The 144,179-nt window shown below is 39.6% G+C and overlaps 1 protein-coding gene and 1 pseudogene across 2 annotated transcripts; both read left to right on the plus strand.

Moving 5' to 3' along the window:
* Nucleotides 1-12,588: 12,588 nt before the first annotated feature.
* Nucleotides 12,589-47,862, plus strand: LOC129555974 (cytochrome P450 2C19-like). Of its 2 annotated transcripts, XM_055425935.2 has the most exons (9): nt 12,589-12,756; nt 13,939-14,101; nt 14,403-14,552; nt 24,297-24,457; nt 25,630-25,812; nt 33,962-34,103; nt 38,970-39,157; nt 46,509-46,650; nt 47,564-47,862. In XM_055425935.2, the coding sequence occupies exons 1-9, from the start codon at nt 12,589-12,591 to the stop codon at nt 47,743-47,745; spliced, it is 1,479 nt and encodes a 492-aa protein (XP_055281910.2). In that variant the 3' UTR covers nt 47,746-47,862. The 2 variants fall into 2 exon arrangements, with proteins under 2 accessions (XP_055281910.2, XP_088698635.1); XM_088842509.1 differs by lacking the exon at nt 25,630-25,812.
* An 18,382-nt stretch (nt 47,863-66,244) lies between these two features.
* On the plus strand, nt 66,245-91,393 carry LOC129555153 (cytochrome P450 2C18-like; annotated as a pseudogene).
* Nucleotides 91,394-144,179: the final 52,786 nt, after the last annotated feature.

A 144,179-nucleotide genomic window follows, 5' to 3' on the forward strand; every position in this document is an offset into this window, starting at 1 on the left:
ATTTTGTTTATGGTTTCCTTTGCTGTGCAAAAGCTTACTAGTTTCATTAGGTCCTGTTTGTTTATTTTTGTTTTATTTGTATTGCCTGGGAGACTGACCTAAGAAAACATTGGTTTGATTTATGTACCAGACACATTTATCTAAGCATACCCCTGGATGCTGCAAGTGTTTAATATTCAGGGTACAAAAATAATTGCTCAGACCTTTTGTGCGTGGCCAGTAGTTGTTTCAGTGGACGGACTGATTCCTAGAACTTCCTCTCTGCCTTTTGTGTGACATTACACTAGACATGCCATCCTCACAATACTGAGTGTCCAGATCTGTGACAAGGTAAGTTATTTGTTTATTTAGGTTTTCTTTAATTGTTTTGTGTAATAATGATAGGCTGTGTACACATAACCACTGTGTCTGCAAATCAAATACAAGAAATGGAAACACTAATGTTTTATGAGAGCACTGCTTTTCTTACTGACTTGAGTAATTTTGAAATGAGAAGCCAAAGGCTTGTGTGATGCCACTATTACTGAAGGAAATTAACAAGAGCCACACATTCAGAGAGTTTCAGTTCAGTTTAGTGAGTTCAGTCGCTCAGTCGTGTCTGACTCTTTGCGACCCCATAAATCACAGCATGCCAGGCCTCCCTGTCCATCACCAACTCCCGGAGTTCACACAAACTCATGTCCATCGAGTCGGTGATGCCATCCAGCCATCTCATTCTCTGTCGTTCCCATCTCCTCCCACCCCCAATCCCTCCCAGCATCAGACTCTTTTTCCAGTGAATGAAGAGGAACTCAAAATCCTCTTGATGAAAGTGAAAGAGGAGAGTGAAAAGGTTGGCTTGAAGCTCAACATTCAGAAAGCAAAGATCATGGCATCTGGTCCCATCACTTCATGGGAAATAGATGGAAAAACAGTGGAAACAGTGTCAGACTTTATTTTTTTGGGCTCCAAAATCACTGCAGATGCTGATTGCAGCCATGAAATTAAAAGACGCTTGCTCCTTGGAAGGAAAGTTATGACCAACCTTGATAGTATATTAAAAAGCAGAGACATTACTTTGCCAACCAAGGTCCGTCTAGTCAAGGCAATGGTTTTTCCCGTGGTCATGTATGGATGTGAGAGTTGGACTGTGAAGAAAGCTGATCGCCGAAGAATCGATGCTTTTGAACTGTGGTGTTGGAAAAGACTCTTGAGACTCCCTTATACTGCAAGGAGATCCAACCAGTCCATTCTAAAGGAGATCAACCCTGGATGTTCATTGGAAGGACTGATGCTGAAGCTGAAACTCCAATACTTTGGCCACCTCATGCGACGAGTTGACTCACTGGAAAAGACTCTGATGCTGGGAAAGGTTGGGGGCGGGAGGAGAAGGGGACGACGGAGAATGAGATGGCTGGATGGCATCACCGACTCTGTGGACATGAGTTAGAGTGTACTCCGGGAGTTGGTGATGGACAGGGAGGCCTGGCGTGCTGTGATTCATGGGGTCGTGGAGAGTCGGACACGACTGAGCAACTGAACTGAACTGAACTGAGCTTCAAGCCAAACTTTTCACTCTCCTCTTTCACTTTCATCAAGAGGCTTTTTAGTTCCTCTTCACTTTCTGCCATAAGGGTGGTGTCATCTGCATATCTGAGGTTATTGATACTTCTCCCAGCAATCTTGATTCCAGCTTGTGCTTCTTCCAGCCCAGCATTCCTCATGATGTACTCTGCATATAAGTTAAATAAGCAGGGTGACAATATACAACCTTGACGTACTCCTTTTCCTATTTGGAACCAGTCTGTTGTTCCATGTCCAGTTCTGACTGTTGCTTCCTGACCAGTATACAGGTTTCTCAAGAGGCAGGTCAGGTGGTCTGGGATTCCCAACTCTTTCAGAATGTTCCACAGTTTCTTGTGATCCACACAGTCAAAGGCTTTGGCATAGTCAATGAAGCAGAAGTAGATGTTTTTCTGGAACTCTCTTGCTTTCTCCATGATCCAGCGGATGTTGACAATTTGATCTCTGGTTCCTCTGCCTTTTCTAAAACCTGCTGGAACATCTGGAAGTTCACAGTTCATATATTGCTGAAGCCCGGCTTGGAGAATTTTGAGCATGACTTTACTAGTGTGTGAGATGAATGCAATTGTGTCGTAGTTTGAGTATTCTTTGGCATTTGTCTTAATTGTGTTTATTACATAATAATGGCAGTGGGGCCCTGGAGATTATAAATGCATCATAAAATTGATGCTAGTCTAGGGACATGTTTACAAAATATGGTCTTTTTGCATGTTAACAATCCCTTCAACTCAGTATTTAAAACTGCCTGCTTGTTATGTATTCTGTGTCACATCATCGCATCAGTCCTAAAACAGCATTACCTGTCCTTTTCGATTGCTGTCTGTCTCCTTATTTATGAGAGATATTCTCTTAGTTTGTCACCTTTGGCATTGCATTACTCCTTCCCATCCCTTTTTCCCCTTGGGCAGAGAAAGCCTCAACTTTCTGTTTTTATGATGGTAGTGTAACTTCAAGCTGTATATTCTTTTTATTCTTACATTTGTTTCTTAGGTCAAGCTGCTAATTGCATTGCATATGGAATACAACCATGATGGTCCTGTATTGTCTTTGTGAATCCATCCTCTTTATTATAATTTACATATAGTTAATTTCAGGTTGTGCTGCAGTATTAGCTTTTGTACAATTTCAGCTTCATCGTGAATATACAGAAGTATTGGGTTCATGTACATTTTTAACAAAGAAGAGAATTATTAAATCTTGATTCAGGCTTATAACATCTTTCATGTTATGGCCCTAATTTATCTACTTCTACTAATTAAGATTTTGTTCATCTATAAATAAGAGAAAACCTATTAATAAATGTTTTAACGAATAGTGGCTATATTTATCTCACGTACAAAGAATCTTCTGTCAGTCTAGGAATAGTACAGTAGTCCTGAAACATCAGGGATTCAGATAACTTCCATTTTTATTTACTTATGCTGAGTACATGGAGCTCATATGTGTGTAAGCTAAGTCGCCTCAGTCGTGTTTGACTCTTTGCAAACCTTTGGACTGTAGCCTGCCAGGCTCACTCATTATTAAAACTTCTTGTCCCAAAATGATGTTGGTGTATTCTAATAACTCCTTCAAATATTTGTTTTGGGTAGGAAGGAGGGCATAGTGGAAATAACTCTAATAGCCTTCTGCTTGTATCTCACTGGCAAAAACTGTGTTGCTTCTTGTTGTTGTCTAGTCGCTAAGTTGTGTGTGACTCTTTTGTGACCCCAAGGGCTGTAATCTGCCAGGCTCCTCTGTCCATGAAATTTCCCAGGCAAGAATCCTGGAGTGGGTTTCTATTTCCTACTCCAGGGGATCTTTCCAACCCAGGGGTCGAACCCACATCTCCTGCATTGGCAAGTGGATTCCTTACTACTGAGCCACCAGGGAAGCCCACTGCTTGGCTCACCTAAATGCAAAAGAGGCTGATGAATGGAACTTTTAGGCAAACGAGGAATAAGTTAGGAGAAACTGATGTTTGAGTCAGCTGATCTATAATCTCTTGCTATATTTTACAGTAGTTTTTTTCTAAAATTGCACCTTGCAGTGTGTGTGTGTGTGTGTGTGTGTGTATGGCTTCCCAGGTGGCATTAGTGGTAAAGAACCCATCTGCCGATACAGGAGATGTAAAAAACGTAGGTTCGATCCCTGGGTTGGGAAGATCCCCTGAAGCAGGGCACAGCAATCCACTCCAGTATTCTTGCCTGGAAAATCCCATGGACAGAGGAGCCTAGTGGGCTACAGTCCCTAGGGTCACAAAGAATCAGACACGACTGAATGGCTTAGCGTACACACACACACACACACACATATAAAATAGGCTTAACTTTAAAATAATGTGAGTTATTTTGGATTACTTGTAATTCTGAAAAGTTAGCCTGTCAAATAATTGTATCAAATCATTCCTAGGAAAAGCACAACCAACAGTTGGACTTTCCATTTGGAAGCTTGACAGCTACTATATTTGATTTGTTTGGAGCTGGGACAGAGACAACAAGCATTGCCCTGGGATATGGGCTCCTCCTCCTGCTGAAGCACCCAGAGGCCATAGGTATGATAACATGGTGGTCAGGGAGATTTCAGAAGAGATACTGGAAAGAAACTGGGAGTGCTTTCCGTCTTGTTACTCTTAGAGAATTACTTAAACCTCTGTTTGAGCAGCTTAATGTTTTCAGATTTAATGAAGGGACCCTTCATTGAATAAAGAGAGAACATCTTTGCATAAGCTGAGAGGTTGAAGACATGGTGGATAGCAGCAAAATCAATGCAGCAGCATCTGGATTTCATGAGAGGTCATTTCATTTCATGGCCTGGGACTGCATATTGGTTTTATTATGGAAGGGCCACTTACATGTTTGCTCATTCTAAAAATGCTGTGTTCTAAAATCAGAGTAGGGAAAATGGAATTTCTCCTTATTGAAGTCTGAGTGGAAAATCTAAAACTGAATGAGGTAGCCTGAGATAACATTCACATTCTGGGAGTGATGAGTGAGTGAAAGTCACTTAGTTGTGTCTGATACTTTGTGACCCTATGTACTGTAGCCCTCTAGGCTCTTCTGTCCATGGAATTCTCTAGGCAAGAATACAGGAGTGGGTTGCCATTCCATTCTCCAAGGGAGCTTCCTGACCCAGGAATTGAACCTGGGTCCCCTGCATTGCAGGCAAATTCTTTACCATCTGAGACACCAGGAAGGCCCACATTCTGGGAAGTGCTCTAAGCATTTAGAGTCACAAGAAATTGTACCTTTTAGTCATAGGATGCCTATAAAGGTATTTTTTTTTTTTTTAGACCAGAAGCCTGTTTCTATAAAAATGATGCTTGCCAAAATAAGAATTTTGAGGGTCAACCATTTTATATTTTACAAAGTACTTTTTTTTTTTTTGAAATTTACCTTGTAAGAATTTATGATTGCGTGTGGTGGGTTAGAAAAGACATTATCTTGTCCTGTTTCACCATCCCATTAAAAACTTATTACAAACAAGACTAAGAGTTTTAAAGTTGAATGAGAGGAGGTCAGGAAATAGCCAGCAAATCTTCAGCATGTTTCTGAAGCACAGAGAACATACTGAGGAGTAATAATGAACTCAGTAGGGAAGATGAAGTTGCATCCTAAATGTAGAAAGGAAAAGGTACCTAATCAAAGTTAATATGTATCACTATAACCCCATAAAGTTCAGTATTTAGAAGTACCAAATGTCAAAGAGGGTAGAAGGAAAAAGAGACTGAAAAAAGTAGCTGTCTCTGCCTTGTCCCCTTGACAAATCCTTTTATCACGTAACATTTTCTCCAGTGGATGAGAGAGGCTTATTCTTCAGAGAAACTGAAACCAATAGGCTCTACACTCAGGGACACTGGGCAGAAAAAGAGGAAAAGTGAGGTGCATAGCCGAGAGGCAAGGTTAGGGAAGAATCCACTTCTTGAATTCAGAGACTTTTAGTTCCTTTCTCTATTGTTGTTGCCAAAATGCAGGGACTTTCTATTTGTCTTATTATGTATACTGATAAAGAGGTATATATAGATGTATCTTAAGCCTAGTTCACAGGAGAGTTGAATGTATCTATCAGTTCAGTTCAGTTCAGTCGCTCAGTTGTGTCCGACTCTTTGCGAACCCATGAATCGCAGCATGCCAGGCCTCCCTGTCCATCACCAAATCCCAGAGTTCACTCAAACTCATGTCCATCGAGTCGGTGATGCCATCCAGCCATCTCATCCTCTGTCGTCCCCGTCTCCTCCTGCCCACAATCCCTCCCAGCATCAGGGTCTTTTCCAATGAGTCAACTCTTCGCATGAGGTGGCCAAAGTATTGGAGTTTCAGCTTTAGCATCAGTCCTTCCAATGAACACCTAGGACTGATCTCCTTTAGGATGGACTTGTTGGATCTCCTTGTAGTCCAAGGGATTCTCAAGAGTCTTCTCCAACACCACAGTTCAAAAACATCAATCTTCGGTGATCAGCTTTTTTCACAGTCCAACTCTCACATCCATACATGACCATTGGAAAAACTATAGCCTTGACTAGAAGGACCTTTGTTGGCAAAGTAATGTCTCTTAGCAGATACAAACTAATATATGTGTATAAAACAGATAAATAACAAGGTCCTACTGTATAGCACAGGGAATTATTTTCAATACCTTGTAACCATAATGGAAAAGTGTATGAAAAAGATATATATCTCTCTCTGAATCATTTTGCTGTACACCAGAAACTAACACAACACTGTTTATCAATTATAATTCAATAAAAATAAAAATAATAGGACCCACCCTAAAAATGGCAAGAATATGTAGACATGGCAAATAAGCATGTGAAAAATGCTCAACATCATGTTTCATTAGACATTTGCAGAGGAAAACAGCAATTAGAAAACACTACAGAATGGCCAAAGTCCAGACCATTGACAAAACCAAATATTGGCAAGGATGTGGAGCAATAGGGACTCTCAGTCATTGTTTTTGGGAATGCAAAATGGTACAGCCACTTTGGAAGATAGTTGATAGGTTTCTTAGAAAGCTAAACACATGTTTACCATATGATTCAGCAATCACATTCCTTGGTACACCAATGAGTTGAAAACTTATGTTCACATAAAAACCTGCACATGAATGTTTATAGTTGTTTTATTTATAATTACCATAAAATAAATTATATTAATTAAAAAGAAAGAGGTGCATCCACAATTATAGCCGAAGTCAGGTTTGTATTGCTGTATGACAATGAAGATCTTAATGCTGATCATTTGGACAGCAGCAGGAATGTTACTTAATGTGAGATGTAACTGGGAGCTGGAAGAATGGGATTCTAATGCAAGGCCTTGTACTGATACAATGAGGACACTTTGTCTCACTGTAATCAATTGCTCATCAGAAAAGTAAATTAGACTAACTGATCTCAGAAATCCCTTCAGCATTTAAATTATCTTTGACCCTTTCATTCAATGAAAAGCAATGAGCTTCATCAGAAGGCAAGTGGAGCAGAGCAGGCATTTTGTTGTTCAGTTGCTAAGTTGTGTCAGAATCTGTGACTCTGTGAACTTCAGTCACACACCCATTTCTCAAAAAATAAAAACAGCTGCTCTAAAACAAGTGATTGAACTTATTTCATCTGATATAAGCTGGCTTGTCTTTTAGAGCATACGGCTGTGTGAGGTAGGTAGCAAATTACTGCTTCTTTTTGTAGGAAATGAAGGTTACACTGAGTCTTGTTGTTCAGTTGCTAAGTTGTGTCTGACTCTTTCTGACGCCATGGACTGCAGCATGCCAGGCTTTCCTGTCCTTCTCCATCTCCAGGAGTTTGCTTAAACTCATGTCCATTGAGTCAGTGATGCCATCCAATCATCCAATGACTTGCTTGAGTATGAAGGTTACAAAATTAAACTTGTATGACTCTGATTTTCATGAACTGGTGCAGTAATCATTAACTCACTTTATATATCTGGAAAGTCATTGACTAGGATGAGTCACAGAATATTGAATCATGGTACATATGCAGTAAGTGTGGTGACCCTGGTGAACTGAGTGTTTGCTTATGAGGAGGCATGCCTGACTCAGGAGATGTGAATTCCAGGCTTAGCTCTATAACCTGCAGGTGCTGTGTCCTTGGCACAAGAACTGAATCTTGAAGGCCCATCATAAAAATGGAAATAATTTTATCTTTGGGAAAGGTAATTGAGAGAATCATAAGAGATAAAATTGTGTTAAATTCTCTGTTACATGAACTCATGTAAACCTGAGGAATAAAGTATTTTGTAATTAGGTCTTGACAAACACTTATTTTTTTCTTACTAAAAGAGCTTAGGAATAACTTCACTAATCAGTTTTGAACAAATATGGTGATATGTTGTAGAACTCCTATTTGTGAAGCACTGTCATTAGTATTCTAGTGTTAACATTTCCAGTGATATTTAGATCTTCATGACCACTAACTGTCATCTCCTGTTCGGGTCTACATGTACTGGTACTGTGGGTCTGTTTAATGAAGAATCTGCCTCCCATTCCCCACCAAATCCATACCTGTTGTTCTGTGTACAATCTCCCTTCCCTGCTCTTGATGACAGATTGAAATTTTAATGGAGTAATCAGAGTTCAGACATACAAAAATGGAGTCAGGCAGCCATTGAGAATCTGGTCTCGGACATGTCTTTGCACCACTCAGAACCTGACATTTCTTTGACCTGTCCTAGATCCAAGGACAGGTCTAGCCCTATTCAGAGCAACACCTGCCAGCTGCACTCTTGTAGTCTCAAGTTTTCCCCTTTCAACTGTGCAGCCATTTTTGACCCCAGTTTATCCATACTTAATAGGAACCCTTACTTGCCAGATCCAATTATACTTCTTAAAACACTTATGTAATTTTTCAGGTTTTACCATTATAAGCCTCACCCATTTTGTAGTCCAGTGGGGCACCATTCAACTGCTTCTTGAGTCTGTCTCATGCCACAGTCTTAACAAACCCCCAATAAACATCATTTTATTTCAGTCAGGTCTTTTCTAAAATTTTGGTTAACACTGTGCATACTTCATTTCATTTTTTTCTTATTCTGATGAAGACAGACTTCAAAAGGCAACAGAAGCAGTTGTATCTCTAGGCAACCGGGAGGCTTGAGCCATAGTTTCTCAAAGCCTTCCCCTCTAAATTCTTAGAGACTGGTTCTTCCCTCAGTTGCCTGAGTAAGTTTTACCTCTTTGGTGAGGGACAGGGGAGAATCCTTATTTTTGATTTCTTCTCTTGAGAATCTGTGACTGTTTTCCCTTGGAGTTCAGGGACATCTGTTTATTGTGAAGCCTGTTATTTTGTGAACAATCAGGTGTATATTCAGAGTAACATTTGGGGGGGGTTGATTTTGTTTTTCTGAAATTATTCTTGAGGCAGCTGTGGTATATATGAGAGAGCGTCATAGTGGGCATCAGAAGATCTCAGTTTAAGTCCTAGTCTTATTAATTATTAGGTTGGTGCAAAAGTAACTGTCATTTGATACTGGAACACTTAAATGTGGGGAATCAAACCTGGGTCTCCTGCATTGCAAGCAGATTCTTTACATCTGAGCCACCAGGGAAGCTCCTGTTATATTATACATCATTTTAATAAACATTTCTTGCTTTGTGTTTTTTGCCAATGACTTATCACTTGTGTTTATTGTATTTTTATTTTAGACTATGGAAATGATGTTAGAGAAAAAGCAAATTCAAATGATTTTCTCATTTGAGTTCAAAATGAGTGGTAAAGCAGCAGAGACAACTCGCAACATCAACAACGCATTTGGCCTAGGAACTGCTAATGAATATACAGTGCAGTGGTGGTTTGAGAAGTTTTGCAAAGGAGACAAGAGTCTTGAAGAGCACAGTGGCCAACCATCAGAAGTTGACAATGAACAACTGGGAGGATCATCAAAGCTGATCCTCTTAAAACTACATGAGAAGTTGCTGAAGAACTCAGCATTGACCATTCTATGGTCATTTGGCATTTGAAGCAAATTGAAAAGGTGAAAAAGCTCTATAATTTGGTGCCTCATGAGCTGACTGAAAATTTAAAAAAAGTCATTTTGAAGTATCATCTTCTCTTGTTCTGTTCCGTTCTATTTATTTTTGCTCAGTTGTGACCAACTCTTTGCAACCCCATGGACTGTATCCCACCAGACTCACAAGTCCATGGAATTCTCTAGGCAAGAATACTGGAGTGGGTTGCCATTTCCTTTTCTAGGGGTTCTTCCTGACCCAGGGATCGAACCTGGCTCTCCTGCACTGTGTGTGAATTCTTTACCATTTTAGCCATCAGAACTACAGAACAGCAGTGAAACATTCCTTGATCAGATTGTGACATGCAATGAAAACTGGATTTTATATGAGAACTGGCAATGACCAGCTCAGTGGTTGGACCATGTAGAAGCTCCATAACACTTCTTAAAGCCAAACTTACACCCAAAAAAAGGTCATGGCCACTGTTTGGTGGTCTGCTGATCCACTACAGCTTTCTGAATCCCTGCGAAACTGTTACATCTGAGAAGTATGCTAAGCAAATCAATGAGATGCACTCAAAACTACAACTGCCTCGGCTGGCATTGGTCAACAGAAAGGGCCCAGTTTTCCACGACAATGCCTGACCACATGTTGCACAACAAACACTTCAAAAGTTGAACAAATTGGGCTGTGAAGTTTTACCTTATCTGCCATATTCACCTGACCTGTAGCCAACTGACTACTGCTTCTTCAAGTGTTTGGACAGCTTTCTTCAGGGAAAACGCTTCCACAACGAGCAGGATGCAGAAAATGCTTTTCCAAGAGTTTGATGAACTTCAAAGCATGGATTTTTATGCTACAGGAAAAAACAAACATTTCTCATTGGCAAAAATTGTGCTGGTTGTAATGGTTTCTGAATAAAGATGTGTTTGAGGCTAGTTATAAGTATTTAAAATTCATGGTCCAAAACCGCAATTATGTTTACACCAACCTAATATGAACTTTATGACACTGGCTGTTTCTAATCACCCAGAATCTTCCTTTCTCATATTGAAAATTACAAAATTACCATCTCTGCCTTCCAATGTTTAATTTTTGGTGGAGTAGACGAGATTTTAAGGTTAAAGCCATCTACATTTACTTATATAATTACTTGATATATCTTTGGTCTTTCGAGGTGTTTGAATTATGTTAGTATTAATGACAAATTCCAAGAATGGCGATCTGGTTGAAATCCAAGAGGTATTTGTTTGGGGTTTGTTATGACTGCAGCCCAGGAGACACAGATCAAAGAAGCATTTAAATTGTGTTCTACCAGACTACAACATGAGGAAAATTATAAACGCAAAAAACTGCAAGGGTACATAAATTTCTTGTGAAGAATTAGAATTGTTTGTATACTTATGGCTGATGCATGTTGATGTATGGCAGAAACCAACACAATATTGAAAAGCAGTTATCTTTCAATTAAGAATAAATTTAAAAGAATTAGAATTGTAGATGGCAGGATGTAAGGATACTTGTCAGCAAGAATTTTGCGGGGTCGGGGGTGGTGTTCAAAACGGTTACATAGTTGTGAAGGGGGTGGGGAACTTTGAAAATACAAAATTGTAGCAAGCACATGGTCAGTCAGTCAGTTCAGTTGCTCAGTGGTGTCCGACTCTTTGCAACCCATGAATCACAGCACGGCAGGCCTCCCTGTCCATCACCAGCAGATGCTGTTTTGAAATGGTTGGTGGAGTCCTTGAATTTGACACACTTGGCAATTCAAGTTCTCAGTAATGCAGAACTTATCTAAACACACCCCTAATAACTTTGTGGCTTCATTTTGGATCCCTGAACCACAGTTACTGCATTTTGATTTTTAAATGATCTTAAATATGTCATCATTGCCTATTTTATGTATAGCAAATGTAATATCAATAAGTACATTAAAATATTTTAAAATCTTTCAAATTCAAGGACAGAGTATTCCGGTGTTGGATATAGTATTACAAGATAAACATTAAAAATTAAATTAAAAAGGCATAAGAGACATTACTCTGCCAACAAAGGTCCATCTAGTCAAAGCTATGGTTTTTCCAGTAGTCATGTATGGATGTGAGAGTCAAACTATAAAGAAAGCTGAGCACCGAAGAATTGATGCTTTTGAACTGTGGTATTGGAGAAGACTCTTGAGAGTTCTTTGGACTGCAAGGAGATCAACCCAGTCAATCCTAATGGAAATCAGTCCTGAATATTCATTGGAAGGACTGATGCTGAAGCTGAAACTCCAGTACTTTGGCCACTTGATGTGAAGAACTGACTCATTGGAAAAGACCCTGATGCTGGGAAAGATTGAAGGCAGGAGGAGAAGGGGAGGACAGAGGATGAGATGGTTGGGTGGCATCACTGATTTGATGGACTTGAGTTTGAGCAAGTTCCAGGAGCTGGTGATGGACAGGGAAGCCTGGCATGCTGCAGTCCATGGTGTTGCAGAGTCAGACACGACTGAGCAACTGAACTGAACTGAACTGAAGATAAACTGATTGTCCTCACTGTGAGATATCTCCAACTGGTCATTGATTTGAATCCATTTATTTATTTATTTATTTTTAATTAGCCATACCTGGACCCAATCCCAGGGCTTCCCAGGTGGTGCTAGTGGTAAAGAACTGTTCTGCCCATGAAGGAAACATGAGACGTGTATTTGATCCCTGGGTTGGGAAGATCCCCTAGAGGAGGGCCTGGCAACCCACCAGTATTCTTGCCTGGAGAATTCCCTGAATAGAGGAGCCTGATGGGTTACAGTCCATAGGTCACAAAGAGTCAGATGTGAGTGAACCGACTTGGCATGCACGCACGGGCCCAATCCCAGTACAGCTAAACCAGCTAGACTGGAATTTCTGGAGTGATCATTGGACACAGAGAAAACAAGATTAAAGCACAATTTATTTTTATCATTGGGGCAAAGTCTACTCAGAATAGAGTGCAAAGTGGATGTAATTGATTGGTCTTTTTATATCAGAGAGGCCCAACTTGAATTAGCAGGGACTGTTATAAAAGCTTTAGGTTTCACGCTCATAGTCGTCTGAGTAAGAAGAGAAGGCATCAATGGATCTGGCTGTGGTCCTGGTGCTCTGTCTCTCCTGTCTGCTTCTCCTCTCTCTCTGGAAACAGAGCTCTGGGAAAGGGAAGCTCCCGCCAGGTCCCACTCCTCTCCCGATTCTTGGAAATATCTTTCAGTTAGATGTTAAGAATATCAGCAAATCTTTAACCAGTGTAAGTAGATTTTATGCTTCTCCAAGGTCTTGCAAATGGTAAGTAAGTTAAGAATAATTATGAAGCTAATACATATATTTCTATGGGAACACTATCAAAATATGTAAATGTGAAGCAAATTACTTCCTGTAAATTTTGACACTTTTCTTGACTTTTCAGGCATGTCATTGTCATAGATAGAGAAAAAGGAATGTGTTTTGCCAGTAGAGAAACACTTAGCTCTTTGTATGGTAAAATGAAAATAATAAAGTATTTAAAGCTGGGAGTGTTGCCTCCCTCCTTTGTTTCACAGCCATTTGCTGTGAATTTGGGGCTGAAGGTAAATGGCGTTTTGTGATTTGTTTTCTTCCAGAAGTCATATACTACGTAAGCCACGTGTTTTGTTCAGAGAGTCAGGAAAATATAGCTTTTATTTTTTTGCAAAAGGGCATTGTGCCTGATGGAGAGGAATTGATTTGGGATGAGGATGAGCATGAGTGATTGAAAGAAAGAAGCCATCACTCAGGATTCTGCAGGAAGCTGCCGTCTCTACCCTGTGAATGCTGCAGGGTGCAAGATGCTGTTCTTCCATGAGATGCTGTCTCTCCAAGCGCTGCCTCTACAATGTTTCCTCTCTTTGTGTTTAGTCATACCAGTGGATCTCAAACAAGGCTGGGAATTATTGGAATTTATTTTTTGAAATGATGAATTTCTAGTATTCATCACAGGGCTATAGAATCAGAATTCTAAGGACTGCTGTGTGAGTGATTCTGAAACAGCTGGCTGATGGTTTAAAACTGGGCCTTGAGGACTGCTACATTCCTCTCTAAGAACAGAGGGTGATTATGAAGATCTTCAAATTGGAATCCTCTATATATTAGCCCTGGGATGCTGGAAATGCACCAGAATTCCCTGACTTCAGTTTCCTTATTTATAGTGGGGCAAATAAACCTGCTGAAAGTGCTGATTTAAGGATTAATTATAATCTGTGTACCAGCTATTTGGACCATTATCCAGGATCTCAGGTCATCCATAAGTGGAAACTGTAACAATCACCATCATACTTATGAATTGAACTGAGAAATACTTTAAGCTATGTGGCAGAATAAAAACATAAGAGTAGGATGATAACACGTTCTATATCAGGCACAGTATATATCAAACATTGACTTCTTTTGCTATTACATGCATTTCCATTCCCAGCTCTCAAAAGTCTATGGCCCTGTGTTCACTGTGTATTTTGGAATGAAGCCCACCGTAGTTTTGCATGGATATGAAGCAGTGAAAGAAGCTCTGATTGATTTGGGAGAGGAGTTTTCCAGAAGAGGCAGTTTCCCAGTGATTGAAAGAACTTCTAAGGGATATGGTAGGTGTGTATTTGCACATGTTCAGCTTTGATAATGGGTAGGGAAGGAAATGGCAACCCACTCCAGTAGTATTCTTGCCCGGAAAATCCCATGGACAGAGGAGCCTGGTGGGCTACAGTCCACGGGGTCACAAAGAGTCGGACACGACTGAGCGACTTCTCTCACTCACTCAGGGATGGTCAGGGTGAAAAACAGGAATTTCAGGAGCCCCCCAGCAGAGCTTGTCCTCTGTCTCCCAAGTGTCAGTTCACTCCTCCTTCCCTAGGCCCTCCCTCCTAGTTCTGTTTCTCCTCCCATCAGGAATCGTATTCAGCAATGGGAACATATGGAAGGAGACCCGGCGCTTCTCGCTCATGACCCTGCGGAATTTCGGGATGGGGAAGAGGAGCATTGAGGACCGCGTTCAAGAGGAAGCGCGCTGCCTGGTGGAGGAGTTGAGAAAAACCAACGGTGCGTGATTCTGTGCTCTGTAACTGACCTTAGCAGTCTTCCCTCTCAGTGATGCCCTTGGCAACATTTCGGGGCCACCATTTCTTTCCTATGGGTGGTGGTTGTCAGTCTTCAGATGAAGCGGGGGATAGTGTGAAGCACAGACAGCCAAGGGAGCTTTTGTGTATCTTCAATTGTCATGTGTGTCATAGGATTGTCCCATGATGGTACACACCGTGTAGGTATAAAGGTGTTTTAATAATACTCTATCCTGAACTTTGTATTCAATTCAGAAATCACAAAGGATAGTTTTGAGTCTTTTCCTAAAAAAGAGAACAATATCTTTCCTGTAGCATTAAAGCTATTCCAGTTGTTTTTTTTTTTTTAACCAGGGAATACTTGTTAATTGGACAGGGTGAGAATGACCCTTATGGGTCATGAAACAGTGACATTCATGTTCATTTAATTGGACAATTTTTATACGTTACAGCCTCACAGACGTGTGTGAGAGTCACTTCAGGGCCCAAGGCTACAATTCTGGCAAATAATAATGACATTTAGGGATTTTAATCGTTTAGGTATGTCTTAATGCAGTTCTCAATTATGACTTCATTATAAATGCAGCACTTTTTCAAAAATAACTTTACTGTGTAATTGCCTTTTCAGTGTATTTGAGCTATCTCCATTGTAATTTTCTCATTTCTAGTTGTGGCTTTTTCTTTTTTCTTGGAGAAGTCTTTTTACTATTTCCTGTAAAGCTGATTTGGTGATGCTGAAGTCTTTTAGTTTTTGCTTGTCTGTAAAATTTGATGTCTTTATCGAATCTGATTGAGAACCTTGTGAGTAGAGCATTCTTGGTTGTTGATTTTTTCTTTCAATCATTAAAAAATTTTTTTAAGTATGTCATGCCACTTTCTTCTGGCCTGCAGACTTTCTGTTGAAAAGTCAGCTGATTTGTGTAATGGAAGTTTCCTTATGTGTAACTTGTTAATTTTCCCTTGCAGCTTTTAATCACTCTTTAATTGTTTGACATTTTAATTACAGTGCATCTTGGTTTGTTGCTTTTTGGGTAGACCTGTTCAGGACTCTGCGTGTTTCCTGGACTTAGTTGTCTGTTACTGATCCCAGGTTAGGGAAGTTTATAGCTATTTTGTCTTCAGATATGCTCTCTGACCCTTTATCTTTCTCTTCTCCTGGAACCCCTATAATGTGAGTGTATGATTGCTGGTGTCAGAGTCTCTTAAACTGCCCTCATTTCTTTTCATCCTTTTTTCTGTTCCTTGTCTGTGATTTCTGCTACTCTGTCTTCCACCTCAGTGTTCCATTCCTCCATTTCATTTAGTCTATTCTTGATTCCTTCTAGTGTATTTTTCCCATCAGTTATTATATTCTTCATCTCTGTTTGGTTGTTCTTTATATTTTTCAATTCTTTGTTAAAAACTAACTTCTTGCTCAGTGTATCCATTCTTCTCTAAAGTTCTTTGATCATCTTTTTTTTTCTAGTTGAGTCATGTGGCATGTGGGATCTTAGTTCCCTGACCAGGGATCAAACCTGTACCTTCTACAGTGGAAACACAGTTTCTTAGCCACTGGATCACCAGAGAATCACTGATCATCTTATTGATCATTACCTTGAACTCTTTCTTGAATAGATTATATATCTCCACTTCACTTTGGAACATGTTCTTTTGTTGCCCCATTTTTTCTCCCTAACTTGCTGTTTTTATTTCTGTGTATCTGGTAGGTTGGTTATAATTCCTGACCTTGGAGAAATAATGTTTTTTAGGAGACATCCAATGTGTCCCAACAACACACTGCCCACTCATCATTAGAGCTATATTGCTCAGGATTTCCCCCATGTGGACTGTGTTTGTCTTTCTGTTGTGGGCTTACTACTGTAGGCAACCTGGTAGTTTTGGCTGACCTCGATCAGATTGGTTGACTGTTCCTTCCTTGTACAGAGGCTGTCAGTTGCTAGTTGGCCATGATGTCCCAAGAAGTGGCTGATTGTGGAACCCTGGGGCATTCCAGAGGTAGTGCAGGTTCACTGGTGGGCGAGTCAGTGTTCACGAGATCCAAGGATTGGTGCTTGACCACTGGAAGGTAAAGCCAGGTGCTGGGTCACATGCTGGCCCAGGCAAGCAGAGCCAGGTCTTTGAATCTGCCTAGAGGCCCAAAGATCCCAGAGTTAGTATGGGACCACTGGTTGGTGATGACTGGTTCCTGACACAGCAGGCTGTGGATTCTGGGGTATTCAGAAGCTTGTGTTGGCCTGCTGGTTGTTGAGGCTGGGGCAACAGGAAAGGTGCTGGCCTTTTAGAATTGGGTGGGTTGGGTCCACAATCTGCAGTATTCTGGGGCTGATGTCTGTCCACCGGTGGGTGAGGCTAGTGCTGAGCCTAGGCTAGGCTAACTGGTGGGCAGGTCTGAAGTCCAGCAGGTCTCAGGTTGGCGCTGGCCTGATGACGACTGGGCTGGTCCACAGACTGTAGGCCTGTGACTGGTGTCCACTCATGTTGCAAGAGGCTGGTCACAAGGCTAGGGCAGGCTACTGGTTGGCAGGGCCAGGGCCTAGCTGGTGCAATTGTATGTATGTGTGCTCAGTTGTGTCCAACTCTTTACAATCCCATAGACTGTAACCAGCCAGGCTCCTCCATTTATGGAATTTTCTAGGCAAGAATACTGAAGAGGGTTGCCATTTCCTTCTGCAGGGAATCTTCCTGACCCTGGGATCAAACCTGTGTCTCTTGCATCACCTGCTTTGGCAGGCGGGTTCTTTATCAGCTAAGCCATCATTAACCTACTGGTATGTGGACTGGGTCTGCATGCTGTGGGGCTGTCATTGTCCTGGGATTCTTATCCACATGCTAATGGTGAGGCTTGTCTGATGAGGGCAGGCTTGCTGGTGGGTAGGGATGGAGATTCTGGCACTGGTGCCTGACCAGTGGTATTCTGAGTTGAGTCCTTTGTTCTCTGATTGTAGGGCCTTGGGATTCCTGGGGCTAGTGCCTGTGCAGTACTGTCTGGAGCTGAGTCCTAGTCCTCTGGTGGACAAGGCTGTGTACAGGGGTGTTGTGAGGTCAGAGAATCTGAAGGCAGCCTCTCTGCTGGTGGGTAGGGCTACGTCCCCATTCGGTTAGCTGCTTGGCCTTGGTCAAGTCCTGGTGCCTACAGGCTCTTGGGAGGTAGGAGGGGGCTGGGTCATGATGCTAAGCTGGAGGAAAGATTCCAAAATGGCACTTGCCAGCACCAGTATCCATGTGGCAGAACAAGCTCCCCCAAATGGCTCCTGCCAGTATTTATGGCCCCAGGGTGAGCCCCAGGTGCCTCCTGCCTCTCTGGGAGGCTCTTCGAGATCAGCAGGTGGGTCTGACCCAGGCTTCTTTCAAATGAATGCTTCTATGCTGGGTACAGAGCATGTGAGATTTTGTATGTTCTCTTCATGAGTGGAGTTTCTATTTCCTCAGCCCCCTGGGGCAGCTGAAAGTAAGCCCCGCTGGCCTTCAAAGTCAAACATTCTGGGGATCCATCATCCTGTTGCAGGATTATCAGGCTGGGGAGCCCAGTGTGGGGCTCAGACAGCTCACTTCTTAAGGGCAGCCTCTGCAATTGTAATTTTTCTTGCCTTTGTGCGTCACTTATGTGGGGGTGTGGTACCTCACTTCACCCCTCCTACTCATCTCCTTGTGGTTTCTTCTTTATATCTTTATTTGTTGAAGATCTTTTCTGGTGGGTTCTGGTTTTTTTCATTGATGAAACCAGAAGAAATCTTTTTTCTGTATATTGTTATAGTTTTGGGGTGCCCATGAGAGGAGGTGAGCTCAGGATCCTACTCTGCCATCTTTGCCAATCTCCTCCCACATTTCTTTATCTGTAACTGTTGATGGACATTTAGAATGTTTCAGGGGAGTGCAGCTATCTCTTTGAGATCCTGATTCAGCTTTTGCATGAAAATTCAGAAGTGGGATTGCTGGGTAATATGGTAATTTTCTTTTTATTGTTTGAGGAATGGCCATACTGCTTTTCATAGTAAATCATTTGACATTCTATCAAGTATATCAGTTCAGTTCAGTTCAGTCGCTCAGTCGTGTCCGACTCATTGTAACCCCATGAATCACAGCATGCCAGGCCTCCCTGTCCATCACCAACTCCCAGAGTTCACTCAATCTCATGTCCATCGAGTGGGTGATGCCATCCAGCCATCTCATTCTCTGTTGTCCCCGTCTCCTCCCACCCCCAATCCCTCCCAGCATCAGACTCTTTTCCAGTGAGTCAACTCGTCGCATGAGGTGGCCAAAGTATTAGAGTTTCAGCTTTAGCATCAGTCCTTCCAATGAACACCCAGGATTGATCTCCTTTAGAATGGACTGGTTGGATCTCCTTGCAGTCCAAGGGACTCTCAAGAGTCTTCTCCAGCACCACAGTTCAAAAGCATCAATTCTTCGGCAATCAGCTTTCTTCACAGTCCAACTCTCACATCCATTCATGACCACGGGAATCAAGTATATATAAGGGCTCAATTTCTCAACTCCCTCCTCAACACTTGTTATTTTCTTCCTCTCTCTCTCTCCTTCCCTCCCTCCTTCCTCCCTCTCTTTCTTTCTTTTTTGAAAATGGCCATCCTAACAGATGTTCATTGGAAGGACTTATGCTAAAGCTGAAACTCCAATACTTTGGCCACCTCATGCGACAAGTTGACTCACTGGAAAAGACTCTGATGCTGGGAGCGATTGGGGGTAGGAGGACATGGGGATGACAGAGAATGAGGTGGCTGGATGGCATCACCGACTCTGTGGACATGAGTTTGAGTGAACTCTGGGAGTTGGTGATGGACAGGGAGGCCTGGCGTGCTGTGGTTCATGGGGTCGCTAAGAGTCGGACACGACTGAGCGACTGAACTGAACTGAACTGAACAGATGTGCTACCTCTTGCTTTTGATTTTCATTTTCTAATGTGTAAACTCAGACAGTTCTGGTTTTTTTTCTTTTTGTAATGCAAGTACCTGATGTCAGTGTGACTGCCAAGGCATCTATTCCAAACAGCATCTGTTTCAAAGGTGGTTATCTGAAATAAACACAAGCCAGCCAGGAGACTAAAGAGCTCTTCCCACTGAGCCTCCTTTGTTCCACTGAGCCTCCTTTGTTCTACTGAGCCTCCTTTGTTCTTGGACGATTTCAATTACAAGCATTTTGGTTACTTGTTTTTTTCTCTTTCAGTGCTTTGTATTTATACTTTCTATGTTCTAAATTCACCCAAAATTAGCCCTCGAAACCCTGTGTCCTGAACTTTATCCCAGTGAGAGCAGAACTCTGGGCCACTGTGTGAGTTGTCTGTCTCTCTCCACTCACAACCTCACAGTGTGTTCCCAGGTGTGTTGGCAATATCCAGGTCTTGTTGGTAATAAAGTTCTATGTTTCAAAGTTTCCTGATGGCTTTTGCTGAAGGATTTTTTGCAGTCATAAAAAGAATCACAAGGTCTAGTTCACCTATACCTTTGGTTATTGATAGGCTGAGACCAGCACAAAACATGATGATTAACTTACTACTTTCCTGTGATTTTCTGTTGCTGCTCAGTTGTTTTAACTTTATGAACCCCTTTTAGCATTTCTTCTAAGACACGTCTCTGTTGTTGTTAGTTAGTTGCTAAGTCATGTCCAGCTCTTTTGCGAGCCCAGGGACTGTAGCCCACCAGGCTCCTCTGTCCATGGAATTTCCCAGGCAAGAATACTGGAGTGGGTCGCCATTTCCTTCTCTAGCAGATCTTCCCAACCCAGGGATTGAACATGCATCTCATGCACTGGCAGGCGGGTTCTTTACCCCTGAGACACCAGGGAAGCCCTAAGACGTGTCTAGTGTGGATTAACTCCCTCAGCTTTTGTTTATTTGAGAAAGTGACTATTTGTCCTTTATTTTTGAAAAATTGTCTTGTCAGATAGAGTATTCTTGGTTGGTAGCATTTTTCTTTCCATGTTTTAAGTATATATTCCATTGCTTTCTGGCCTGCAGTGTTTTTGCTTAGAAATCAGTTGTTAGTATTATGATGGTTCTACTGTATCTGACATATCACTTGTCTTGCTGCTATCAAAATTCTCTCCTTGTCTCTGATTTTACAATTTGAGTAAGAAGTGTCTCAGTGTGAGTTTCTTTTGTTCATCCTAGTTAGAGTGTATTGGCCTTCTAGAATCTGTGTCATTTTTTCGCTTAGATGTAGGAAGTTTTTGCCATTATTTCTTCAAATAAGCTTTCTCTCTCTCTTTTCCAATAATGTGTATATAGAGCCCCTTGTTGATGTCCCATAAGTACCTTGTGTTTTCTTCACTCTTTTAAATATTTTTTTTTCCTTTTGTTCTTCTGAGTAATAGCAAATGACCCACCTTTGAGCAAAAATTTTGTGTGACTTATTGTGTTCTTCAACCAGACAGATTTCAGCTGTTTTTAAGAAACATATTCTGTTTCTTGATATTCTCATTTGTTCATGCATCATTTCCTTGAGTTCATGGAGCATCCGTGTCACCGTTTTTTTTTTTTTTGGCCTCGTTGTGAGGCATGTGAGATCTTAGTTCCCAGACCAGGGGTCGAACTAGTAACCTTGCATTGGAAGCACACTGTCTTAACCACTGGACCACTAGGAAAGTCCATGCATCACTCACTGATAAAAGCTTTGTTTAGATAAGTGATATTACTTCATTTCTTTAGGATCAGTTTCTCTGATTTATTTTGTACATTGTTTGAGCCATTTTTCCTGCTTCTTTGTGTGTTTCATGACTTTATGTTTAGCTTAGTTAATCTGAAAAAATAGCTACCTCTTCCAGATTTTATGGACCAGCTTTATATAGAGCAAACACACTTAGCAAGCATCTTGGCTAGAGATTCTGGGGCCCTCTGAAACTGTTTCTTTTGGTGGCCGCAACTACTGTGGGCTTGTGTGTAGAATTTTACGACTAGGAAAGCTTGCCCAGCTCATTCTCAGGAGCTAGTTCTCTCTTGCTCTCTTTGTTATCTGTCTGAACTCTGAAAGTTCTGTGGTTCAACAGAAACAAGCCCTTCCACCTTCCCTTTCTCAGTGGCATCCAAAATCTGTAGGCTCCTCTTCAATGCCCTGAATCAGGTTAGACAGTTACCAGTTCTTTGAGTTGCCCTCCAAAAAACCAGGACACTGGATGAAACTCCACTCCTCTCCCCCTATTAGAGGATGAGCCTCAAGTTGTGCACCTTCTTTAGACTGTGTCAGGCCATGCTGGTCACAGCAAATCACTTCTCTCACCCTCTGTTCTCAGTGATTCCAGACATCCAGACTGTGCCAGTTCTGTCAGCACTCCAGGTGAGGCAGGACAGAAGCTGCTTCCTCAAGCAGCCCTCTGCTGCGCTGAATGCATGCTTCATCTGTCTCTTTCCTGGATTAATCACAACCTGGGGCATTCTCTTGCCGCAGCACTGAGTTGATGCAGGTGAAGCGATATTGCACTTCTCAGTTTTATCGTGTCTGTTTTCAGCTTCATCGTGGCCTATGGTAGTGTGACTTCTTAAAAGTTTCTGGAAGTCTCATAAATAAATTTTAATCCACATATCATTGCTAAACCGGTGTTTCTGTGGGGGAACGAAGGCTGGGACTTCCTCTTAAATCTTCATTCTCATGTCACTCCTTACTGTACTTTGATTCAAGTAATCCTTAATCACATCTATATATGTGAATATTGTACCTCTTTTTATATCATGAATTAAAAAAAAAAGTTTATTTATTTGACTGCTTCAGGCCTTAGGTGTAGCATGCGAAATCTTCATTGTGTCATGTGAAATCTTTCACTGAAGCCCAAGGGCTGCCCTGGGACCTATGGGATCTTAACTTCCCAACAGGGGATCAACCTGTGTTCTTTGCATTACAAAGCAGATTCTTAACCACTGGGAAGTCCCAGAATTTTCTTTGATCCTTTGATTGCAGCAATTTTATTTTATAGCTCTCCTACCAAAAGAGAAAACTTTTCCTCTAGTATAATTTCTTCATTGGAAATATAATAATAAACTTGATGTAAATGATGAAAAAATTTAAATTTATCAAAGTATAATATTCTGTTGATGGTAAACAGAAGACTAGCTCAGAGGTCCACATAAGGCAGCCTTGCTTAAATTAATTAATTTTTATAGTTATTGGAAATGAAGGTTATTTAATTCTTAAGGAAGGAAATTTTTTTTAACATAGAAATGATACATCAAGGAACTCCATTTATCAATTAACCTTTTCTGGCTTCACTTACCTAGGATTTATGTTTGATATAAAAATTATATTTTATATTTACTTTGGACAAAAAAATCCAGTTCGTAATAATTGTTCACTTGTAGTAGTTTTTCTTCTTATACAGTATGGATTCTTCCTGCTTTTATACATTTACTTTTTCACATACATGAAGTCTACAGTCTGTTTTTTTTTACTTTCCTCATTGCTGATTCTACATATGACTCTTTCAACTATTCATTATATAAGAAACATTTTGAGGTCTCTGCTGCTGCTGCTGCTGCTGCTGAGTCACTTCAGTCATGTCCGACTCTGTGTGACCCCATAGACGGAAGCCCACCAGGCTCTCCCGTCCCTGGGATTCTCCAGGCAAGAACACTGGAGTGGGGTACCATTTCCTTCTCCAATGTGTGAAAGTGAAAAGTGAAAGTGAAGTCGCTCAGTCGTGTCCAACCCTTAGCGACCCCACGGACTGCAGCCTACCAGGCTCCTCCATCCATGAGATTTTCTAGGCAATAGTACTGGAGTGGCTTGCCATTGCCTTCTCCATTTGAGGTCCCTAACTGTTCTCATTTTCCTATGTCAGTGTTTATGATACTCAGCACTGATAATGTTAGTAATTAAATGATATGAAAATGGCCTCAAGTGTTTTCATCATTCACCCTTCAAATTAACAGATACCTTAGGTGAAAAAAATATAAAGAAAGGCAGTGAATATGGATTGAATTTATTTTAAATTTTTTGGCTGTGCCATGTGGTGTGTGAGATCTTCGTTCCCTGACAAAGGATCCCACCTGCACCCCCTGAAATGGAAACATGGAGTCTTAACCCCTGGATGGCCAGGGAAGTCCCTGGATTGACTTTTTTAAAAAAAAAAACCAACATTATTTAAATACCATTTGCAGCAGCATGGATGGACTTAGAGATTATCATACTAAATGAATTAAGTCAGAACGACGAAGACAAAATATCATATGGTATCAGTTGTATGTGGAATCTGAAATGTGACACGTGAGTATATCTGTGAAAAACACAGACTCACAGACATAAAGAATAAGCCTTGTAGTTTCTAGCAGTGGGGGAGGGAAGGATTGGAAGTTTGGATTAACAGAGGTAAACTATCATAAATATAATGGATAAACAACAGGGTACTACTGTCTTGAACAGGGAACTATATTAAATATCTTGTGATAAACCGTAATGGAAAAGAATTTGAAAAACAATATACATATATATATATATGTATGTATGTATAACTGAAACACTTTTCTGTACAGTAGAAATGAACAATGTAAATAAACTATACATCAATACAATTTAAAGATAAATAAATGGATAAACTTTATTTAAATAGGTTAACATGATCTTTCAGATTAAGGTAAAAGTGATGTGTCAGTTTTTGCATTTTGAATATTTTGCTGTTAAGGGATTTTTTACAAGAAATATAGATTTAAAGTTTCTAACAGTCCACTTGTTGTTTCATGTGTTTCATGTGTATGTTTTAATGATGTGTTTAAATGTTTGTTATTCTTCAGGGTTGCCCTGTGATCCCACTTTCATCCTGGGTTGTGCTCCCTGCAATGTGATCTGCTCCATTATTTTCCAGAACCGTTTTGATTATAAAGATCAAACTTTTCTAAATCTAATGAAAACAGTAAATGAAAATATAAAGATTTTGGGCTCTCCGTGGATACAGGTGAGGCCAAGGGCCTTTCTTCTCGAGGAATCATTTATTCTCTTTTTTCCATGAGGTCCAGATCTCTCTGTACACCAAGTGTGAGGTGAAAGTGTGAAGAGCCCAGTCCTGCCCAGAGCTTAGCATCATGGAGTGCTCATCTGGGACAGCTGGCTGAACCCTTTAATGTTAGACAGGAAAATACATGCCCACAATTCAGTCCTGTTGACACTGTTCAGTGGTTTTTCTACCAATTTTCAAAGCCCAGATTCCATGAACTACTTTGGTAACATCCCCAAAGCATGCCCACAGCAATAGAAGGATTTCCAGGCCCTTCTGGAAGGGCTTCTGTTACCCACAAGTCTTGTCATTTAGTCTCCACCTAGTTACTACTTCACCTTAGTTGGCAGAAATATCTGCATTTAGGAAGGAGGAGAATATCTCCTTTGCATGAAAGAGTGCTGCCAGGGAACACTGACTAGGTTAGGGCTGTTTGATGCTTCAGTTGGCATCCTAACTGACAAGGTAATTGCTTTGGGGATGACAAAATGGAATTTTTTTGGTGTAGGAACCACAAATCAACATCACAGGTGTACTCTATACTGAGCTGACATGTTCTTTCTTCTGCCTAAAAGACAGTGGTGTGACCTTACAGAGGTCACTTAAAAAGTGCTCTGGCGCTCAGTTACTTTAGCCATAAAATGTTGAGTTTCATAGTGTCTTTAGGACCCTTTCAGTCCTATTAATAAAATACATATTTTATATTTGAGTCTATGAGACAGAGGTAGAAACATCAGGGACCAGCTCTGTGCTCTATATCAGGCTGTACAAACTCTCTTAACCTCTGTTGTCATCTACAAAATGTGAGTCATTGTCTTTTGTGCCAACCCTTATTTCATGATTGTAGAGAAGAACTGATGTAAAAAACAGGAAGAATTGATGTAAAGATATTTTCACACTAGAAACATGATATGTACGTATAGGAAATGATTATTATTTTTGATCTCTGGCCAGAATTTTCCCCTTGAAATACTTCTATCAGCATAGAAAATTATGTATTTGTATAATAAAAATACTCCTCAACATTTAGAGACCATATTTATTTTAACATTTATAGTAAAATTTCCAACCAGTACTTGGCAAGTACGTTTTAATTGTTTATTTATTTAATAAACCGTAGTTTTCTCTTCTAGGTCCTCAATATTTTCCCTGTGCTCCTTGATTTTTTCCCATGGAGTTATAGTTATAAAGAACTTCTTAAAAATACTGCTTTTGCAAGAAATTATGTTTTGGAGAAAACACGGGAACACCAAGCATCCCTGGATATTAACAATCCTCGAGACTTTATTGATTGCTTCCTGATCAAGATGGAGCAGGTAATAAGTTAAAGACAGCTCAATTATTTGATTACTTGTGCATTTTATAGATCACTGAATCTTCTGTATTTACCAGGGATGTTTCAGTGGTCTGGCAAGCAATGCTGACAAGCATTTTAAGTACTTGTGTGCATGAATCTATGCTAACCATTATGAAGATGTAATATTTAATTATTAAATAAATGAAATAACTTGATTTTGCTCTTTGGGTGCTAATAATCTACCCCAGGAGAAACAGAATGACGTCATGGGTGAATTGGAAACCAATAACAACTAGTTAAAAGTAACAAAATATTATGGTATAATATGATGATGAATGTGATCATAGCACACACAGTGTAAAGGGAATAAAGAAGAATGACTGGAACTAACTGGGCTTCCTGCTTGGCTGGTAGTAGCAAATAGATCAACATATTTGCATCGAAGGACAAGGGAGGGAATATGAGATGGATGAATGATGTATGTATGATGCTGTTTACATAGGCATGTGATGGCAAAGAGTAGGTGTGTGGACAGAAGAAACCTTAACTGACTGTAAAGTAAATGGATTAGCAAAGATATGGAGTTATATGATTGGGAGCATGAGTCCTGCACCATGTGTTGGAAAGACCATTTTTCCCACATGAATTATCTTGGCAACCTTGTCAAGAATCAACTGACTCATAATTTGAGCATTTATTTGTGCAATCTGGCATCTGTTTCAGTAATCTAAATGTCAGTTTTTACATCAGTGGCACATCGTCTGGACATCTTTTTTTTTGGACATCTTAATTACTAGTTTCTTAATTAGTCTTGAAGTTGAGTAGTGTGAGACCTCTAATTTTTTGTCATTTTATAAGATTGTTTTGGATTTTCTGTGCCCCTTAAATTTAGGATAAACTTGTCAATTTATGCAAAGAGATCAGTGGTGATTTTTATAGAGATTGTGAAAAATCTGTCGATCAATTTATGGAGTAATATTATTTGAAAAATTAAGGTGAAATTCACATCAATTCAGTTCAGTCACTCAGGCATGTCTGATTCTTTGTGACCTCGTGGACTGTAGCACGACAGTCTTCCCCGTCCATCACCTACTCCCAGAGCTTGCTCAAACTCCTGTCCATTGAGTCGGTGATGCCATCCAACCATCTCATCCTCTGTCATCCCCTTCTCCTCCTGCCTTAATTTTTCCCACCATCAGGGTCTTTTCCAATGAGTCAGTTCTTTGAATCAAGTGGCCAAAGTACTGGAGCTTCAGCTTCAGCATCAGTCTTTCCAATGAATATTCAGGACTGATTTCATTTAGGATTGACTGGTTTGATCTCCTTGCAGTCCAAGGGACTCTCAAGAGTCTTCTCTGATGCTACAGTTCAAAAGTAGCAATTCTTCAGCACTCAGTTTTCTTTATGGTCCAACTCTCACATCTATACATGACTACTGGAAAAAACATAGTTTTGACTAGATGGACCTTTGCTGGCAAAGTAATGTCTCTGCTTTTGAATATGCTGTCTAGAATTGTCATAGCTTTTCTTCCAAGGAGCAAGTGTCTTTTAATTTCATGGCTGCAGTCACCATTTGCAGTGATTTTGGAGCCCAAGGAAGTATCTCACTGTTTCCATTGTTTCCTCATCTATTTCCCATGAAGTTATGGGACCAGATGCCATGATTTTTATTTTTTGAATGTTGAGTTTTAAGCCAACTTTTTCACTCTCCTCTTTCACTTTCATCATGAGTCTCTTTAGTTCCTCCTCACTTTCAGCCATAAGGGTGGTGTCATCTGTGTATCTGAGGTTATTGGTATTTCTGCCAGCAATCTTGATTCCAGCTTGTGCTTCATCCAGCCTGGCATTACGTGTGATGTACTCTGCATAGAAGTTAAATAAGCAGGGTGACAATATACAGCATTGACACACTCCTTTTCCAATTTGGAACCAGTCTATTGTTCCATGTCTGGTTCTAACTGTTGCTTCTTGACCTGTAAACAGATTTCTCAGGAGGCAGATCAGGTGGTCTGGTATTCCCTTCTCTTTAAGAATTTTCCACAGTTTGTTGTGATCCACACAGTCAAAGGGTTTGGCATAGTCAATAAGGCAGAAGAAGATGTTTTTCTGGAACTTTCTTGCTTTTTTGATGATTCAACAGATGTTGGCAATTTGCTCTCTAGTTCCTCTTCCTTTTCTAAATCCAGCTTGAACATCTGGAAGATCTTGCTTCAGGTACGGTTGAAGCCTAGCTTGGAGAATTTTGAGCATTACTTCGCTGGTATGTAAGATGAGTGCACTTGTGCAGTAGTTTGAGCATTCTTTGGCATTGCCTTTCTTTGAGATTGGAATGAAAACTGACCTTTTCCAGTCCTGTCATCACTGCTGAGTTTCCCAAATTTGCTGGCATATTGAGTGAAGCACTGTAAAAACATCATCTTTTAAAACATGAAATAAATCAGCTGGAATTCCATCACCTCCACTAGCTTTATTTGTAGTGATGCTTCCTAAGGCTTATCTCACTTTGGACTACAGGATGTCTGACTCTAGGTGAGTGATTACACCATCATGGTTGTCTGGGTCATTAAGAATTTTTTGTATAGTTCTTCTGTGTATTCTTGCCACCCTTTCTTAATATCTTCTGCATGCCATACAATTTATAGTGTACATTTTCATTGTATTTAGTGCATTCACAATGTTGTGTGATCACTAGTTCCTATTCAAAACTTTCTCTTCACTGTACAGAAACATATGATGTATATTAAATGATTGCTGTCCATTCCCTCCACCCCCATTGTGTGTCAACTTAATCTGCTTTATGTCTCTATGATTTGCCTTTTATGGATTCATTGTATAAAAGGACTCATAGTGTCGTCCCTTTTGTTTCTGGCTCTTTCACCCAATATAATGTTTTGGAGTATTTTCTAAGTTGTAATATGTATTAGCACTTTGTTTTTTTCATTTATGACTGAATAATATTCAATTGTATGTGTGTACTATAATTTTTTATGCATTCACTTATTGGTCAACATTTGTGTTGTTTTTCTTTGGGTTTCTGAAAGATACTGCTACTAATATTTGTGCACAAATTTCTTCATGGGCACATTTTCCTTTTTGTTTGATATTTTCCTTGGAGTGGACTTGAGAAGACATATGATATTAATTTTATGTCTAACATTTGAGGAATAGCCAGACTTTCCCACAGTGACTGCAGCATTTATATTCCCGACAGCAATGTATAGAGTTCCTATTTTCCCACATAATTGCCAATACTTATTTTCTAATTTTTATCATTATTAAAGCTTGCATAGGTAATCTAAAGTTGTATCTGGTTGTGACTATATTTTGTGTTTCCTTAACAAACAGTGATGTTGAATGTATTTTCTTGTTTGGAGAAATGCTATCCAAGTCCTTTTGTGTTTTTAAAACTGGGTTCCTTGTCATTGTTGTTGAGCTGTTTTTCCAACATATTGGTTGTCATTTCACATCTTTCATTATGCTTTTGATACATAAACATTTTAACTTTATTGAAATATGATATATATTAGACAAATACATATATTCACACATATGTATATTTGTTACTTTGGTGTCAAATTTAAGAATCGGTTGCCATTTCTGAGTTTCTAAAGCTATATTACAATGTTTTCTTCTAAGTGTTTTATAGATTTAACTCTTGTAAAATCTTTTCTGTTTTTTTTTTAGAATTTATTTTTAATTGGAGGATAATTGCTTTACAATATTATGCTAGTTTCTGCCATACATAAACATAAATCAGCCATAGATAAACATATGTCTCCACCCTCTTGAACTTCCCTTCCACCTCCCACCCCATCCCACCCCTCCAGGTTGTCAGAGAGCACTGAGCAGTGTGTTAATTTGATACATGTACATATTATAGAGTGATTACCACACTAAGTGAAGTTGCTTGGTCGTGTCCGACTCTTTGTGACCCCATGGACTGTAGCCCACCACGCTCCTCCATCCATGGGATTTTCCAGGCAAGAGTACTGGAGTGGGTTGCCATTTCCTTCTCCAGGGGATCTTCCCAACCCAGGGATCGAACCTGTGTCTCCTGCATTGTAGGCAGACGCTTTACTGTCTGAGCCACCAGGGTTACCACACTAGCATTGGGTTAAGTCCTCTATCTACTCACATAATTACTATTTCTTTTTTTATGGGGAGGACAGTTAACACTTTACTCTGTTAGCAACTTTCAAGTGTATAATACGGTATTATTAACTATAATCACTATAATGAACATTAGATCCCCCAAACGTATTCATCTCACACCTGGAAATTTTTACCCTTTGAGCAATTATCTCCCTGTTTCTCCTGGTACCCCCACCCCAACTCCTGATAATTGCTATCCTGCTCTCTCTTTCCATGTGAGTTAGGCATTAACTATATATGTGTGCATATCATATTTAAATTTTTCATCTATTTTGAGTTAAAGTTTTTATATGGAGTGAGACAGGGTCCATTCAACGTCACTGTTCATTAAGGAAACAAACAAACACAGGGTCATGTCCTGTGTTTTTCCTGCACCTAGTTGTTCCTGCACCATTTCACTGTCAGTGTAACTGTCTCATAGTAACAAAATAATTCTAATTCTTCCCTTCCATCCCTTGTAGCTTGCTATCATTCATTCCACCTGTATATAAGCATATATATATATTTATATATGATGTATTCATAAGCATTATCCATCAAATACATTGTTGTTATTTTGAACTTTTAGCTGTTAAGTCAGTTATGAATGAGGAAAAGAAAACTTTATGTTTATGCATTCTTTTCGTTGTAATTCTTTATTTCTTTATGTAGATGTGGTTTTGATTGCTATGATTTTCCTTCTCTCGAAAGAATTTATTTTAACACTTCTAGCAAGGTAGTCATACTGGTAACAGATTACTTTTTTTTTTTGGTCTGAGCAGTTCTTCATTTCTTTCCCTGTGGAAACATCATTTTGCAGGGTACACAGTCTTGGTTTGTGGTTTCTTTTTCTCAACACTTTAAATATTTCACTCCACTCTCTTCTTACTTGCAAGGTATGTGAGGGAAAGTCAGAATAATTCTCATCCTTGATCCTTTTAAGTAAGGCACTTTTTACTTTTGGCTTTTTAAGAATTTAAATTTACCTTTGACTTTCTGTAGTTTGAAAATGTATGCCTAGAGTAGGATTTGTTTTTGTTTTTTGGCAATATTTTATTCAGTGTTCTTTGAGTTTCTTAGATCTGTGTTTTGGTGTATGATACTAATTTTGGGGAAATTCTGATTCGTTATTGTCTCAAATATTTTTTCTACTTCTTTCCCTCTTACTTTTCCTTCTGGCATTCCCAATATGAGTATGCTACACATTTTGAACTTGTCCCATAGTCCTTAGATTTGCTTTTTCCTTTTTCTGTCTCTCTTTTTAAAGTCTTTTTCTCTTTGTTTTAGAGATTTCTACTGTGATATCCTCAAGTTCATAGATTATTTCTTCACTGTGTCCAGTGTAATACTAAGCCTGTCTCCTACTATTATTAAAGAACTCTTCATTTATCCTTTTAGTGTTTGCTTCATATATTTTGTGGCTCTGTTTTTTGGTGCATATAGGTGTTGTTGTTGCTAAGTAGTTAAGTCCTGTCTGACTCTTTTGTGACCCCATGGGCTATAGCCTGTTATGCTTCTTTGTTTATGGGGTGTCCCAAGTGAGAATACTGGAGTGGGTTGCCATTTTCTTCTACATGGCACCTTCCCAACCTAGGGATCGAAACCACAGGCAGATTCTTTACTGCTGAGCCACTGGAGAAGTCCACATATAGATGTATAATGTTATAGCTTCTTGAAGAATTCACCTTTGTTAATCCAGTAAAAAACACTCCATTCTCATTTGTTCCATTTAATTTCTTTTTGATTAAAATCTAACTTTTTCCCTAACAGTCCTGCTGTATTCGGTTACTCGTTGCTTGCAAAATCTTTTTCTTTTTCATTCAACATATTTGTATCTTTCAGTCTTAAGTGGGTTTCTTGTAGACAATATGCAGTTTTTAATTGGAAAGAATTGACAAAATATATTAATTATTGGTATACAACATAATTATTCAATATATATATATATATTGCAAGATGATTAGCGTAATAAATGTAATTACCATCCATTCACACATGGTTATAGGTTTTCTTTTTTGTAATGAGAACTTTTAGGATTTACCTTCTTAGAAACTTTCAGAGATACAATATAGTATTAACTATAGTCATCATGCTGTGTAGTAGCTCGGTTCAGTCCAGTTCAGTTCAGTCGCTCAGTCGTGTCCGACTCTCTGCGACCCCATGAATCACACTACCCATGACTTATTTATTTTACAACTGGAATTTTGTACCTTTTGAGTTCCTTTATTCATCTTGACCTCTCCCCATCTCTGGCAGCCAATGGGTTCTCTATATTTATGAGATCAGATTTTTAAAGTATTTCACATGTAAGTTTGATCATATGGTACTTATCTTTCTGTGTCTGATCTGTTTCATTTACTGTGATATCTTCAAGGGCCATCCTTCATGATATCACAAGTGTTAGGATTTTCTTCTTTTGAATGCCTGAATTATATTCTACACATGTATGGATATATTATGGATATATAATAGGTTGTATATATATATATACCATTCAAAATTTTTTTCTTTAAATATCTGTCTTAAATTGTGAGTTTTAGTCAAAGTGACTAATCACTTTAATTAATATTGAAGAATTAGTTTAATATTAATGGTTTTATTTCTGCTCTGCTGTTTTTTCCTTTAATGCATTTTATGATCGCTCTTTCTCAGTTTTTCCATTGTAGTCATATTTTTTGTTTGTTTAATTTTGCAGGCACCTTTTTAATGCACTCTTCAAATTTTTGTGTTATTTTTTAATTGATTTCTTAGTACTTATAATGGGGATTACTGTTACCAACCTAAATATATAGCAGTCCAGTATAAATTGCTTCCATAGTAGCTTCAAATGGCATATGTTAACTCTGCTCCCAACCAATGTCATCTCCCTTTATTTTGTTGATGTTATAAATTTCATCTTTATATCTTTTCAGCCTAGAAAAAGGTATTTCTAATGATTTTTATTCAATTTTCAATTAAATAATATAGAAAATAAGAGTTTTTATACTAGGATACAATAATATTAGCTTTAGTATTTACCTACATTATTATTTTTAACAAAAATATTTATTTGTTGATCTGGGTTTGAATTATCATGTAATACCTTTTCATTTTAACCTGAAAGATGATTTCCTTTAGCATTTCTTATCAGGCCAGTCTTTTAAAAAGGAACCCCTTAGGTTTTATTTTGGGGATGTCTTCCATCACCTATTTTGTGGAGAGAGAGTTGTGTCAGATACAGAATTTTTGGTTGATATTTTTACACTGAGGACTTAATATCTTTCCATTGATATGATTTCCACAGTTTCTGGAGAAAAATGATATATTATGCTATTGTGGGTCGTTTGTACATGATGAGTCACTTCCTTGATGCTTCAAACATTCTCTAGCTTTGACTTTTGACAGTTTGGTTAAAATACACCTTGCTCTGGGTCTTTTTGGCTTCAATATTCTTGGAGTTTGTTTAGCTTCTTTTATTCATACATTCATGTATTTCAGTATATTTTGGAAGTTTTTGGCCATTCTTTTTTCAAATATTCATTTTTTATTTCTTCTCTCTTTCTTTTCTGGGGCTCCCATTAAGTGGATGTTGGTATACTTGTTTGAGTTCCAGTTGTCTCTTAGGCTCTGTTCATTTTCCTTTCTTCCTTTTTCTTCCTGATATTCACAGGAATTTTCTGTTCTCCTGGCTTTACATTTTTTTGGTGCTTCCTCCAGTCTGCTGTTGAAAAATTCTGGTAATTTTTTTTTTTTTTTAAATTTCAGATATTGTACTTTTCAGCTCCAGAATTTCTCTTTGGTTCCTTTTTATAGTACTTTTCTCATTATTCCCCACTTGTTTATATATTTTCCTTATTTGCTTTAGTTATTGTATGTGGTTTTCTTCAGCTCTTTGAGCCATTTTAAGACATGAATTTTAAAGTTTTTATCGAGTAAATCCAATATGTCTGGGCTTCATCAGGAATGATTTGTGTCGATTTGTTTTTTACCTGTTGATGGGCCATGTTTACCTGCTTTTGGTATGCTTTCTAATGTTTAAAAAATCAAATCATTCCTAGGAAAAACACAATCATCAGTCAGAATATACATTTGAAAACCTGACAACCACTGTATCTGATTTGTTTGGAGCTGGGACAGAGACAACTAGTACCACGCTGAGATATGGGCTCCTCCTCCTGCTGAAGCACCCAGAGGTCACAGGTATGATAACATGGTGGGCAGGGTGATTTCAGGAAAGATATTGGAAAGAGACTAGGAGTGCTTTCCACCTTGTTTCTCTTATGTTGGTAATTTAGTCTCTAAGTCGTGTCCAACTCTTGAGACCTCATGAACTATAGCCTGCTGGGCTCCTCTGTCCATGGGATTTCCCAGACTAGAATACTGGAGTGGTTTGCCATTTCCTTCTCCAGGGGATCTTCCTGACCCAGGGATCGAGCCCAGGTCTCCTGCATTGCAGGCAATCTCTTGCATTGCAGGCAGATTCTTTAAGGACTGAGCTACCAGGGAAACCCTTAAATCTCTGTTTGAGCATCTTAATGTTTTTCAGATTTAGTGAAGGGAAAGTAATGGGACATCTTTACATAATATAGCAGGATGACAGGAGTGAAGACACTGAAAGGTAGGAAAATCAACACAGCAGCATCTGGATTTCATGGGAGGTCATGTGTAGCAGGCATAGCCAGCATGAGTTGGCCTGCGATTGCATAATGGCTTTCTAAATGAAAGATCACTCTGGAGTCTGATTCTGAAAATGCAGTGTTCAACATTCAGAAAACAAAGATCATGGCATCGGGTCCCATCACTTCATGGGAAATAGATGGGAAAACAGTGGAAACAGTGTCAGACTTTATTTTTTTGGGCTCCAAAATCACTGCAGATGGTGATTGCAGCCATGAAATTAAAAGACGCTTACTCCTTGGAAGGAAAGTTATGACCAACCTTGATAATATATTAAAAAGCAGAGACATTACTTTGCCAACAAAGGTCCGTCTAGTCAAGGCTATGGTTTTTCCCGTGGTCATGTATGGATGTGAGAGTTGGACTGTGAAGAAAGCTGATCGCTGAAGAATTGATGCTTTTGAACTGTGGTGTTGGAGAAGACTCTTGAGAGTCCCTTGTACCGCAAGGAGATCCAACCAGTCCATTCTAAGGGAGATCGATCCTGGGTGTTCATTGGAAGGACTGATGCTAAAGCTGAAACTGCAATACTTTGGCCACCTCATGCGACGAGTTGACTCACTGGAAAAGACTCTGATGCTGGGAAAGGTTGGGGGCGGGAGGAGAAGGGGATGACGGAGAATGAGATGGCTGGATGGCATCACCGACTCTGTGGACATGAGTTTGAGTGAACTCCGGGAGTTGGTGATGGACAGGGAGGCCTGGCATGCTGTGATTCATGGGGTCATGGAGAGTCGGACACGACTGAGTGACTGATCTGAACTGAACTGAACTGAAAGCCAGGGCACGGAAAATAGAAATTCTGCTTACTGAAACATAAATGGAAATCCTGGAAATTTTGTGAGATTGCCTGATGAAATTTTCGGTGTTATGAGTGCTTTAAAAAGTTATATTGACAGGGAATTGGTTTAAGATGTGCATATAAAGGAATTTTATTAGTCAAGAAGTTTATTTCCAGGAAAATATTTCTTACCAAAATAAGAATTTGGTGGTGGCAGGGGTTGGGGTCAATAATTTTATCCTTTGCAAATAACTTATTTTTAGAAATTAACCTTTAAAGAGTTAACGGTTGTAAACAGAAGTTTAGAAATACATATATGATCTTCTGTTGTGTTAGGGTTTCAGTAAAATAACCATAGCCTCTTAACAAGCCAGAGTTAGCTTTTTAAAAATGGAGAGGCAGCCAACACATCTTCAACAAATTTTTGAAAAACAGAACATATTGAGAGGTGACAGTGAAGTCAGACAGAGAATGAAGTTATGGCTTACAAACCAGAAGAGAAAGTTGTATAATGAGGAGAGTCATTTGTGTCCTTACCATCCTGTAAGTTTCAGTATTTAGAAGTACCAAGAATCAAAGAGGATAGAGGGAGAAATAGACTGATAAAAGTAGCTGTCCCAGCCATGACCCTTTCAGTTTAGTTCAGTTCAGTCGCTCAGTCGTGTCCAACTCTTTGCGATCCCATGAATCGCAGCACACCAGGCCTCCCTGTCCATCACCAACTCCCGGAGTCCACCCAAACCCATGTCCATTGAATCAGTGATGATATCCAACCATCTCATCCTCTGTCGCCCCCTTCTCCTCCTGCCCTCATTCTTTCCCAGCATCAGGGTCTTTTCAAATGAGTCAGTTCTTCGCATGAGGTGGCCAAAGTATTGGAGGTTCAGCTTCAACATCAGTCCTTCCAATGAACACCCAGGACTGATCTCCTTTCGAATGGACTGGTTGGATCTCCTTGCAGTCCAAGGGACTCTCAAGAGTCTTCTCTAACACCACAGTTCAAAAGCATCAGTTCTTCGGCGCTCAGCTTTCTTCAAAGTCCAACTCTCACATCCATACATGATCACTGGAAAAACAATAGCCTTGACTAGACGGACCTTTGTTGACAAAGTCATGTCTCTGCTTTTTAATATGCTGTCTAGGTTGGTCATAACATTCCTTCCAAGGAGCAAGCATCTTTTAATTTCATGGCTGCAGTCACCATCTGCAGTGATTTTGGAGCCCCCAAAATAAAGTCAGCCACTGTTTCCACTGTTTCCCCATCTATTTGCCATGGAGTGATGGGACCAGATGCCATGATCTTAGTTTTCTGAATGTTGAGCTTTAAGCCAACTTTTTCACTCTCCTCTTTCACTTTCATCAAGAGGCTCTTTAGTTCTTCTTCACTTTCTGCCATAAGGGTGGTGTCATCTGCATATCTGAGGTTATTGATATTTCTCCCAGCAGTCTTGATTCCAACTTGTGCTTCCTCCAGCCCAGCGTTTCTCATGATGTACTCTGCATATAAGTTAAAAAAGCAGGGTGACAATATACAGCCTTGTTGTATTCCTTTTCCTATTTGAAATCAGTCTGTTGTTCCATGTCCAGTTCTAACTGTTGCTTCCTGGCCTGCATATAGGTTTCTCAAGAGGCAGGTCAGGTGGTCTGGTATTCCCAACTCTTGAAGAATTTTCCACAGTTTCTTGTGATCCACACTGTCAAAGGCTTTGGCATAGTCAATAAAACAGAAATATATGTTTTTCTGGAACTCTCTTGCTTTTTCAGTGATCCAGTGGATGTTGGCAGTTTGATTTCTGGTTCCTCTGCCTTTTCTAAACCAGCTTGAACATCTGGGATTTCACGGTTCATATATTGCTGAAGCCTGGCTTGGAGAATTTTAAGCATTACTAGCGTGTGAGATGAGTGCAATTGTGTGGTAGTTTGAGCATTCTTTGGCATTGCCTTTCTTTGGGATTGGAATGAAGACTGACCTTTTCCAGTCCTGTGGCCACTGCTGAGTTTTCCAAATTTGCTGGCATATTGAGTGCAGCACTTTCACAGCATCATCTTTCAGGCTTTGAAATAGCATGACCCTTTGACAGCTGCTTTTATCAAGTCATTCTTTCCCCAATAGGACGAGAGAAGCTTATTGCCCAGAGAAACTGAAACTAAGAGGCTTTATACTCAGGACACTGAGCAGAGACAGGGGCAAAGAGTGAGGTCACAACTTGGAGGAAAGGTTAGGGAAAAATCCTCTTCTTGAATTCAGGGACTCTTAGCTCCTTTCTCCATCCTGCTTTCTGATTTTGAGCAGCAGATAAAAACTCCAGAGAGTGAGCACTCTGGAGAAAAGGCCTCCAAATTTTACCATGTAGATAGAAAATTCTCTCGACATGTCTAGCAGAGTGAGTGAAATAAAAATTTCCACCCCATGACACAGGTCATGAAATTTCAGAACACCAGAATAAAAGAGAAAAATCACAAAAACATTCAGAGAGATGTAACATGTCATAGATAAGGGATTAGAGTTCACTAAGGCATCAGAATTCAAGTCAACTATCAAACTTTCATATTCAAGTGCCTGAAGTCATGTCACAGGAAGTCATGGGCTTCGGGAATCTTGAGAACTCTTGAAGCAGAAAAAATGTCAGGGCTGTTGCTAGATAGCACGCCTGGAAAATGTCCACTCTAAATGGATCAGTTGGATAAAGCAGGTATGAAGGGAGATGCCAAGAACAAAAGACAAAAGGTGATGGATGGTTTGTAGCTTCTGAATAATGGGGAAATTATTATTAGGTGTTTGAAACATCTACCTCAGTATTTGGAAATAATCCTAAATCAGGGTACGGAATTTTATGAATTGAACTAAAGAAACATAGTAAGGTCCAAGAAAGTACCAAAAGGAAGTATAATCATAGTTTTCTTAGGAGTGAGCATTGTTTATTTAGTCAGAATGATGTTAAAATGAATGTTAAAAGTTATGGTGTAAATATATTGAAAGTGGAGTAAGGGGATTTGTGTGTGTATTTTGTATGACGTGGGGATAGAGATGTAAATTCTTAACGTTCATACCAGGAAATCAGATATTGTTTAAAAATCTGTACGTAAAAAATAGAAACAGAGTCATTGATTAGAAATAGGACAAAAATTTCAGAAGAAACCACTAAAATGTTGAAAGTGACAGCATTTGGCAATTGGAGGAAGAGAGTAGCACTGCATATTGCACACATACAATACACAAATACACTAAAACACATATAACTTACCTTTTCAATCCACATATTATTTTGATATAAAATTAATAGATTCCTGTTTTTCTCCCTCTAACGACTTTAGTTTCTTGACCTTGTATTGTGTTTTTATTTTCAAACATTTCATTATTTCTGCTTGTATTATTGTGTATGCTAACATAGAAGTCTGTTTAGCTGTATCTTAAGTCTAGCTTGTCAGAGACTTACATGTATTTGTATTATGGCAATTCTCTCTCCATGTCGAGGTGCATTTCTGAGCATATAACTTAAGTGTATAATGCTGTTGGGATACCTTCATGAAGCATCATGTATCCCTGAATTGCTGTGCAAATGTGGTGTGCATTTTTTTCTTCTTCAGTCTTATTTATCTCTTATCAGCTAAGATCCAGGAAGAGATTGACCGTGTGATTGGCAGACACCGGAGCCCCTGCATGCAGGACAGGACCCACATGCCCTACATGGATGCTGTGGTGCATGAGATCCAGAGATACATTGACCTGGTTCCCATGAGCGTACCTCATGCTGTGAACTGTGACGTTAAATTCAGAAACTACCTCATCCCCAAGGTAACATTGATTTCTCTTATACTGACCTCAGTGGTACTGAAGTTCCCAGTTTAGAGAGTTTGTGTGCCATCCTCTATGAAAGCAAGACAAAAGAAGTATAAGTAATAATTTTTTGTGTAGGCTTGATGAATTGTGTGTTTTTTCCAGTTTAGTCTGTAAAGCTTTATAACAGATTTTGACAGCTAGCAGTGCAAGACTTCCAAATTTTCTGTTTCTTTTATTTGGTTTGATGAAAGTTAACTGTTTGCATTTCTAAATGAATCCTTTTGTTCCCTTAGGTGCTTATTGTTTTTATTTATTTATTTTAATTGGAGGCTAATTGCTTTAAATTATTGTATTGGTTTTGCCATACATTGACATCAATCTGCCCCGGGTGTACATGTGTTCCCCATCTTGAACCCCCCTCCCACTTCCCTCCCCATCCCATCCCTCTGGTTCATCTCAGTACACCAGCCCCAAGCATCCTGTATCATGCATCGAACCTGGACTGGTGATTCGTTTCACATATGATAATTGGTGTTTTAAATGTTTTAAAATGCCTTTTCCATTCTGCTATCTGGATTGAAAATATAATTGATTTTATCATTTTAATAACTTTACATGAAGCAATCTTGCCAAATTTAAAATCAGTGTTTAAAATTTCCCTGTAGATTAACTGCAATTTCTCTACACATTGTCATGCTGTCTGGGCTAATAACTTTCTTTTAGCCTAGTTTTCATTTCTGATCTCAGTAGAATGGCGGTTAACATTTCACTATTGATAATGATATTCTATGTACATTTTGCTACATTTTAAAGAATCAGAGTAGAAAATATGTTCTTATTTTTAATGCTATTTTTAGTCAAGAACATGTATATAATTTTTTTCATATTGATATCTGTACTTATTGGTATGGTTGTATACAATGACCTCACTTTTCCCACTGAATATACATATTATAAATATATATGTGCAGTTGGATTTCGTTTGCTACATTCTGTTCAGGACTTTACTGGTTATGGTATAAGAGATTTTTGTTTTACAACTTTTCTTCCAAAACATTTTTTTCCTTGGATTTCTGTTTTAAAGGTCATGCTGGCATGATAAAATTAGGTGAGAAATGTTTCAAAGTGTGGGTGTATATTTATTGTTTTCCTCCGTTCGTTCCGTCGCTCAGTCGTGTCCGACTCTTTGCGACCCCGTGGACTGTAGCCTACCAGGCTTCTCCGTCCATGGGATTCTCCAGGCAAGAATGCTGGAGTGGGTTACTGTTTCCTTCTCCAGGGGATCTTCCCGACCCAGGGATCGAACCCGGGTCTCCCGCATTGGAGGCAGACGCTTTAACCTCTGAGCCACCAGGGAAGCCTATTGTTTTCCTCACTTCTACCTTTGGCCACTTAGTTGTGTCTTTGAAATGCCTAGTTACTTTTGGATAAATATCAATTTTTATAAATGAAAAAATGCAGAGTTCAGATGTTATTTATTTTCTTCCAGAAAGGGTCCATCCCTCTCCTCCTTGGCAGATGGAATGATGTAACCTCTCCCATTTTGAGTATTTTGAATAAAATTTGAACATTGACAGAGACTAATATTAACGTTAGGTGTCAGCTTTCCTCTTTGAGGTTCTCCAAACTTTGGAATATTGAGACAGATTTTTGTCTTAGCAGATTTCTCATGCTCTCTAGCACGGAATATCTGTATATATTTAGACTTTCTAGTTGGTGTGCTGAAAACTTCTCTTATCTACTTGAAACCAAGGCATAGTATTATTAAAATTATAAAATAATATAACTAAAAATTTATATTTTGCTGGGGAAAGAAAGCAATGAGATTCTTAAGGTACAAGTACTAGTGCCAATCCTTGGAGAAGACAGAATTGATGATTTTACTAGATTGTGAGACTTGCTTCAGTGATTGCAGTTTTGATAAAAGGGTTAGAACTTCAGTTCTACTAATTTTTTTAACCAAAGGACAGACTGAGAGAAGACTTTTCTTTTGTGACACTGGGGTCTAAGGTAATAATTGATCAAGTTTGTTTCTCCTCATTTCTAAGTATGTGGGAAATACTGTACTAGAATGGAGTGGCCATCTCTCACATCCACTGTATTAGGAAATGACCATTATATTGTCATAAGTCTATGACCAAGCGTATGCTGGGGGTGACCACAGTCATCCCAGTGTTCAGTTCAGTTCAGTTCAGTTCAGTCGCTCAGTCGTGTCCGACTCTTTGCGACCCCATGAATCACAGCACGCCAGGCCTCCGTGTCCATCACCAACTCCCAGAGTTCACTCAAACTCATGTCCATCGAGTCGGTGATGCCATCCAGACATCTCATTCTCTGTCGTCCCCGTCTCCTCCTGCCCCCAATTCCTTCCAGCATCAGAGATTTTTCCAGTGAGTCAAGTTGTCGCATGAGGTGGCCAAAATGTTGGAGTTTCAGCTTCAGCGTCAGTCCTTCCAATGAACACCCAGGACTGATCTCCTTTAGAATGGACTGGTTGGATCTCCTTGCAGTCCAAGGGACTCTCAAGAGTCTTCTCAAACACCACAGTTCAAAAGCATCCATTCTTCGACGATGAGCTTTCTTCACAGTCCAACTCTCACATCCATACATGACCATGGGAAAAACCATAGCCTTGACTAGACGGACCTTTGTTGGCAAAGTAATGTCTCTGCTTTTTAATATACTATATAGGTTGGTCATAACTTTCCTTCCAAGGAGTTAGCGTCTTTTAATTTCAGGCTGCAATCAGCATCCGCAGTAATTTTGGAGCCAAAAAAATTAAGTCTGACACTGTTTCCACTGTTTCCCCATCTCTTTCCCATGAATTGATGGGACCAGATGCCATGATCTTAGATTTCTGAATGTTGAGTTTCAAGCCAATTTTTGCACTCTCCTCTTTCACTTTCATCAAGAGGCTTTTTAGTTCTTCTTCACTTTCTGCCATATGGTGGTGTCATCTGCATATCTGAGGTTATTGATATTTCTCTGGGCAATCTTTATTCCAGCTGTGCTTCTTCCAGCCCAGCGTTCCTCCTGATGTACTCTGCATATAAGTTAAATAAGCAAGGTGACAATATACAACCTTGATGCACTCCTTTTCCTATTTGAAACCAGTCTGTTTTTCCATTTCCAGTTCTAACTGTTGCTTCCTGACCTGCATACAGGTTTCTCAAGAGGCATGTCAGGTAGTCTGGTATTCCCATCTCTTGAAGAATTTTCCACAGTTTATTGTGATCCACACAGTCAAAGGCTTTGGCATAGTCAATGAAGCAGAAATAGATGTTTTTTTTGAACTCTCTTGCTTTCTCCATGATCCAGCGGATGTTGGCAATTTGATCCCTGGTGCCTCTGCCTTTTCTAAAACCTGCTTGAACATCTGGAAGTTCACGGTTCACATATTGCTGAAACTTGGCTTGGAGAATTTTGAGCATGACTTTACTAGCGTGTGAGATGAGTGCAATTGTGTCATAGTTTGAGCATTCTTTGGCATTGCTTTTCTTTGGGATTGGAATGAAAACTGACCTTTCCCAGTGTAGAAACATAAATATTGAGTTTTGTTCTTGTTTAGTCACTAAGTCATGTCCAACTCTTTGTGACCCCATAGACTGTAGCACAGCAAGCTCTGCCGTCCTCCACTGTCTTCCAGTTTCCTTAATTTCATGTACATTAAGTCGGTGATGCTGTCTAACCATCTCATCCTCTGCTGACCTCTTCTGCTTTTGCCTTCAATCTTTCCCAGCATCAGGGTCTTTTCCAATAAGATTATTAGGAGGCTGATTCTGTTATACCTTTTTACCAATCATGTAAGTGATTAGTTTTATCCAAGACTGGAGCCACTGGGCTAACTGGGAGAATGCTCTAAGACAGGAGTATTACAGTATTTATGTAATACTTCAAAGTGTAAGTATTTCAGAATTTGAAGCTTTGAAGTGTCTGATGTCTTTTGTATCCTTTTATACACTTCTGCTGTTGTAGCATGGAAGCAGTCAAGGACATATTAAACAAACTAGAATGGCTATATCCCTGACTTTTTGGAAGCAGATATTTAGATTGCATATAATTCCCATGTGTCACAAAATGTCTTCCTTGATTATTTTCCATTTAAAATACTTAGGTCATTGTTTATACTAAGGCTATATTTGCACATAGGTTGATATTTGTTAGTATGTCCGTCTAGTCAAGGCTATGGTTTTTCCAGTGGTCATGTATGGATGTGAGTTGAACTGTGAAGAAAGCTATCACCGAAGAATTGATGCTTTTGAACTGTGGTGCTGGAGAAGACTCTTGAGAGTCCCTTGGACTGCAAGGAGATCCAACCAGTCCATTCTGAAGGAGATCAATCCTGGGTGTTCATTGGAAGGACTGATGCTAAAGCTGAAACTCCAATATTTTGGCCACCTCGTGCAACGAGTTAACTCACTGGAAAAGTCTCTGATGGTGGGAGGGATTGGGGGCAGGAGGAGAAGGGGACGACAGAGAATGAAATGGCTGGATAGCATCACCGACTCGATGGAGGTGAGTTTGAGTGAACTCCGGGAGTTGGTGATGGACAGGGAGGCCTGGCTTGCTGTGATTCATGGGGTTGCAAAAGAGTCGGACACGACTGAGTGACTGAACTGAAGTGAACTGAACTGAACTGAAGACTGTCTAAAAGAACATTTGCAATGCTGTAAGATTGATGTGTGGGATTGTTTTGTTTGTTTGTTTATCTAAAGAATGTTTTCCAGCACAAGGTCTGAAAGATTTACCCTTATAAACTTCATAATTTTAGTACTTACATTTAGATGATGGTTCATGCAGGTAATTTTTACTTATGACGAAGAGTAATGATTATGCTTCTTTTATTTCTCCATGAAATATGCATTTGTTTGAGCAGCATTTGCTGAAAGTATTGCCTTTTGTACTTTTTTTTGTTATCTTAAACGTTTTATTTATTTCTCATATAAAAACAAACACGGGAATAATAAAGAGTTGTATACCTTTTATATGATAACCTTAGGGGATGGAAGATTTCCCCTAATTGTTTTTAAACATAGAACATTAAAACATGTTCATATGTGTGTTATATGTGAATTTGTATATTTACCTGCTTTTGCAGTGTTGAGAGATAATCAATAAACAATCTGTAATAGGAATAGAAAAGAGCTTTATTTGAGCCAAACTGAGGACTATAGCCAGAAGACAACTTCTCAGATAACTCTGAGGAACTGCTCTGGAGAGGTATGGTTTATCCACACGATTGTATACCTACATCAGGAAGCCAGAGATACATTCTTCAGTTCAGTTCAGTTCAGTTCAGTCGCTCAGTCGTGTCCGACTCTCCGCGACCCCATGAATCACAGCACGCCAGGCCTCCCTGTCCATCACCAACTCCCGGAGCACACTCAAACTCATGTCCACAGAGTCGGTGATGCCATCCAGCCATCTCATTCTCCGTCGTCCCCTTCTCCTCCCGCCCCCAACCTTTCCCAGCATCAGAGTCTTTTCCAGTGAGTCAACTCGTCTCATGAGGTGGCGAAAGTATTGGAGTTTCAGCTTTAGCATCAGTCCCTCCAATGAACATCCAGGATTGATCTCCTTTAGAATGGACTGGTTGGATCTCCTTGCAGTATAAGGGACTCTCAAGAGTCTTCTCCAACACCACAGTTCAAAAGCATCGATTCTTCGGCGATCAGCTTTCTTCACAGTCCAACTCTCACATCCATACATGACCACGGGAAAAACCATTGCCTTGACTAGACGGACCTTGGTCTTGGACTTTGCCGACCAAGATACATTCTTACAAGGTTTCAGAAGAACTATCAATGTCTGCACAGCAAGTTGGTATGGCCTTAGCACCTGAGAGAGGAGTCTTCTCATTGCAAGGGTTTCAACATTGGTGTCCCAGAAAGGAGGCATTTAATCTTTATTTTTATGGACATTCTTTATTTCTGTTCAATATACATTTTCTTAATAAGTAGTGTGTATGTTTGATAGGCCACAAACAGGATGTTCTAGTTAACATAAAATTCAAGTTAAATCATTTATAAGCTAGAATGACTTCTCCATACCTCAATATGTAAAAATTCTTCTACAAATATTCATTTATCAATCCATCCATCTACCTTTCTACACTTCTCTACTTCAGTATGTATAGCTCAAAATAGCGATTTTTGTATACAGAGCAATAATAGCAATTATACTCAAGAGTTATCATTGATAGAATAATATTATCTAGTGTACAGCCTATATTGAAAATTTCCTAGTTTTTGTGGAATAAACTTGATGGCTTTTTTTCTTTGAAAATCTGTGTGCAGCCTGGAAACAAGATTATAATTTGGATGTCTTTCCCTTGTTCTCCCTGTTCTCTTCTGTTACTAGTTTTGTTTGCCCTCTTTGTTTTCTTTTAGTACATTTTAATTCTGTGAAGAGTATAAGTTAGTAGTCATGTGAAATATTCCTCAGGCTGGTTTTGTGTGATTGTTTCCTGGACATAGATTCCAGTTACTATTTCAACTATGTGGGTGCTTTGTGTTTCCCACTGAAATTCAATGGGGAGATGAAGGCACATATGTGAGTTACCCCATTATTGGTTATGTAGTGTTGTTCACATGATAAAGGGCTATCTGCCAGATTACTCCATGACACAGGTCCTTTTTTTCACATTTAATTAATAAAAGATTACCTGGTACTTTATAGATTTGTATCTTTCTTCTCAATCATTTACCTAACAGTTTTAGTGTTAATAGATAAAACTTGCTTAAACTAATGATCGTAAACTGAATTGCTGTGAAATGATTTTGTGAATTTTACAATCCTTTCTGTGTTTCAAATCTAGGATTAATCTGTGATGAAGTCTGCCCTATATGTTTAAATAAAGACAAACAATCTGCATGTCAATGGTAAACAATAATATTTGTTACTGTACTTACATTGTTGTTATAGAAGAGGTTATTTTGTATTAGATCAAATGCCTGTTTACAAAAGCCATACAAACAGATAATTCGAGATATTTCAAGCACAATATAGAGACTTCCATATTAGACCATAATCCACGTATGAGATGAGTAAAAATTGAAAAGATAAAGCAACTGGTGGGGGCAGATATCATGTCCTAATGTGGTGATTAGCAGAATGGATTCATAAGTTCTAGGACCCATGCACTGAGTATTTCAGATGCTGCCAGTGTTCATTTTGGCAGCATCACCACCACTAGTCTTAAACTTATCCTTATTACTTGTTCTGTCTGACTCAAAATACCACTGACCTTCTTTCGAGCCAAAATTAATCATCTATTGATCCTAAGATTGGACTAAATGATTTTCAGCAGTTCTTCTAGCTCTGTGACTTCTTCATAGTTTAGTTTATCTTCATCTGTTCTTTCCAGGGCACAGATATATTAACATCACTGACTTCTGTGCTACATGATGACAAAGAATTCCCCAACCCAGAGGTATTTGACCCTGGCCACTTCCTGGATGAGAATGGAAACTTTAGGAAGAGTGACTATTTCATGGCTTTCTCAGCAGGTAACACACTTTTATTTTTTTCATTGCTTCAGTGGACAAGTTTCCCTTGTGGCTCAGTGGGTAAATAATCCACTGCAATGCAGAAGACTAGGGTTCAATCCCTGGTTTGGGAAGATCCCCTGGAGAAGGGAAAGGCTACCTACTCCAGTATTCTGGCCTAGAGAATTCCATGGACAGCCCATGGGTTGCAAAGAGTTGGACACTGCTGAGTGATTTTCACTTTCAGTGGACAAGGTGCCTTTGGGCATCCTTTGGAACTTCCATAGTGCCCAATCTGGGCCTGGTTGAAATGCTCTTTTCCATGATGAGAGACAGCAGTACCAATGCCCACGCATTTTCCCTCCCTATGAGACATCCTCATTTTTGGAGTAGATTATTGGAGCTTTGGAGAGGTGATCCAGTTCTTTCTAATTCAGAAATAAAATTTAAGCTACATTCTGAAAATACAAGAGAAGTGCATCTTAGACAAAAGTAACTCTGTGTTATAAAACTTTAAAACTTCAAGGTTGGTGTAGATTTGATATACTTCCAGCAGAGAATAGAGGCTGTGAAGAATGGAAAGAAAGACATTGGACCATCACACTAGGAACAAAATACAACCAATGTATGAATGTTTCTAGAAAAAAAATTGATGGAACCTTAAAAATGTCAAAATGGAGTTATAATACACTTAATGAAGTATGTGGTATAGTGCTGATAACTCAATAAATATTTGCTGAGAGAAGGATACCTGTTAAGATTAGATGTTAAATGGATAGCATGAGTATCTACCCTTTGTCCATCTGTCTATCTAACTATTTGCCTTCTATCCATCCATTCAAACGTTCATCAAAAAGTTACTTCATAGTCTGTTTCTGGCAGCCAGAAACACAGTGTTCAAGGAGTATGTGCTCTCTGTGTTTGTTATTTTCAGGAAAACGGGTTTGTGTGGGAGAGGGCCTGGCCCGCATGGAGTTGTTTTTATTCCTGACCACAATTTTACAAAAATTTACCCTGAAATCTGTGGTTGACCCAAAGGACATCGACACCACCCCCGCTGTTACTGGGATAGCTACTGTGCCGCCTCCTTACCAGCTCTGCTTCATTCCTGTGTGAAGAATGCTAGATCACACAGCTTTCTCAGTGGCATTGTCTTTAACTCCCTTTCATGGGGGGCATCGTTCACCAGTGTCATTTAATCTTTCCTGAGAACACATCTCTGACCTCTTCTCATTCCCTGTGCAATTTCACTTCAGAAATATATCTGCTATTCTCCCTATCCTGTAACATTTGTATTGGCCATCACATATGCTAATACATATCTAATATTAAGTAGTAGTGTGTACCTGGTACCATGTAACCAGTACAAAGTAATGCACGATGATTTGTGTGTGCCAATGTGACCTATTTCTCCAGTGCATGTTTCTAATAAAAAGCAGAATCTGATGAGCCACTTCTCAGTCTTTTTCTTTTGTGCATATTGCAAGTAAGAAAGGAAAAAAAAAGGCAAAGATGTCATGCTGGTCATTATAGTGATATGCACAGGGACAGAGGGAATGAGAGCAGAAAATCTCCCTTGAATGCTTGTTATGTAGTTATTTGAGATTTGGTTTTAAAAGTGAGAGAAATTGTTTTCAAGAGCAGCTTCATCCTGTAGGGAATATTGAGATCAGTGATAGTGAGCAATTAAAAGTCAGACACAGAAAACTACAATTAAAAATCAGAACAGAAATCAGTGAGGTTGTGTATAAGAAATCACCTATAACCAGTCTCTCTCCAAAACTAGAGAGAACTCAAATTTCACAAGTTTTAATAAAAGAGGGGCCATATCTTTGATGCCATGGATATTGAAAGCATAATGGAGTATTATGAACAGCAGAAATAGAGAAGTCATACTAAAATTTGTATGTAACCAAAAAGACCCTGAAAAGCCAAAGCAATCCTGAGAAATAACAAGGCCAGAGGCATTATACTTTCTGATCTCAAACTATACAATGAAGCTACTGGACTGGCAAAAAATGTTGTGAAAATATTTATACTACCCAAAGCAATCTATGTACTTAATGTAATCCCTATCAAAATACCCTGGACATTTTCCACAGCACTGTAACAAACAATTTTAAGCTTCATGTAGAACTACAAAAGACCATGAATTGCCAAAGCACTCTTGAGAAAAAAGAATGAAACTCCCAGACTTCAAACTATACTACAAGGCTACAGTAATCAAAATAGCATGGTATGGTGTAAGCACAGACAGAGCAATGGAAAAGAACAGAGAGCTCAGAAATAAACTCAGGCACATATGGTCAATTAATCTATGACAAAGGAGGCAGGTATATACAATAGTGAAAAGACAGTATCTTCCATAAGTGGTACTGGGAAAATGTGGCACTACATGTAAAATAATGAAATTAGACCATTTACTTACACCATACGCAAAAGAAACTTTAAAATCGATGAAAGACTTAAATGTAAGATCAGAAACCACGAAACTCAAAGAAGGAAACATGGAATACTCTTTGACATAAATTATAGGAATTTTTTTTTGGACTGGTCTCTTAAGGCAAAAGAAATAAAAGCAAAAATAAACAAATGGAACTTAATTAAACTTAAAAACTTCATACAGCAAAGGATGTCATTAGCAAAAAGACAACCTTCAGAATTAGAGAAAATATTTACAAATAATATGACCAATAGGGGTTAATATCCAAAATACATAAACAACTCATACAACTCAATATCAAACAAGCAATTCTATTTAAAATGGTAGAAGATATGAATAGACTTTTTAAAGAAAGACATACTGATGGCTACCAGGCACATGAAAAGATGTTCAACATTGCTAATCATCAGAAAAATGCAAATCAAAGTGACAATGAGAAATCACCTCACACCTGTCAAAATGGCCATCATCAAAAAGACCACAAATAAATATTGGTGATGGTGAGGAGAAAAGAGAACTCTTGTACACTGTTGGTGGGAATATAAAGTGGCGCAGGCACTATGGAAAACGGTAAGGAGTGTGCTTAAAAACTAATAATAGAACTGCCGTACGATCCAGCAATCTCACCCCTGGGTATATAGCCAAGGAAAATGAAAACAGTAATTCAAAGAGATACATGGATGGAGCACGGGAAGATGGCAGAGGAATAGGACGGGGTGGCCACTTTCTCCCCCACAAAATCAACAAAAGAACATTTGAACGCTGAGTAAATCCCACAAAAAAACTTCTGAATACCTGCAGAGGACATCAGGCACTCAGAAAAGCAGCCCATAGTCCACGAAAGGAGGTAGGAAATAGATAAAAAGATAAAAAGAGAGACAAAAGAGGGAGGGACGGAGCTCCCTCCCGGGAAGGGAGGCTTAAAAAAAAAAAAAGAGAGAGAAGTTTCCGAACACCTGGAAACACTGGCGAGTGGGACCTCAGAGGGCCGCATAACTGGGAGACAAAAGACATAAATAATTAAAACTCACAGACTAAGTGCCCAGAGAAAACTCTCAGCGGAGAAGCAGCGCAGACACCCGCGCCCCTCACTAGCAGGTGGGGGCTGGGCAGGGAGGCGCCGGCAGCGGCAGAGGAACTGGGCTTGAACGCCCCAGGGCAAACTGAGGGCTCAAACTTAAGATACCAGAGCAGAGGTTTCAGCTGAAGGGCGAGAGGGCTGGAAAAAGCCTGCGGAAAGCCCCAAGCCAGGACTCCGCCAGCCCCGCCCACAGAACGGGGCGCTGAGCAGAGCCAGCCGGCAGTGGGCGGCCCATGCCCCAGCCCCCACCGACGCGGGCGGGGAGGGGAGCCAGCGCCAGGGCAGGGGCAGCTGCGGCCCCAGAGAGGCTTCCCGTGCCAAGCTGCAGGCAGGCTTCCTTGCTGGCCAGGACTTCTTGGGTTCGGGCCAGTCGATATCCGCCTGAAAAAGTGCGCTGGTTGTACTCCCAGAAAACCCAGTGGCAGGGACCGGGAAGGCGATAAGTCGCAGCGACCGCGCTCGCCAAATGCCTGGTCACCTGAGCTGCTAGGACCGGGGAAGACACAAAACGCAGGCCCAGCCAAGTCTGCGCCTTTGTCGAGTACCCGAGGACCTGAACCTGAGCCGCTCAGACCTGGGAAGTGCATGCAACCCAGCGCCAGCCGCGGACAGCTCGCAGCAGAGCAAACTAAAGCCTAAGCAGCATAAACAGGGAAAACACACACGCCTTGAGCGGGAGCATTCCCAGTGTAGCCGAGACACTGCGAGCACTCCCCACAGACGCCAGGGATATTTGTTAGCTGTTCCTCCCTCCCCATAGCAGGACTGAATAGAAGAGCTGGGGAAAAAAAAAAAAAGTGTCCACCACCGCATCCTGGTGTCAGGACGGGAATTAGACACTGAGGAGACCAGAAAACAGAAGAGCTTTTTCAACAGAAGGAACTGCCTTGGAAGTAACAGAGGGAGAAGCCTTGAGCCTCCTGCAAGAATAAGACTGAAAACCAGAGGCAGAGGCTTAAGGCCAAATCCTGAGAACACCAGAGATCTCCTGTTCCAGAGAACATTAATTGATAGGTACTCATCAAATGCCTCCATACATACACTGAAACCAGGCACCACCCAAGGGTCTAGTTTCAGTGAAAGACATACTACGCAAGCTATCCAGCAACACAGGAGAATAGCACTGAGCTTCAATATACAGGCTGCCCAAAGCCACCCCAAACCCACTGACATCTCAAACTCATTACTGGACACTTCATTGCACTCCAGAGAGAAGAAATCCAGCTCCACCCACCAGAACATCGACACAAGCTTCCCTAAGCAGGGAACCTTGACAAGTCACCCATCCAACCCCACACACAATGAGGTAACTACATAATAAAGAGAACTCCACAAACTGCCAGAAGACGGAAAGACCACCCCGAACACAGCAATATAAGCAAGATGAAGAGGCAGAGAAATACCCAACAAGTAAAGGAACAGGATAAATGCCCACCAACACAAACAAAAGAGGAAGATATAGGGAACTTACCCGATAAAGAATTTAGAATTTTAATTGTGAAAATGATTCAAAATCTGGAAAGCAAAATGGAGTTACAGATAAATAAACTGGAGAAAAGGATTGAGAAGATGGAAGAAATGTTCAATAAGGAATTAGAGGAAATAAAAAAGAGTCAATATACAATGAATAATACAATAGATGAGATCAGAAACACTCTCGAGGGCACAAACAGTAGAATAATGGAGGCAGAAGACAGGATAAGCAAGCTAGAAGATAGAATTGTAGAAATAAATGAAACAGAGACGGAAAAGAAAAAAGAATAAAAAAAAATGAGGACAATATTAGAGACATATGGGACAATATTAAACGCTCCAACATTCAAATCATAGGAGTCCCAGAAGAAGAAGACAAAAAGAAAGACCATGAGAGAATACTTGAGGAGATAATAGTTGAAAATTTCCCTAAAATGGGGAAGGAAATAATCACCCAAGTCCAAGAAACCCAGAGAGTCCCTAACAGGATAAACCCAAGGTGAAATACCCCAAGACACATATTAATCAAATTAACAAAGATCAAACACAAAGAAAAAATATTAAAAGCAGCAAGGGAAAAACAACAAATAACACACAAGGGGATCCCCATAAGGATAACAGCTGATCTTTCAGCAGAAACTCTACAGGCCAGAAGGGAATGGCAAGACATACTCAAAGTGATGAAAGAAAATAACCTACAGCCCAGATTACTGTACCCAGCAAGGATCTCATTCAAATATGAAGGAGAAATCAAAAGCTTTACAGACAAGCAAAAGCTGAGAGAATTCAGCATCACCAAACCAGTCTCCAACAAATACTAAAGGATCTTCTCTAAACTGGAAACACAGAAAGGGTATATAAACTCGAACCCAAAACAATAAAGAAAATGGCAACGGGATCATACTTATCAATAATCACCTTAAACGTAAATGGGTTGAATGCCCCAACCAAAAGACAAAGGCTGGCTGAATGGATACAAAATCAAGACCCCCATATATGTTGTCTACAAGAGACCCACCTCAAAAAGAGGGACACATACAGACTGAAAGTGAAGGGCTGGAAAAAGATATTCCACGCAAATAGAGACCAAAAGAAAGCAGGAGTAGCAATACTCATATCAGATAAAATAGATTTTAAAACAAAGGCCGTGAAAAGAGACAAAGAAGGAAACTACATAATGATCAAAGGATCAATCCAAGAAGAAGATATAACAATTATAAATATTTATGCACCCAACATAGGAGCACCGCAATATGTAAGACAATTACTAACAAGTATGAAAGGGGAAATTAACAATAACACAATAATAGTGGGAGATTTTAATACCCCACTTACATCTATGGATAGATCAACTAAACAGAAAATTAACAAACACAAACTTTAAATGATACAATAGACCAGTTAGACCTAATAGATATCTATAGGACATTTCACCGCAAAACAATGAATTTCACCTTTTTCTCAAGCGCACACGGAACCTTTTCCAGGATAGATCACATCCTGGGCCATAAATCTAACCTTGGTAAATTCAACAAAATGGAAATCATTCCATGCATCTTTTCTGACCACAATGCAGTAAGATTAGATCTCAATTACGGGAGAAAAACTATTAAAAATGCCAACATATGGAGGCTGAACCACACACTGCTGAATAATGAACAAATCATAGAAGAAATCAAAAGAGAAATTAAAATATGCATAGAAATGAATGAAAATGAAAACACAACAACCCAAAACCTCTGGGACACTGTAAAAGCAGTGCTAAGGGGGAAGTTCATAGCAATACAGGCACACCTCAAGAAACAAGAAAAAAGTCAACTAAATAACCTAACTCTACATCTAAAGCAACTAGAAAAGGAAGAAATGAAGAACCCCAGGGTTAGCAGAAGGAAAGAAATCATAAAAATTAGGGCAGAGATAAATGCAAAAGAAACAAAAGAGACCATAGCAAAAATCAACAAAGCCAAAAGCTGGTTCTTTGAGAAGGTAAATAAAATTGACAGACCACTATCCAGACTCATCAAGAAAGAAAGGGAGAAGAACCAAATCAATAAAATTAGAAATGAAAATGGAGAGATCACAACTGACAACACAGAAATACAAAGGATTATTAGAGAATACTATGAGCAATTATATGGCAATAAAATGAATAACTTGGAAGAAATGGACAAATTCCTAGAAAAGTACACCTTGCCAAAACTGAACCAGGAAGAAATAGAAAATCTGAACAGACCCATCACAAGCACGGAAATAGAGGAAGTAATCGGAAAGCTTCCAGCAAACAAAAGCCCAGGTCCAGACGGCTTCACAGCTGAATTCTACCAAAAATTTAGCGAAGAGCTAACACCTATTCTACTCAAACTCTTTCAGAAAATTGCTGAGGAAGGGAAACTTCCAAACTCATTCTATGAGGCCACTATCACCCTAATCCCAAAACCTGGTAAAGATCCCACAAAAAAAAGAAAACTACAGGCCAATATCACTGATGAACATAGATGCAAAAATCCTGAACAAAATTCTAGCAATCAGAATCCAACAACATATTAAGAAGATCATACATCATGACCAAGTGGGCTTTATCCCAGGAATGCAAGGATTCTTCAATATCCGCAAATCAATCAATGTAATACACCACATTAACAAACTGAAAAATAAAAATCATATGATTATCTCAATAGATGCAGAGAAAGCCTTTGACAAAATACAACATCCATTTATGATAAAAACTTTCCAGAAACTGGGAATAGAAGGGACATATCTCAACATAATAAAAGCTATATATGACAAACCCACAGCAAACATTATCCTCAATGGTGAAAAACTGAAAGCATTTCCCCTAAAGGCAGGAACAAGACAAGGGTGCCCACTCTCACCACTACTATTCAACATAGTTCTGGAAGTTTTGGCTACAGCAATCAGAGCAGAAAAAAACATAAAAGGAATCCAAATTGGAAAAGAAGAAGTAAAACTTTCACTGTTCGCTGATGACATCATCCTCTACACAGAAAACCCTAAAGACTCTACCAGAAAAATACTAGAGCTAATCAATGAATACAGTAAATTTGCAGGATACAAAATCAACACACAGAAATCCCTTGCATTCCTATACACTAATAGTGAGAAAATAGAAAGAGAAATTAAGGAAACTATTCCATTCACTGTTGCAACGAAAAGAATTAAATACTTAGGAATATATCTACCTAAGGAAACAAAAGACTTGTACATAGAAAACTATAAAACACTAGTGAAAGTAATCAAAGGGGACACTAATACATGGAGAAATATACTGTGTTCGTGGATTGGAAGAATAAATATTGTGAAAATGAGTATACTACCCAAAGTAATTTATACATTCAGTGCAATCCCTATCAAGCTACCAACGATATTTTTCACAGAACTAGAACAAATAATCTCACAATTTGTATGGAAATACAAAAAACCTCGAATAGCCAAAGCAATCTTGAAGAAGAAAAATGGAACTGGAGGAATTAACCTGCCAGACTTCAGGCTCTACTACAAAGCCTCAGTCATCAAGACAGTATGGTACTGGCATAAAGACAGAAATATAGATCAATGGAACAAAATAGAAAGCCCAGAGATAAATCCACGCATCTATGGACACCTTATTTTCGACAAAGGAGACAAGAATATAAAATGGAGAAAAGACAGTCTCTTTAACAAGTGGTGCTGGGAAAACTGGTCAGCCACCTGTAAAAGAATGAAACTAGAACTCTTCCTAACACCATACACCAAAATAAAGTCAAATTGGATTAGAGAGCTAAATGTAAGACCAGATACTATAAAACTCCTAGAGGAGAACGTAGGCAAAACACTCTCCGACATAAATCACAGCAGGATCCTCCAAGACCCACCTCCCAGAATATTGGAAATAAAAGCAAAAACAAACAAATGGGACCTAATTAAAATCAAAAGCTTCTGCACAGCAAAGGAAACTCTAAGCAAGGTGAAAAGACAGCCTTCAGAATGGGAGAAAATAATAAAGGATTAATCTCCAAAATATACAAGCAGCTCCTGCAGCTCAATTCCAGTAAACTAAGTGACCCAATCAAAAAATGGGCCAAAGAACTAAACAGACATTTCTCCAAAGAAGACATAAAGATGGCTAACAAACACATGAAAAAATGCTCAACATCCCTCATAATCAGAGAAATGCAAATCAAAACCACAATGAGATACCATTTCACACCAGTCAGAATGGCTGCTATCCAAAAGTCTACATGCAATAAATGCTGGAGAGGGTGTGGGGAAAAGGGAACCCTCTTACACTGTTGGTGGGAATGCAAACTAGTACAGCCACTATGGAGAACAGTGTGGAGATTCCTCAAAAAACTGGAAACAGAGCTGCCATATGATCCAGCAATCGCACTCCTGGGCATACACACCGAGGAAACCAGAATTGAAAGAGACACATGTACTCCAATGTTCATTGCAGCACTGTTTATAATAGCCAGGACATGGAAGCAACCTAGATGACCATCTGCAGATGAATGGATAAGAAAGCTTTGGTACATATACACAATGGAGTATTTTTCAGCCATCAAAAAGAATGCATTTGAATCAGTTTTAATGAGGTGGATGAAATTGGAGCCAATTATACAGATTGAAGTAAGCCAGAAAGAAAAACATCAATACAGTATACTAACACATATATATGGAATTTAGAATGATAGTAACCTGAACCCTGTATACGAGACAGCAAAAGAGACATAGGCATATAGAACAGTCTTTGGGACTCTGTGGGAGAGGGTGAAGGTGGGATGATTGGGGAGAACGGCATTGTAGCATGTATATTATCATAAGTGACCAGTCCAGTTTCGACGCATGATACAGGATGCTTGGGGCTGGTGCATGGGGATGACCTGGAGGGAGGATATGGGGAAGAGGGAGGTGGGAGGGGGGTTCAAGAAAGAGAACACATGTACACCCGGGGCGGATTCATGTCAATGTATGGCAAAACCAACCAATATATTAATGTAAGGTAATTTGCCTCCAATAAAATAAATTAAAAAAAAAAAGAGATACATGCAGCCCAGTGTTCATAGAAGTGCTACTTATAAGTCAAGTTACAGAAGCAACCCAGGACCCATCAACAGACAGACAGATAAAGTAGATGTAGAATAAACATATACAATGGAATATTACTCAGCCATAAAAAGAATGAAATTCTGCCAATTACAGGAAGGTGAATGTTCCTAAAGACTATTATGCTTCCCAAACTAAGTTAGAGGAAGAAAAATATTATATGATATCACTTACATGTGAAATCTAAAAAAATTATACAAATTTAGACCTGAGATTTCAAGGTAAAAGTCATGTGCATTTACTTATATAATTGCTTTATATGTCTTTGGTTGTTCAAGAGGTTTGAATTTTATTATTGTTAACTATGAATTCCCAGAATGGAGATCTGGCTGAAATCATGAAGTGTTTATTTGGGATTTGTTAGGACTGCTGGCCAGGATACACAGATCCAAAAAACGCTTAAACCGTATTCTTCCAGACTACAAAATGTGGAAGTTTATAAAGGCAAAAATAGCAAATTGTGTCAAGAATTAGGATTGGATATTTTGTAATAACTGTTAAGGGAAAGTAACCTTTAAAAATTGTACAAAAAATTAAGAATTTTAAAGAGTAAGTATTTTGAGACTAGAAAAATAATCTTGGATTACCTGGCACACCCAGTGGGATCCCAAGAGTCCCTGAAGGAGGAGGTCAAGGGGATCAAAGAGCTATGAAGATGCTGGGCTGCTGGCCTTGACAAAGGAGGAGGTGGTCATGAGCTAAGGAATGCAGGTGGCCTCTAGAAACTGGAAAAGATTCAGTTCAGTTCAGTCGCTCAGTCGTGTCTGACTCTTTGCGACACCATGAATCATAGCACACCAGGCCTCCCTGTCCATCACCAATTCCTGGAGTTCACTCAAACTCATGTCCATCGAGTCGGTGATGCCATCCAGCCATCTCATTCGATTAGGAAATGGATTCTCCCGAGAGCCTCCAGAAGGAATGCATTCCTGTCAACACCTTAATTTTCAGACTTGTGACCTCTAGAATTATAATAAAATTAGTGTTATTTTAAGCCAGAAAAAAAAATTAGGATTGGAGATGGCAAGATGTAAAGGTTCTTGTTAAGCAAGGATTGGTTGTGTTTGAAATGATTGAATAGTTGTGAAGCAGGCAGTTTTGAAACTATGAACTTGCAGTTAACAGCTACTAGTATATATCATTTTGAAAATGGCTGGTAGAGTACTTGAGTTTGACACAGTTCAGAATTGAAGTAGTCAGTGTTGCAGGAACATGTCTGAAATCACATCCACAATGACTGCCCACAGTTACTTCATTTTGATTTTCTCAAATATGTCATCATTAACTATTTTATGTATAGGTAGCTATAAAGATTGAAGGCAAAAGGAGAAGAGGGCAGAAGAGGGTGAGACGTTTAGATAGCATTACCGACTTAATGGACATAAACTTGAGCAAACTCCTAGAGATAGTGGATGACAGAGTCCTGGTGTGCTATAGTCCATGGAGTTGAAAAGAGTTAGACATGACTTAGTGAATGAACAGCAATAACTGCAATGTTGGGTTTCTGTAGCAGCTCAATGGTAAAGAATCCACCTGCCAATGCAGGAGAGGCAGGTTCAATCCCTGGGTCAGGAAGATCCCCTGGAGAAGGAAATGGCAAACCACTTTAGTATTCTTGCCTAGAGAATCCCATGGACCCAGGAGCCTGGCAGGCTACAGTCCATGGGGTCACAAGAGTTGGACATGACTTAGTGACTAAACCACCACCACCAGTGGCTTGCAAACAGTAAGTAAATTAAATTCAACTAAAAAATAATAAATATTTCTATGGGTACACTGTTAACATAAGTCACATTACTTCTATAAACTTTGGTATTTCTCTTGCTTTTTAACTCTGTCATTGTTGTAAATAAAGAAGCAATGTGCTTTTTGAGTAAAGGAACATTTAGCTTTTTGTATGATAGAATCAAAATAATAAAGTGTCAAAAGTGTGAGTGTTGCTTCCTTTCTTTGTTTCACAGCAGTTTTCTATGATTTGGGGCTGAAGGTAATTGGTAAATGAAATCGTTGGTGATAAAAAAATTTCCTTGCAAAGATGTGCACTATATAAGCTGTGTGTTTTGTTCAGATAGCCGTGAAAATAGAACTTTTCTGAAGAAGCACATTGTGCTTGGTATTAAGGAAATAACTCTGCATGCATCAATGAAAGAAGTCACTAGTTAGAGTCCAACTGGCAGCAGCAGCGTTCATTGGGATTCTGGAGGATGCTGCCGTCTGTACCCTGTGAATGCTGCAGGATGCAAGATGTTGTTCTTCTATAGGATGCAGCATGTCCTGGCACTGCCTCTATGATGCTTCCTCTCTTTCTGTGTTTGTGATATAAGTGGATCTCAACTTTGTCTGAGCATTAGAATTATTTGAACTATTTTTTTAAAATATAGAATTGTAGTATATTCAGTATTTTGTAATGGCCTGTAATGAAACAGACTTTTAAAAAATAATATATGTCATATATATATATATATAATTGAATCAGTTTGAAGTACTCTTGAGACTAGTTATGGTAGTTTTATAACAGTATTATAAATCAACTGTACTTCAAAATATAATCATAGTATTCATCATGCATTCATGCATGCTAGGTCAGTTTAGGCATATCCGACTCTTTGCATCCCTGTGGACTAGGGAGTCAGAATTCTCATGGGAAGAATGCTATATGTAACTCTGAAGCAGTCATCTGGTTATTGGTTTAAAGGTAGGCTTTGATGATTGATATATTGTTCAAGAATCAAAAATTGAACAAGAAGAGTTTCAAATATGAATCCTCTGTATAGCAGCCATCGGGATTGGAAATTAATTGTGATTCGTTGACCTCAGTTTCCTTATTTATAATGGGGGAAAATAAACCTGCTGAAGGTGCTGATATGAGGATTAATTGTAATCTGTGTACCTGTTACTGGGGCCATTGCCTGGCATTGCAGTTCATTCATTAGTGGAAGCTGTAACAATCGCCATCATATTTATATATTAAATTCAGAAACACTTAATGCTGTATGTGGCAGAATAAAAGCATAACTATAGAATGATAATAATTTTGCATCAGGCACAATATAATATCACATATAGACTTCTTTTGCTATTACATGCATCTCCATTCCCAGCTCTCAAAAGTCTGTGGCCCTGTGTCCACTGTGTTTTTTGGCATGAAGCCCACGGTGGTCTTGCATGGATATGAAGCCCTGAAGGAAGCTCTGATTGATTTGGGAGAGTTTTCTGGAAGATACAGTTTCCCAGTGAATGAGAAAACTAGAAAGGACATGGCAGGTGTGCATGTGCATGTGTTCTGCATTGTCAATAGGGGTGAAACTGAAAGTCGCTCAGTCATGTCCAACTCTTTGTGACCCCATGGTTCATGGAATTATCCAGGCCAGAATACCGGAGTGGGTAGCCTTTCCCTTCTCCAGGGGATCTTCCCAACCCAGAGACTGAATCCAGGTCTCCTGCATTGCAGGTGGATTCTTTACCAACTGAGCTATCAGGGAAGCCCCAGGCAATAGGGGTTGGGAGGATGGACAAGAGGGATTTGAGGAGCATTCCATCAGAGCTGGATCCACCAGAAAGGCTGCCAACTGTCAGCTCACTCTTCTTTCCCTACTAGTTTCTGTTTCTTCTCCTGGTGTAGGAATCATTTTCAGCAATGGGAAGAATTGGAAAGAGACCCAGTACCTCTCCCTCATGATCCTACAGAATTTCAGGATGGGGAAGAGGAGCACTGAGAACTGTGTTCAAGAGGAAGCCCGGTGCCTTGTGGAGGAGTTGAGAAAAACCAGTGGTGGGTGATTCTATGCTCTGTAACTCTGACCTTAACACACTGGTCTCTTCTCCAGTGGCGCCCTTGGAAACATTTCAGGAGTGGCCACATCTTTCCTATGGATCATGATTGTAACCCTTCTTTGGAAGGGAGGGGTATGAAGAAGAGGAAGCCAAGGGAGCTTTTGTGTAGCCATGCTGATTGTTGTATGCATACCCATGGTTGTGTACACGATGTGGGTGTAAAGGTCATTTAATTATACTTTCTCCTGAATTTTGTTTTCACATCAGAAATCACAAAGAATAGTTTTAAATCATTTCCTGAAAAACTCAGAGAACAATATTTTTCATTGCATAAATATGGGTTGTCTATTTCAGAGCCTTTCAACAGGGAATACTTGTTAACTTGACAGGGTGGGAATGACCTTCTCATACCCTTATGGAACATGAAACAAATGTCATGTGCATTCACTTAATTGAACTATATTTATATGTTCAGCCTCACAGAAATGGCTGAGAGTATGTGCAGGGCCCAAAGCTACACTTCTGGCCAATAGAATTGTTCAGGCCACACTTGCTAGAAAATATCAACATTTCTTTTTGAAAGGTTGCTATGCAAATCATGTATTAGGCCAGGATTCATGACCTCCAGAGGAGAATTTTGACCTGGGGTCAGATGAGGCTTGACTACTTGGAGCTTTTGCATAGCAGAGTTTTAGAGACAGGGAAAGTATAATAGAGATAGGGAAAGCTTCTGACATAGACATCAGAAGGGGACAGAAAGAGTGCCCCCTTGCAAGTTTTTAGCAAGGTGTTTTATGAGGGAGGAGAAGGGGACGACAGAGGATGAGATTGTTGGATGGCGTCACTGACTCAATGGACGTGAATTTGAGTAAACTCCAGGAGTTGGTGATGGACAGGGAGGCCTGGCGTGCTGCAGTCCATGGGGTTGCAAAGAGTCAGACACAACTGAGCTACTGAACTGAACTGAACTGACTTTATGCCTGTTAGAAAGCTATTAATCAGATAAGAGAGATATTTCAAGGCTGAGGGAGTTTCACCAGGCCCCTCTTCCACAGTACGCATTTTTGAGATAGGATGGTATGAAGTGTGTCATTCCCTGGGCATAAAACAATTGACAGGAATACTGGCTTGTTGAGCCATTTTCAGCCCAAGGTTTGAGAAAAGAAAAAAGTTAGTCTTCGGCAGAACCATTCTGAAGAAAGGCAGATTCCAGAAACAATACATAGTTTCTCTAACATAGCTTAAGAAAATCATTTCCATAAGAAAAACACATTGGTTAGCTCAAGGCAGAACCAGGTGTGCCAACACAGAATTAAAAGAAGCCTCTTTTAATTTTGTGTCAGTCAGTCAGTTCAGACGCTCAGTTGTGTCCGACTCTTTGCGACCCCATGAACCGCAGCACACCAGGCCTCCCTGTCCATCACCAACTCCCAGAGTCCACCCAAACCCATGTCCTTTGAGTCGGTGATGCCATCCAACCATCTCATCCTCTGTCGTCCCCTTCTCCTCGTGCACTCAATCTTTCCCAGCATCAGGGTCTTTTCAAATGAGTCAGCTCTCTGCATCAGGTGGCCAAAGTATTGGAGTTTCAGCTTCAACATCAGTCCTACCAATGAACACCCAGGACTGATCTCCTTTAGGATGGACTGGTTGGATCTCCTTGCAGTCCAAGGGACTCTCAAGAGTCTTCTCCAACACCACAGTTCAAGAGCATCAGTTCTTTGACGCTCAGCTTTCTTCATAGTCCAACTCTCACATCCATACATGACCACTGGAAAAACCATCGCTTTGACTAGACAGACCTTTGTTGACAAAGTAATGTCTCTGCTTTTTAATATGCTGTCTAGTTTGTTCATAACTTTCCTTCCAAGGAGTAAGCGTCTTTTAATTTCATGGCTGCAGTCACCATCTGTAGTGATTTTTGGAGTCCCCCAAAATAAAGTCTGTCACTGTTTCCACTGTTTCCCCATCTATTTGCCAGGAAGTGATGAGACCAGATGCCATGATCTTAGTTTTCTGAATGTTGTGTAGAAAAGGAAAAAAATGTTTACCAGTTGCAGTTTATTTCTTCCTGCCACTTGGGGTCCTCTGGTCTTCCTACCTGTTGTGAGAGTGAAAGTCACCCTGTCGTGTCCAACTCTTTACAACTCCCATGGCCTATGAAGTCCGTGGAATTCTCTAGGCCAGAATACTGAAGTGGGTAGCCTTTCCCTTCTCCAGGGGATCTTCCAAACCCTGGGATCGAACCTAGGTCTCCCACATTGCAGGCAGATTCTTTACCAGCTGTTCCACAAGGGAAGGCCAAGAATACTGGAGTGGGTAGCCCATCCCTTCTCCAGGGGATCTTCCCAACCCAGCAATTGAACCAGGGTCTCCTGCATTGCAGGCAGATTCTCTACCAACTGAGATATGAGGGAAGTTCAGTTCAGTTCAGTTCAGTCGCTCAGTCGTGTCTGACTCTCCACGACCCCATGAATTACAGCACACCAGGCCTCCCTGTCCATCACCAACTCCCGGAGTACACTCAAACTCATGTCCACAGAGTCGGTGATGCCATCCAGCCATCTCATTCTCGGTCGTCCCCTTCTCCTCCCGCCCCCAACCTTTCCCAGCATCAGAGTCTTTTCCAGTGAGTCAATCGTTGCATGAGGTAAGTTACCCTCTCATTATTTCCTGTTTTCAGTACTCATTGTATTGATTTATATGTTTTGAATAAATATTTGCTATGTCATAATTCTCCGAAAATACCAAGTTATAAAGTGTTTTATTTAACTAGATTTCAACATTATCAACACCTGCTCACCTGTCTTATCTAAATGCAAATTGATTCTCTTTTCAATTTGAAAACTTTGCCCCATCTTAACTGAATTTTGGTAACAAATATATGGTAATTATTTACTTCCCACAACCAGATGTAATAACCTGTAAAGTGTTTGTCACAATGAGTCTAATTTTAAGCTTCTATTACGAATTCCACTATTTGAAAATTCTTTATTCTGTATTAAGTGAAACAGAAGACACCAAATCAGATTTTACCTGTGACTCACGTATAGATAAAGAAATACCCATGGCTTTTCCAAATTACTTTTGCCAGTCTAGCTAAAATAAGTGTTGTTTTAAGACTTAGAGCCCTGGGACATCTAAAGGAGCCTGGCATTGAAGCTACAAGCTACATATTTCTTTTATCTATGTCCTACCATTTCTTCCCAACACTTTTCAAAAATTTATAGTAAAAAGCACCTGAGATCTACCATCTTAACAAATTATTAAGTGAATACTACAGTGCTGTGTATTGTTAACTATAATCATACTGTTATACAGCTGGTCTCTAGGACTTTTCATGCAATAAGAAAAGAAAAAGAAATAACAATTATACAGATTTGGAAGGAAGAAAGAAAACTATCTTTGTTTGACAATAATGTGATTATGGAAGTAGAACATCTCAAAGAATCAAAAAACATCAAAGAAGCAGTTTTACCATGGTTTCAGTATTTGGTGGAGAACAGGCAATAATCAGTCACTTTCCTATATACTAGCAATGCACGTGGACTTGGGCAAATTCTGGGACATGGTGAGGGACAGGGAGCCCTGGCGTGCTGCAGTCCATGGGATCATAAAGAGTTGGACATGACTGAGCAACTGAACAGCAACAACAATCACATTCAGTTCAGTTCAGTTCAGTCGCTCAGGCGTACAAAAATGGAAGTCAGGAGGCCATTGAGAATCTGGCCAAAGCCCTGTCTCTGCACCATTTAGAACTTGATGTTTGACCTGTACCAGACCCAGGGAGAGGATCAGCCCTATTCAGAGCAACATCTGCCAGTTGCACTCAGTCTCAAGGTCTCACCTTTCAACTCTGCAACCATTTTGGACCCCAGTTGATCCATACTTAATGGGAACTCTTACTTGCCAGGTCCAATTATACTTCTTAACAAACAACTTATGGAATTTTGTTTTGCCCTTATAAGCCTCCCTCATTTTGTAGTCTGTTGGAAGCCCCATTCAACTGCTTCTTGAATCTATGTCTCTCACTCTGCAGTCCTAAGAACCACCTCAGAAACATGTTTTATTTCAGTCAGGTCTTTTCTCAAATTTTGATTAACATTGTGTATACTTCATTCCATTATATCTGATAAAGACAGATTTCAAAAGGCAACAGAAAGGTTGTGTCTCATGGCAACTGGGAGGTTTGAGCCATAATTTCTCAAGCCTTCCACCTAAATTCTTGAGATTGGCTTTTTCCTAAGTTACCTGAGAAAGTTTTACCTGTTTGGTGATGGAGAGGGGAGAATCCCTAGTTTTGGTTTATTCCCTTGAGAATCTGTGACCTTTTTTCCTTGGAGTCCAGGGACATCTATTTATTGTGAAGCTTGTTACTTTGTGAACAGTCAGTTGGGTGCATATGCAGAGTAACATTTTGGGGGTTTGGTTTTGTTTTTCTGAAATCATTCTTGAGGCAGCTGTGGTATATATGAGACAACATCACAGTGGGCATCAGAAGATCTCAGTTTGAATCCTAGTCTTATTAATTATGAGCTATATGACATTGGACATTTCTGTTCACCCAGAATCTTTCTTTTTCTCATTTAAAAGATACAAAATTTCAATTTCTACCTTCCAGTGTTTATATTGGTGGGGTAGACATGGGATTTCAAGGTAAAAGTCATGTACATTTAATTATATACTTATGTCTTTGGTCATTCAAGATATTTGAATTATGTTAGTGTTAACCAAGAATTCCAAGAATTAGAATAGATCTGGTTGAAATCAAGAGGTGTTTGTTTGGGGTTTGTTAGCACTGCTGCCCAGGAGACACAGATCCAAGAAGCACTTAAACTGTGTTCTTCCAGACTACAAAATGGGGAAATTTATAAAGGCAAAAAACCAAAAGGATAGATAAATGTTTTGACAGGAATTAGAACTGTAGATGACAAGATATAAGAATGCTTGTGAGCAAGAATTGGATGGGTTCAAAATAGTTATATTGTTGTGAAGCAGGTGAGAAACTTTGAAAACACAAAACTGCAGCAAGCACCTGCTAGCAGATATTGTTTTGAGATGGTTGGTGGAATCCTTGGTTTGCCACAGTTGGGAATTCAAGTTCTCAGTAATGCAGGAACATGTCTGAACACACCCATGATGACTGTGCCGCTTCATTTTGGAGGCCTGAACCATAGTTACTGTATTTTGATTTTTAAATGATCTTAAATATATCACTGTTAACTATTTTATACATAGACAAATGTAATATGAGTACAGTACATTGAAATATTTTAAAATCTTTCATTTTCAAGGACAGAGTATCCTAGTGTTGGATATAGTATTACAAGATAAGCATTCAAAAGCAAAAAAGACATACAGCTTGTCCTCAGAGTCAAATATTCCCAACTGGTCACTGATTTGAATTCAGAGTTATGAGCCCTTTCGGGCATCAAATTATTTATTCTTATAGTTCTCAATCCCAGCTGCACAGTGGGACTTCTCCCACCCACTAGACCCAATCCCAGCACAGCTAAACCAGCCTAACTGCAATTTCCAGAGTGATCATTGAACAGAGAGAAAACAAAGCTAAAGCACAGTTTATTTTTATCATTGGAGCAGTCTGCTCAGCATAGAGAGCAAAGTGGATATAACTGCATGGTCTGTTTATGTCAGAGAGGCACAGGTTGAATTAGCAGGGACTGTTACAAAAGCTTTAGGTTTCAGGCTCACTGTCGTCTGAGTAAGAAGAGAAGGAGTCAATGGATCTGGCTGTGGTCCTGGTGCTCTGTCTCTCTTGTCTGCTTCTCCTCTCCCTCTGGAAACAGAACTCTGGGAAAGGGAAGCTCCCTCCAGGACCCACTCCTCTCCCAATTTTTGGATATGTCCTACAGTTAGATGTTAAGAACATCGGCAAATCCTTAAACAGTGTTAAGTGGGTTTTCTGCTTCTCCAGTGTCTTGCACACAGTAAATTAAGCCCGATTGTAAAACTAATAAGGCTTCCCTGGTGGCTCAGTGATTAAAAAGAATCTGCCTGCCAAGTAGGAGATCCAGGTTTGATCCCTGGGTTGGGAAGATCCCCTGGAGAAAGAAAACAACAACCCACTCCAGTATTCTTGCCCGGAAATCCTACATTTCGCTAGGGGCACACTGTCAAAATAGGTCAGTGTGAAGCAAATTACTTCCTGTGATTTTGACAATTTTCTTGCCTTTCAGCTATGTCATTACGGTAAGTAGAGGAAAACAATAATGTGTTTTGTGTGTGTTTAGCTCTTTATATCGGAGAAGGCAATGGCACGCCACTCCAGTACTCTTGCCTAGAAAATCCCATGGATGGAGGAGCCTGGTAGGCTGCAGTCCGTGGGGTCGCTAAAGGTCTGACATGACTGAGCGACTTCACTTTCACTTTCACACATTGGAGAAGGAAATGGCAACCCACTCCAGTGTTCTTGCCTGGAGAATCCCAGGCACGGGGGAACCTGGTGGGCTTCCGTCTATGGGGTCACACAGAGTCGGACACGACTGAAGTGACTTAGCAGCAGCAGCAGCTCTTTGTATGGTAGAATCAAAGTAACAAAGTATTAAAAGTTGGGAGTGTTGCTTCCCTTCTTTGTTACACAGGCATTTGCTGTGATTTGGGGCTGAAGATAAATGAAGTGAAATGTTTTGTGATTTGAGATTTTCTTCCAGAAGTCATATTCTATGTAAGCCATGTGTTTTGTTCAGATGAACAGGAAAACAGAACTTTTCTGAAAAAGGCCATTGTGCCTGATATATGGATTTGCCTTGGGATCAGGACGAGCATGAGTGATTGAAGGAAAAAGGTTGTCAGGATTTTGCAGGCAGATAGATGCCATCTATACCACTGGAAAAGAGTCTGATGCTGGGAGGGATTTGGGGTGGGAGGAGACGGGGACGACAGAGAATGAGATGGCTGGATGGCATCACCGACTCGATGGACATGAGTCTGAGTGAACTCCGGGAGTTGGTGATGGACAGGGAGGCCTGGCGTGCTGTGATTCATGGGGTCGCAAAGAGTCAGACATGACTGAGCGACTGAACTGACTGACACCTTGTGAATGTTGCAAGATGATGTTCTTCCACGCTGTATGTCCAGGCACTGCCTCTATGATGTTGTCTCTCTATGTTAGTAATACCAGTGGATCTCAAACTGGGCTGGAAATTATCCTGAATTTATTTTTAAAAATTACAGATTTCTAGTATTCATCACAGGGCTACAGAATCAGAATTCTAATGACTGCTGTCATTAGCTGATTCTGAAGCAGCCACTTGTGTGTTGGTCCAAAGGTGGGCCTTAATTATTGCTATGTTTCTCCTCAAGGATCAGAATGTGAATAAGAAGAGTTTCAGATTTGAATCCTGTATATATAGTAGCCCTGGGACACTGGACATGAAATAGAATTCCCTGACCTCAGTTTCCTTGTTTATAAGTGGGGCAAATAAACTTGTTGAAAGTGCTGATATGAGGATTAATCATAATCCATGTTCCAGTTACTTGGGCTGTGGCCCAGCATCTCAGGTCATCCATAAGTGGGAAGTGTAACAATCTCTATCATATTTATGGATTAAATTCAGAAATATTTTAGGCTATATGGCAGAATAAAAATATAATAGTTGGATAATACATTCTACATCAGGCACAATGTATTATCAAATATTGAGTTCTTTGCTATTACATGAATCTCCATTCCCATCTCTCAGAGGTCTACAGCCCTGTGTTCATTGTGTGCTTTGGCATGAAGCCCATTTTGTTCTTACATGGATATGAAGCAGTAAAGGAAGCTCTGATTGATGTGGGAGAGGAATTTTCTGGAAGAAGCAGTTTCCCAGGGCTTGAAAGAGCTACTAAGGTTGATGGTAGGTGTGTATTTGCACATATTCAGCACTGATAATGGGTAGGGGTGGACCATCTGTGAGCTTCCAAAGTGTCAGCTCACTCCTCCTTCCCTAGAACTTCCCTCCTAGTTTCTGCTTCCCCTCCTGGTAGGAATCATTTTCAGCATTGGAAGGAGATAGAAGGAGACCCGGCTCTTCACCCCCACAACCCTGCAGAATTTTGGGAGGGGGAAGAGGAGCATTGAGGACCATGTTCAAGGGGAAGCCCACTGCCTGGAGGAGTTGAGAAAAACCAATGGTGGGTGATTCTGTGCTCTGTAACTCTGACCTTAGCAGTCTTCTCTCTGTCTCCGTGGATGCCCTTGGCACCATTTTGGGGCAGCCACGTCTTTCCTGTGGGTGGTGGTTGTCAGTCTTCAGATGAAGTGGGGGAGGGTGTGAAGCACAGACAGCCAGGGAGCTTTTGTGTATCCGTGATTGTCATGTGTGTCACAGGATTGTCCTACAATGGTACACACCATGTGGGTATAAATGTGTTTTAATAATACTCTATCCTGAGGTTTGTATTCAATTCAGGAATCACAAAGGATAGTTTTGAGTCATTTCCTAAAAGAGTTAGAGAACAATGTCTTTTCTATAGCAACTGGACAGGGTGGGAATGACCCTTATGGGTCATGAAACAGTGATATTTATTTTCACTTAATTGAACAGTTTTTATATGTACAGCCTCACAGACATGTCTGAGAGTCACTTCAGGGTCCAGGCTTACATTTCTGGCAGATAGTAATGACATATAGGGGTTTTAATCATTTAGGTATATCTTATTGCAGTTCTAATTATGACTTCTCTGTAAATGCAGCACTTTTAAAAATAACTTTACTGTGTTTGCCTTTGGCAGTGAGCTTTTTCCATTATAATTTTCCTGTTTCTAGTTGTGGCCTTTCCCTTTTCCTTAGAAAAGTCTCTACTATTTCTTGTAAAGCTGGTTTGGTGGTGCTGAAATCGTTTAGCTTTTGCTTATCTGTGAAATTTTTGAGTCTTTATAAATCTGGTAGTGTATTCTCGGATGTGGGTTCTTTCTTTTCATCACATTAAAAAAACTGAGTGTATCATGCCACTTTCTTCTAGCCTGCAGAATTTCCGTTGAAAAGTCAGCTGTTAGTGCAATGAGATTGGTGTAAGATACAAGTACTAATACCAATCTTTGGAGAAGACAGAATTGATGATTTTATGAAGAGATTATGGGACTTGTCTCAGTAATCACAAATTTGATACAAGAGTTAGTACTTCAAGTCCACTTTTTTTTTTTTTAACCAAAGGGCATGCTGAGAGAAATTTCTTTTGTAATGTTGGAGTCTAAGGTAGTCATTAATCAAACTTGTTTCTCCTCTTATTTCTAAGTACATGAGAAACAATGCACTAGAAATCAAAATGGAATGGCCCATCTCCCACATCTACTATATTTGGAAATAACCATTATACTGTCATACACCTATTCCCAAGTATATACTGGGGATGACCATTCCCTTCTGCATGACCCTTCCAGTGTTGAAACATAAATAATGGGCTTTGTTGTTCAGTTGCTAAGACATGTCTGACTCTGCAATCCCAAGGACTATAGCATGCCAAGTTCCTATGTCTTCCACTGTCTTCCAGTTTCCTTGAATTCATGTCCATTAAGCTGGTGTTACTATCTAACCATCTCATCCTCTGCAACCCATTCTCTTTTGCCTTCAGTCTTTTCCATCATCAGGGTCTTTTCCAATGAGAATATTGGGAGGCTGATTCTATCTTTTTACCAATTAGATGAGTGATTAGTTTTTTCCAAGGCTGGAGCTACTGAGCTAACTGGAGAGAATGGTCTAAGGCAGGAGTTGGTAAACTTTTTCTGTATTATTCCAGAATGTAAGTATTTCAGAATTTGAAGCCTTTTGATGCTTTTTGTATGCTTTTGTACACTTCTGCTATTACAGCTTGGAAGCAGTCAAGGACATATTAAACAAACAAAAAGGGCTATATACAAGTCTTTATGGAAGCAGAAATTTAGATTGCATAGAATTCACATGTGTCACAAAATATTATTCTTCCTTGATTACTTTCCATTTAAAATGCTTAATCATTGTTTGTACAAAGGCTATATTTGTACATGAGTTGATATTTGTTAGTATGTAAGACTGTCTAAAAGAATGTTTTGCAATGCTCTGAGATTGATTTGTGGGATTTTTTTCTTTTTAGTTTATATAAAGAGCATTTTCCAGCACAGGGTCTGAAAGATTTACCCTTATCTATTTCTAAAACTTCAAAATTTAGTGCTTACATTTAGATGATGATCCATGCAGGTAATTTTTACTTATGATGCTGAGTAATGTTTATGCTTCCTTTATTTCTCTATGAAATATGCAATTATTTGAGCAACATTTGATGAAAATGCTGGATTTTGTATCTTTTCTTGGCATCTTAAAGGAAAATTTTATGTATTTCTTATATAAAAATATACAAGATAATAATAAAGGGTTGTAGGCGTTTTATATGATAACCTTAGGGGATGGAAGATTTCCCAAAGTTTGCATTAATTATTTTTTAAACATAAAACATTAAAAATATGTTCATATATATTTATATGTGAATTTGTATATTTACTTGCTTTTGCAATGTTGAGAAATAATCAATAAACAATCTGTCCTGGAGAAGACTCTTGAGAGTCCCTTGGACTGCAAGGAGATCCAACCAGTCCATTCAAAAGGAGATCGATCTTGGGTGTTCATTGGAAGGACTGATGCTAAAGCTGAAACTCCAGTACTTTGGCCACCTCATGTGAAGAGTTGACTCACTGGAAAAAACTGATGCTGGGAAGGATTGGGGGTGGGAGGAGAAGGGGACGACGGAGAATGAGATGGCTGGATGGCATGACCAACTCGATGGACATGAGTTTGAGTGAATTCCGGGAGTTGGTAATGGACAGGGAGGCCTGGCATGCTGTGATTCATGGGGTCGCAAAGAATCGGTCACGACTGAGCGACTAAACTGAACTGAACTGAAGAAGAATAGAAAAGAGTTTTATTTGAGCCAAACTGAGGACTATAGCCCAGAAGACAACCTCTCAGATAACTCTGAGGGAACTGCTCTGGAGAGGTATGGTTTATCCACACAGTTGTATACCTTGTCAGAACAAAGAACATCAGGAAGCCAGAGATACATTCTTATAAGGTTTCAAACAAACACTGATGTCATTAATGGTGAAATCTGCTTTGGCTATTAAAAAAAAATTTTTTTTTTTACAATTAAAAGTCAAAATACAGTAGCTATGGTTCAGACATCCTGGGAAATAACTATTTCCCAAACATCCTGAAAAATGATATTATGGATGTGATTTCAGATTAGATGCTGTGACCTAATGTAGAACTTAATACTCCTGTAATGCATTTTTGCTTCTGTACTTTGCTTGCTGCTTGTAAAACCAAAGTTACTCCATTTTAAGATAAGGTTGTTTTTAAGTAAAGATTCCTAAAATTGTTTTTGAAAAAATAAATAAATAAATAAAAGAGTTGTTGTGAATGTAGGCAAAATAATAGCCTTTTAATTCCTTTTAGATAGGAAGCAGAATTAAATTAGAAACTCATAGCCATGTAATTGTATTTGCCTATTTTTAAGCCTGTATCTTTGTCATAAATTATTTGACTTAAAAAAAAAATTATCAACATATGCACAGTGAGTTGGTATGGCCTTGACACCTAAGAGAGGAGCCTTCTCGTTGCAAGAGTTTCAACATTGGTGTCCCAGAAAGGAGGCACTTAATCTTTATTTTTAACATGACATTTTATATTTCTGTTTGAGTCACATTTTCTTTAGTAATTAATTAGCGTGTAAGTTTGATAGGCCACAAACAGGCAGTTTTATTTAACATAAAATTCAAGTTAAATCATGCATAAGCTAAAATGACTTCCCCATACCTTAATGTGTAAAAATTTTCTACAAATATTCATTTATTGATCTATCCATCTACTCATTCACACTTCCCTACTTCAGTAAGTATAGCTCAAAACAGTGATTTTTGTATATAGAAGAATATAGCAGTTATACTTAAGAGTTATCATTGATAGAATAGTATTATCTAATGGACAGCCTATACTGAAAATTTTCCAGTTTTCGTGGAATAAGCTTTGTACTTTTTTTTTTTTTTGCAAATCAATGTCCAGCCTGGAAACAAGCCTATAATTTGGTTATATTTTCCCTGTTCTCCATTTCTCTCCCATTATCAGTTCTCTTTGATCTGTTTGTTTGCTTTTAGTACCTTTAACTTTGTAGAGTTCAGTTTAGTAATCATGTAAGATATTCCTCAGGCTGGTTTTATGTGATTGCTTTCTGGACATAGATTCCAGTTACAACTTTAAGTATATGGGTGCTTTGTGTTTCCCACTGAAATTCACTGGGGAGGTGCAGGCACTTATGTCAGTTATCCCATTATTGGTTATATAGTGTTGTTCACAGAGAAGGCGATGGCACCCCACTCCAGTGTTCTTGCCTGGAGAATCCCAGGGACAGGGGAGCCTGGTGGGCTGCTGTCTATGGGGTTGCACAGAGTCGGACACGACTGAAATGACTAGCAGCAGCAGCAGCAGCAGTGTTGTTCACATGATAAAGTAGTATCTGCCAGATTACTCCATGACACAGGTCCTTTTTTGCACATTTAATTAATAAAAAATTGCATGGTACTGTATGGGTTTGTATCATGCTTCTCAGTCATTTAACCAATAGTTTTAGCATTAATAGATAAAACTTGCTTAAATTAATGATCCTATGTTGAATTGTTGTGAAATGATTATTCTAATTTTACCATCCTTCCTGTGTTTCAAATCTGGGATTAATCTGTAATGAAGTCTAACACTGTATTTTTAAATAAAGACAAACAATCTGCTTGGCAATGGTACAATAATATTTGTTATTGTATTTACTTTATTATCATTGAATAGGTTATTTTATATTAGATCAAATGCTTACTTATAAAAGCCATACAAATAGATAATTTGAGACATTTCAAACATAGTAGAGACATAATCCACATATGAAATGAGTGAAAATTGAAATGATAAAAAAAAAAAAAAAGCTAGTGGGGTCAGTGTCCAAATGTGGTGATAAGCAGATTGGATTCATAAGTTCTAGGACCCATGTACTGAGTATTTCAGATGCCTTTGAAGTCCACTTTAGCAGCATCATTGCCATTAGTCTTAAACTTATCCTTGTTTATTGCTTGTTCTGTCTGGTTGAAAATGCCACTGCCCTTCTTTCAACCCAAGATTAGTCACCTCTTGATCCTAAGATTGGACTAAATGATTTTCAGCAGTTCTTCTAGCTCTGTGATTTCTTCATAGGTTAGTTTATCTTCATCTGTTCCTTCCAGGGCACAGATACTTTAACATCACTGACTTCTGTGCTGCATGATGACAAAGAATTCCCCAACCCATAGGTATTTGACCCTGGCCTCTTCCTGGATGAGAATGGCAACTTTAGGAAGAGCAATTATTTCATGGTTTTCTCAGCAGGTAACACAAATTTATTTTCTTCATTACTTTAGGGATTCCTTGGTGGCTCAGAGGATAAAGTGTCTATCTGCAATTCGGGAGACCCAGGTTTGATCCCTGGGTCGGGAAGATCCCCTGGAGAATAAAATGGCAACCCACTCCAGTACTTTTGCCTAGAAAATTCCATGGATAGAGGAGCCTGGTGGGCTACAGTCTGTGGGGTCACCGAGTCGGACATGACTGAGTGACTTCACTTCACTTCAGAGGACAAGGAGCCTTTGGGCATCCTTTGGAGCTTCCATAGTACCCACTCTGGGCCTGGTCGAAATGCTCTTTGTCCATGATGAGGGACAGCAGTCTCAGTGCCCCTACACCTCCCCTTCCATGATACATCCTCATCATTGGGCTAGATTACTGGAGCTTTGGAGCAGTGACCCAGTTCTTTCAAATTCAGAAATAAAGTTTAAACTTCATTCTGAAAATATAAGAGAAGTGCATCTTAGACTGAAGAAATTGTGTTATAAAACTTTAAATTTTCAATGTTAACATAGATTCGATATACTTACAGCAGAGAACAAAGGCTTTGAAGAATGAAAAGAAAGATATTGGACCATCACACAAGGAACAAATACAACCAATGTATGAATATTTCTAGAAAAAGTTGATGGAAACTTGAAAATGTCAAATTTGAGTTATAATATACTTAATGAATTATGTGATATAGTGCTGATAACTCAGTAAATATATGCTGAAAGATGGATACCTGTTTAGATGTTAGATGGATAGCATGTGTATCTCCCCTTTGTCCACCTGTCTCTCTAGCGATCTGCCTTCAATCCACACATTCACACATTCATCAAAAAGTTACTGCATGGTCTCCTTCTTACAGAAACAGGGTGTTCAAGGAATTTGTACTCTCTATGTTTCTTATTCTCAGGAAAATGAATTTGTGTGGGAGAGGGCCTGGCATGCATCAGTTCAGTTCAGTTCAGTCACTCAGTCGTTTCCGACTCTCCGCGACCCCATGAATCACAGCACGCCAGGCCTCCCTGTCCATCACCAACTCCCGGAGTACACTCAAACTCATGTCCACAGAGTCGGTGATGCCATCCAGCCATCTCATTCTCCGTCATGGGGCTGTTTTTATTCCTGATCGCAATTTTGCAAAAATTTGAAATTGAAATCTGTTATTGACCCAAAGAACATTGACACCATCCCAGCTATTACTGGGATAGCTACTATGCCGCCTCCTTACCAGCTTTGCTTCATTCCTGTGTGAAGCATGTTAGATCATCCAGCTTCCTCAGTGATGTTGTCTTCAACTCCCTGTCCTCGGGGGCATCATTCAGCAGTGTTCTGTTAATATTTCCCGAGAATACATTCTCTGACCTCTTCTCATTCCCTGTACAGTTTCACCACAGAAACATATCAGCTATTCTTCATATCCTGCATTTGTATTAGTAATCACATATACTAATATGTGTCTAATATTAACTAGTACTATGTACATAGTATCATGTCAGTGCAAAGTAGAGCAAGATGATTAGTGTGTGCCACTGAGACCTATTTCTCCAGTGTATGTTTCTAATAAAAAGCAGAATTTGATGAGCCACTTCTCAGGTTTTCCTTCTTTTGTGCATATAGCAAGTAAGAAAGGAAAAAAAGGCAAAGATGTCATGCTGTTCCTTATAATGATATGCACAGAGAAGGACAGAGGGAATGAGAGCAGAAAATCTCCCTTGGATGCATGTTGTCTAGAGTTATTTGAGGTTTGGTTTTAAAAGTGAGAGATATTATTTTCAAGAGCAGCTTCATATGTGGGGAATGTTAAGATCAGTGATAGTGAGAATTCAGTTTAAAATAAGAAATAGTGAACCACAATTGAAAATCAAAACAGAAATCATTGAGATTATGTACAAGAAATTACCTTAACCAGTCTCCCTCCAAAAAGAGAGAGGACACAAATATCACAAGTTGTTATTTAAAGAGAGGCCATCTCTTTGATGCCATGGATATTGAAAACATAATGAAGGAAGTATTATGAACAGCTCTATGTCCACTGACTTGATAAATTAATTGAAATGGGTCAATTCCTTAAGTATGCAATCTGCTGAAACTCACCCATGAGGGTATAACATTAATAACCTGCCATAATAGGAAATTATAACTGAACTTTCCTTCCCTTAGTGGCCACATTGATTCAGGGCAGCACATGGATCAATTCTCTTTGTAAAAAAATCCAGAACCTAGTTGAAAGATTTCTCTGCCTTAGTAGATGTGAATCCAGTTACATCAAAGCCAGAAAGAACAACAGAAATACACGCTCGCCATAACTATCAACCTCTTCAGCTCAGTTCAGTTGCTCAGTCGTGTCTGACTCTTTGCAACCCCATGAACTGCAGCACGCCAGGCCTTCCCTGTCCATCACCAATTCCCGGAGTTTGCCCAAACTCATGTCCATTGAATCGGTGATGCCATCCGACCATCTCATCCTCTATCATCCCCTTCTCCTCTTGCCCTCAATCTTTCCCCGCATCAGGGTCTTTCTTATGAACCTCTGCAAAGTGCCATATAATTGAGCATGAACCTCCACCTGCATCCCCAGCTCCCAGATTCTCTCTGAGGAGCAAAGGAGTTGGCATTCACATCTAGCTTTCCATTCACAATTTTGGGGGCAGTTTCATGAGGAACTGGCTTCTGTGTTGATTGTTTTAGAACACTGACAGGACTCAGCATACTCTTGATAATGGGCAATGAACAGAATGGAAGAAGCAGGCTGGACTAGCCAGCAAATTTTAGAGACCTTCACAATCTTTGAATGAACTTATTGGTGAGGTTCTCCTGCATGATACTAGTCAACGAAGACAATGAGTGTGACTGTCTAAAGTCCAGAAAGCAATGCAGAATCAAGGAAAATGAAGTAACAGGAATTACATGATTTAAGTGAAAGGTAATTCAAAACAACAGTCATAAACATCATTACTGGGTTCATGAGAACAATTAAGAAATGAAGCAGAAATTTCAAGAAAAAGATAGACAATGTAAAGGCACCAAACAGGACATCATTAGAGGGTTCAGAACAGATTAGATTAGGCAAAAGAAATGATCAGTTAACTCAAATATATATCACTGGAAATTATTCAACCAGGAGAATGAGAAGAAAGAAGAAGGAAAAAGAAAAGTGAAGTGACCAATATATTAAGAGTAGAAGTCCTAGAAGGGGAAGAGAGAAAGGAAAAGAACTATAAAGCTTATTCAAAGTAACAATGGCAGAAAACTTCCTACATCTGAAAAGGAAGTGGATGGAAATATACTGGACTTATAAAAGAAACTCAAATAAAAAGAAATCTACACTGAGACACAATATAATCAAATTGTCAAAAGTAAATTATGAAAGAATTTTGAAAGCAGCAAGAGAAAGTGATTTGTCACAGATAAGGGTGCCCTTTTAATACTACCAGACGATTGCAGAACCCTTGCAGAAAAGAATGAGAAAATAGATTCAAAAAAATGAAAGAAAAAAACCCCCACCAACCCAGAACCTATACTCATCAATACTGTCTTTAAAAAAATGAGAGCTAAAACTTTCCCCCCAAAACAAAGCTGAGAACATTCCTCACCACTCAAACTGCTTTACAAGAAATGCTAAGGGTTGTTCTTCAATCTGCAATGAAAGCACCATAAATAACAACATGATAGTTTAAGGAGGAAAAGGACATTTTGTGAAGACCAAATATATAGAAAAATACAGAACAGTGTATTGCTGTGAGGTAGTGGTGTTATTTGCAAGTGATATCATTTTCCATATAGAAACTCCCAGACTCAACGAAATACTCTCAGAGCTAATCAATGAATTCAATAAAGTTGCAGGATATAAAATCAACAAAGGAAATAGTTGCATCTCTTTACACTAACAGTGAAATGTCTGACAGAGAAATAGGGAAAATTTCCTCATTCACAATAACATAAAAAACTATAACACACATAGGAATAAATTTAATGGTGGAAGTGGAAGATCTGTACAATCAGAAGTAAAAGACTTGGTTAAGAGAAAGTGAGGAAGACACAAACAAATGGCTATCTTGTGTTCATAGATCAGAAACATTAAAATTGTTAAAATATCCATAACTATCTGAAGCTGTCTCATTGCAGTCCCTATTAAAATTCCAATTACATTTTCCACAGAAATAGGGAGGCCATGCTAAAATTTGTATGCAACAAAAACAGCCTACATGAAGTATGCGTTTGAACAAGCCCTGGGAGTTGGTGGTGGATGGGAAGCCCAGTGTGCTGCAGTCCATGGGGTCACAAAGAGTCAGACATGACTGAGTGACTGAACTAACTAAAAAGAGCCTGAATAGCCAAAGCAATCCTGAGAAAGAACAAAGCCAGAGGCATTTTACTTCCTGATCTCAAACTATAGTATGAAGCTATTGGACTGGCAGAAAATATTATTAAAATGTTCATACCACCCAAAGCAATCTCTGGATTTAATGCAATCCCTACTAGGCTTCCCTGGTGGCTCAGATGGTAAAGTGTCTGCCTGCAATGTGGGACACATGGTGGATTCTATCCCTGGGCTGGGAAGATCCCCTGGAGAAGGAAATGGCAACCAACTCCAGTACTCTTGCCAGAAAATTCCATGGACGGAGGAGCCTGGTAGGCTACAGTTCATGGGGTTGCAAACAGTTGGACACAACTGAGAGACTTCACTTATCAAAATACCCTTGACATTTTTCACAAAACTGTAACAATCCTAAGATTCACGTAGAACTATGAAAGACCATGAATTGCCAAAACAGTCTTGAGAATAAAGACTAAAGCCAGAGGTATCACCCTCCCAGACTTCAAACCATACTACAAGGCTACACTAATCAAAATAGCAGGGTCCTGGTGTAAGCACAGACAGAGAAATGGAGCAGAATAGAGAACTCAGAAATAAACTCAAGCACGTATGGTGAGTTAATCTATGACAAAGGAGGCAAGAGTTTATGAAAGTGAAAAGAGAGTCTCTTCAATAAGTGGTGCTGGGAAAACATGGTGCTACATGTAAAAAATGAAATTAAAACATTTACTCACACCATAAACAAAAGAAATCTCAAATGGATGAAAGACCTCAATGTAAGATCAGAAACCATGAAACTCCTAGAAGGAAACATAGAACACTCTTTGACATGAATTGTATCAATAATTTCTTTTGGATTGGTCTCTTAAGGCAAAAGAAATAAAAGCAAAAATAAACAAATGGAACTTAATTAAAATTAAAAACTTTGTACAGCAGAGGAAGTCAACAGAAAGACAACCTTTAGAGTAAGAGAAAATATTTAAAAATAATACATTTAATGGGGTTAATATCCAAAATACATAAACAACTCATACAACTCAATGTCAAGCAAGCAACTCTATTAAAAACGGCAGAAAATATGAATAGACTTTTTTAAGAAAGACATATTGATGACTACCAGGCACATGAAAAGATGTTCAACATTGCTAATCATCAGAAAAATGCAAATCAAAACCACAGAAATCACCTCACACCTCAGAATGGCTGTCACCAAAAGGCCACAAATAACAAACATTGGAGAGGATGAGGAGAAAAGAGAACTCTTGTACACTGTTGGTGGCAATGTAAGTTGGTGCAGACACTGTAGAAAACAATGAGTTGTCTCAAAAAACTAAAAGTAGAACTACCATATGATCCAGCAATTCCACTCTTGGGTGTATATCCAAGGAAAATGAAAACACTAATTCAAAGAGATACCTCTACTTCAGTGTTCATAGCAGCACTACTTACAAGTCAAGGTATTGAGTCAATTCCTAGGCAGGTTGATAAGAAGTCCAGGGGTCCCCAAGGAGAGAGGGATCTGGAATTCTCAAGGAGGAGGAAAGGACAAACTTTTTTTCCTCTACATTCCTTCAGTTCAGTTCAGTCAGTCATGTCCTACTCTTTGTGACCCCGTGAATCACAGCACTCCAGGCCTCCCTGTCCATCACCAACTCCCGGAGTTCACTCAAACTCACCTCCATCGAGTCAGTGATGCCATCTAGCCATCTCATTCTCCATCGTCCCCTTCTCCTCCCGCTCCCAATCCCTCCCAGCATCAGAGTCTTTTCCAGTGAGTCAACTCTTCGCATCAGGCAGCCAAAGTATTGGAGTTTCAGCTTTAGTATCAGTCCTTCCAATGAACATCCAGGACTGATCTCCTTCAGAATGGACTGGTTGGATCTCCTTGCAGTCCAAGGGACTCTCAAGAGTCTCCTCCAACACCACAGTTCAAAAGCATCAATTCTTCAGCAATTATATGACAATAATGTATCCTGCTTGAGAACAATTTCTGGAAAAAAACCTTCTGGCTAATCCTGTTATCTTAAAATATAAATTATGGGAGTGGGTCTAGTAAGGTCTTTACAACCTCTGGACATTCTTTTGATTCACTATAATAACTAATTAAAAGTATATAACTCCATTGCTAACACTAGTGATGGGGCAGTCTTTCTGCCCCCTTCTGATGTCTATGTCAGAAGCTTTCTCTGTCTCTTTTATACTTTAATATAACTTCATTACACAAAAGCTCTGAGCAATCAAGGCTGGTCTCTGGCCCCAGATTGAATTCTTTTCCTCTGGAGGCCAAGAATCCCAGTGTCTTTTGTGGTTCAGCTACAGCCTTTCAGTATGGAAGCAAGCCAAGTGTCCATCAACAGACAAATGGATAAAGAAGATGTGATACAAACACAGTGGAATATTGCTCAGTCATAAAAAGAATGCAATTCTGTCAACTGAAGCAAAGTAAATGTTCCTAGAGAATATTATGCTTACTGAAATAAGAGAAAAATACTGTATAATATCACTTATATGTGAAATTTAAAAAATAGTACAAATGAATATATATACAAAGCAGAAACAGACTCAGAGATATAGAAAACAAACTGCTGCTACTGTTACTGCTAAGTCACTTCAGTCGTGTCTGACTCTGTGTGACCCCATAGACGGAAGCCCACCAGGCTCCCCCATCCCTGGGATTCTCCAGGCAAGAACACTGGAGTGGGTTGCCATTTCCTTCTCCAATGTGTGAAAGTGAAAAGTGAAAGTGAAGTCCCTCAGTCGTGTCCGACCCTTAGCGACCCCACGGACTGCAGCCTACCAGGCTCCTCCATTCATGGGATTTTCTAGGCAAGAGTACTGGAGTGGCTTGCCATTGCCTTCTCCGAGAAAACAAACTACTGGTTGCCAAAGAGGAGAAGGAAGAGGAGTGGCAAGTTAGGGATATGACATTAAGAGATACTAACTACTCTGTATAAACTTGATAAGCAATAAGACTGTATTGTAAAGCACAGGCAGTTGTGGCAATGATCTTTTAATACCATTCAATGGAACATAATTTGTAAAAATATTGAATCACTATGTTGTGAACCTGAAAAATATAATATTGGAAATAACTATATGCTTCAACTAAAAATAAATTCTATTAGAGAATAATCCAAATCCACAATTCTAGTCAGCCTGAAGTTTGTATTACTTTATGATAGTGGAGAGCTTAATGCTGATGCTCTCCTGATCATTTGGACAGCAACAAGAATGCTACTGATGTGTGATGTCACTGAACTGGGAGTTGGAAAACTAGGATTCCAACTCAAAGCCTTGTACTAATGCAGTGACGACAACTTATCCGCTGTCACTAAATTGCTGATCGGAAGAAAGAAAGATTGGACTAACTGATCTCAGAGATTCCTTCAATCTTTAAATTATCTTTGACTCTTTCACTCTATAAAAAGCAGTGAGCTTTAACAGAAGGAAAATGGATCAAAGCAGACACACTCATCTCTCAAGGAATAAAAGGGCAGCTCTAAAGAAAGTGACAAAATTGATTTCATCCACAATAATTTGTTCAGTTCTTTTAGAATTTAGAACTACGTAAGTTAGGCAGTGAATTGCTGCTTCTCTTTGTTGTAAATAAGAGCTACTCTGAGTGTTAGACTCAATCAAGTTTACAGGTTACAAAACTAAACTTTTCTGACACCCATTTTAGTCAACTGGTGCAGTAATTATTAACCAAATAAATATATTTGGACATTTACTGATGGGGATGAGTCACAAAATATTGAATCAAGGTTCATACTCAGTATGTGGTGACCTTGCTGAACTGAATGTTTGCTTGTGGGGAAACAGTGGCTGACTTTATTTTTCTGGGCTCCAAAATCACTGCAGATGGTGATTGCAGCCATGAAATTAAAAGAAAATATCCACATCTAAATGGATTAGGTGGATAGGCAGGTGTGAGGGGAGACACCAAGAGCAAAAGAGTGGTGATGGAGCATCTGTGGTTTCTGAATAATAAGTAAATTATTACTAGGAATTTGAAACATCTGCCTCAGGGTTACAAAATAATCCTAAATCAAGATACAGAGTTGTTTTAATAGAGCTAAAATAATATGGTTAGGTCCAAGAAAGTACCAAAAAGGAACATAATCATAATTGTCTTACCAGGAAGCAATGTTTATTTAGTCAGAATGCTGTTAGAGTGAATATTCTAACAGCCATAAATTGTGATGTAAATATATTTGGGAAATGGACTAAGGGGATTTGTGTGTGTGTTTGTGTGTGTGAATGTGTGATTTTGTATGAGTGGGGGATGGAGGTGTAAATTCTCAACTTTCATTCTGGGACATCAAATTATTGTTTTAAAATTTGCAAGTTAAAAATAGAAACAAAGAGATATTATTTAGAAATAGGACATGAATTTCAAAAGAAACTGCTAAAATGCTCCAAGTGGTGGCATTTGGCAATAGGAGGATAAAGTGAATACCATCGTAAATTGTTCATGCAAAATACACAAATACAATAACACACATATAAGTTAAATTTTAACCTGTATTATTTTGATATAAAATTAATATTTTATTCTTGTTTGTTTTTTGAAGGACACTATTTTAAAATTAATTAATTTATTTTAATTGGAGGCTTATTACTTTACAATATTGTGGTGGTTTTTGCCATACATTGACATGAATCAGCCATGGTTGTACATGAGTCCCCCATTGCGAACCTCCCTCACACCTCCCTCCCCATTCCATCCCTCTGGATTGTCCCAGTGCACCAGCTTTGAGTGCACTGTTTCATGCTTCGAACTTGAACTTGTGATCTATTTCACATATAGTAATATACATATTTCAATGCTGTTCTCTAAAATCTTCCCACCCTCATCTTCTCCCACAGAGTCCAAAAGTCTGTTCTTTATATCTGTGTCTCTTTTGCTGTCTTGCATATAGGGTCGTCATTACCATCTTTCTAAATTCCATATATATGCATTAATATACTGTATTGGTGTTTTTCTTTCTGACTTACTTCATTCTGTATAATAGGCTCCAGTTTCATCCACCTCATTAAGAGACGCCCGGCTCCCGGCGGCGCAGACGCGAGAGACGCCCGGCTCCCGGCGGCGCAGACGCGAGAGACGCCCGGCTCCCGGCGGCGCAGACGCGAGAGACGCCCGGCTCCCGGCGGCGCAGACGCGAGAGACGCCCGGCTCCCGGCGGCGCAGACGCGAGAGACGCCCGGCTCCCGGCGGCGCAGACGCGAGAGACGCCCGGCTCCCGGCGGCGCAGACGCGAGAGACGCCCGGCTCCCGGCGGCGCAGACGCGAGAGACGCCCGGCTCCCGGCGGCGCAGACGCGAGAGACGCCCGGCTCCCGGCGGCGCAGACGCGAGAGACGCCCGGCTCCCGGCGCAACCGACCACGTGCAGAATCGTGGCTGAGAGGAGCTGCCCCGCACCCAGGGTTAGGGTTGTGGCCGAGAGGAGCTGTACCACGTCCAGGAGGCGGTGGCTGCTTGGGCACCGGAGGGCCGAGAGGAGCTGATCCACATTCAAAGCAGGAGGGGCGGCCTTGAGGAGATACCCCTCGTCCACGGTAAGGTACAGCGGCTGCGCCTTGCTGGAGCAGCTGGGAAGAGGTACTCCACGATCAAGTGGAATATAAGAATCCAGTGTTCTGGGGAGGAAGGAACAAGATGGCGGAGGGATAAGACGGCGAGACCACTTTCTTCCCCACAAATTCATCAAAAGAACATTTGAATGCGGAGTAAAGTCCACAAAACAACATCTGAATACTGGCAGAGGACATCTGGCTCCCAGAAAAGCAGCCATTGTCTTCTAAAGGAAAGAGAAGAAATCAAGCTCCACCCACCAGAACACTGACACATGCCTCCCTAACCAGGGAACCCGGACAAGTCACCCGTCCAACCCCACACACAGCGAAGAAACTACATAATAAAGAGAACTCCACAAACTGCAAGAAGAGGGAAAGGCCACCCCAAGCAAAGCAATATAAGCAAGATGAAGAGGCAGAGAAATACCCAGCAAGTAAAGGAACAAGATAATTGCCCTCCAACACAAACAAAAGAAGAAGATATAGGGAATCTACCTGATAAAGAATTTCAAATTTTGATGGTGAAAATGATTCAAAATCTTGAAAGCAAAATGGAGTTACAGATAAATAACCTGGAGAAAAGGATTGAGAAGATGGAAGAAAGATTTAATAAGGACTTAGAAGAAATAAAAAAGAGTCAATATACAATGACTAATGCAATAGATGAGATCAGAAACACTCTGGAGGGAACAAACAATAGAATAACAGAGGCAGAAGACAGGATTAGCAAACTAGAAGATAAAATTGTAGAAATAAATGAAACAGAGAGGAAAAAAGAAAAACAAATTAAAAGAAATGAGGACAAGATTAGAGACCTCTGGGACAATGTTAAACGCTCCAACATTCGAATCATAGGAGTCCCAGAAGAAGAAGACAAAAAGAAAGACCATGAGAGAATACTTGAGGAGATAATAGTTGAAAACTTCCCTAAAATAGGGAAAGAAATAATCACCCAAGTCCAAGAAACCCAGAGAGTCCCCAACAGGATAAACCCAAGGCGAAATACTCCAAGACACATATTAATCAAATTAACAAAGATCAAACACAAAGAACAAATATTAAAAGCAGCAAGGGAAAAGCAGCAAATAACACATAAGGGGATTCCCATAAGGATAACAGCTGATCTTTCAACAGAAACTCTTCAGGCCAGAAGGGAGTGGCAAGACATACTTAAAGTGATGAAAGAAAATACCCTACAGCCCAGATTATTATACCCAGCAAGGATCTCATTCAAATATGAAGGAGAAATCAAAAGCTTTACAGACAAGCAAAAGCTGAGGGAATTCAGCATCACCAAACCAGCTCTCCAACAAATGCTAAAGGATCTTCTCTAGACAGGAAACACAGAAAGAGTGTATAAACTTGAACCCAAAGTAATAAAGAAAATGGATACGGGATCATACTTATCAATAATTACCTTAAACGTAAATGGGTTGAAATTTTCAAAAAGGCTAGGAAACAATTCTCATAGCCATCAATAGTTCAGTGTTGAGTTCATGAATAGTTTTTAAAGTTTGGGACAAACTGTAGTATTTGCTATTTAAAGTACTATTTGTAATTGGCATATTACGATGTAACATTGTTCTTCATTTCCAACTTAAAACGCCTAAAAATGCCTAACAGGTTTTTAGATTTGTGAATTTTAGTTGAAATGTATTTTACGATGTTACTAAACCTGCAGAAATATTGAAATGTTTCAGAGAACTTATTCACTGTACATTTAATTTATTTTATTTATAAAAGTTATGAATTGTAGAAAGTTTTACTTGTTGGGTCAATTGCTTGTTGCTTCAAATGCTTGTTGCATTTGAAGTGCTAGTTACAAGAAAATCAAATACCTTCAATGTATAAATGCTATTAAGTTTTTAAAGGACTCTGGAGTATAAGTAAGTTTGTTTAAAGAAATTTAGTCTATTCAACCTGAATCAGCTCTGTCAAACATTAATTAAAAGCCTCATTTAAAAAATAAATAAATAAATAAATAATGGTGGTGGGAGGGAGGGTTGGGAAGCTGGCTGGAGGTGGAGGTGGTGAAGTTTATAAATCTAATTAAAAATGAAGTTGCATTTCCATTTTCCAAATCCACCCATCCACCAGCGTACTGTGTCACTAGACATTATGTACGATTTTACTTTGCGACAGAAACCATTACATTTAAAAATTCATTACAGCAAGGTGAGTTAGACACATGATGGATGCAGCTTTAATTCTGCCATATATTATTACAGTTAAAATGTAAATGATGAAAAATATTTTGTGCTTATCAGCATTTATGTGGAAATGTGTTTTACAGTGATATATGATGTTATATTTCTATTATTGTGATAAAAAAAAAGCAATACAAAAAGACGAAGTGTTTATTAAAACATGAAAAAAAAAAGAAATAAATGGTTTTGCAGCACTGAAGAGATTATAGAAAGTAAATAAGCTAGATCAGACCTGTTTTATGTAGTGATTTTATAGTTTATTTTAATTATTTCAGTTGTAAAATATTGTTATACTGTTAATTAGTTCTGATTGTTCATATTAAACTATTGTAATGCAAAAAAATAAATAAATAAATAAAATTAAAAAAAAAAAACTGATTCAAATGTATTCTTTTTAATAACTGAGTAATATTCCATTGTGTATATGTGACACAACTTTCTTACCCATTAGTCTGTCAATGTAATTTTTTGACTTTATATTCTGTTTATATTTGAAACATTCCATCATTTTTCTTTATTTTATCATGTATCCTAATACAGAGATATGTATAGATATATCTTAAGCCAGGCTTGTAAGAGACTTACATGTGTCTGTACTATGGACATTACCTCTCTATGTTTAGGTTCGTTTCTGGTCTTGTAGTTTATGTGTATAATGATGTTGAAAGTGAAAGAAAGTGTTAGTCATTCAGTCGTGTCCCTTTGCAACCCCATGGGCTGTAGCCCACCATGCTCCTCTGTCCATAGAATTTTCCAGGCAGGAATGCTAGAGTGAGTAGCACTATTTCCTGTTCCATGGCATCTTCCCAAACCAGGGATAGAACCCAGGTTTCCTACATTGCAGGCAGATTCTTTAACATCTGAACCACTAGGGAAGTCCATAATGCTGTTCGGACACCTTCATAATGCCTCATGTATCCTTGAATTGGTATGGAATATGGTGTGCATTTTCCTCTTTCTCCATCCTTCTTACTTATCTCTTATCAGCTAAGGTCCAGGAAGAGATTGACCATGTCATTGGCAGACACTGGAGCCCCTGCATGGAGGACAGAAGCCACATGCCTTACACGGATGCTGTGATCCATGAGATCGAGAGATATGTTGATCTGGTCCCCACCAGTCTTCCCCATGCAGTGACCCATGACATTAAATTCAGAAACTACCTCATCCCCAAGGTAAGACTGGTTTCTCTTATACTGACCTCATTGGTTTTGTAGTTCCTATTTACAGAGTATGGGTGCAACCCTCGAAGAACACAAGGTGAGAGAAGTAAAAATAGTCTTGTGTGTGGTGGCTTGATGGGTTGAGTGTTGTTTCCAGTTTAATCTGTAAAGCTTTGTAACAGATTTTGACAGGTAGCAGTACAATACTTTCACATTTTTTGTTTCTTTTATATTTTTTGTCTAACTATAGCTGTCCACATTTCCAACTGTTAATATCAATTTGTCCATTTACCAACATACTCTGCAGGGATTTTCTTTTAGAATGGAGACATTTTAGATCAGTTTAGAAAGACTGAATATCATGATATGAAAATGATATAGTCTCCCTGTTTTAAAGGGCTTTCTGTAATGTTTTTCAATAATTTATTTCAGGCATTGGCTTGAATATTTTGGGGATAATTTTCCTAAGGTGATTATTGTAGTTATACATTTTTAAAATGCCTTTTCCATTTTTTTGTGTGTAATATCAAAATATAATTGATTTTGTCTTTTTTATGACCTGGAGATCCAACCAGTCCATTCTAAAGGAGATCAATCCTGGGTGTTCACTGGAAGGACTGATGCTGAGGCTGAAACTCCAATACTTTGGCCACCTCATGCGACGAGTTGACTCACTGGAAAAGACTCTGATGCTGTGGGGGATTGGGGGCGGGAGGAAAAGGGGACAACAGAGAATGAGATGGCTGGATGGCATCACTGACTCGATGGAGGTGAGTCTGTATGAACTCCGGGAGTTGGTGATGGACAGGGAGGCCTGGCATGCTGTGATTCATGGGGTCGCAAAGAGTCGGACACGACTGAGCGACTGAACTAATATAGCAAACTTGCTAAATTTAAAATCATTTCTGAAAATTTCCCTCTAGTTAATTGCAATTTCTATATACATTATCCTGCTATCTAGGTTAATATCTTTGTATCATCCTTGATTTATTTCTTATCTGAAGGAGAATTGAGATTAACATCTCACTATTGCTAATGATATTTTATGTATATTTTGTTAGTTTTTTTAAAAAAGTCAAATTAGGAAAGTTTGCCTGGTGGCCTAGTGGTAAAATAATCCTCTTACAAGTACAGGAAATGAAGGAGACACCAGTTCAATCTCTGGGTCAGAAAGCTCCACTGGAGAAGGAAATGGCAACCCACTCCAGTATTCTCACCTGGAAAACCCTGCCAGAGCAGCCTGGTGGGCTACAGTCTATGGGGACAAAAAGTGTTGGACGTGACTGAGAAGGATCATGGACAGCATATATTTGGTAGACCATACCAGGTTGTTTTAGTTAATGCAGAATTCAGGTTAAATCATTGATAAGCCAGAATGATTTCACTATATTGCAATATGTGAAAATTTCTTCCATTAATAACCACTTATGTATCCATATCCAGCTATCCATCAAAACATCCTTACTTCAGTATCAGTTCAGTTCAGTTCAGTCGCTCAGTCGTGTCTGACTCTTTGCAACACATGATCACAGCACACCAGGCCTCTCTGTCCATCACCAACTCCCGGAGTTCACTCAAACTTATGTCCATCGAGTCGGTGATGCCATCCAGCCATCTCATTCTCTGTCGTCCCCGTCTCCTCCTGCCCCCAAACCCTCCCAGCATCAGAGTCTTTTCCAGTGAGTCAATTCATCACATGAGGTGGCCAAAGTATTGGAGTTTCAGCTTTAGCATCAGTCCTTCCAATGAACACCCAGGATCAATCTCCTTTAGAATGGACTGGTTGGATCTCCTTGCAGTCCAAGGGACTCTCAAGAGTCTTCTCGAGCACCACAGTTCAAAAGCATCAATTCTTCGGCCATCAGCTATGCATGCCTCAATAACAGTGATTATTGTATACAGAGGAACAATAGTACGTGTACACAGAGGTTATCACTGAAACTGATACTATCTAATACACTGGCTATACTTAAAATATCTCAATTTTCTTAGAATAACTTTTCTAGTTTCTTTTCTGTCACAAATGAGGTGAGGGTCCATACTGTCACTTATTCCATTATTATTCATTATGTAGTGCTGTTCACATGATAATGTAGTATTTGCCAGATTGCTCCAGAGCAGAGGTCCTTTTTTTACATTTAATACACCAAAATCTATTGCATGGTACATTAGGGCTTTGGGAGTATAGTGTTTCTTAATCATTTACCCAACAGTTTTAGCTTTGTTAGCAAAATTTTTTTAACTGATGATACTAACTTGATTGATATGAAATGATTTTCCTAGTTTTATCATTCTTCCTGTGTTTCAAATCTAGGATTAATCTGTGATGATGTCTACTGTATTTTTGTTTTCTTAAATAATTTTATTTATTTACAAATTTATTTTTGGCTGTTCTGGGTCTTTGTTGCTACACATGGGCTTTTCTCTAGTTGTGGTGAGTGGGGGTTAATCTTCATTGCAGTGCACAGGCTTCCTATTTTGCATGACTTTTCCTGTTGTGGAGCATGTGCTCTAGGGCACAAGGGCTTTACTAGTTGTGGCAATTTGGCTCAACAGTTGTGGATCCCAGGTTCTAGAGCACAGGTTCAGTAGTTCGGTGCCTTCGCTTATCTGCTCCACAGCATATGGGATCTTCTTGGACAAGGATTGAACCTGTGTCTCCTGCATTGGCAAGTGGATTCTTTACCAATGAGCTACCAGGGAAGCCCTACCATATATTTTTAAATAAAGACAGACTGTCTGCATGGCAATGGACACTAATATTTGTTATCATACTTATTCTTATTATCACAGAAAATAATACATCCATTTATAAAAACACTGTGAACAGGTAACTCTAGAAATTCTATTTCAATAGAGACTTACATTTTAAACCATAACTCAAACATGAGATAAGTGAAAATTGAAATGATAAAGCACTTGGTGGGAACAGACACTAATATCCAAATATGGTGATTAGCAGATTAAGGTCTGACACCCTAGGACCCAGATACCAAGGTTTTCAGATGCTGTTGAAGTTTGCTTTAGCAGCATCACTGCCACTAGTCTTAAACTTATCCTTGTTAATTGCTTGTTCTGTATGCCTCAAAATACCACTGCCCTTCTTTGGACTGAAGATTCCTCATTATTGATCCTTAGAATGGACTAAACAGTTTGCAGCATTTCTTTTAGCTTCGTGACTTCTCCATAGTTTAGTTTATTTTCATCTGTTCTTTCCAGGGTACAGATATATTAACATCACTGACTTCTGTGCTACATGATGAAAAAGAATTCCCTAACCCTGAGATATTTGATCCTGGCTACTTCCTGGATGAGAGTGGCAACTTTAGAAAGAGTGACTTTGCTTTCTCTACAGGTGATAATTTTCCCCCCTCTAATCCTTTAGAGGACAAGATACCTTATAAGGATCAGTTGGGAGTTACATAGTAATCCTATGGGGCTGGTAGAAATGCTTTGTCCACGATGAGGGACAGCAATCCCAATGCCCACGCATTTTCCCTCCCCATGAGACATCGTCATTATTGGGCTAGATTACTGGAGCTTTGGAGAGGTAACCCAGTTACTTCAAATTTAGAAATAAAACTTGAGTTGGAAACTGAAAATGTAAGAGAACCATATCTTAGCCAAAAAGAACCATGTGTTATAAAATCTCAAAGTGTGTTGGAAGTTGAGGAAGAGTAGGTATACTTAGAGCAGAGAACAGAGGCTGCGAAGAATGAAAAGAAACATGTGGGACTACTAGATTAGGATCAGAAAAAGCAGCCAGTATATGTGACTTTCTAGAAAAAGATAGACAGAAACTTGAAAATATATTGCAGTTATAATATGTGAATAAAGAAGTGTTTGGAATACTCAGTAAATATTTATTGAAAGAATAATATTTGATGTCAGGTGGATAGTGTATGTGGCTACCCTTTGTCCATCAGTCTCCCTAGTCATCCTGCTTTCCATCCATCCATTCAAACATTCGTCAAATGGGTAGTACATAATCTCTTTCTGGCAGCCAGAAAGACAGAGTTCAAGGAATATGTACTCTCTGCGTTTGTTATTTTCAGGAAAACGTGTTTGTTTGGGAAAGGGCCTGGCCCGCGTGGAGCTGTTTTTATTCCTGATCACAATTTTACAAAAATTTACCTTGAAATCTGTAGTTGATCCAAAAGACCCTGACACCACCCCAGTTGTCAATGTGTTAGCTTCTGTGCCACCTCCTTACCAGCTCTGTTTCAGTCCTATGTGAGGAATGTTAGATCATCTGGCTTCTTCAGTGATGTCTTCAACTCCCTTTCATCTGTGGCTTCATTCACCTGCTTCCCCTCATCTTTCCGGAGAGTGCCTGCTCTGACCTCTCTTCATTCATTGTGCAATTTCACTGCAGATATGTATCTGCTGTTCTTCATACTCTGTAACGTCTGTATTGGCTACCAGATAATGCACATAATTATCTGATGTTGAATAGTTCCACATGCATAGGACTATATACTCCATCAAAATAAAACAAGATGATTCCTCTCTGTACAACACAGAGCTCTTTCTGCTATGCCTGTTCCTAATAAAATACATAACTTGGTAAGCCAGTACCAAGCTTTCCTTCTTTTGTGCATATTGCAGCTAAGGGAGGTAGGAAAAAAAAAGGCAAAGATGTCACATAGTCCTCATATGCACAGAGGACAGAGGAAATGAGAGTAGAAAAGCTCCCTTAGGTGCATGTTGCCATGAGTTACTTGAGGTTTGGACTTGAAAGTGAAAGAAATTTTTTCCAGGAACATCTTCATCCTGTAGGGATTATGGAGATCACTGTTGATTGTTGTTTAGTTGCCCAGTAATGTCCGACTCTTTGCAACTTCATGGACTGTGGCCCATGTGCCTCTCCGTCCATGGAATATAATATATCAGCCATAAATACTGGAGTGGGTTGCCATTTCCTTCTCCAGGGGTTCTTCCCCACTCAGGGATTGAACCTGCGTATTCTGCATTGGCAGGCAGATTCTTTACTGCCATGCCACAAGGGAAGCTCAAAGTCAAAGTAATCCAGGAAAACTACCATTGAAAATCAGAATAGAAATCAATGAGATTGTGAGAGGGAACAAGATGGCAGAGGAATAGGACAGTGAGACCACTTTCTCCCCGACAAATTCATCAAAAGAACATTTGAACGCTGAGTAAAGTCCACAAAACAACTTCTGAATGCCAGAAGACATCAGGCACCCAGAAAAGCAGCCCATTGTCTTCAAAAGGAGGTAGGAAAAAACATAAAAGATAAAAAGAGAGGCAAAAGAGGTAGGAATGGAGCTCTGTCCCCAGAAGGGAGGCTTAAAAAAGAGAGAAGTTTTCAAATACCAGGAAACACTCTCACTGGCAAGTCTGTGGTGAGCCTTGGAAACTCACAGGGCCATATAACTGGGAGGAAAAAGAAAGAAATAATTAAAACGCACAGATAATGTGCTCCTCGGTAACTGCCAGCGGAGAAGTAGCGCAGGCGCCTGCATCCGCCATTAGCAAGTGGAGGCTGGGCAGGGAGGAGCCGGCTGAACTGCTTAGAGTGAGGACTGGGCCTGAATGCCACGAGGGCCTCTGAGACAGCTAACTGGAGATAGCAAAGCAGACTGTGGGATAACTACCCTGCGAAAAGGTGAAAAGCCCTAATCTAAGACTCCACCAGTCCCGCTCACAGAACAAAGGACTTAGCAGAGCTAGCCGGCTGCGGACGGCCCATCCCCCACCGAGACAGGCAGGGGAGGGCAGCCAGAGCCGGAAGGGGGCAGTTGCGGCCCCAGAAAGGCATCCAATACCAAACTACAAACAGGTTTCGTTGCTAACAAAGACTTCTTGGGTTTCTGCCTGGTCAATATCTGCCTGAGAAGGTGCGCTGGTTGCACACCCAGAAAACTGAGTGGGAGGGACTGGGGAGGCGATAAGTCGCAGCGACCATGCTCGCCAATCACCTGGTCACCTGAGCTGCTCAGACTGGGGAAGCGCACAAAAGGCAGGCCCAACCAAGTCTGCACCTTTGTGGAGTACCTGAGTACCTGAATCTGAGAGGCTTAGACCTGGGATGTGCATGCAACCCAGCGCCAGCCTCAGACAGTTCTCGGCAGAGCAACCTAGTGCCTGTGCATTGTAGACTGGGACAGCACACATGCCTTGAGTGGGGGCAAACCCAGTGTGGCCGGGACACTGCGAGCACTCCCCACAGATGCCAGAGATATTTGTCTGCAGTGTTCCTCCCTTCCCAGAACAGGAATGAACAACTGAGCCTTAAAAAGTGTCCACCACCGCCCCCTAGTGTCAGGGAAGAAATTAGACACTGAGGAGACCAGCAAACAGAAGCTAAAACAGAGGGAACCACCTTGGAAGTGACAGATGGAGAAGTCTAGAGGTTACTGCAAGAATAATACTGAAAACCAGAGGCAGGAGGCTTAAGACCAAATCCTGAGAACACCAGAGAACTCCTGACTCCAGGGAACATTAATCGATAGGAACTCATCAAACGCCTCCATACCTACACTGAAACCAAGCACCACCCAAGGGTCAACAAGTTCCAGAGCAAGACATACCACGCAAATTCTCCAGCAACACAGGAAAATAGCCCTGAGCTTCAAAATACAGGCTGCCCAAAGCCACTCCAAACCCATTGACATCTCATAACTCATTACTGGACACTTCATTGCACTCCAGAGAGAAGAAATCCAGCTCCACCCACCAGCACACCGACACAAGCTTCCCTAACCAGGGAACCTTGACAAGCCACCCGTCCAACCTCACCCACAGTGAGGAAACTCCGCAATAAAGAGAACTCCACAAACTGCCAGAAGACGGAAAGGCCACCCCAAACACAGCAATATAAGCAAGATGAAGAGGCAGAGAAATACCCAGCAAATAAAGGAACAGGATAAATGCCTACCAACCCAAACAAAAGAGGAAGAGATGGGGAACCTACCTGATAAAGAATTCCAAATAATGATAGTGAAATTGATCCAAAATCTTGAAAACAAATTGGAGTTACAGATAAATAACCTGGAGACAAGGACTGAGAAGATGCAAGAAAGGTTTAACAAGGATCTAGAAGAAATAAAAAAGAGTCAATATACAATGAATAATGCAATAGATGAGATCAAAAACACTCTGGAGGGAACCAACAGTAGAATAACGGGGGCAGAAGATAGAATAAGTGAGTTAGAAGATAGAATGGTAGAAATAAATGAAGCAGAGAGGAAAAAGAAAAACAAATTAAAAGAAATGAGGACAATCTCAGAGACCTCTGGGACAATGTTAAATGCCTCAACATCCGAAACATAGGAGTCCCAAAAGAAAACAGGAAGAAAGACCATGAGAAAATACTTGAGGAGATAATAGTTGAAAATTTCCCTCAAATGGGGAAAGAAGTAATCACCCAAGTCAAAGAATCCCAGAGAGTCCCAAATAAGATACCCTAAGGCGAAATACCCCAAGACACATATTAATCAAATTAACAAAGATCAAGCACAAAGAACAAATATTAAAAGCAGCAAGGGAAAAGCAGGAAATAACACACAAGGGGATCCCCATAAAGATAACAGCTGATCTTTCAATAGAAACACTTCAGGCCAGGAGGGAATGGCAGGGCATATTTAAAGTGATGAAAGAAAATAACCTACAGCCCAGATTACTGTACCCAGCAAGGATCTCGTTCAAATATGAAGGAGAAATCAAAAGCTTTACAGACAAGCAAAAGTTGAGAGAATTCAGCATCACCAAACCAGCTCTCTAACAAATGCTAAAGGACCTTCTCTAGACAGGAAACATAGAATGAGTGTATAAACTCGAACCCAAAACAATAAAGTAAATGGCAACAGGATCGTACTTATCAATAATTACCTTAAACATAAATGGGTTGAGTGCCCCAACCAAAAGACAAAGATTGGCTGAATGGATACAAAAACAAGACCCCATATATGTTGTCTACAAGAGACCCACCTCAAAAAGAGGGACACATACAGACTGAAAGTGAAGGGCTGGAAAAAGATATTCCTTGCGAATAGAGACCAAAAGAAAGCAGGAGTAGCACTACTCATATCAGATAAAATAGACTTTAAGACAAAGGCTGTGAAAAGAGACAAAGAAGGACACTACATAGTGATCAAAGGATCAATCCAAGAAGAAGATATAACAATTATAAATATATATGCGCCCGACATAGGAGCACCGCAATATGTAAGACAAATGCTAACAAGTGTGAAAGGGGAAATTAACAATAACACAATAATAGTGGGAGACTTTAATACCCCACTCACACCTAGGGATAGATCAACTAAACAGAAAATTAACAAGGAAACACAAACGTTAAATGATACAATAGACCAGTTAGACCTAATTGCTATCTATATGACATTTCACCCCAAAACAATGAATTTCACCTTCTTCCAAGCACACATGGAATCCTCTCCAGGATAGATCACATCCTGGGCCATAAATCTAGCCTTGGTAAATTCAAAAAAGTTTAAATCATTCCAAGCATCTTTTCTGACCACAATGCAGTAAGACTAGATCTCAATTATAGGAGAAAAACCATTAAAAATTCCAACATATGGAGGCTGAACAACACGCTGCTGAATAACCAACAAATCATAGAAGAAATCAAAAAAGAAATCAAAACATGCATAGAAACAAATGAAAATGATAATACAACAACCCAAAACCTCTGGGACACTGTAAAAGCAATGCTAAGGGGATGGTTCATAGCAATACAGGCATACCTCAAGAAACAAGAAAAAAGTCAACTAAATAACCTAACTCTACACCTAAAGCTACTAGAAAAGGAAGAAATGAAGAACCCCAGGGTTAGTAGAAGGAAACAAATCTTAAAAATTAGGGGAGAGATAAATGCAAAAGAAACAAAAGAGACCATAGCAAAAATCAACAAAGCCAAAAGCTGGTTCTTTGAGAGGGTAAATAAAATTGACAAACCACTAGCCAGACTCATCAAGAAACAAACGGAGAAGAACCAAATCAATAAAATTAGAAATGAAAATGGAGAGACCACAACAGACAACACGGAAATACAAAAGATCATAAGAGACTACTATCAGCAATTATATGCCAATGAAATGAAAACTTGGAAGAAATGGACAAATTCTTAGAAAAGTACAACTTTCCAAAACTGAACCAGGAAGAAATAGAAATCTTAACAGACCCATCACAATCATGGAAATAGAAGATGTAATCAAAAATCTTCCAGCAAACAAAAGCCCAGGTCCAGATGGCTTCACAGCTGAATTCTACCGAAAACTTAGAGAAGAGCTAACACCTATCCTACTCAAATTCTTCCAGAAAACTGCAGAGGAAGGTAAACTTCCAAACTCATTCTATGTGACCATCATCACCCTAAGCCAAAACCTGACAAAGATGCCACAAAAAAAGAGAACTACAGGCCAATATCACTGATGAACATAGATACAAAAATCCTTAACAAAATTCTAGCAATCAGAATCCAACAACACATTTAAAAGATCATACATCATAACCAAGTGGGCTTTATCCCAGGGATGCAAGGATTCTTCAATATCCGCAAATCAATCACTGTTATACACCACATTAACAAAATGAAAAATAAAAACTATATGAATATCTCAATAGATGTAGAGAAAATCTTTGACAAAATTCAACTTCCATTTATGATCTATTCCCTCTAGAAGGCGGGAATAGAAGGAACATTCCTCAACATAATAAAAGCTATATATGACAAACCCACAGCAAACATTATCCACAATGGTGAAAAATTGAAAGCGTTTCCCCTAAAGTCAGGAACAAGACAATGGTGCCCACTCTCACCACTACTATTCAACATAGTTTTGGAAGTTTTAGCCACAGCATTCAGAGCAGAAAAATAAATGAAAGGAATCCAAATTGGAAAAGAAGTAAAACTCTCACTGTTTGCAGATGACATGATCCTCTACACAGAAAACCCTAAAGACTCTATCAGAATGTTACTAGAGCTAATCAATGAATAAAGTTGCAGGATATAAAATCAACACACAGAAATCCCTTCCATTCCTATACACTAATAATGAGAAAACAGAAAGAGAAATTAAGGAAACAATTTCATTCACCATTCCAACAAAAAGAATAAAATACTTAGGAATATATCTACCTAAAGAAACAAAAGACCTATATATAGAAAACTATAAAACACTGGTGAAAGAAATAAGAGAGGACACTAATAGATGGAGAAATATACCGTGTTCATGGATTGGAAGAAAAAATATTGTGAAAATGAATATATTACCCATAGTAATTTATAAGTTCAATGCAATCCCTATCAAACTACCAGCAGTGTTTTTCACAGAGCTAGAACAAATAATTTCACATTTGTATGGAAATACAAAAAGCCTCGAACAGCCAAAGCAATCTTGAGAAAGAAGAATGGAACTGGGGGAGTCAACCTGCCGGACTTCAGGCTCTACTACAAACCACAGTCATCAAGACAGTATGGTACTGGCATAAAGACAGAAATATAGATCAATGGAACAAAATAGAAAGCCCAGAGATAAATCCATGTACCTATGGACACCTTATCTTTGAAAAGGGAGGCAAGAATATTCAATGGAGAAAAGACAATCTCTTTAGCAAGTGGTGCTGGGAAAACTGGTCAACCACTTTTAAAAGAATGAAACTAGAACACTCCCTAACACCACACACAAAAATAAACTCAAAATGGATTAAAGATCTAAATGTAAGACCAGAAACTACAAAACTCCTAGAGGAGAACATAGGCAAGACACTCTCTGACAGAAATCACAGTGGGATCCTCCATGACCCACCTCCCAGAATATTGGAAATAAAAGCAAAAATAAACAAATGGGACCTAATTAAAATTAAAAGCTTCTGCACAGCAAAGGAAACTATAAGCAAGGTGAAAAGACAGCCTTCAGAATGGGAGAAAATAATAGCAAATGAAGCAAATGACAAAGGATTAATCTCAAAAATAGACAAGCAACTCTTGCAGCTCAATTCCAGAAAAGTAAACGACCCAATCAAAAAATGGGCCAAAGAACTAAACAGACATTTCTCCAAAGAAGACATAAAGATGGCTAACAGACACATGAAAAGATGCTCAACATCACTCATAATCAGAGAAATGCAAATCAAAACCACAATGAGGTAACATTTCATGCCAGTCAGAATAGCTGCTATCCAAATGTCTACAAGCAATAAATGCTGGAGAGGGTGTGGAGAAAAGGGAACCCTCTTACACTGTTGGAGGGAATGCAAACTAGTACAATGCTAAAGCTGAAACTGCAATACTTTGGCCACCTCATGTGACGAGTTGACTCACTGGAAAAGACGCTGATGCTAGGAAAGGTTGGGGGTGGGAGGAGAAGGGGACGACGGAGAATGATTTGGCTGGATGGCATCACCGACTCTGTGGACATGAGTTTGAGTGAACTCCGGGAGTTGGTGATGGACAGGGAGGCCTGGCGTGCTGTGATTCATGGGGTCACAGAGAGTCAGACACGACTGAGCGACTGAACTGAACTGAACTGAACAACCACTACAGAGAACAGTGTGGAGATTCCTTAAAAAACTGGAAATAGAACTGCCATACGACCCAGCAATCGCACTCCTGTGCATACACACTGAGGAAACCAGAATTGAAAGAGACACATGTACTCCATTGTTCATCGCAGCACTGTTTATAATAGCCAGGACATGGAAGCAACCTAGATGTCCATCTGCAGACGAATGGATAAGAAAACTGTGGTACATTAACACAATGGAGTATTACTGAGCAATTAAAAGGAATACATTTGAATCATTTCTAATGAGGTGAATGAAACTGGAGCCTATTATACAGAGTGAATTCAGCCAGAAAGAAAAATACCAATACAGTATACTAACGCATATATATGAAATTTAGAAAGATGATCATGATAACCCTGTATACGAGACAGCAAAAGAGACACAGATGTATAGAACAGTCTTTTGGACTCTGTGGGAGAGGGCGAGGGTGGGATGATTTGGGAGAATGGCTTTGAAACATGTACATTATCATATGTGAAACGAATCAACAGTCCAAGTTCGATGCATGACACGGGATGCTCGGGGCTGGTGTACTGGGATGAACAAGAGGGATGGGATGGGGAGGGAGGTGGGAGGGGGGTTCAAGATGGGGAACATATGTACACCTGAGGCAGATTCATTTCAATGTATGGCAAAACTAATACAATAATGTAAAGTAATTCAGTTCAGTTCAGTTCAGTTCATTTCAGTCGCTCAGTCGCGTCCGACTCTCTGCGACCCCATGAATCACAGCACGCCAGGTCTCCCTATCCATCACCAACTCCCGGAGTTCACTCAAACTCATGTCCACAGAGTCGGTGATGCCATCCAGCCATCTCATTCTCAGTCGTCCCCTTCTCCTCCCGCCCCCAACATTTCCCAGCATCAGAATCTTTTCCAGTGAGTCAACTCGTTGCATGAGATGGCCAAAGTATTGCAGTTTCAGCTTTAGCATCAGTCCTTCCAATGAACACCCAGGATCGATCTCCGTTAGAATGGACTGGTTGGATCTCCTTGCAGTACAAGGGACTCTCAAGAGTCTTCTCCAACACCACAGTGCAAAAGCATCAATTCTTTGGCGATCAGCTTTCTTCACAGTCCAACTCTCACATCCATACATGACCACGGGAAAAACCATAGCCTTGACTAGACGGACCTTTGTTGGCAAAGTAATGTCTCTGCTTTTTAATATATTATCAAGGTTGGTCATAACTTTCCTTCCAAGGAGTAAGCATCTTTTAATTTTTGGCTAAGTAATTAGCCTCCAATTAAAATAAATAAAATAAATCAAAGAGATTGTATAAAGGAAATCACTACATAGAATCAAAGAAACCAATGCTAGTTCTTTGAAAATTTGAATAGAATTGAATAGAATTGAGGGTAGTTTTACTTTACTAGCATGTGAGATGAGTGCAATTGTGTGGTAGTTTGAGCATTCTCTGGCATTGCCTTTCTTTGGGATTGAAATGAAGAGTGACCTTTTCCAGTACTGTGGCCACTGCTGAGTTTTCCAAATTTGCTGGCATATTGAGTGCAGCCCTTTCACAGCATCACCTTTCAAGATTTGAAATAGCTCAACTGGAATTCCATCACCTCCACTAGCTTTGTTCGTAGTGATCTTTCTAAGGCCCACTTGACTTCACATTCCTAGATGTGATTGCAGCCATGAAATTAAAAGATGCTTGCTACTTGGAAGGAAAGTTATGACCAACCTAGATTAAAAAGCAGAGACATTTACTTTGCCAACAAAGGTTTGTCTAGTCAAGGCTATGGTTTTTCCAGTGGTCATGTATGGATGTGAGAGTTGGACTGTGAAGAAAGCTGATCGCCAAAGAATCGATGCTTTTGAACTGTGGTGCTGGAGAAGACTCTTGAGAGTCCCTTGGACTGCAAGAAGATCCAACCTGTCCATTCTAGAGGAGATCAATCCTGGGTGTTCATTGGAAGGACTGATGCTAAAGCTGAAGCTCCAATACTTTGGCCACCTCATATGACGAGTTGACTCACTGGAAAAGACTCTGATGCTGGGAGGGATTGGGGGAAGGAGGAGAATGGGACGACAGAGAATGAGATGGCTGGATGGCATCACCAACTCGATGGACATGAGTTTGAGTGAACTCCAGGAATTGGTGATGGACAGGGAGGCCTGGCGTGCTGTGATTCATGGGGTCGCAAAGAGTCGGACACGACTGAGCGACTGAACTGAACTGAACTGAGGGTAGCTAGGTTACCCTCAAAAACACAATGGACATGAGTTTGAGTAGGTTCAGGGAGTTGGTGATGGACAGGGAAGACTGGCATGTGGCAGTCCATGGGCTTGCAAATCTTCGGACCTGACTGAGTGACTGAACTGAACTGAACTCTTAAAAAAGCTATAAGACAGAAATTATATTGTCTTCTATAAGACAGAAGTTACCACTGAAATAGGGAGTCATCTCTTTGATGCCATGGACATAAAAAAGATAAGGAAAGAGTGTTCTGAATGGCTCTATGTCCACCAATTTGATGACTTAATAGAAACGGGTCAATTTCTTAAGTACACTGTTTGACAAAATGTACACAAAGAATAACATCTGCAATGTAACATTATAGGAAGTGGTAAACTACACTTTCCCCTTTAGGCATATTGATTCAAAGCAATGTGAATAAATTCTCTTTGTAAAAATACACTCTGAAAACTAGTAGAAAGATTTCTGTACTCTTAGTGAGTGTGAATTCAGCTACCTCAAAGCCAGAAGGAAAGACAAGGACAGAGTCTCACAAATTCAACAGCAAATTAGAAGGACTATACATCATAGCTATTCAGGATTTATCCCTGTCATGCAGGACTGCTTCAACATACAAAATTCAAACAATGTGATATGCAACATTGCCACAACAAAGAATAAAAATCACATGATTTTCTCAACAGATGTAGTAAAAGCATTTGACAGCATTCAACAAGCTTTCCTTACAAAAAAACTCAACAGACTAGGAATAATAAGTCCATATGAAAACCAGTACTTAGAATCATAGATTTCAAAAAGCTGAAAGCTCTTTCTCTAAGCTCTGGAGCAAGGAAGGAAGTCCACTGTCACCACTGATACCTGACATCATATTAGAAATCATGGTTAGAGAAATTAGAAAAAGAAGTAAAGGCATTCAAATCAGAAGGAAGAACTAATATTATATCTGTTCACAGATGACATGATCTTATATGAAGAAAAGTATAAAGATTCCATGATAAAATCCTGTAAAAACTAATAAATGAAATAATTCAGTAAATTTGCAGAATATAAGGTGGTCAACTTGCAAAAATCAGTTGCTTTTATGTGTACTAATAATAACCTATGTGTTAATTAGAAATACAATACCATTTGTAGTAGCTAGGAAAATATAAAAAAGTTAAGAATAACTTAACTAAGGAAATGAAAGCCTGTACACCAAGCCATGTAAAACATTGCTGAAAGAAATTTTAAAAGACACAAAGAAATAGAAAGATATTCCATGTTCATAGGTTAGAAGAGTTAACATTGTTAAAGTGTCCATACAACCCCAAATCATCTAATATTCCATGTAGTTTGCATCAAAATAGTAATGATGTTTTATACAAAAATAGAAATAATCCTAAAATTCATGTGGAACCACAAGGCTCCAGATAGCCAATGCAATCTTGAAAAAGAAGGACATAACTGGAGACATCACACTTCCTGATTTTAAATATATTGAAAAGGTAATTAAACATTTTTGTACTAACTTAAAAATAGACACAGAGCAATATAATAGTATAGACAGCCCAGAAATGAATCCATGTTTACAGTCATGGGATCATAATCTAGTATACCAAGACTACCCAGTGGGGAAAGAACAGTCTCTTCTACAAATAATGCAGGAAAAATAGATACTCATGTGCAAAAGAATAAAATTGGACCCGTATTTTACACCACAGAGAAAAGTCAACTAAAAATAGATTAAAAACCAAATATAAGACCTGAAACTATAAAACTTTTAGAAGATAATACAGGGTATGAGCTCCATGACTGATTCTGACAGTGATTTCATGCTTATGACACTAAAAGCATAGGCAGCAAAAGCAATCTTAGACAAGTAGGACAATAAAAACAAAAATCTACACAGAAAGCAAAAACAGTCGAAAAGGTTAAAAGATAACATACAGAACAGAAGAAAAATATCTGCAAGTCATATCTGATAAGGGGTTAATCTCCAAAATATATAGGAACTCTTAAAACTCAATAGTAAAAGTTAGAAAACCTATTAATCCAATTTAAATATGGGCAAAAGGCTAGAAGGGCCATACCTCTAAAGAAAAGCAAGAATGGCAAGCAGATGTATGAAAAAGTGTTCAATATCCATAATCTTCAGAGAATGCAAATCAAAACCACAATGAGGTAGCTGCTTACATCTGTTAGGCTGAATATTATAAGACAGATAAAAGTGTTGGCAAGGATATGAAGAAATTGAAATCCTTGTATACCGTTGGTGAAAAGACAAAACGGTGCAGTTTCAATGGAAAACAGAAGAGAGGTAAACCAAAAAACTAAAAATAGAATTACCACATGACCCAGCAACCCCATTTTGGACTATTTAATAAAAGAATGAAATCATGGTGCTAAGGAGATATTACACAACCATGTTCAAATTGGCATTATTCACTCCAGACAGATGTGGAAAATCCTCAATGTCCATCAGTGGATGGCTGGGAGAAATTTAACAAATGAATGTGTATTCAAAGCTGAAACAGACTCACAGACATATTAAACAAACTAGTGGTTTTCAAAGGGGAAGGGAAGTGGGCATGGATAAATTGTTGGTTGGGGTAAAGAGAAATAAACTAGTACGAATAAAATATGTAAGCAACAAGAATATACTGTGTGGGCTTTCCGGTGGCTCAGCAGTGAAAAGCTGACTGCAATGAAGGAGAAATTGGTCGGATCCTTGGGTGGGGACTATCTGCTGGAGAAGGAAATGGCAACTCACTCCAGTATTCTTGCCAGAAAAATAACGCGAACAGAAGAGCCTGGCGAACTACAGTCTCAAGGCTGTAGCCTTGGACATGACTTAACAACTAAACAACAACCATAATAGAATGTATGATGCAAGGGGTTAAACTTTAGTAAACCATGGACTTTGGTTGATATTGATGTGTCAGAGTTGGTTCATTCAAACAAATGCACCACACTGGTGAGAGTTATTGATAGGAGAGGCTTTGTTGGGTATAGGATGAGATATGTGGGAAGTGAATACATGTTGCCCAGTTTTGTGTGAACCTAGAACTTCTTCAAAAATAACTTATTATTTAAAAGAATAATATACAAAAATAGTTGTAGAATAGCTCCATTCTACAACTCTTGCCAAGACAAGGTGCATTCCTCTCTGGTTGTGGAGGCTTTAATGCTGATGCCCTCCTGGTCATTTGGGCATCAATAGGAATTCCATTTGGAGAAAGCGATGGCACCCCACTCCAGGACTCTTGCCTGGAAAATCCCATGGACAGAGGAGCCTGGTAGTCTGCAGTCCATGGGGTCGCGAACAGTCGGACACGACTGAACGACTTCACTTTCACTTTTCCCTTTCATGCATTGGAGAAGGAAATGGCAACCCACTCCAGTGTTCTTGCCTGGAGAATCCCAGGGACGGCGGAGCCTGGTGGGCTGCTGTCTATGGTATGGGGTCGCACAGAGTCGAACAGGACTGAAGCGACTTAGCAGCAGCAGCAGGAATTCCATTAAATGTGTGATATCGCTAAATTGAGAGTCAAAAATGCTGAACTCTCAGATAAGGTCTTGTACTGATGAATTGGTGATAGTTAAACTCAGGGAGGCCTGGCGTGCTGTGATTCATGGGGTCGCAAAGAGTCGGACATGAATGAGCGACTGAACTGAACTGAAACTCACAAAGACATACATTGTTCACTTGAAAAAATAAAGATTAGATTAGCTGATCTCAGATTTCCAATTATTTGTCATTCTTTCATTCCATATAAAGAAGAGCCTTTCAGAAATCTTAGCAGGAAGAAGGAGGTACACAGCAAGACACTCCTTACTCAAGGAACAAAATAGTTGCTAGAGACGCATGACCTAGCTTATTTTATTTAGAATAAACTGCTGTGTTTGTATTAGTGTGAGAGGCAAATGAGTTGCTCATTGTTGTTCAGTTGCTAAGTCTCGTATAACTAATTGTGACCCTATGGACTGCAGCATGCCAGGCTTTGCTGTCCTTCACTATCTCCTGGAGTTTGAACAAACTCATGTCCATTGAGTCAATGATGCCAACCAAGTACCTCATTCTCTGTCGCCCATTTCGCCTCCTGACCTCAAGCTTTCCCAGCATCAGGGTTTTTTTCCAATGAGTTGGTTCTTCCCATCTGGTGGCTGAAGTATTGGAGCTCCAGCTTTAGCATCAGTCCTTCCAATGAATATTCAGGGTTGATTTCTTTGTGATTGACTGGTTTGATCTCCTTGCAGTCCAAGGGACTCTTCTCCAGCACCACAGTTTGAAAGCATACAGTTTGAAAGCATCAATTCTTTGGCGCTCAGACTTCTTTATAGTACAACTCTCAAATCTGTACATGACTAAGGGGAAAACCATAGCTTTGACTAGACAGACCTTTTTAAAGAAGTGATGTCTCTGCTTTTTTAATATTGAGAGAGTCATTTCCTAGGCAGGTTGATAAGTCTAGGGGACCCCAAGGAGAGAGGGGTCTGGAGTTCTCAAGGAGGAAGAAAGGACAAACTTTTTTTTTCCTTCTACATTCCTTAGGATTATATAACAATAATGTATCTTGCTTGAGGACAGTCTCTGGAAAAAACCTTCTGGCTAATCCTGTTATCTTAAAATGTAAATTATGGGAGTAGGTCTAGTGAGATCTTTACAACCTCCAGACATTCTTTTGATTCACTGTGATAACTAATTAGAGAGTATATAACTCCATTGCTAACACTAGCAAGGAGGTACTCTTTCTGCCCCCTTCTGATACCTATGTCAGAAGCTTTCTCTAGTTCCTTTATACTTTAATAAAACTTTATTACAGAAAGCTCTGAGTGATCAAGCCTTGTCTCTGGCCCCGGATTGAATTCTTTTCCTCCGGAGGCCAAGAATCCCAGCATCTTTTCCATGGTTCAGCAACAACCTTTCAATATGCTATCTAGGTTTGTCATAGCTTTCCTTCCAAGGAGCAAACATCTTTTAATTTTATGACTGAAGTCACCATCCACATTGACTTTGGAGCCCAAGAAAATATTATCTGCCACTGTTTCCTCTTTTCCGCCCTCTATTTGCCATGAAGTGATTGGATTGGCTGCTATGATCTTAGCTTTTGAATGTTGAGTTTTAAGCCAGTCTCTTCACTCTCCTCTTTCACCCTCATCTAGATACTCTTTAGTTTTTCTTTACTTTCTGCCATTAGAACAGTATAATCTGTGTATCTGAGGCTATTGGTATTTCTACAGCAGTCCTAATTCCAGCTTGTGATTTCATCCAGTTTGGTATTTCATATGATGTCCTCAGCATAGACGTTAAATTAGCAGGGTAACAATGTACAGCCTTAACATATTCCTTTCCCAATTTTGAAAATATAGCAGTAATGTACTTTGTGAGTATATTTTATGGAAAGTGAGATACATGACAACAGTGCTATTAGTAAGGGGAGAGAGACCTTAGATATACTTTGTTACAAGGTACTTGTACTTCATGTGAAATAGTACTGGATTATTTTAAAATGGAATTAATTGTATATTGAAACTCTAGGGAAACCATCAAAAAGAAGTAATAAACAGGTATAGGTAATAAGAAAATTGAGAAGGTGAGAGGTGTCAGCTGCATGTGACTTAAAATGTTCCTCCTTCCTCTTCCCTCTTTAAGGTAAGGTGAAGTCACTCAGTCGGGTCCGACTCTTTGTGACCCCATGGACTGTAGCCTACCAGGCTCTTCCATCCATGGGATTTTCCAGGCAAGAGTACTGGTGTGGGTTGCCATTTCCTTCTCCAGAGGATCTTCCCGACCCAGGGATCGAACCTGGGTCTCCCACATTGCAGGCAGACGCTTTACTGTCTGAGCCACAACAGCAACCAGTTAGAGACCTTTGCCAGCAAAGGTCTGTTTGTGCATGCGTGTGTGCTAAGAGCTTCAGTCGTGTCAGATTCTGTAACCCTGTGGACTCTAGCTCGCCAGGCTCCCGTGTCCAGGCAAGAATACTGGAGTAGATTGCCATGTCCTCCTCCAGGGGATCTTCCTGAGCCAGAGATTGAACCTGGATCCTTTATGTCTCCTGCATTCTCAGGTGGGTTCTTTACCACTAGCACCACCTGAGAAGCCCCAAGGTCCCTATATTCAAAAATATGGTTTTTCCAGTAGTCATGTATGGATGTGAGATTGGACCATAAAGAAGGCTGAGTGCTGAAAAATTGATGCTTTCAAAATGTGGTGCTAGAGAAGACTCTTAAGAATCCCTTGGACATCAAAGAGGTCACACCAGTCAATCCTAAAGGAAATCAACCCTGAATATTCAAGGGAAAGACTGATGCTGAAGCTGAAGCTCCAATATTTTGGCCTCCTGATGTGATGAGCTGACTCATTGGAAAAGACCCTGATACTGTGAAAGATTGAGTGCAAAACGAGAAGGTGGAAGCAGAAGAAGAGATGGTCAGATAGTATCACTGACTCAATGGTCATGAATTTGAACAACTCCAGGAGATAGTGAAGGACTGGCATGCTGCAGTCCATGGGGTCAAAAGAGTCGGACAACACTGAGCAGCTGAACAACAACAATTAGAGATTTTTCCATGAGTAAAATGATTCAGTGGAAGCAATGGGGCAACCTGTGCACCTGAAAATGGACAGACGGATCTTGGTCAGGGCTGGAGATGCAAAGGGGTTGGCGAAACTACCCCATTACCTCTTCCTGCCATCAGGATAAAAACATGGAGAATGCTGACCTTGGCAGATGTCCACACATGAGAGGGAATTTCTAGAAGTTTAGCATGTCTGATGGACAATTCCAGTGTAACATCAGAGCAAGAAGGATATAAGTTTAGACGCAGTGGAGAGAGAAGAACTCCACCACAGACTCCTCCCCTCACCCTACAACCATGGACTGAGCTGTGTGCTGGCAGCATCCTCTCCTGTGGAGGAGGTGGAAAGCAATGAGTGAGTGCCTGGCCACCTTAGTTGTGTGGGTTGCAGCTGGAGAAACTCATTTCTTTCCAGCAGCAACCAGAGTACTACAGCAGGACCCCCATGACTTGGCCAGAGAGGAGAAAGTGAATGAAGTAGATAAGAATTTCAAAGGACATTAAGGGGAATGTAGTCCTGCTGACTATCTTTATGACTCCAGCAGGGAGTCTGTTCACAAGCCTCTGCTCTTTTCTGGAAAGCAAAAAAGAGGTTTCCAGCAGCAAGTCTGGTTAGTTTTAAGAAGAGAAAACTCAAAAGATTAAGAATTCTGCTGTAAGAGTACCACCATCTGAAGACAACCAATTAAGATTTAAGATTTTCACTTCAAGTGTGGTTAGAGCATAGGCTTGGATTGGGAGATATTGAATGGTTTGCCTCGGAAATGAACCAAGATCATCTTGTTGTTTCTGAGATTGCACCCAAGTACTGCGTTTTGAACTGTTTTGTTGACTATGAGGGCTACTCTGTTCCTTCGAAGGGATTTTTACCTACAGTAGTAGATATAATGGTAGGCTGCATTAAATTCACCCATTCCTGTCCATTTTAGTTCATGATATCTAAAATGTTGATATTCACTCTTGCCATCTCCCACTTTACCACATCCAATTTACCTTGATTCATGGACCTAATATTTCAGGTTTCTATGCAATATTATTTTTCTTTTATAGCATCACACTTTACTTTCACCACCAGACACATCCACAACTGGGTGTCACTTATGCTTTGACCCAGCCTCTTCATTGCTTCTGGAGGTTTCTCCACTCTTCCCCATTGGATATTGGAGACCTACTGATATGGGGGGCTCATTTTCTGGTGTCTTTCTTTTGTTGAAGGTGAAAGAGAGTAAAAAAGCTGACTTAAAACTTAACACTCAAATAACTAAGATCATGGCAACTGGTCCCATCACTTCATGGCAAATAGATGGGGAAAAATTGAAAACAGTGGCAGATTTTATTTTCTTGGGTTCCAAAATCACTGTGGACAGTGACTGCAGCCACAAAATTAAAAGATGCTTTCTCCTTGGAAGGAAAGCTATGACAAACCTGGACAGTGCATTAAAAAGCAGAGACATCACTTCTCTGCAAAGCTCTATCTAGTCAAAGCTGTGGTTTTTCCAGTAGTCATGTACAGATGTGAGAGTTGGATCATGAAGAAGGCTGAGTGCCAAAGAATTAATGCTTTCAAATTGTGATTCTGGAGAAGACTCTTCAGAGTCCCCTGGACAGAAAAGACATCAAAGCAGTCAATCCTGAAGGAAATCAACCCTGAATATTCACTGGAAGAATGATGCTGAAACTGAGGGACTGAACAACAACAACTATTATTGTAGAACTCTGTGTTTATTGTTTTAGATCTTTCATTATTTGCCTTATATATTTTGGGGCTCTATTGCTAGGTATATATATGTGTATAATTATATTGCTTCTTGAAGGATTTACTTTTTTAAATCCAATATAGAGCATTTCCCTGGAGGAGGATATGGCAACCCAGTCTAATATTCTTGCTTAGATAATCCCATGGACATGAATCTGGTGGGCTATGATGCATAGTTGGTTGCATAGTTATGTCTGACTCTTTGCAACCCTATGGACTATAGCCCACCAGGTCCTCTGTCCATGGAATTCCCCAGAGTATTGGAGTGGGTTGCCATTTCCTTCTCCAGGGGATATTCCCAACCCAGGGATCGAACCTGGGTCTCCTGCATTGCAGGCAGATTCTTTACCAACTGAGCTACTAGGGAAGCCCCCAAGGTAAGAGAAACCCAAATAAGAAGGTAGGTTTCATGAGGGAGCATCAGAGGGCAGACACACTGAAATCATAATCACAGAAAACTAGTTAATCTGATCATATGGACCACAGCTCTGTCTAACTCAATGAAACTAAGCCATGCCATGTGGGGCCACCCAAGACGGATGGGTCATGGTGTAGAGGTCTGACAGAATGTGGTCCACTGGAGAAAAGAATGGCAAACCACTTCAGTATACTTGCCTTGAGAACCCCATGATATCAAAAGGCAAAATGATAGGATACTGAATGAGGAATTCCCCAGGTCAGTAGGTGCCCAGTATGCTACTGGAGATCAGTGGAGAAATAACTCCAGAAACAATGAAGGGATGGAGCCAAAGTGAAACAAATACCCAGTTGTGGATGTGACTGGTGATAGAAACAAGGTCCGATGCTGTAAAGAGCAATATTGCATAGGAATCTGGAATGTTAGGTCCATGAATGAAGGCAAATTGGAAGTGGTCAAACAGGAGATGGCAAGAGTGAACGTCGACATTCTAGGAATCAGTGAACTAAAATGGACTGGCATGGGTGAATTTAACTCAGATGACCATTATATCGACTACTGTGGGCAAGTATTCCTTAGAAGAAATGGAGTAGCCATCATGGTCAACAAAAGAGTCCGAAATGCAGTACTTGGATGCAATCTCAAAAACGACAGAATGATCTCTGTTTGTTTCCAAGGCAAACCATTCGATATTACAGTAATCCAAGTCTATGCCCCAACCAGTAATGCTGAAGAAGCCAAGAAGTTGAACTGTTCTATGAAGACCATGTCATGTATGGATGTGAGAGTTGGACTGTGAAGAAAGCTGATCGCCGAAGAATCGATGCTTTTGAACTGTGGTGTTGGAGAAGACTCTTGAGAGTCCCTTATACTGCAAGGAGATCCAACCAGTCCATTCTAAAGGAGATCAATCCTGGATGTTCATTGGAGGGACTGATGCTAAAGCTGAAGCTGCAATACTTTGGCCACCTCATGCGACGAAATGACTCACTGGAAAAGACTCTGATGCTAGGAAAGGCTTGGGGAGGGAGGAGAAGGGGACGACGGAGAATGAGATGGCTGGATGGCATCACCGACTCTGTGGACATGAGTTTGAGTGTACTCCGGGAGTTGGTGATGGACAGGGAGGCCTGGCGTGCTGTGATTCATGGGGTCGCGGAGAGTCGGACACGACTGAGCGACTGAACTGAACTGAACTGATGAAGACCTACAAGACCTTTTAGAACCAACACCCAAAAAAGATGTCCTTTTCATTATAGGGGACTGGAATGCAAAAGTAGGAAGTCAAGAAACACCTGGAGTAACAGGCAAATTTGGCCTTGGAGCACAGAATGAAGCAAGGCAAAGGCTAACAGAGTTTGCCACAAGAACGCACTGGACATAGCAAACACCCTCTTCCAACAACACAAGAGAAGACTCTACACATGGACATCACCAGATGGTCAACACCAAAATCAGATTGATTATATTCTTTGCAGCCAAAGATGGAGAAGCTGTATACAGTTAGCAAAAAGAAGACCAGGAGCTGACTGTGGCTCAGATCATGAACTCCTTATTGCCAAATTCAGACTGAAATTGAAGAAAGCAGGGAAAACCACTAGACCTTTCAGATATGACCTAAATCAAATCCCTTATGATTATACAGTGAAAGTAAGAAATAGATTTAAGGGACTAGATCTGATAGATAGAGTGCCTGATGAACTCTGGATGGAGGTTCGTGACATTGTACAGGAAACAGGGACCAAGACCATCTCCATGGAAAAGAAATGCAAAAAAGCAAAATGGCTGTCTGAGGAGATAGCTGTGAAAAGAAGAGAAGCGAAAAGCAAAGGAGAAAAGGAAAGATATAAGCATCTGAATGCAGAGTTCCAAAGAAGAGCAAGGAGAGATAAGAAAGCCTTCCTCAGCGATCAATGCAAAGAAATAGAGGAAAACAACAGAATAGGAAAAACAAGATATCTTTTCAAGAAAATTAAAGGTATCAAGGGAACATTTCATGCAAAGATGAGCTTGATAAAGGACAGGAATAGTATGGACCTAACAGAAGCAGAAGATATTAAGAAGAGGTGGCAAGAATACACAGAAGAACTGTACAAAAAAGATCTTCATGATGAATATAATCACGGTGGCGTGATCACTTACCTGGAGCCAGAAATCTTGAAATGTGAAGTCAAGTGGGCCTTAGAGAGTATCACGACGAACAAAGCTAGTGGAGGTGATGGAATTCCAGTTGAGCTATTTCAGTTCTTGAAAGATGATGCTGTGAAAGTGCTGCACTCAATATGCCAGCAAATTTGGAAAACTCAGCAGTGGCCACAGGACTGGAAAAGGTCAGTCTTCATTCCAATCCCAAAGAAAGGCAATGCCAAAGAATGCTCAAACTACCGCACAATTGCGCTCTTCTCACACGCTAGTAAAGTCATGCTCAAAATTCTCCAAGCCAGGCTTCAGCAATATGTGAACCGTGAATTTCCAGATGTTCAAGCAGGTTTTAGAAAAGGCAGAGGAACCAGGGATCAAATTGCCAACATCCGCTGGATCATGGAGAAAGCAAGAGAGTTCCAGAAAAACATCTATTTCTGCTTCATTGACTATGCCAAAGCCTTTGACTGTGTGGATCACAATAAACTGTGGAACATTCTGAAAGAGATGGGAATACCAGACCACCTGACCTGCCTCTTGAGAAACCTGTATGCAGGTCAGGAAGCAACAGTTAGAACTGGTCATGGAACAACAGACTGGTTCCAAATAGGAAAAGGAGTACGTCAAGGTTGTATATTGTCACCTTGCTTATTTAACTTATATGCAGAGTACATCATGAGGAACGCTCGGCTGGAAGAAGCACAAGCTGGAATCAAGATTGCTGGGAGAAATATCAATAACCTCAGATATGCAGATGACACCACCCTTATGGCAGAAAGTGAAGAGGAACTGAAAAGCCTCTTGATGAAAGTGAAAGAGGAAAGTGAAAAGGTTGACTTGAAGCTCAACATTCAGAAAATGAAGATCATGACATCTGGTCCCATCACTTCATGGGAAATAGATGGGGAAACAGTGGAAACCATGTCAGACTTCATTTTTTTGGGCTCCAAAATCACTGCAGATGCTGATTGCAGCCATGAAATTAAAAGACGCTTACTCCTTGGAAGAAAGTTATGACCAACCTAGATAGCATATTAAAAAGCAGAGACATTACTTTGCAACAAAGGTCCGTCTAGTCAAGGCTAAAGTTTTTCCCGTGGTCATGTATGGATGTGAGAGTTGGACTGTGAAGAAAGCTGATCGCCGAAGAATTGATGCTTTTGAACTGTGGTGCTGGAGAAGACTCTTGAGAGTCCCTTGGACTGCAAGGTGACCCAACCAGTCCATTCTAGAGGAGATCAATCCTGGGTGTTCATTGGAAGGACTGATGCTAAAGCTGAAACTCCAATACTTTGGCCACCTCATGCGACGAGCTGACTCACTGGAAAAGAGTCTGATGCTGGGAGGGATTGGGGGTGGGAGGAGAAGGGGATGACAGAGAATTAGATGGCTGGATGGCATCATCGACTCGATGGACATGAGTTTGAGTGAACTCCGGGAGTTGGTGATGGACAGGGAGGCCTGGCGTGCTGTGATTCATGGGGTCGCAAAGAGTCGGACACGACTGAGGGACTGAACTGAACTGAACTGAACTGATGATCCATAATTCGCAAAGAGTTGTACATGATTGAAGTGACTTAGCAAGCAAAGCATTTCATTCTTATTGTTTCTTTTAAATTGTATTTATTAAAAACCATTTCTTCTTAACCCTAGTATGGTCATTTCTGCTTTATTTGGCTATTCATTGATGGCAATATCTCTTTTCCTCTTTCTCATTCAACATGTTCGTGTCTTTGTGTTTCAAAAAGTGAGTTTTGTATTGACAAAATGTAGTTATTTTAAATTGAGAATGATTGACATGACTTCAATTTCGGGTGTACAGCATAATGATTCAGTATAAGGGGATATTGCATAATGATAACCACAATAAATATAGTTAACATCCATTGAAACACATAGTTTCAATTTTTTCTTGTCACGGAACTTTTAAGATTTACTTTCCTTGCAACTTTAAAATATATAATTCAGTATTATTTACAGTCATCCTGTAGTATAGTGTATCTGCAACACATTTATTTTATAATTGGAAGTTTATACATTTTGATTCCCTTCATTCTTTTTGACCACCCCTCATCTCTGGCCGGCACCGATACCAAATACCAAATTTGTATTTATGAGATCAGATTTTAAAGTATTTCACACACAAGATTTATCATATGGTATTTGTCTTTCTGTGTCTGATTTATTTCAATTAGCACAATAACTTCAAGGCCCATCCATGTTGCCACAAGTGTCAGGATTTCCTTCTTTTTTTAATAGCATATTATATTGTATGCATGTATAGATTGTGTATTATAGATATGTAATGGAATATTTATGTACATAATTTTAAAATGTATTCTTTTGGGTGTTCCTTGGTAGCCTGATTGTTAGGTTCCTGGTTTTCACTGCTATGGCCTGGGTTCAGTGCCTGAGATCCTACAAGTAAAGTGGCCAAAATATAAATATATATATATTCCTATAATATATGTTTAAAATTGTGAGTTTCAATCAATTAAAGTGATTATTAATATTAAAGGACATATTCCTGCAGTTAGTTTTTGTCCTCATGTATGTTTTTTGTTTCTCAGTTCTTCTGGTATGGCCTTATTTTTTGTACGATCATTTTTTTCTAGTATACCTTTTTACCCTTTCAAATGTTTATATATTTTTCAGTTAATCTTTAAAATGGGAATTATTGTTAACTTCTCTTAAAAAATAATTTTATTTATTTTGGTTGCACTGGGTTTTCATTGCTTTGTGTGGACTTTCTCTACTTGTGGTGAGTGGGGACTACTCTTTGTTGTGATATGTGGACTTATCATTGTGGCAATTTCTCTTGCTATGTAGCACAGGCTCTAGGTGTGCGGGCTTTGTTAGTTTCAGCATGCAAGGTCAGTAGTTGTGGCACACGAGCTTAGTTGCTCTGAGGCATGTGGAATCTCCCCTGACCAGGGATCAAACCAATGTCCCCTGCACTGGCAGCTGAATTTTTAACCACTGGACCACCAGGGAAGTCCTGTTAACTTCTTAAATTTAGAAAAAAACAGTATGAATTGTTTTCACTGTAGCTTCTAATTGTAAATTTTAATTCTGAGCCCATCCAGTTTCATTCCACTTTATTTCATTGGTATCACAGAATACATCTATATATGATTTTTTCTAGAATAAGGTATTCCTAATAGGGAGGCCTGGCGTGCTGTGATTCATGGGGTCGCGGAGAGTTGGACACGACTGAGCGACTGAACTGAACTGAACTGAATGATTATTTTTATGCATTTTTTTCAAAATAAGATAGAAAATTAAAAGAAGGTTTTATATTAGAATATGATAATATTAACTTTTATGTTTACCTATATGGTTATTTTTAACAAGGAACTTAGTCTGGCTTTAAATTATCATCTAGTGCCTTTTGCTTTTAACTGGGAAGATGATTACCATTAGCATTTCTTGTAGAGTCAATCTATTAGTCAGGAACACCCTTAGCTTTTATTTTGGGAATGTCTTATATCTTCTATTTTCTGGAGTGATAGTTGTGCCAGATATAGACTTCTTGGTTGATATTTTTACATCCAGGATTTAAACTATATCTTTTCACTGATTTCTGGTCTCCATAGTTTGTATAGAAAATGAACTGTTATCCTATTATGAATCCTTTGTATATGATGAAGCATTTCTTTGTTGATGATTAAATTTTCTCTCTTTTGCCTTGGCTTTTGATAGTTTGATTAAAATGTGCCTTGGGGAGTCTATTTGGGTTTATAATTCTTGAAGCTTATTTAACTTCTTGGATTCAAAGGTTCATGTATTTCACCAAATTTTGAAAGTTTTCAGCCGTTCTATTTTTATAAAGATTTTTTGATGTGGACAATTTTTAAAGTCAATTTAATTTGTTACAACATTGCTTCTGTTTTGTGGGGGGTTTTTGTTTTGTTTTTTGGCTGGGAGGAATGTGGGATCTTAACTCCCTGACCAGGGATTGAATCCTCACTTTCTGCATTGGAAGGCGAAGTCTTAACCACTAGACCAACAGGGAAGTTGCCATTCTTTTTAAAAATATTTATTTTCTACTCCCTTGCTCTCTCTTTTCTCAGATTCCCATTAAATGGACATTGGTACACTTGATTAAATTCCATGTCTCTTCAGTTCAGTTTATTTCACTTCAGTCGCTCAGTCATGTCTGACTCATCGTGACCCCATGGACTGCAGCATGACAGGTCTACCTGTAAATCACCAACTGCTGGAGTCCACCAAACCTCATGTCCATTGAGTCAGTGATGCCATCCAATCATCTCATCCTCTGTCATCCCCTTCTCCTCCTGCCCTCAATCTTTCCCAGCATCAGGGTCTTTTCAAATGTGTCAGTTCTTCGCATCAGGTGGCCAAAGTATTGGAGTTTCAGTTTCAACATCAGTCCTTCCAATGAACACCCAGGACTGATCTCCTTTAGAATGGACTGGTTGGATCTCCTTGCAGTCCAAGGGACTCTCAAGAGTCTTCCCCAACACAGTTCAAAAGCATCAATTCTTCAGCGATCAGCTTTCTTCACAGTATAACTCTCACATCCATACATGACCACTGGAAAAACCATAGCCTTTACTTTGTTGGTAAAGTAATGACTCTGCTTTTTAATAAGCTGTCTAGGTTGGTTATAACTTTCCTTCCAAGGAGTAAGCGTCTTTTAATTTCATGGTTGCAGTCACCATCTGAAGTGATTTTGGAGTCCCCCAAAATAAAGTCAGCCACTGTTTCTCATCTATTTTCTATGAAGTAATGGGATCAGATGCCATGATCTTAGTTTTCTGAATGTTGAGCTTCAAGCCAACTTTTTCACTCTCCTCTTTCACTTTCATCAAGAGGCTCTTTAGTTCTCCTTCACTTTCTGCCATAAATGTAGTGTCATCTGCATATCTGAGGTTACTGATATTTCTCCCAGCAGTCTTGATTCCAACTTGTGTTTCATCCATCCCAGCATTTCTCATGATGTACTCTGCATATAAGTTAAATAAGTAGGGTGAAAATATACATCCTTGACATACTCCTTTCTCTATTTGGAACCAGTCTGTTGTCCCATGTACAGTTCTGACTGTTGCTTCCTGACCTGCATATAGGTTTCTCAAGAGGCAGGTCAGGTGGTCTGGTATTCCCATCTCTTAAAGAATTTTCCACAGTTTCTTGTGATCCACACAGTCAAAGGCTTTGGCATAGTCAATAAAGCAGAAATAGATGTTTTTCTGGAACTTACTTGCTTTTTCCATGATCCAGCGGATGTTGGCAATTTGTTCTCTGGTTCCTCTGCCTTTTCTAAAACCAGCTTGAACATCTGAAAGTTCGCGGTTCACATATTGCTGAAGCCTGGCTTGGAGAATTTTGAGCATTACTTTACTAGCGTGTGAAATGGGTGCAATTGTGTCATAGTTTGAACATTCTTTGGCATTGCCTTTTTTGGGATTGGAATGAAAACTGACCTTTTCTAGCCCTGTGGACACTGCTGAGTTTTTCAGATTTGCTGACATATTGAGTGAGGCACTTTCACAGCATCATCTTTTAGGATTTGAAATAGCTCAACTGGGATTCCATCACCTCCACTAGCTTTGTTCATAGTGATGCTTCCTAAGGCCCACTTCATTTCACATTCCAGGATGTCTGGTTGTAGATGAGTGATCACACCATCGTGATTAACTGGGTCATGAAGATATTTTTTTGTACAGTTTTTCTGTGTATTCTTGCCACCTCTTCTTAATATTTTCTGCTTCTGTAGGTCCATACCATTTCTGTCCTTTATTGAGCCCACCTTTACATGAAATGTTCCCTTGGTATCTCTAATTTTCTTGAAGAGATCTCTAGTCTTTCCCATCCTATTGTTTTCCTCTTTTTCTTTTCATTGATAGCTGTCTCTAAGGTTCTGTTAATTTGTTCTGATAACTTGTTAATTTGTTCAGTTAATTTGTTCCATTAATACGTCTCTTAGGTTCTCTTAATTTTTCTTTTTTTTAATATAAGTTTATCTGGAGGCTAATTACTTTACAGCATTGTAGTGGTTTTGCCATACATTGACATGGATCCGCCACTGGTGTACATGTGTTCCCCATCCTGAACCCCCTCCCACCTCCTTCCCCATCCCATCCCTCTGGGTCATCCCAGTGCACCAGCCCTGAGCATCCTGTCTCATGCATTGAATCTAGACTGGCGATCCTTTTCACATAGGTTGATATACATGTTTCAATGCCATTCTCCCAAATCATCCCACCCTCGCCCTCTCCCAAGAAATCCAAAAGACTGTTCTATATATCTGTGTCTCTTTTGCTGTCTCGCATACAGGATTATCGTTACCATCTTTCTAAATTCCATATATATGTGTTAGTATACTGTATTGGTGTTTTTCTTTCTTGCTTACTTCATTCTGTATAACAGGCTCCAATTTCACCCACCTCATTAGAACTGATTCGAATGTGTTCTTTTTAGTGGCTGAGTAATATTCCATTGTGTATATGTACCACAGCTTTCTTATCCATTCGTCTGCCAATGGACATCTAGATTGCTTTCCGTGTCTTCACTATTATAAACAGTGCTGCGATGAACATTGGGGTACACGTGTGTTTTTCAATTCTGGTTTCCTCAGTGTGTATTCCGAGGAGTGGGACTGTTGGGTCATATGGCAGTTCTATTTCCAGTGTTTTAAGGAATCTCTGCACTGTTCTCCATAGTGGCTGTACGAGTTTGCATTTCGACCAACAGTGTAAGAGGGTTCCCTTTTCTCCACACCCTCTCTAGCATTTTTTGCCTGTAGACTTTTGGATAACAGCCATTCTGACTGGTGTGAAATGGTACCTCATTGTGGTTTTGATTTGCATTTCTCTGATTATGAGTGATGTTGAGTATCTTTTCATGTGTCTGTTAGCCATCTGTATGTCTTCTTTGAAGAAATGTCTGTTTAGTTCTTTGGCCCATTTTTTGATTAGGTAATTGTTTTCTGGAATTGAGCTGCAGGAGTTGCTTGTATATTTTTGAGATTAATCCTTTGTCAGTTGCTTCATTTGCTATTATTTTCTCCCATTCTGAAGGTTGTCTTTTCACCTTGCTTATAATTTCCTTTGCTGTGCAGAAGCTTTTGATTTTAATTAGGTCCTATTTGTTTATTTTTGCTTTTATTTCCAGTATTCTGGGAGGTGGGTCATGGAGGATCCTGCTGTGATTTATGTCGGAGAGTGTTTTTCCTATGTTCTCCTCTAGGAGTTTTATAGTTTCTGGTCTTACATTTACATCTTTAATCCATTTTGAGTTTATTTTTGTGTGTGATGTTAGGGAGTGTTCTAGTTTCATTCTTTTATAAGTGGTTGACTGCCTTTGACTGTGTGGATCACAATAAACTGTGAAAAATTCTGAAAGAGATGGGAATACTAGACCACCTGACCTGCCTCTTGAGAAACCTGTCTGCAGGTCAGCAAGCAACAGTTAAAACTGGACATAGAAGAACAGACTGGTTCCAAATAGGAAAAGGAGTATGTCAAGGCTGTATATTGTCACCCAGCTTATTTAACTTATATGCAGAGTACATCATGAGAAATGCTGGGCTGGAAGAAGCACAAGCTGGAATCAAGATTGCTGGGAGAAATATCAACAACCTCAGATATGCAGATGACACCACCCTTATGGCAGAAAGTGAAGAGGAATTAAAAAGCCTCTTGATGAAAGTGAAAGAGGGCATTGAAACATGTGTATTATCATATGTGAAATGAATCGCCAGTCCCAGTTCTACGCATGATACAGTATGCTCAGGGCTGGTGTACTGGGATGAACCAAAGGGATAGGATGGGGAGGGAGGTGGGAGGGGGGCTCAAGATGGGGAACATATGTACACCCGGGGCAGATTCATGTCGATGTATGGCAAAAAGAATACAATAATGTAAAGTAATTAGCCTCAAATTAAAATAAATAAATAAATAAAAAACTTTGTAAAAAAAAAAATTTGAAGCTCAACATTCAGAAAACTAAAATCATGGCATCTGGTCCCATAACTTCATGGGAAATAGATGGGGAAACAGTGGAAACCGTGTCAGACTTTATTTCTTTGGGCCTCAAAATCACTGCGGATTTTAATATCACCCCTGAAATTAAAAGACGCTTACTCCTTGGAAGGAACGTTATAACCAACCTAGACAGCATATTAAAAAGCAGAGACATTACTTCGCCAACAAAGGTCCATCTAGTCAAGGCTATGGTTTTTCCAGTGGTCATGTAGTGATGTGAGAGTTGGACTGTGAAGAAAGCTTATAGCTGAAGAATTGATGCTTTTGTTTTGTTTTTTTTGTTTGTTTGTGTGTTTTTTTTTAATTGGAGGCTAATTATTTTACAATATTATATTGGTTGGTTTTGCCATACATTGACATGAATCCGCCCCGGGTGTACATGAGTTCCCCTTCCCGAACCCCCCTCCTCCCTCCCTCCTCCCTTTATCCTCCCTCCCTCCTCCCTTTATCCTCCCTCTGGTTCATCCCCACACACCAGCTCCGAGCAACTTGTAACATGCATCAACCCTGAACTGGCGATTCATTTCACATATGACAACATACAGGTTTCAATGCCATTCTCCCAAATCATCCCACCCTCACCCTCTCCCGCAGAGTCCCAAAGACTGTCCTATACATCTGTGTTTCTTTTGCTGTCTCGTATACAGGGTTATCATTTGCATCTTTCTAAATTCCATATATATGCGTTAGTATACTGTATTGGTGTTTTTCTATCTGGCTGGCTTCACTCTGTATAATAGGCTCTAGTTTCATCCACCGCATTAGAACTGATTCAAATGCGTTCTTTTTAATGGCTGAGTAATACTCCACCAAAGCTTTCTTATCCATTTCATCTGCAGATGGACATCTAGGTTGCTTCCATGTCCTGGCTATTATAAACAGTGCTGCGATGAACACTGGAGTACACGTGTCTCTTTCAATTCTGGGTTCCTCGGTGTGTATGCCCAGGAGTGCAATTGCTGGGTCATATGGGAGTTCTGTTTCCAGGTTTTTTTGGAATCTCCACACTGTTCTCCATAGTGGCTGTACTAGTTTGCATCCCACCAACAGTGTAAGAGGGTTCCCTTCTCTCCACACCCTCTCCAGCATTTATTGCATGTAGACTTTTGGATAGCAGCCATTCTGACTGGTGTGAAATGGTGTCTCATCGTGGTTTTGATTTGCATTTGGGTCAGTCTTCATTCCAGTCCCAAAGAAAGGGAATGCCAAAGAATGCTCAAACTACCGCACAATTGCACTCATCTCACACGCTAGTAAAGTCATGCTCAAAATTCTCCAAGCCAGGCTTCAGCAGTATGTAAACCGTGAACTCCCAGATGTTCAAGCAGGTTTTAGAAAAGGCAGAGGCACCAGAGATCAAATTGCCAACATCCGCTGGATCATGGAGAAAGCAAGAGAGTTTCAGAAAAATATCTATTTCTGCTTCATTGACTATGCCAAAGCCTTTGACTGTGTGGATCACAATAAACTGTGGAACATTCTGAAAGAGATGGGAATCCCAGACCACCTGACCTGCCTCTTGAGAAACCTGTATGCAGGTCAGGAAGCAACAGTTAGAACCAGTCATGGAACAACAGACTGGTTCCAAATAGGAAAAGGTGTACGTCAAGGTTGTATATTGTCACCTTGCTTATTTAACTTATATGCAGAGTACATCATGAGGAACGCTGGGCTGGAAGAAGCACAAGCTGGAATCAAGATTGCTGGGAGAAATATCAATAACCTCAGATATGCAGATGACACTACCCTTATGGCAGAAAGTGAAGAGGAACTCAAAAGCCTCTTGATGAAAGTGAAAGAGGAGAGTGAAAAGGTTGGCTTGAAGCTCAACATTCAGAAAACAAAGATCATGGCATCTGGTCCCATCACTTCATGGGAAATAGATGGAAAAACAGTGGAAACAGTGTCAGACTTTGTTTTTTTGGGCTCCAAAATCACTGCAGATGCTGATTGCAGCCATGAAATTAAAAGACGCTTGCTCCTTGGAAGGAAAGTTATGACCAACCTTGATAGTATATTAAAAAGCAGAGACATTACTTTGCCGACCAAGGTCCGTCTAGTCAAGGCAATGGTTTTTCCCGTGGTCATGTATGGATGTGAGAGTTGGACTGTGAAGAAAGCTGATCGCCGAAGAATCGATGCTTTTGAACTGTGGTGTTGGAGAAGACTCTTGAGAGTCCCTTATACTGCAAGGAGATCCAACCAGTCCATTCTAAAGGAGATCAATCCTGGATGTTCATTGGAGGGACTGATGCTAAAGCTGAAACTCCAGTACTTTGGCCACCTCATGAGACGAGTTGACTCACTGGAAAAGACTCTGATGCTGGGAAAGGTTGGGGGCGGGAGGAGAAGGGGACGACGGAGAATGAGATGGCTGGATGGCATCACCGATTCTGTGGACATGAGTTTGAGTGAACTCCGGGAGTTGGTGATGGACAGGGAGGCCTGGCGTGCTGTGATTCATGGGGTCGCGGAGAGTCGGACACGACTGAGCGACTGAACTGAACTGAACTGAACTGATTATGAGGGATGTTGAGCATTTTTTCATGTGTTTGTTAGCCATCTGTATGTCTTCTTTGGAGAAAGATCTGTTTAGTTCTTTGGCCCATTTTTTGATTGGGTCATTTATTTTTCTGGAATTGAGTTGCAGGAGCTGCTTGTGTATTTTTGAGATTAATCCTTTGTCATTTGCTTCATTTGCTATTATTTTCTCCCATTCTGAAGGCTGTCTTTTCACCTTGCTTATAGTTTCCTTTGCTGTGCAGAAGCTTTTGATTTTAATTATGTCCCATTTGTTTATTTTTGCTTTTATTTCCAATATTCTGGGAGGTGGATCTTGGAGGATCCTGCTGTGATTTATATTGGAGAGTGTTTTGCCTACGTTCTCCTCTAGGAGTTGTATAGAATCTGGTCCTACATTTAGCTCTCTAATCCATTTTGAGTTTATTTTTGTGTATGGTGTTAGGAAGTGTTCTAGTTTCATTCTTTTACAAGTGGCTGACCAGTTTTCCCAGCAGCACTTGTTAAAGAGACTGTCTTTTCTCCATTTTATATTCTTGCCTCCTTTGTCAAAGATAAGGTGTCCATAGGGCTTCCCTGGTGGCTCAGAGGTTAAAGCGTCTGCCTCCAATGAGGGAGACCCGGGTTCAATCCCTGGGTTGGGAAGATCCCCTGGAGAAGGAAATGGTAAGCCACTCCAATATTCTTGCCTGGAGAATCCCATGGACAGAGAAGCCTGGTAGGCTACAGTCCACGGGGTCGCAGAGAGTCGGACACGACTGAGCGACGGAACGGAACAGAAGGTGTCCATAGGTGCGTGGATTTATCTCTGGGCTTTCTATTTTGTTCCATTGATCTATATTTCTGTCTTTATGCCAGTACCATATTGTCTTGATGACTGTGGCTTTATAGTAGAGCGTGAAGTCTGGCAGGTTAATTCCTCCAGTTCCATTTGTCTTCCTCAAATTTCTTTGGCTATTCAAGGATTTTTGTATTTCCATACAAACTGTGTGGATCAAAATAAACTGTGGAAAATTCTGAAAGAGATGGGAATATCAGACCACCTGACCTGCCTCTTGAGAAACTTGTATGCAGGTCAGGAAGCAACAGTCAGAACTGTACATGGAACAACAGACTGGTTCCAAATAGGAAAAGGAGGACGTCAAGGTTGTATATTGTCACCTTGCTTATTTAACTTATATGCAGAGTACATCATGAGGAACGCTGGGCTGGAAGAAGCACAAGCTGGAATCAAGATTGCTGGGAGAAATATCAATAACTTCAGATATGCAGATGACACTACCCTTATGGCAGAATGTGAAGAGGAACTGAAAAGCCTCTTGAGGAAAGTGAAAGAGGAGAGTGAAAAGGTTGGCTTGAAGCTCAGCATTCAGAAAACAAAGATCATGGCATCTGGTCCCATCACTTCATGGGAAATAGATGGAAAAACAGTGGAGACAGTGTCAGACTTTATTTTTGGGAGCTCCAAAATCACTGCAGATGCTGATTGCAGCCATGAAATTAAAAGGCGCTTACTCCTTGGAAGGAAAGTTATGACCAACCTTGATAGTATATTAAAAAGCAGAGACATTACTTTGCCAACAAAGGTCCGTCTAGTCAAGGCTATGGTTTTTCCCGTGGTTATGTATGGATGTCAGAGTTGGACTGTGAAGAAAGCTGATTGCCGAAGAATTGATGCTTTTGAACTGTGGTGCTGGAGAAGACTCTTGAGAGTCCCTTGAACTGCAAGGAGATCCAACCAGTCCATTGTAAAGGAGATCAATCCTGGGTGTTCATTGGAAGGACTGATGCTAATGCTGAAACTGCAATACTTTGGCCACCTCATGCGACGAGCTGACTCACTGGAAAAGACTCTGATGCTGGGAAAGGTTGGGGGCGGGAGGAGAAGGGGACGACAGAGAATGAGATAGCTGGATGGCATCACCGACTCTGTGGACATGAGTTTGAGTGAACTCCGGGAGTTGGTGATGGACAGGGAGGCCTTGCGTGCTGTGATTCATGGGGTCGCGGAGAGTCGGACACGACTGAGCGACTGAACTGAACTGTACTGAATACAAATTGTGAGATTATTTGTTCTAGTTCTGTGAAAATATCGTTGGTAGCTTGATAGGGGATTGCATTGAATGTATAAATTACTTTGGGTAGTATACTCATTTTTACAATATTTATTCTTCCAATCCATCAACATGGTATGTTTCTCCATCTATTAGTGTTCTCTTTTATTACTTTCACTAGTGTTTTATAGTTTTCTATGTACAATCTTTTGTTTCCTTAGGTAGATATATTCCTAAGTATTTAATTCTTTTTGTTGCAACAGTGAATGGAATAGTTTCCTTATTTTCTCTTTCTATTTTCTCATTATTAATGTATAGGAATGCAAGGGATTTCTGTGTGTTGATTTTATATCCTGCAGCTTTACTATATTCATTGATTAGCTCTAGTATTTTTCTGGTAGAGTCTTTAGGATTTTCTGTGTAGAGGATCATGTCATCAGCGAACAGTGAAAGTTTTACTTCTTCTTTTCCAATTTTTATTCCTTTTATGTCTTTTTCTGCTCTGATTGCTGTAGCCAAAACTTCCAGAACTATGTTGAATAGTAGTGGTGAGAGTGGGCACCCTTGTCTTGTTCCTGACTTTAGGGGAAATGTTTTCAGTTTTTCACCATTGAGGATAATGTTTTCTGTGGGTTTGTCATATACAGGCTTTTATTATGTTGTGGTATGTCCTTTCTATTCCCACTTTCTGGAGGGTTTTATCATAAATGGATGTTGAATTTTGTCTAAGGCTTTCTCTGCATCTATTGAGATAATCCTTTGGTTTTTATTTTTCAGTTTGTTAATGTGGTGTATTACGTTGATTGATTTGCAGATATTGAAGAATCCTTGCATTCCTGGGATAAAGCCCACTTGGTCATGATGTATGATCTTCTTAATATGTTGTTGGATTCTGATTGCTAGAATTTTGTTCAGGATTTTTGCATCTATGTTCATCAGTGATATTGGCCTATAGTTTTCTTTTTTTGTGGGATCTTTACCAGGTTTTGGGATTAGGGTGATGGTGGTCTCATAGAATGAGTTTGGAAGTTTCCCTTCCTCAGCAATTTTCTGGATTAGTTTGGGTAGAATAGGTGTTAGCTCTTCTCTAAGTTTTTGGTAGAATTTGGCTGTGAAGCCGTCTGGACCTGGGCTTTTGTTTGCTGGAAGGTTTTTGATTACAGCCTCTATTTCCGTGCTTGTGATGAGTCTGTTCCAATTTTCTATTTCTTCCTGGTTCAGTTTTGGAAAGGTGTACTTTTCTAGGAATTTGTCCATTTCTTCCAGGTTATTCATTTTATTGCCATATAATTGCTGATAGTATTCTCTAATAGTCCTTTGTATTTCTGTGTTGTCGGTTGTGATCTCTCCATTTTCATTTCTAATTTATTGATTTGGTTCTTCTCCCTTTGTTTCTTGATGAGTCTGGCTAGTGGTTTGTCAATTTTTATTTACCTTCTCAAAGAACCAGCTTTTGGTTTTGTTGATTTTTGCTATGGTTTCTTTTGTTTCTTTTGCATTTATCTCTGCCCTAATTTTTACGATTTCTTTCCTTCTACTAACCCTGGGGTTCTTCATTTCTTCCTTTTCTAGTTTCTTTAGATGTAGAGTTAGGTTATTTAGTTGACTTTTTTCTTGTTTCTTGAGTTATGCCTGTATTGCTATGAACTTCCCCCTTAGCATTGCTTTTACAGTGTCCCAGAGGTTTTGGGTTGTTGTGTTTTCATTTTCATTCATTTCTATGCATATTTTTATTTCTCTTTTGATTTCTTCTATGATTTGTTCATTATTCAGCAGCGTGTTTTTCAGCCTCCATATGTTGGCATTTTTAATAGTTTTTCTCCTGTAACTGAGATCTAATCTTATTTCATTGTGGTCAGAAAAGATGCTTGGTATGATTTCAATTTTTTTGAATTTACCAAGGCTAGATTTATGGCCCAGGATGTGATCTATCCTGGAAAAGGTTCCGTGTGCGCTTGAGAAAAAGGTGAAATTCATTGTTTTGGGGTGAAATGTCCTACAGATATCTATTAGGTCTAACTGGTCTATTGTATCATTTAAAGTTTGTGTTTCCTTGTTAATTTTCTGTTTAGTTGATCTATCCATAGATGTAAGTGGGGTATTAAAATCTCCCACTATTATTGCATTGTTGTTAATTTCCCCTTTCATACTTGTTAGTAATTGTCTTACATATTGCAGTGCTCCTAAGTTGGGTGCATAAATATTTATAATTGTTATACCTTCTTCTTCGATTGATCCTTTGATCATTATATGGTTTCCTTCTTTGTCTCTTTTCACAACCTTTGTTTTAAAGTCTATTTTATCTGATATGAGTATTGCAACTCCTGCTTTCTTTTAGTCTCTATTTGCATGGAATATCTTTTTCCAGCCCTTCACTTTCAGTCTGTATGTGTCCCTCGTTTTGAGGTGGGTCTCTTGTAGACAACATATATGGGGGTCTTGTTTTTATATGCATTCAGCCAGCCTTTGTCTTTTGGTTGGGGCTTTCAACCCATTTATGTTTAGGGTAATTATTGATAAGTATGATCCCATTGTCATTTTCTTTATTGCTTTGGGTTCGAGTTTATACACCCTTTCTGTTATTCCTGTCTAGAGAAGATCATTTACTATTTGTTGGAGAGCTGGTTTGGTGATGCTGAATTCTCTCAACTTTTGCTTGTCTGTAAAGCTTTTTATTTCTCCTTCATATTTGAATGAGATCCTTGCTGGGTACAGTAATCTGGGCTGCAGGTCATTTTCTTTCATCACTTTAAGTATGTCTTCCCATTCCCTCCTGGCCTGAAGAGTTTCTGCTGAAAGATCAGCTGTTATCCTTATGGGAATCCCCTTGTGTGTTATTTCCTGCTTTTCCCTTGCTGCTTTTAATATTTGTTCTTTGTGTTTGATCTTTGTTAATTTGATTAATATGTGTCTTGGAGTATTTTGCCTTGGGTTTATCCTGTTGGGAACTCTCTGGGTTTCTTGGACTTGGGTGATTATTTCTTTCCCCATTTTAGGGAAGTTTTCAACTATTATCTCCTCAAGAATTCTCTCATGGTCTTTATTTTTGTCTTCTTCTTCTGGGACTCCTATGACTCGAATGTAGGAGCGTTTAATATTGTCCCAGAGGTCTCTAATATTGTCCTCATTTCTTTTAATTCTTTTTTATTTTTTCCTCTCTACTTTATTTATTATTACAATTCTATCTTCTAGCTAGCTTATCCTGTCTTCTGCCTCTGTTATTCTACTGTTTGTTCCCTCCAGAGTGTTACTGATCTCATCTATTGCATTATTCATTGTATATTGACTCTTTTTTATTTCCTCTAAGTCCTTATTGACTATGCCAAAGCCTTTGACTGTGTGGATCACAATAAACTGTGGAAAATTCTGAAAGAGATGGGAATACCAGACCACCTGACATTCCTCTTGAGAAACCTGTATTCAGGTCAGGAAGCAACAGTCAGAACTGTACATGGGACAACAGACTGGTTCCAAATAGGAAAAGGAGTACGTCAAGGCTGTATATTGTCACCTTGCTTATTTAACTTATATGCGGAGTACATCATGAGGAACGCTGGGGTGGAAGAAGCACAAGCTGGAATCAAGATTGCTGGGAGAAATATCAATAATCTCAGATATGCAGATGACACCACCCTTATGGCAGAAAGTGAAGAGGAACTCAAAAGCCTCTTGATGAAAGTGAAAGAGGAGCGTGAAAAGGTTGGCTTGAAGCTCAACATTCAGAAACCAAAGATCATGGCATCTGGTCCTATCACTTCATGGGAAATAGATGGAAAAACAGTGGAGACAGTGTCAGACTTTATTTTTTTGGGCTCCAAAATCACTGCAGATGCTGATTGCAGCCATGAAATTAAAAGATGGTTACTACTTGGAAGGAAAGTTATGACCAACCTTGATAGTATATTAAAAGGCAGAGATATTACTTTGCAAACCAAGGTCCGTCTAGTCAAGGCTATGGTTTTACCCGTGGTCATGTATGGATGTGAGAGTTGGACTGTGAAGAAAGCTGATTGCCGAAGAATTGATGCTTTTGAACTGTGGTGTTGGAGAAGACTCTTGAGAGTCCCTTGGACTGCAAGAAGATCCAACCAGTCCATTCTAAGGGAGATCGATCCTGGGTGTTCATTGGAAGGACTGATGCTAAAGCTGAAACTGCAATACTTTGGCCACCTCATGCGACGAGTTGACTCACTGGAAAAGACTCTGATGCTGGGAAAGGTTGGGGGCGGGAAGAGAAGGGGACGACCGAGAATGAGATGGCTGGATGGCATCACCGACTCTGTGGACATGAGTTTGGGTGAAGTCCGGGAGTTGGTGATGGATAGGGAGGCCTGGCGTGCTGTGGTTCATGGGGTCGCAGAGAGTCGGACATGACTGAGCGACTGAACTGAACTGAACTGAACTGAAGTCCTTATTAGGAGAAAAGGAAAGATATAAGCATCTGAATGCAGAGTTCCAAAGAATAGCAAGGAGAGATAAGAAAGCCTTCCTCAGTGATCAATGCAAAGAAATAGAGGAAAACAACAGAATGGGAAAAACAAGAGATCTCTTCAAGAAAATTAGAGATTCCAGGGGAACATTTCAGGCAAAGATGGGCTCGATAAAGGACAGAAATAGTATGGACCTAACAGAAGCAGAAGATATTAAGAAGAGGTGGCAAGAATACACAGAAGAACTGTACAAAAAGAGCTTCACGACCAAGATAGTCACAATAACGTGATCACTGACGTAGAGCCAGACATCTTGGAATGTGAAGTCAAGTTGGCCTTAGAAAGCATCACTATGAACAAAGTTAGTGGAGGTGATGGAATTCCAGTTGAGCTATTTCAAATCTTGAAAAATGATGCTGTGAAAGTGCTGCACTCAATATGACAGCAGATTTGGAAAACTCAGCAGTGGCCACAGGACTGGAAGAGGTCAGTCTTCATTCCAATCCCAAAGAAAGGTAATGCCAAAGAATGCTCAAACTTCTGCACAATTGCACTCATCTCACACACTAGTAAAGTCATGCTCAAAATTCTCCAAGCCAGGCTTCAACAATATGTGAACCATGAGCTCCCAGATATTCAAGCAGGTTTTAGAAAAGGCAGAGGCACCAGAGATCAAATTGCCAACATCCGCTGGATCATGGAGAAAGCAAGAGAGTTCCAGAAAAACATCTATTTCTGCTTCATTGACTATGCCAAAGCCTTTGACTGTGTGGATCACAATAAACTGTGGAACATTCTGAAAGAGATGGGAATACCAGACCACCTGACACGTCTCTTGAAACACCTGTATGCAGATCAGGAAGCAACAGTCAGAACTGTACATGGACAACGGACTAGTTCCAAATAAGAAAAGGAGTACGTCAAGGCTGTATATTGTCACCTTGCTTATTTAACTCATATGCAGAGTACATAATGAGGAACGCTGGGCTGGAAGAAGCACAAGCTGGAATCAAGATTGCTGAGAGAAATATCAATAATCTCAGATATGCAGATGACACCACCCTTATGGCAGAAAATGAAGAGGAACTCAAAAGCTTCTTGATGAAAGTGAAAGAGGAGAGTGAAAATGTTGACTTGAAGCTCAACATTCAGAAAACTAATATCAAGGCATCTGGTCCCATCACTTCATGGGAAATAGATGGAAAAACAGTGGAGACAGTGTCAGACTTTATTTTGGGGTCTCCAAAATCACTGCAGATGCTGATTGCAGCCATGAAATTAAAAGACGCTTACTCCTTGGAAGGAAAGTTATGACCAACCTTGATAGTATATTAAAAAGCAGAGACATTACTTTGCCAACCAAGGTCCATCTAGTCAAGGCTATGGTTTTACCCGTGGTCATGTATGGATGTGAGAGTTGGACTGTGAAGAAAGCTGATCGCCGAAGAATCAATGCTTTTAAACTGTGGTGTTGGAGAAGACTCTTGAGAGTCCCTTATACTGCAAGGAGATCCAACCAGTCCATTCTAAAGGAGATCAATCCTGGATGTTCATTGGAGGGACTGATGCTATAGCTGAAGCTGCAATACTTTGGCCACCTCATGCGACGAAATGACTCACTGGAAAAGACTCTGATGCTAGGAAAGGCTTGGGGAGGGAGGAGAAGGGGACGACAGAGAATGAGATGGCTGGATGGCATCACCGACTCTTTGGACATGACTTTGAATGAACTCCGGGAGTTGGTGATGGACAGGGAGGCCTGGCGTGCTGTGATTCATGGGGTCGCGGAGAGTCGGACACGTCTGAGCCACTGAACTGAACTGAACTTAACAGAAGTCCTTATTAAACCTTTCTTCCATCTTCTCAATCCTTTTTTCCAGGTTATTTATCTGTAACTCCATTTTGCTTTCAAGATTTTGAATCATTTTCACCATCAAAATTCGAAATTCTTTATCAGGTAGATTCCCTATATCTTCCTCTTTTGTTTGTGTTCTTGGGCATTTTTCTTGTTCCTTTACTTGCTGGGTATTTCTCTGCCTCTTTATCTTGCTTATATTGCTTTGCTTGGGGTGGCCTTTCCCTCTTCTGGCAATTTGTGGAGTTCTCTTTATTATGTAGTTTCCTCACTGTGTGTGGGGTTGGACGGGCGACTTGTCAAGGTTCCCTGGTTAGGGAAGCTTGTGTCGGTGTTCTGGTGGGTGGAGCTGGATTTCTTCTCTCTGGAGTGTAATGAAGTGTCCAGTAATGAGTTATGAGATGTCAGTGGGTTTGGAGTGACTTTGGGAAGCCTGTATATTGAAGCTCAGGGCTATTTTCCTTTGTTGCTGGAGAGTTTGCGTGATATGTCTTGCTCTGGAACTTTTTGACCCTTGGGTGGTGCTTGGTTTTAGTGTAGGTATGGAGGCGTTTGATGAGCTCCTATCGATTAATGTTCCCTGGAGTCAGGAGCTCTCTGGTGTTCTCAGGATTCGGGCTTAAGCCTCTTGCCTCTGGTTTTTGGTCTTGGAGTAGTCTCTAGACTTCTCTATCTGTCCGAAGTGGTTCCCTCTGTTTTAGCTTCTGTTTGCTGGTCTCTTCAGTGTCTAATTTCAGCCCTGACACTAGGGTGCGGGTGGACACTTTTTAAGGCTCAGTTGTTCAGTCCTATTCTGGGAAGGGAGGAACACTGCAGACAAATATCTCTGGCGTCGGTGGGGAGTGCTCACAGTGAGTGAACTCTGGGAGTTGGTGATTGACAGAGAGGCCTGGCATGCTGCAATTCATGGGGTCGCAAAATGTCGGACACGACTGAGCAACTGAACTGAACTGAACTGGCCAGTTTTCCCAGCACCACTTGTTAAAGAGATTGTCTTTTCTCCATTGTATATTCTTGCCTCCTTTGTCAAAGATAAGGTGTCCATAGGTGCATGGATTTATCTCTGGGCTTTCTATTTTGTTCCATTGATCTATATTTCTGTCTTTATGCCAGTACCATACTGTTTTGATGACTGTGGCTTTGTAGTAGAGCCTGAAGTCTGGCAGGTTGATTCCCCCAGTTCCATTCTTCTTTCTCAAGATTGCTTTGGCTATTCGAGGTTTTTTGTATTTCCATACAAATGTGAAATTAATGTTCTAGCTCTGTGAAAATTACTGTTGGTAGCTTGATAGGGATTGCATTGAACCTATAAATTACTTTGGATAATATATTCCTTTTCACAATATTATTCTTTCAATCCATGAACATGGTATATTTCTCCATCTATTAGTGTCCTCTCTGATTTCTTTCACTAGTGTTTTATAGTTTTCTATATATAGGTCTTTTGTTTCTTTAAGTAGATATATTCCTAAGTATTTTATTCTTTTGGTTGCAATGGTGAATGGAATTACTTCCTTAATTTCTCTTTCTATTTCCTCATTATTAGTGTATAGGAATGCAAGGGATTTCTCTGTGTTGATTTTATATCCTGCAACTTTACTATATTCATTGGTTAGCTCTAGTAATTTTCTCGTAGAGTCTTTAGGATTTTCTGTGTAAAGGATCATGTCATCTGCAAACAGTGAGAGTTTTACTTCTTCTTTTCGAAAACTTCCAAAACTATGTTGAATAGTAGTGGTGAGAGTGGGCACCCTTGTCTTGTTCCTGACTTTAGGGGAAACGCTTTCAATTTTTCACCATTGAGGATAATGTTTGCTGTGAGTTTGTCATATATAGCTTTTATTATGTTGAGGAATGTTCCTTCTATTCCCGCCTTCTGGAGGTTTTTTTTTTTTTTATCACAAATGGATGTTGAATTGTGTCAAAGGCTTTCTCTACATCTATTGAGATAATCATATGGTTTTTATCTTTCATTTTGTTAATGTGGTGTATAACAGTGATTGATTTGCGGATATTGAAGAATCCTTGCATCTCTGGGATAAAGCCCACTTGGTCATGATGTATGATCTTTTTAATGTGTTGTTGGATTTTGATTGCTAGAATTTTGTTAAGGATTTTTGCATCTATGTTCATCAGTGATATTGGCCTGTAGTTCTCTTTTTTTGTGGCATCTTTGTCAGGTTTTGGTATTAGGGTGATGGTGGTCTCATAGAATGAGTTTGGAAGTTTACCTTCCTCTGCAGTTTTCTGGAAGAGTTTGAGTAGGATAGGTGTTAGCTCTTCTCTAAATTTTTGGTAGAATTCAGCTGTGAAGCCATCTGGACCTGGGCTTTTTTTTGCTGGACGATTTCTGATTTCAGCTTCTATTTCCGTGCTTGTGATGGGTCTATTAAGATTTTCTATTTCTTCCTGGTTCAGTTTTGGAAAGTTGTACTTTTCTAAGAATTTGTCCATTTCTTCCAAGTTTTCATTTCATTGGCATATAATTGCTGATAGTAGTTTCATATGATCCTTTGTATTTCTGTGTTGTCTGTTGTGGTCTCTCCATTTTCAATTCTAATTTTATTGATTTGGTTCTTCTCCCTTTGTTTCTTGATGAGTCTGGCTAGTGGTTTGTCTATTTTATTTACCTTCTCAAAGAACCAGCTTTCGGCTTTGTTGATTTTTGCTATGGTCTCTTTTGTTTCTTTTGCATTTATTTCTGCCCTAATTTTTAAGATTTGTTTCCTTCTACTAACCCTGGGGTTCTTCATTTCTTCCTTTTTTAGTTGCTTTTGTTTCTTTTGCATTTATTTCTGCCCTAATTTTTAAGATTTGTTTCCTTCTACTAACCCTGGTGTTCTTCATTTCTTCCTTTTTTAGTTGCTTTTTTAGTTTTTTAGAGTTAGGTTATTTAGTTGACTTTTTTCTTGTTTCTTGAGGTATGCCTGTATTGCTAGAACCATCCCCTTAGCACTGCTTTTGCAGTGTCCAACAGGTTTTGGGTTGTTATATTTTCATTTTCATTCATTTCTATGCATGTTTCGATTTCTTCTACGATTTGTTGGTTATTCAGCAGCGTGTTGTTCAGCCTCCATATGTTGGAATTTTTAATAGTTTTTCTCCTGTAATTGAGATCTAGTCTTACTGCATTGTGGTCAGAAAAGATGCTTGGAATAATTTCAACTTTTTTCAATTTACCAAGGCTAGATTTATGGCCCAGGATGTGATCTATCCTGGAGAAGTTTCCATGTGCGCTTCAGAAGAAGATGAAATTCATTGTTTTGGGGTGAAATGTCCAAGAAGCTCATCTTAACCAAAAGGAATCATGTATTATAAAACTTGAAACTTCAAGGTGTTTTGGAGGTTGATGAAGTAATAGATATACTTACAGCAGAGGAGAGACTGTGAAGAATGAAAAGTAACATATCGGGACCATCAAACCAAGAACAAAAATACAACCAAGGTATGAGTGTTTCTAGAAAAAAATGGATGGAAAGTTGAAAATATTAAATTGCAGCTATAATGTATGGATACTTGGTATAGTGCTGATCCTCAGTAAATTGTTATTGAAAGAAGGATGCCTGTTAAGGTAAAATGTTACGTGGATAAAATGTGTGTCCACTTTTTGTCCATCTGTCTATCTCGCCTTCCATCCATCCACTGAAACATTCATCAAATCATTACTACATAGTCTCTTTCTGACAACCAGCAACACAATGTTCAAGAAGTATGTACTCACTGTGTTTATTTTCAGGAAAACCGGTTTGTGGGTGAGAGGGCCTAGCATGGAGCTCTTTTCATTCCTGAGCAGAATTTTAGAAAAAGTTTACCTTTAAATCTGTAGTTGACCCAAGGGACATTGACACCACCCCAATTGCCAGTGAGTTTGCTTCTCTGCTGCCTGCTTACCAGCTCTGCTTCATTCCTGAGTGAGGAATGTGTTAGATCATTTGACTTCTGTGGTGTTGTCTTCAATTCTCTCTTATCTTGGGCATCCTTCACCTGTTTCTCATAAATCTTTCCTGATAATAGCTTATCTGACCTCTCCTCATTCATTGTACAGGCAGAAATGTGTCTGCTGTTCTTCATACATGGGCTTTCCCAGGGGGTGATAGTGGTAAAGAACCCACCTGTCAATGCAGGAGACTTAAGAGATGTGAGTTTGATCCCTGGGTTGGGAAGATCTGCTGGAGAAGGAAATGGCAACCCACTCAAGTATTCTTGCCTGGAGAATCCCATGGACATAGGAACCTTGCAGGTTACAGTCTATTGGATTGCAAAGAGTCGGACATGAATGAAGTGACACACATGCACACTCCATACTAGCTGCATGCATGCTAAGTCGCTTCAGTCCAACTCTTTGTAACCCTATGGACTGCAGCCCACCAGGCTCCTCTGTCTATGGGTTTATCCAGACAAGCATACTGGAATGGGTTGCCATGACCTCCTTCAGTGTATCTTTCCGACCCAGGGATTGAACCCAACTTTCTTGCATCTCTTGCATTGGTAGGTGGGTTCTTTACCATAAGCAACACCTGGGAAGTCCACATAGTACTAGGTACTCCAGATAAAATAAGGTGATTAGTGTATACCAATGCAGATCCATTTCTCCTGTATATGTTCCCAGTGAAAAGCAGAGCTTGATAAATCAGTTCTCAAATTTGTGCATATTGTAGGTAAGAAAAGAAAGGAAAAAGAACAAAGATATCATGCTGGGTTGCCATGCCCTCCTCCAGGTTATCTTCCCAACCCAGAGACTGAACCCAGGTCTCCCGCATTGCAGGCAGATTCTTTATTGTCTAAGTCACCAGGGAAGCCCTGGTTGCATGTTCCTTAGAGTTAATTCTTTCAGGGTTTGATGTGGGTAGATTCACATTCCCTAAGGGTGCGGAAGTCTTTCAACTAGGTTCTGGATTGTTTTTAGAAAGAGAAGTGCTCCACATGTTGCTCTGAATCAATGTGGCCATCGGGGGATGAAAAGTTGAGAGCTTCCTATTATGGCATGTTACTAATGTTATACCCTCTTGTGTGAGTTTCAGCAAATTGTGTGCTTAGAAATTGACCCATTTCAACTAAGCTATAAAATTCATGGATGTAGAGCTGTTCATAATACTCTTATTATTTGCTTTTAATGTCCATGACATCAAAGAAATGACCCCCAATTTTAACTACAACTTGTTTAATTTTTGTCTTCTTGAATTTGGTAGGTAAGGGTAGCCCTGGGTGTAGGTTTATAAATTTTATTCTAAAGAACCACCTTTGGTTTCATGGATTTTTTTTTTCCTGGTGATTTCTTATACATGATCTCATTGATTTTTATTCTGATTTTCATATGTAGTTTTCTGTGGCTTAGCTTGAATTTAATTTTGCACCATTACTGATATCAATATTCCTACTGGGGAAAACTGCTCCTGAAAGCAGTTGTTCTCCATGTCAAATGCAAACCTCAGTTAACTCTTGGTTGCATGTTACTTAGAGTTTATATAGTAGTAGAAATTCTTCCTGAAATATTTGATGAGGCTAGTATTTCATGAAGCTAGTATCACCCTAATTCAGACAAAGACATTGCAAAAGAGGAAAAGTACAGACTAGTATTTCTCATGAACATAGATGCAAAATTCCTCAGCAAAATATTAATAACCCAAATCGAACAATGTCCAATAAGATTTATTTAAGGTGTCCATGACTGGTTCATGCACTGGTTCAGTATTTGAAAACCAATCAGTGTAAATCATCACATCAACAAATCAAAGACTAGAAATCACAAAATTGTATTTTTATTTATGTATAAAAATCATCTGACAAAATCCAAAACCCACTCATGATAGAAACTGTCAGCAATCTAGGTATGGAGGGGCAACTTCCTCAACTTGAGAAAGAATATCTACAAAGTAGTCACAACTAGCATCATTGTCAATGGTGAGAAACTAGAAGCTTTCCTGTTAAAATGAGGGGTAAGGCAAGATATCCCCTGTCATCATTCCTATTTGACCTTGTAGTAGAATTCCTAGTTAATACAGTAAGACAGGAATAGGGAAAAAAAAGGAGTATGCAAACTGAGAAGGAAGAAACAAAACTGTGTTTATTTCAGACAATGTAATTTTCTATGTAGAAAATAATCCAAAAGTTTTTTTTATAAAACCTCCAGGAACTACTACTAATAAACAATTTTAGCATGGTTTCAGTATATAATATTAAAGTGAAAGTGAAATTTGCTCTATTGTGTCTGATTCTCCAGGCCTGAATACTGGAATTCTCTGGGCCAGAATACTGGAGTGTGTAACTTTTCTTTTCTCCTGTGGATCTTCCCAACCCAGGGATTGAACCCAGGTCTCCCACATTGCAAGCAGATTCTTTATCTGCTGAACCACAAGGGAAGTCCATAGTGTTAACATAGAGCCATCAATTTCTTTCCTATATGCTCAGTTCAGTTCAGTCACTCAGTTGTGTCGGACTCTTTGTGACCCCATGAATCACAGCACGCCAGGCTTCCCTGTCCATCACCAACCTCCGGACTTCACTCAAACTCAGGTCCATCGAGTCAGTGATGTCATCCAGCCATCTCATTCTCTGTCGTCCCCTTCTCCTCCCCCCTCCAATCCCTCCCAGCATCAGAGTCTTTTCCAGTGAGTCAACTCGTCGCATGAGGTGGCCAAAGTATTGCAGTTTCAGCTTTAGCATCAGTCCTTCCAATGAACACCCAGGACTGATATCTTTTAGAATGGACTGGTCGGATCTCCTTGCAGTCCAAGGGACTCTCAAGAGTCTTCTCCAACACCACAGTTTAAAAGCATCAATTCTTCAGCCATCAGCTTTCTTCACAGTCCAACTCTCACATCCATATATGACCACTGGAAAAACTATAGCCTTGACCAGATGGACCTTTGTTGACAAAGTAATGTCTCTGCTTTTTAATATGCTATCAAGGTTGGTCATAACTTTCCTTCCAAGGAGTAAGCATCTTTTAATTTCGTGCTGCAATGAGAAATTGAAATCTGACATTAAAAACACAATATTATGTACATTAAAACAAAAATTGAACTACTTAAATCTAAATCTGGCAATACCTGTACAAGTTCCATTCAAATAAAACTATAATACTCTGATTAAAGAAACCAAAGAGGCTCTAAATAATAGGAAAGATATTCCACGTCCAGCAATAGGAAGTCTCAGAACTGTATAGTATTTCAGTTTAGTCACTCAGTCATGTCTGACTCTTTGCTACCCCATGAATCACAGCACGCCAGGCCTCCCTGTCCATCACCAACTCCCAGAGTTCTCCCCAATTTAGTGTTCTTCCCTGGTGACTCAGTTGGTAAAGAATATGCCTATAATACAAGAGACCCAGGTTCGGCCCCTGGGTGGAAAATAACCCCTGGAGAAGGAAATGGGTACCCAATCCAGTATTCTTGCCTGGAAAATCCTGTGAACAGAGTAACCTGGTGGGCTACAGTCCATGGGATCACAAAGAGTCAGACACAATTGAACATCTGAGAAATTTAGTATAAGATTCAATGCTATCCTAATCAAAATCTCAGCAAGACTTTGGTTAAGATATGAACAATCTTTTCTAAAATCTGTGTGAACAGTTTAAAGACTCAGAATAGCCAACACAATATCGAAGAAAAAGAACAAGGACAGAGCACTGATACTATCTGACTTAAGACTTACTGTAAGCCACAGTGTCTAAGACAGTGTGGTATTGATGAAAGCGTAGAGATATGGATCAATGGAACAGAAGAGAGAGTCTAGTTATTGCTGTTGTTTATAGTCACTCAGTCATGTCTGACGCTTTGTGACTTCATGGACTGTAGTCCACCAGGCTCCCTTCTGTCCATGGGAATTTCCAGGCAAGAATACTGCAGTGGATTTCCATTTCCTTGATATAAATATAGAAAACTGAGCTTTGACAAAAGAACAAAGTAATACTGCAAGGAGATCCAACCAGTCTATTCTAAAGGAGATCAATCCTGGATGTTCATTGGAGGGACTGATGCTAAAGCTGAAACTGCAATACTTTGGCCACCTCATGCGACGAGTTGACTCACTGGAAAAGACTCTGATGCTGGGAAAGGTTGGGGGCGGGAGGAGAAGGGGATGACGGAGAATGAGATGGCTGGATGGCATCACCGACTCTGTGGACGTGGGTTTGATTGTGCTCTGGGAGTTGGTGATGGACAGGGAGGCCTGGCGTGCTGTGATTCATGGGGTCGCGGAGAGTCGGACACGACTGAGCGACTGAACTGAACTGAATCCAATGGAAAAATATAGAGGATAGCTTTTTCAGCAAAGGTTTCTGGCACTGTGGAATATTCTCTCCCCCAATCCCATCTCTTCTCCACACACACACACACACACAAAATCTTATAACCTTCACAAAAGTTAACTCAAGTAGATCATAGCCTTAAATGTAAAGAATATATATATATATATATTTATATATATATATAATGGAATATTATTCAACCATGAAAAAGAATGAAATAATGCCATTTGCAGCAACATGGATGGACGTAGAGATTATCATACTAAAAATGAAGTCAGACAGAGAACAACAAATGTATGATATTGGTTATGTGTGACATCTTAAAAAAATGATACAAGTGAACTTACATACAAAACAGAAATAGACTCACAGACAGAGAAAACAAATATGATTTCCGAAGGGGAAGGGAGACAGAGGAATAAACTAGGAGTCTGAAGTGAACATGTACATTATACTGTATAAAAAATATATAATCAACAAGGATCTACTTATAGCTCAGGGACCTATATTCAATATTTTGTAATAACCTATAACTGAAAGGAATCTAAAAAGGATATATATATATATATATGTGTGTGTGTGTATGTATAACTGAATCACTTTACTGTACACATAAAACCTAATACTGCATTGTAAATCAACTGTTCTTCAATTTAAAATAAATAAATATCTGTACATGAATCTTTATAATTGCTTTATTCATAATTGCCAAAACTCAGAAGAAGCCAAGATGTCCTTCAATAGGTGAATGGATAAGCAAACTGTAGTATATCCAAACAATCGAATATTGCTTTTTTTCCTTAGAAAAGACCTATCAGACCATGAAAACACATGGAAGAACTTTGTAAGAATTACTCCTTGAGAGAAATCAATCTGAAGACTACATTGCAAAATTATGAATACAGTAAAAAAATCATCAGTTGCCAGGGGCATGGTGGAGTGAGGGATTACTAAGTGGATCAGAGGGGATTTTTAGGGCAATGCTGTTGTTCTGTATGATACTACAGTGGTAGAGTATCATACAGAATAGCAGAGACATTACTGTGCCGACAAAGGTCCGTATAGTCAAGGTTGTTGTCTTCCCAGCGGTCATGTATGGTTGTGAGAGCTGGACTGTAAAGAAGGCAGAACACCAAGGAATAGATGCCTTTGAACTGTGGTGCTGGAGAAGACTCCCGAAAGTCCCTTGGATAGCAAATAAATCAAACCAGTCAATCTTAAGGGAAATTAACCCTGAAGTTATGACCAACCTTGATAATACATTAAAAAGCAGAGACATTACTTTGTCAACAGAGGTCCGTCTAGTCAAGGCTATGGTTTTTCCCGTGGTCATGTATGGATGTGAGAGTTGGACTGTGAAGAAAGCTGATCGCCGAAGAATTGATGCTTTTGAACTGTGGTGTTGGAGAAGACTCTCGAGAGTCCCTTGTACCGCAAGGAGATCCAACCAGTCCATCCTAAGGGAGATCGATCCTGGGTGTTCATTGGAAGGACTGATGCTAAAGCTGAGACTGCAATACTTTGGCCACCTCATGCGACGAGTTGACTCACTGGAAAAGACTCTGATGCTGGGAAAGGTTGGGGGCGGGAGGAGAAGGGGACGACCAAGAATGAGGTGGCTGGATGGCATCACCGACTCTGTGGACATGAGTTTGAGTGAACTCCGGGAGTTGGTGATGGACAGGGAAGCCTGGCGTGCTGTGATTCATGGGGTTGCGGAGAGTCGGACACGACTGAGTGACTGAACTGAACTGAACTCACTGAAAGGACTGATGCTGAAGCTGAAGCTTCAGTATTTTGGTCATCTGATGTGAACAGCTGACTCATTGGAAAAGTCCATGATGCTGGGAAAGATTGAGGGCAGAGGAGAGAAGGCATCGGAGGATGAGACTGCTGGATGGCATCACCGATGCAATGGACATGAACTTGAGCAAACCTCAGGAGATGGTGAGGGACAGGGATACCTGGCATTCTGCAGTCCATGGGATCACAAATAGTAGGACATGACTGTGCAACTGAACAACAACACGACTATATTTCAGAAAGAAAATGAAAACAGTAACTCAAAATGATAAATGCACCCCAGTATTCATAGTAGCACCACTTACACTTGCCAAGATAAGGAAGCATCTCACGTGTCCATCAACAGATGACTGGTAAGGAAGATGTGGTCTGTATATTTATACTGGAATATAATTTAATCTTTGATAAAATAATTACTCAACCATTAAAAAGAATAAAATTCCACCAGTTGAAACGAAGTGGATAGTCCTAGAAAATATTATGCATAGTGAAATACGTCAGAGAGATAAAAAAATATTGTATGATCACTTATATCAGGAACTGAAAAAATAATGAAAATGAATGTATATGCAAAACAGAAACAGACTCACAAATATAGAAAGCTAAGTAGTGGTTACTAAATGGGTGAAGGGAGGGGTGTGTGGCAAGTGAGGGGTATTAAGAGATACAAACTACTGTGTATAAAATAGATTAGCAATAAGGATATATTGTATAGCACAATTATAGCCATTATCTTTTAGTAACAGTGGAGTATAATTCGTAAAAATACTGAATCATATGTTGTACACCTGAAACTAATATTAGAAACCAACTGTGCTTCAATAAAATATAAAATAATTTCTATTAATTAAAAAAAAAAAACGCTAATTCACAACTCTAGCCAAACTGAAGTTTGCATTATTCAGTGACAATGAAGGACTTAATGATGATGACCTCCTGAACATTAGGACAGTCAGAAGAATGCTATTTGATGTGAGACAGTATTGAAATGGGAGATGGAAAACTTGGATTGTCACTCAAGGCCTTGAACTAATGGAATGAGGAAACATCATCCAAATCAATTTTCTAATTGCCCCTTAGAGAAAAGAAAGATTGGACTAAATGATCTCAGAGAGTCCTTGAATCTTTATCTTTGATTCTATTATTCTATAAAAAGCAATGAGCTTTTAACAGAATGAAAGTGGAACAAAGCAGGCACACTCATTTCTCAAAGAATAAAAGGGCAGCTCTAAAGAAAGTGACCGAATAGATTTCATCCACAATAAACTGTTCAGTCATTTTAGAGTTTACAGCTACCTGAGTTAGGCAGCAAATTACTGCTTCTCTTTGTTGTAAATAAAAGCTACTCTGAGTTTTAGACTCAATCAAGTTTACAGGTTGCAAAACTAAACTTTTCTGACCCCCATTTTAATCAACTGGTGCAGTAATTATTAACCAAATCAATATATTTGGAAATTCACTGACTAGGATGAATCACAAAATATTGACTCATGACACACACACAGTAAGTGTGGTGACCCTGGTGAACTGAATGTTTGCTTGGGGGGAAGCACACATGACTCAAGAGATGTGACTTCCAGTCTCAGCTCTACCACATGCAGATACTGTGTCTTTGGCACAAGTTCTGAATCTCCAAGGCCCAGTTTCTTCATCCCCGAAGTGGAAATAGGTAATGAAATTACCTTCAGCTCAGATAATTGAGAGAAAATCATGGCTGTGAAAATCCTGTTACATGGTGAATAAAACATGAATCCATGTAAATATGAGGGATAAAGGATGAATGGAAGAAGATAGATAGCCCCAAAATAAACCCATGCACTTTTGGTCAATTAATCTGCAACAAAGAGGGCAAGAATATACAATGGAGTAAAGATGGTCATTCCAATAAGTGGTACTGAGAAAACTGGGCAGCTGCAGGTAAAAGAATAAAATTAGAACATTCTCTAACACCATATACAAAAATAAACTCAGATGGATTAAAGACCTAAGTGTAGGACCGGATACTATAAAACTCTTAAAGGAACACACAGGCAAAACACTCTTAGAGATAAATCACAGCGATAACTTTTTGGATCTACCTCCTGGAGTAATGAAAATTTAAAAAAATAAGTAAATAGGACCTGAATAGTTTTTGCATGGCAAAGGCAACCATATACATTGAACATACAACCCAAAGAATGGGAGAAAATATTCGCAAATGATGCGACTCATAGAGGATTAATCTCCAAAATATATAAACAGCACATGCAGCCCATTACTAAAAAAAACAAACAACTCAAGCTAAAAGTGGGCACAAAATAGAAATAGACATCTTGCCAAAGAAGATGTATGGATGGCCAAAAAACACATGAAAAGATGTTCAAAGTCACTAATTATTAGAAAAATGCATATCAAAACTCCAATGAGAAATCACCTCATACCATGCTGAATGGCCATCAATAAAAAGTCTACAAACAGTAAATGCTGGAGAGGGTGTGGAGAGAAGGTAACCTTCCTGCACTGTTAGTAGGAATGTAAATCGGTACAGTCACTGTGGAAAACAGTATGGAGGTTCCTTAAAAAACTAAAAATAGTTGCCATATGATCCAACAGTCCCACCCCTGGACATATATCTGGAGAAAAACATACTTCGAGATTATACATGCACCCCAGTGTTCACTGCAGCACTATTTACAAAAGCTAAGACATGGAGTCGACCTAAATGTTTATCGACGGATGAATAGATGAAGAAGGTGTGGTATGTATGACAGTGGAATACTACTCAACCTAAAAAACGAAGGAAATAACGTCATTTCTAGCAACATAGATGGACATAGAGATGATCATAGTAAGTGAAGTCAAAGACAAATATCATATGATATCACTTATATGTGGAATCTAAAAAGTGATACAAATGAACTCATTTACAAAACAGAAACAGACTCACATATTTTGAAAAAAAAAAAAAAAAGTAATGGTTACCCAAGGGGAAGGGCTTCCCTGTGGCTCAGATGGTAAAGCGTCTGCCTGCAATGCAGGAGACCCAGGCTCTATCCTTGGGTAGGGAAGATCCCCTGGAGAAGGAAATGGCAGTGCACTCCAGTACTCTTGCCTGAAAATCTTCATGGACTGTCGCATACATGGATGGTTGCCTGAGGAGCCTGGTAGGCGACAATCCATGGAGTTGCAAAGAGTTGGACACAACTGAGCGAGTTCAGGATGATGACCAAAGGGGAAAGAGGGAGGAAGAGATAAACTAGAAGGTGGGAATAACCTACACACACTACTATATATAAAATAGATAATAAACAAGGACCTACTGTATAAGACAAGAAACTCTACACAGTAGTCTATAGTAACCCATATGGGAAAATAATCTGGGAAAAAAAAGGTATATGTATAACTAAATCACTTTGCTGTACACCTGAACTTAACACAACACTAAATCAACTATCAATTCAGTTCAGTTCAGTCACTCATTCATG

Source organism: Moschus berezovskii, chromosome 12, assembly GCF_049115385.1.
Source record: "Moschus berezovskii isolate FMDL1 chromosome 12, NW_MosBer_1.0, whole genome shotgun sequence".
Classification (NCBI taxonomy): Eukaryota; Metazoa; Chordata; class Mammalia; order Artiodactyla; family Moschidae; genus Moschus; species Moschus berezovskii.

What these genes read in the sequence shown, in the direction of transcription:
- LOC129555974 (XM_055425935.2), top strand. Translation starts at nt 12,589, where the DNA reads ATGGATCTGGCTGTGGTCCTGGTGCTCTGTCTCTCCTGTCTGCTTCTC. An exon ending in AAGAACTTCTAAGGGATATG is followed by an intron (nt 14,102 to 14,402) that starts GTAGGTGTGTAT and finishes TCCTCCCATCAG; the next exon opens with GAATCGTATTCAGCAATGGG. An exon ending in GGAGTTGAGAAAAACCAACG is followed by an intron (nt 14,553 to 24,296) that starts GTGCGTGATTCT and finishes GTTATTCTTCAG; the next exon opens with GGTTGCCCTGTGATCCCACT.